Genomic DNA, 144,179 nt, shown 5'->3' on the forward strand with positions numbered 1-144,179 from the left:
TAACTTACTCAATTTGGATAGTGTGATCAAACATGCCAATAAATCCGTTTCCACCCTTTAGGAAAGAAATGGATCGCGCAAAACTCCATTCAGTGTTCTAATTAAAAGTACGCTAAAACTTTTTCTCTTGAGGTTGGTATTTTTGTTGTAAGAGTATTGCATTAAAAACAAGAAACCTGTTTTTGTGTAAACAGTATCTTTGCTGAAGAGACACCGTGTAAGAAGGCGGTCTTAGCTGTAAATTCTAGCTTTAGACGTCATTTCCTCAAAGTGAAAAATAATCCTGGAGAAATGAAAACAGAAGGGGTTTCCTATCCTTGCGGCGAAGCTATGCGCTTCACCGTTCTGGGCGCACGGCTAGCCTAGACACACCGGTTCGTTCACGGGAATACTTCGTCTCCGCACACTGGCCGAGCTGCTGCTCTGCGAGTGCTGCACGCTGCCGTCTCTGAGCTAACCGTCTAGTGCAAGACACGAGAGGACAGGCAATCCTCCTCCTGGGCAGCGAAGATAGGAGACATTCAAGTTGATGGTCACAGAAGAATGACTGCAGGCCTCAGAAAGGTTCAGAATGTGACTCCGAACTGAAATCTGAAGCATCATGAGAGAGCCAGAAACTAGGCAATGGGGGAGGAGTGGGGGGTGGGGGATGGTGGAGGGGATGGGGATGGCGGGTAGGATGGAGGAGGGGGAGCCTAGGAAGAAGGGCCTTTCCTGCCCAAAGTGCCGGAAGTGCACTTTCCTGCTGGAAGTGATGGAACGCTGGGTGGATAAGGTGAGCTGGATCGAATGGTAAGGCTCACTCACCGCTGGGTGCGAGGTAGAGAGGGTGAGGACGGTGCCGGCTACTAACCAGAAGCAGGATTGTAAAGCTTATTTAAACCATATTAAAGTTTGTATTTTATCCTGAACACTGTGGTTTCAGCGGGAATAGCCTGGGTTTCTCTTTTAGGACATTCACTCTTGGAGGACCTTTGTGCCTAGATGGTGAACAGTCCCACAGCCCTTGCATTCTTGTTGTCTCTGTAGGACTCCATCTCCCCCCACTTGACTGTGACCTCCTATGACACAGGGCTGTGCCTTTTTCAGCTATGGTATCAATCTTAGAGCATGATGCATACCAATAAGAAATTGAACAGAAGAGTTTGCTTAACAAAGTGAAGGATTTTTGTCCCTCTCCATACACATATTCTGTGTGTGGGTACTAAGTAAATTCTCACTGATTGTAAAATGGAGGCTGGTGTCAAATAAAATTTGGAATTAGAAAATAGTAATAGATCTTTCCCATAGAGGATGAAAGAACATCATTTAATTTAAACCCTTCTTGTCTTGGGGGAAAAATCACACTTGAAAGTTGCTGTAAACAATCTGAAGTAATCAGGGGGCGCAGCCAACTCCAAACACTGTCACACCCACCCTGCAAATCCAATTCAATTCTCCTTTTGTCTGGCCTCGCAGGAAATTAACCAGACAAGCCATTGGGATTTGTTATAATAATACTTCTTAGCATTTATATGGTTCTTTCTGGTTTCAATGAACTTTATGCACATTAATTACTTAATCACAAAGGCCAGTGTGAGGTGGAGAAGCAAATATAGTTATCCCCATTTCTCGGGTAAGAAAATTGAAAATGCAGAGGGGGTAGCAAGCTGCAGATTGGTCTGCCAGGCAGCAGTAAACTCAAGATTAACTCCCAGAAGGCCAGTACACAGTCCATTAGCCCAAATTGTCTCAAGACGAAAACTATTCCTGGAGTCCTGAAAGAGAAAGGGCTCTGCATTACCATAAGCGAAAGCAAATATAGTAGCCCAAATTATTCCCTCGTTTCTCTTTTTCCCTCCGAGCGCAGAAACAATTTCATGGATCCTTGAGACAATTATTAACCTTGGGGCCGGATCCTGTGCTTGAGTAACCTGTTCCCCAAATATAAATGAATTTCTGTTTGCAGGTACCTTCATTTGTGGAGGATGCCAGGGTACGGATTCTTGCTCCTGAGTGCCGAACGGTACCCTGGTGGCTCCGAAACTTGTCCACTGATACGATCTTGCCCCAGGGATTTTCTCTAGCCCAGAGGGAATTCCTAGGTATTAGAAATTAAATGTTGCCCATTCTTCCTTTTCGTGTCATCTGTTGACTGAGAATGGCCTGCTGCGTGACGCGGTAGCGGTTTATTTCATGCAGGCTTTGGAAGAAAGGCTCACTTGGGCTCAGGCTACTGGAGAGCTTGGAGAAACTAGCTGGATAAATTCACGTATGTCCCATATACAGCAATAGTTCCCAGCATCTCGAAGACAACCAGGAGTTAGAAAGGCAGTCCCAATTGGGGACTTGCAGCAAGATGCATTACAGATACGTGATAGGCAAGATGGGAATATTAGCGGCATATCAAGCGCGATAAGCCCGGAGCATGGTCAAAGTAAGCATAGTGAATCCACAGAGCTATAGCAGGCCCTTCCCTTGGTGTCTCTGGGCACTGCTAACTGAATACTTAACATTTTCTATCCCTTGGGTGATTAGAAGATATCAGAAAATCCCCCCAAATTCATTTGACCTCTTTAGGTATTCAGAGGTAGTGAACTATTAAGATTTTTCTTTCTTTTCCTTTTCCCCCTTTCCTCCCCTCCCCCTCTCCCTCGCCTCCTCCACCTCCCCTTCCTTCTTTCCTTCCATCCATCCTTCCATTTATTCTGAGATTTCTCGCTATTAGAGGCACCTTCTCAGAATCTTCTCCCTCCCCCAACCGCTTCGTAGCTTGGCTGCTGCCTTTCTGCAGGCCTCTCCTGCCTCGGATTTGCGTACTTAGTTTAGAGAGAGGAAAACGTCAGGAGCATGACTGGGGATGAAGGGAGTCCAAGTTCTGAAGGAAATAGCGTAGAGGACCTTTTGGACAAAGGAATGAAAATACACCTGCTTCCTCGGAGGAAGTGAAAGTATTAAGAGCTATCATTTACTAATTATCAGGCATTTTTAGGTCTTCACATACATTATCTCATTTAATAATTATGCCAATCTTTCAAAAAGGGTTAGGAGAAAAATACAGAGTTTTGCATTTTTCAAAATAAATTTGTCTTCTACAAATTAAAAATATGGAACTTTCTGTCCTAGAATACATAGAATTTTAGTACTAGAAAGGACCTTAAAATCATCCACTCTATCTTCCCTCATTTCACAGGTGGAGAAACTGAGCCCATTGTGGGTGGAAAGCCAAGACCACGTTTTCTGCCTCCCGGTTGTGGGGAGAACAGACATGGATTCAGAACCTGAGTTCCATGTCTGCCCTTTGGTGCACTCAGGAAATTGTTCAACCTTGCAAAGCTGCCTCTGTGCACAAAGGAATTCAACTCTATGCTTTCTGAGCGGGGTCACTAGCAGCCCTGAAGACTTGATGTCATCTCTCTGCTAGACTACACTGCCTCTTACAATAGTAACAATCACATTTAGAAATTGTGCGGGAAACTAGAAATGCAAAAGATGATGCACTTCCCTGCACTGAGTTTTTACTTTCTCTACCCCCACTGGTGCTTTCAGATTCTTATTAGAAGTGAAAAGACTCAGAAAAAATTCCACACAAAGCATATTATCCCAGAAGTTAAAAACTGCAGGATCTCATAAAATAAAAACTACCTGGTCATGTACCTTTGATGTGCAGCTCATGAAAAATAAAAAGGTTTAGAGTATGGGACACTTCTGATTTTTGGCTTTAAAAATAAATACCAGGAATTCCTGCTGAAACAGGAAATTCTGGTTTTGAAGTATACAGAGACTGAAACTGTAGTCCAAAGCAGTACAATCAGGTCTTTCTGAGCTACTCCTAGGCTGTTTTGGAAAGAGGAAGATCAGCAGGGAGAGCTTGGGCACAAACCAGGCAGGCTTGCTGGTTGCTGTCCCCGGTCGACCGCACTTGCCTCCATGTGGCTCAGCAATCGCTGCACTGTTTTTCACTCCAGTGGTTATTAGGATGCTGGAGGGTCTGAAGACAGTAGCAAAGTCTGAGCTTCAGCAAAGTGTTGCCACTGCAGACAGCTCTGGCTAGAGAATTTGAACAAACATACGGAGGTTGCTTGTTTTCACTGCCTCTTACAAGTTTACACATTGATAAAGTATGTCTCCATCTTTCATTCTGTTGAAAATCCAGTATATATACCTGACACTGCATTAAATTAATGATTTATACTCACATGCCGCACTGGGTAGACCACATGATTAGTGGCTAAAATTCCCTGCCCTAAAATTGTTAGAATTCTTTTCAAAAGGTGTGTTTGTTAGCAGAAATGAGGTAAACAGTACTGCATCAGAAAAGATGGTTCATTGGTGGGCATATTTTTGTTTATTATATCGGGAACGTTCTGTTCTTTGATAATTTTCACTATGAAATATTTCGGGCAGTTTTAAATGGTGGCACTAAAAATAAAGTAGTGGGCACTGAACAGATGGATTGAATTAAGAACAGGTTTAATGCCAAGTTCACTCATGTCTGAATGGTGAAAAGAGGTATTCATTTAAAAGTCTTGTTATTATTTAAAAAAAAACAGTGATTTTTTTTCGTCCTTCTTTCCTTTTTGACAACAAAAGCCATGTTAAAACTGGATATACATATTCTAAAGGATTACGAGAAAATGTAAAATAAAATCACTTTATATAGCACATAAGGAGTTGGAAAAAAATTAAAATGAAAAGTAAGTTTGAATTACGAACAATTTCTATTAAGTTTGAAATCTAATGAAATACTATAAAAACTAATTTTGAGGCATGCATGATGATTTTCAGGGGTCAATTTATTTAATCTTAACAAATTATGATTTCTACTTCTGGGAGAAACTATTTGGAAGCCACAGTCAGGTATCTAAGCATCAACTAACTGTTGCAAAATAAGACTGACTTAATTGTAAATGAATCAGAAACATATGTTTTAATTTTCCTTTAAAATATATATGCAGCTTTGTAAATTAAAACTTTCTTGATTTTTTATATCAAGCCAGACCTCAAATATTTGAAAAGAAGTTGAAGCTATTTGACAAACTTAGAAATGAATTGGACAAACTTAAAATTAAAGGTATATGATGAAGAAAAAGTTACATTTGCAGAGATGATTTCACGTGGTCTGTGTGTTGCTTTTGAGTCAGAAGATTTTGGTTCTGGTATTAATTGTTTAAGGAAGTCACAGTGTCTCTGGGCATCACAGTTGCTCGCCTGTACGCCTGGTGGAGGAGGCCATCTTTGGGTCTCTTTCAGCTGAAAATTTCCCAAATGCTGTAGAACCAATGAGAGAACACATATGAAAGCAATCTACAAAATATATAGCATGAGACAGCTGCTTGAAATTATATATTGTGTGTTTCTCAGTCACATTATGACTTCCTTAAGCACAGAAATCTCTCAATTTTGTACCTACAAGCTCTTAGCACAGTGGAGATCTACAAATAGCTAATTCACAAATAATTATTTAATGAATAAATGTATACCCTTCAAAATCAGAAGATGATTGCATAACCATATATAACCATAACCAGAAGATAATTGCATACCCATATATAAATATTACATATATATCTATGTACATATATATTTATATTTACAACATTGCATCTAAAATGACTTCTAAGGGATTATTTACTTAAGTGTCGATGACTAAGCCAGTAGATTAAAGACCGCCAGCACCCTAAAAATTGTATGTGCCTTCCTCATTGTCTTGCTTTTGTTAGAGTCTGTGTTGCCCTGGAAATAACACTGTGGCTTGAGCTTGACTCATTCATTCCCTGCTTGAGAATGAAAGAGAAGTTCATCTTCTTCAAGTTTCTTTTCATATCATCACATCAGACTCTCACATACCAGGGGGCATCCTGTGCTCCTAAGCCTGAAGAGTCTCTGTAAAGACTTTAGCAGGCCAACCAGAACTAATTATAAGCATAAAATTAGTTGCTTATAAAGTTTCCCATCCACAAACTATAGTGTCAGAAATGTTCTACTCTGTCTCTGCATCTTCATACCATCAAAATCAGGACCTTTTACTAACCTAGGATCTTGAGCTCAGGTCTGTTTGCTCTTTGAGAATATGATATGACTTTGACAGGAAGGAGAGAAAGACTTCCTGCTTTGAACAAAAATTGCCATATAAAAAACCACTTTCCTCCTTGCTGGTATTCTTCCTTGACATCAATACCCATGAATGAAATTTCAGCTCCTATCATTTATCCTTTGATTCCTGCTGCCTGACCCATTTCCCATGCCATACCTGTTGGCCTGAACTGTTTATTCAAGAACCAGTGAAAATTCACCAAGCTTTCTCTTGACCCCGAGTTCACAGCTTCCTACAGTGTGACCAACTATGCCCCACATAAGCTCTCCAATCATTACACTCTCTGTCTGCATAAAATACAGTAATATTTAAATCAAGAAACTGGATTATACAGATATAATCCTTTCAAAATTTTGCAAAGATTTAGCATCTGAGAACTAGAAAGATTCTAGAGGAGAATCTAGTGTGCTGGTTTTCAATCTTTATTTTGCAAAACTGTAAGATTGCAGAGATAGATGAAGGATTCTGTAATCGACTCAAAATGATTTTTCTTCAAACCTCATTTTATGTACTTGTAAATTCTTAAAAATAAAGAAATCCTCAAGTATGTCAGATACCTAAGTTTTAAACATATGGGAGACCACCAATTTTCAAATTTCTCATCAACTGACTTCATGATTAATAAATATCAAAAGTTTGAATGGGTGCCTCGGTGGCTGAGTCGGGTTAAGTGACTGAATCTTGATATTGGCTCTGGTCATGTTCTAAGGGTTGTGAGATTGTGCCCCGTGCCAGGCTCCAGGCTCTGTGCAGAATCTGCTTGAGATTCTCCCCCGCTCCCTCTTCCTCTACCCCTCCCCTTGCTCTCATGCTCTCTCTCTCTCTTTCTCTCTCTCTCTCTAAAATAAATAAATAAACCTTTTAAAAAAATAAGTATTAGAAGTTTGTATGTATTAAATCACATTTATGCTAATAAAGTGCCAGTCTTGTTTATGGATGGTTCATATACATTTGCAAGAATGCTTCTATTTTAAAAACAAACAAAAAGCTTAAAAAGATTTGATCTAATCTATTTCCCATCCAAAGTAAGAATCCTTTCTAAAAGATCCTCAATAGACATCTTTCTAGCTGCACTTGAAAATCGGGGGTGTGAATTCATCATTTTACAGCTCAGCCTGTTTCATTGTTTCAACATTCATGTGTGGAGTAGATATATCTCTGCTGTACCTTCTCACCATTGGTTGTGGTGCTGTTCTTAGGGAAAACTTAGAACCACTATAAATCTTCTTCCATGTGACATCTCTTCAAATATTTCCTCTCATTTCCGTATTAAGACAGCAGTTAAAGTTCCAGATACAGAAGAAAACTCGGTGCTTGGTGAGTAGGTGGGAACACAGTTAATTTATGATGGAGAAAACAGCAGAAAGAATGCTTGGAAATATCCAAAGTAGAACCAGTTTTAAGGGAAATATCCCTTCTCAATGTTCATTACAACATTACTCAAGGTGGCCGAAGGGTTGGACATATCATAATTTCCAGTGGTGTAAGGTTGTCTAAATTATAGTAGGGTCGTGTTGGAATATCATGGGCACTAAAAAATAAAGCAATGGAAGAACAATGTCATGGGAAATGATCGCAATATTTTGTTGAGGAAAAATAAAAGCAGATTGCATGTTTTTATATTTTATACTTCATATTTTATATATTTTAAATTAATCATATACACACATATTGAGAAGACACCAAGACGATATTAACCAAACTAGCGACAGAGTTTATCCAAGATCACAAGGATGACTTTTATACCCTTTTTCCTGAATTTTTGCATTTAAAATTTTTTTTAACAAAATGCATATCTTTTTTATAATAATAAACAAGGAATAAGGGAACATTTTGTCATCTCATTTTTTTTTTGAGAGGTATAAGAAAGACTTAATTCCCTTCATAGTCAGAAATACCAGTTTTCAAAATTCTGCCTTGCTTATTCACCAGCCAGTCAATAAAGAAGCATTTGGCTCTATAGATAACTATGAAAGTCTTGAATTTGGTGCAAACTGCAGATGTAAGCTTCATATAAAGCTGGCTGTCCCTATTAAAGATAAAAATCCCTTCCCCTGACATGCATGGGCACACTCCAATTCTGCCTTAGACACCTGGCTGTGTTATTACCTCTGAGGATTCCACATGTTTAGCACACACACTCTATAAACCATTCTTGGATTCCAAATGCATTTATTTCTTTTTGTAAACCTTGACCCTCTAGGGAGGTCTCTACTGAGATGCTCTGTGTGTCTGCATACTGGTCACTCATTAATTATACTCATGTTGTTTATTAGCATTGTGAGTTTAGACCAAACTGTAAATGTCAAATGTGCTCATTACCTCTAGTGGCCCCATGTACCCAAAGTACCAGCTGGAATTCCTGCCTTCCGTGCCAGGCTCTCGCCGCAAGAGGGACTCCACAAAAGATGGTCAAAACCGTGAAGCCCTGTTATGTGTTTGCTAGGCACAGTTTCCTCTAAGAATATCTTATAATCACTCTGATATTGGGCCACAGTATTGACAGCATAAGTGGGGCTACATTTGGGTGACGTGTAAGCTTCTACTAGACTGATACAAATGAGCTCTGAAATACCACGCCATAAAATGTATCCCATTCATTAACAATGCTTTCTGCCATTCTCTGCCTTCCAAACCCTGATCTACACAAAGGGCAAATGTTTCCAGCTGATTGTGATATCCAAGTCACTTCTCTGAAGGAAAACCCAATACAGCATCTCAAAAGATTAATATGAAATTACTACAAAAGCTCTGAAAGGGAAAATAATCATGAAAATTGCCACAGCACAGAGTAACTGAACTAAATAGACCAGGACCATAAACAATGTACAGTAAACATTTTAACACCACATTTAAAATTACGATTTTAGGGCACCTGGGTGGCTCAGTGGGTTAAAGCCTCTGCCTTCGGCTCAGGTCATGGTCCCGGAGTCCTGGGATTGAGTCCCACATCGGGCTCTCTGCTCAGCAGGGAGACTACTTCTCCCCCTCTCTCTGCCTTCCTCTCTGCCTACTTGTGATCTCTGTCTGTCAAATAAATAAATAAAATCTTAAAAAATATATGATTTAAATCTTGTTATGTCTGGAAAGAACCAAAGTGTATTTGTGTATGCCTCAGTTAAAAATCATGACATAAAAACCCGGCACCTTCCAATCTACAATTGTTTAACCTTCAAACCTATTGAATTAACAGTTGTGTTTGGCTTTATTTCTTTTTTTGCTTGTTTGTTTGTTTGTTTGTTTGTTTGAAATCACCCAGGCACTTTGGCTCACTGCGAATTCTTTACACCAATTAATTTTGATCAAGTTGTAAAATTTGTTTTGGCTGCAAGTGAGTATACACATAGCCACGGTGATGCTGTTGAATGAATGTGGGATTAAGAGGCTTATGTATCCAGCTGTAGAGGAGGGTACACATCAGTGGGATTTCAAGCAGGAGGCTCAGCATGTGGGCCAGCCAGGGCCAAATCTAGAGGACTTGTTTATTGGAGAACTCAGCCTCTCAGGTATGGATGAGTGATGTCAAGTCAAGAAAGAGTTCTGTTCACACAGAACCTCAATGCCGTGTTGACAGACGGCCCACCAAGTGAGCAATGGGATAAATCATGGATACTTTCATTGACGATGGGAGTCATTATTAATCTATAATTATCTTATCACTGTTGATGAGGTTTTGAAGGCTGTGTGAGTGGGTCTCAAGAAATTCTAGCTTTGTGAGTGTGCTACAAAGTGTATTACAAAGCCCAATAGGCTGGAGTCAGTAGAAGCTGGCAGTAAGACTTACACGCCATGGCCTCTGGGCTCGTGAACCGGTCATCCTTCAATCTTGAGCACTGTCATGATGGTTAGAGGCTACTTAAGTGGTGGGCACATTGCTTCAAAATATACCTATACTCCAAATAAAAATATGAACAAACATTTTCTGCTATTTGTCAACTTTTCTCCACAAAACTCTCTCTACACACATTCCAAACTAAAGAATCTCTATATCCCTTTTTAAAAAAAAAGCATTATAGCTTAAGCATAAAACATTATATAGCTCCATGACTGAGTGTTTACCCAAAGAAAATGAAAATACTAATTCAAAAAGATATGTGCATGCCTATATTTATTGTAACAGTATTTACAATAGCCAAGATATGGAAGCAATATCCAAGTATCTACAGTTAGAGGAATGGATAAAGAAGATGTGGTAATACATACAATGGAATACTACTCAACCATAAAAAATGAGATCTTATTCTTTTGCAACAATATGATGAAACTAGAGGGTATTACGCTAAGTGAAATAAGTCAGGCAGAGAAAAATAAATACCACACAGATTTACCTATATGTAGAATCAAAAAAACCCAAACAAACATTTTTTTTTTTAAAGCCCCAACCATGACAACAAATGGACATAGAACCGAATATAGGGAACAAACTGGTGGTTTCCAGAAGGAGCTTGGGGATTATGGGATGGATGAAATAGGTAAAGAGAATTAAGAGATGCAAACTTCTAGTTATAAGATAAATGTCACAAATATGAAGAGTATAGGATAGGGAATAGAGTCAATAATATTGTAATAACACATGGTGACATATGCTGATCACAGTAATCATGGTGAGTACTGAGTACTGTATAGTGATGTGGAGTCACTATGTGAAACTAATATAATGTTAGGGTGTGTCAACTACACTTCAATACTAAAATTTTTTTTTTGATTTCTCTCTTTTTCATTTTCAATAAGTTTAAGCAGAAGTGATAAATCTCTTGACGTTGTACCTGAAAAATATTTCACTATGTCACTGGTCACTGTGGTTGATGAATATGTTCTCAGAGGCTTCTTTACAGTATTTAGCGCCAAATACCTGTGTTTAGTGTATTCATTCTTCAGGAATGGAATCTGAGGAACGTGTCCCAACCCAAAATTCAATACTTCTTATCATGCTCTCTTGAAATATGATAAAAAATAAAGACCTCTCATAAGTATTAGGAAGAGTCTGGAATTTTTATTTTATGTTATCAAAATTCAAATATCTGCACTTTCACCTTATTTTTATTTCCCAAAATATGATATTTCCCAAAGATGATATTTCCATATCATCTTTTTCTCCTTCTATACAAACGGAATAGACTTTAATCTTTGTGCCCCCTGCTCCCCCACAGACATCCTTGGATGCCTTTTTTCCCCCTTTTATTGAAGGTTTTGCTTTGAAAACATTGAATAAATCTGACATCTAAACTCCTCCAGTGTGCTGTCATATATATTTCTTCTGCCAGAGCCTAGAGCCTTATGTTAAAATATAGCTTGAGGTGTAAAAATTATTGCTAAGAAAAGTAAGTCATTTCTTTTTCTTTGCAAGAAACAGCTGGCCTTGATCTAAAAAGACTATGCAAGCTATTTTTTCCCCTTTCCATAATTTTTTAACCAGTTTGGTGTAAAGGACCCTCGGAGGGGTGGCCAATTAACCCATTTTCTTAGGACAAAGGCCTAAGAAAGGCATTGCTTCAGTAGCCTGGACAGTTGGTGACTTTAACTCAGGCTAAATTCCGTTTGAAGAGACTCCATGTGGGCAACCTTTAAGCATTCCTTACAGTCGACTCAGGTTGTAGAGCATCATAAAAATTCTACAGTTATAAGGGACCTTAGGGATGAGCTAGTATGCCTGATTTTAGAAGTGAGAAGAGGGGAATACAGAGAAGTTAAAGGGATAACTTCAAGTCATGAAGCACTTTTGGGTAGAACCAGCACTGAAAGCCAGGCAACTTATCTCCTAGTTTAGAGTATGTTCCATAATATAGTGTTTTCCACGAGACACAAATAGAAGGTCTCAGTGTCCTCACCCAGACAACTGATTGAGGATGTGGTATGTGGGCAGTTCACGTACCAGACGCCTGGGTAGCTGAAGCGTGTTGGTGGAGTGAAGCTAGCAGTGTGGGCGCAATGGGGCTCCTGGAAACTGAGTGGGGAGAGGAAAGACTGATTTCTTTCCCCATGCAGCTTGGCTACAGTATCCACAAGCATCTTTAGTTCCTGGGAGATGATTCCTTTATAAATGGCTGGAGATGGAAAGCTTCATGTGAGGCTGAGGTTTCTCGTTTTGTATGGAAGGACAGCAGGAGTCCCATCCTGCAGCAAGCACTGGACTGCTGGTCCCTGAGATTTCTGTTTTTGTATAATAGAGATGGAGGTGGACAGTAGCCAACAATAGCAGTAGTAGAGCAGAAATGGCAGTGGTAGCCACAGAGGACACAACTGAAGCACATAGAAGTTTAGTGGGTTTGCCAAATTTATAGGGCAAAAGGAATTTGAACCTTGGCAGTCTGGTCCTGAAATCGGCATCCTTACTCTTAAGCCAACTTTCCAAAATAAAACATCAGGAGAAGTGGGGATCAGGGAAACAAAAATGGAGGCAAAACTTCCAGAGAGTTAGAAAGGAAAAAAGCAAGAGTGTCCCCACTTCCTCTGCAGACTGCAGAGATCATGGGTTGGCAGATTTTTTTTTTCCTGTAAATTGCCAGATAGTAAACACTTTTAGCTTTGTGGACCCCATGGTCCCTATCAACTACTTAAAGTAGCCATAGACAATGCAAGGATGAATGGCCATTTTCCAAAATCTTCAGAGAAGTAGACACCAAACAACAGTTTGCCAGCCTCAGAAGTAGATCCTTGTAGCTCCAAGGGCGAGAAATGGAAAGAAGAAATGAAGAGAGACTCAAGAAGAGTCTTGTCTTTATTTTGGGGGCTGTTCTGGGATTGAATGAGTTCGTACATGGGAAATGATCTGAACAATCCCAGCATCTAAGTGCTCAATAAAATGATCACTGTTAGTTTTTTGCTGCTATTGTTGGCTTTATATACATATACTTTGGGGTGGTGGTATTCACCTAAGCATCTATAGGACATTCTGACATTTTCCAGGATAAGGTAGGAAAGAGCAAAAGTTACCAAACCCCATATTTCTTTTCTCCTTGGTCCTATTACTAGAAAGTTTTCACATTCAAAACAATCAAACCTAGGGGTGGAGTGGGGGGATGGGTGAAATAGGTGATGGGGATTAAAGAGTGCACCTGTGATGAGCACGGAGTGATGTATGGAAGTGTTGAATCACACATCGTACACCTATAACTAATATCACACTGTATGTTAACTATCTGGAATTAAAGTAAAAACTTATAAAAAATGATCAAAACTCATACCCACTTCTATCTAATTTCAGCCTCAAGAAAATTTTCTCTGTTAGAGGAAATAAATAGTTTTTGAGGGGATATAGGAACCTACCAATATACGCATCCCACTGACAACAATTTTGATAATTGGTTTCATTTCTGAAATCTCTTCAGAGTTGCCATGTGAGATGTTAATTGAAATGCATTTGTTCTCATTAGGTCCACACATAGTTTTTCTCTATACTGTTAAGTAATTCACTATAAAACACAGATGATCTAATTGACTAGCTCTTCTTAGTGTATTTGAAAGTGTAACCTGAAAATTCATTCATTCAAGAAACAATGCCATCTCTAATGCCTGATGCTGTCCAGATGCTAGGGAGAAAACACCAAACAAAATATATGACCTCACATAGTTTACATTCTGACCATATCAAAATAATACTATGCTCCATAAAATACCTTAGTGAATATCTACTCGACAGAAACTAAAGATTAACAAAGGAAAAAGATAAAGGTAAATAAGCCACTCTTGCTTTTTCAATCTTTCTCTTTTATTTTCCTTTCTTTCTTTTCCCTTTTCTTCCTAACTTCATCCCCTGGCCCCTGTCTATTCCCTCCCCTTCTCCTACTTCCCTATTTCATTTTCCCCTCTTCCTTCTCTTTCTTTTTCCTCTTCTTCATCTTCTTGCCTCCCTTTCTTTGTTCTTTTATCCCCCTTTTGTCTTTATGCCCTTTCTCAAAGTAGCAGAGTAGTTAGCAGTCATAGTAACTTGAACATCTTTATTTAAATTAACATTTTCTAAATTTCCAATTAAGAAAACTACTTTTATTTTTATTAGGAGTTTCAAAAGCAGTTCCCTTTCTACACAGTGTTTTAAAGTAGCAAGTTTATTACAAGAACTTCTATCTTCTTTTCTTTTTCTTTTTTTTTTTTTTTAAGATTTTATTTATTTGACACAGAGAGAGCACAAGTAGGGGAAGCAGCAGGGAAAGGGAGAGGGAGAAGAAAGCTCCCCACCATGTGCCAGGCAGGGAGCCTAATGTCAGGCTCAATCCCGGGATCCAGGGATCATGATCCAAGCCGAAAGCAGACGCTTAACCAACTGAGCCACCCAGGTGCCCCTACCTTATTTTCTAACAGACTTTTCTTCAAAGAAAAAATTTTTTCTCCTTTCTGAGTGAAATTGCTAGATCAAAGTTTATTATGTTTCTAAGTCAATTGAGTTTTCTTTCCTGAATGTGTGAACTTACTTAAAATTGTCAGAATCTCAGACTTGAAATTCTCTAAGTATTGTAGTGTGTGTCTATGTCTGTGTCTGTGTTTATGAAGCCTATAGATTGAAAATGCGAATATAGCAAGAACTATCTGGTGTTTCTGGTCACCCTAATGAAGAATGAGCAGTTTGATTAGATGATTTTTAAGGTAATGTCACTATAGGATGGAATCTACATCTCAATGTCATCATCCATAAACAGTCATGATGATTCCTAGCCCATGGGTTTGTTGTGAGATAGTGCATGTGTGATACTTTGTTCTGTGTAAGACATAAATGTTCAGTAAATAGAAATTTGTATAACACTAGTATTTGTATTTTGTTCCACTCACAATGCCTGAAGCAATCTTACTACATAAATAACTCAGTATCAAAATGGATATGCCCTCATGAAGTGTTTCAAGAATGCCACCACTGTCTTTACACAGTCTTCTCTAATATTCTTTCCTTTATAGTCTAAGATACTCTTCCATAGGCTAAGGGTAAGATGCTACCAAACATGTATATTTGAAAGAGGCAGAAATAAAATCTCTTATTGGGTTTACCCTGGAGGCATTATGTGTTTATTTTGATATGTATCTCAGAGACTGATCACCAAATAGCAAGGCTATATCCTAATCCAATAGTCATTGTATATTTTACCTGAAACTTCATGATATTTATATTTGAAATGTCAAACTTCTAATTCTTTCTTTTTTTTTTAAGATTTTATTTATTTATTTGACAGAGAGAGATCACAAGTAGGCAGAGAGGCAGGCAGAGAGAGAGGGGGAAGCAGGCTCCCTGCTGAGCAGAGAGCCCGATGTGGGACTTGATCCCAGGACCCTGAGATCATGACCTGAGCCGAAGGCAGTGGCTTAACCCACTGAGCCACCCAGGCGCTCAAACTTCTAATTCTTGATGGCTCCATCATCCTATCTTATTGTAAAGAACTGGCCAGAATAGATGTCACAATTGAGTTGCATTTTACAGTCTACCACATGGAACAAATGTTGGGCTGCCTCAAGATTAATATAAACATACCCTAATTTTTAATCTCACAAAACAAACTGAGGGTTGCTGGGGGGAGGGGGGGTTGGGAAAAGGGGGGTGGGGTTATGGACATTGGAGGGTATATGCTTTGGTGAGTGCTGTGAAGTGTGTAAACCTGGTGATTCACAGACCTGTACCCCTGGGATAAAAATATATGTTTATAAAAAATAAAAATAAAAAATAAAAAAACCATACCCTAATAAACCTTAGAGACTTTCTCTGGGTCTAGGACCTTCACAGCAATGAACTGATTTCACAGACAGATGAAACTTGAGTGACAGTCCGGAAGAAAGAAAAAGTAAATTTTCCTTCTCCTTCTTTAAATTTCCAGATGTGTAAGAGTAAAGGCAAAGGCTAGTTTTAATCAGAACTAAAAAAAACCACATTTTTTTAAAACAAAAGGAATAATACATTGTGACCAAAAAGAATCTCCCTCTAGAAATTAAATTACCCTGTCTATATTTGTTGAGAATAAAATGTTTGGGGAACTGGGTCAATATTGCAATGGAAGCTGGTTAACCATGCCTCAGAAAATTTCATCATCTATGAAAATCTGTATTGCCAACACGAACCTAAACCACATTTCAGTTTGTCTGAAAATCCCTACAACTATTTTGCATTTTGGGTAATCAGAGGCAATTTGGATTTTTTTTTTTTTTTTTTTACATCTGGCACAGAGCAGCATTGATCTGAAGATAGAATATATATAGATTCCTGGTCCTAGACAACCCTAATTGACACAAATGTTGTTTGTCTTGGTGTCTTGAACCAACCTCCTCTTTTATAGATGGGTCCTGAGGTGAAGAGAGCGAAAGTGACCTGTCAGAAATCATTATCAAGAGCATTATCAATAGCATTGCCAGGTGGAATTCGAAACACTTCTTTATTATTATCATTTTTATTTTTATAAAAGCTTCTTTTGTAAAAAGAAACAAAAAGCCATATTTGATATTTTGATATTTTCTTCTTAGAGAGAAATCTACAATGTTCACTAGTTTTTAAAATTTTTTAAATTGTGGTAAAAACACCTAACATGAGAGCTAGCTTCTTGACGAATTTTAAATTGTATGGTACAATATAGTTAACAGGCACGCTGTTGTACAGCAGATAACTCAAACTTGCTCTCTTGCAAAGATGAGACCTCATACTAGGTGAACACTTTCCCATTTTCCCCTCTGCTCAGTACCTGACAACCACCATTCTACTTTCTGACTCTATGTGTCTGACTGTTTTGGATATCTCATATAAGTAGTAGCACATAGAATTTATACTTACGTGACTGGTTTATTTCACTGAGCATGATGTCCCCCAAGTTCATCCATGCAGTTATAAGTGGCAGAAATTCCATCTTTTTTGAGGCTGAATAATATTCCACTGTGTGATGTACATCACATTTTCTTCATCCATTCATCCATCGATGGACACTTGGGTTGGTTCCTTATCTTGGCTATCGTGAATGATGCTGCAGTGAAGAAGGGAGTACAGGTATCTCTTCAAGATACTAATTTCTTTTCCTTCAAATAAGTACCCAGAAGTGGGATTGCTGGATCATATAGTTCTATTTTCAATTTCTTGAGGACCCCTTATATTATTTTCCATAGTGGCTGCACCATTTTACATTCCTGCCAACAGTGCACAAGAGTTCCCTTTTCTCCCCATCTTCTCCGACACCTGCTCTTTTGGGTTTTTTGGATAATAGTCATCCTAACAGGTGTGAGCTGAGATCTCATTGTTGTTTTGATTTGCATTTCCCTGATGATGAGTGATGCCCAGCATCTTTTCATGTACTTGTCTGCCATCACATACATTCTTCCATTCCATAGGTTGCCTTTTCATTTTGTTGATTGTTTCTTTTGCGGCGTAGGACACTTCTCGCTACTCAATGGAGAATCCAATGAATAAAGAAGGAAATAGAAAAAAGTCTTAAAGTAAATTTCCAGCAGGTGAGATATTTCATTTCCTTTCTTCTTTTGTATACTAGAATTATAATGAGAGAAATATGAAAAGCCTGAGGTTCTCAGTGCATTCTCTTCCCAGACAGCAAATTCACATGCAAAGAAGAACTGCCAAGCAAGAGTTTGCTCACTAGACATGATCTGGAGCAAGGAAAACAAGCGGGGAGGTCTGGACGTTGGGGGTCAGTAAATAATGATAGCCCAAGGCATCTCTGGATATTAGCATTTTCTCCACTGACCAGTTCAGGAAAAAGCCTGAAGAGTAAGATAACTTGTTTTAACCAAAACAACAGGTACCAAGTGCTCATTTTTTTAGAGCTCTTTATTGGATGTTGTTACTATGATTTGCTACCAATTATGACCACCGCTACTACTACCAGATTGTCACTAGTGATAGATTATTATAAACAGAAAGAATAGCAGGCATTATACATCTATTATTATATTTCATCTGTAGTTACAGTTATAACAATTTCAAGAAAAGGTATTATCTTCCTGGGGTTAAGTAAAATGTGGCAACCTGGAGACAAGGTTAGCATGGTCCTAGATCTGTCGTTAGGAGAGACCAAATTGACTCAGGCATAAGAAACACAAGCTGTTTTAAGTCAAGAGTCATGCACACAGTTTGAATGCAAATATTGAGGGAGGGGGAGAGGATAAAAACAATTACCTTGGAAGTCGGTTTTTAACAGTATCATATTATCATTAGCAGTAAAGGAGTAATTATCACAGTTAATAAAATGACATTAAAACATATGACAGATAAAGAAAGCACAATGGGAGAAATTTAATGGAATACATTTCCTGCCAGATTTTATATTGAGTGTTAGATTATTTATAGGACATATGTTCTAGGAAAACAAATGTTTAAACTGGAAATGAGCAAATCTGAAGACATTTGCTTCTTTGAAGCATTGTGGTTTTACATTATTCTGGTAATTTATATGCCCTAGAAAATATGTTCTTTCTTTTATTAAAGCATATATGACTTTCTAAATATATTTTTATATAGCATTATTTTGTTTTGTAAATAGGAATTTCCATTTTAATTTAAAGTAAACCAATTTCATAATATTAGAGGGGTTACATCATCCCACAGCACCTTCTCTCTGCCCACCTCAGCCCCCTCTCTCCGCCGCCCCACCTCCCTCCCTCTTTCAACCAGCCCTCCCTCTAGGCTCTGTCCCCTCCCCATGACACTCTTTGTTACCTGCTTCCCCACATCACTTTAGCTGCTGCCTCTGCTGTTTTGCTGCTGTTATGATTCACCTTTCCCCTGCCTTCCACTCCTAACATTTTCATTCTTATATACTATACTGGAGAACCCAAGTGGTACTATGATTTAAACTACGTTTTGAAGTTGAGCTTGCCCAGAAGAAAGACCCAAGTTAGAAGTCCTGCTTGATTACTTATCAGCTATATAACATTGAGCAGTTTACTTCTCTGGACCTTGGGTTCCTCATATATAGCATGAGGATAATAATGGCTGTTTTGCTGGACCATGGTGCAGATCCAATTAGAGAATGTCTATAATGTTCTCAGTGTCATGCCTCCTAAGGAGCAGGTGTCCCATGAACAGCAGCTAACAAAACTGCTGAAGGAGAAGCCCTTCTTTCTGGAAGGCAGGAAAGGTCTTGCCTCTTACTTAGGGCTCTGACACTGCACATTTGTCTACACGGCAGCTTGCTCTGTGGTCTTTTCCAGGTTATTATCATCTGCATCGCAAGTCTGCAACCCACTGTTTCTCCATCCCAGTGTTTCTCCAACTTTACTATACATATCTCACCTGGGGGATGGTATAGAGTTTCAGGCCTCTGATTCAGATTCCATTGTTTTTGTGGTGGAATCCAGAAAGATGTGTTTTTACAAGTGTTTCTAGTTCTGAGACAGGATTAGGGACCACTGATGTTAAAAAGCAACACTATGACTCAGAGTCCGTGGCTTCTCTGGTCACATTGTTCCAGGCGTAATGACCACTATGACACCATGCTCGTCTTCCACATTGATCCTAAGGCTAGAACAATGTTATCTTCAGACAGGTTCTCTCTAACTACTCTTCTTTCTCTTGATTCTGGACTTAGCACCCTAGAAGGTGTTATTTGTATTGCCATTTTGTTTAGGATGGGAAGAAAGAGCTTCTGGGTAGACCAACTCCTGTGGGTTTCTCCTTCGTAACAAAAATTCCTTTCTCAAATATGGTGGTTCTCAAAGTGTGAACCCAATTAGCAGTGCTGGCATCACCTGGGAAATTCTTAGAAATGTAGAATATGAGGCCCTACTCTAGACTTATTGAAACATATACTCTGGTAGTGGAACCCAGAGTGCTGCATTTTTTAATCAAACATTTTGTTTGGGGGTAATGGTAGTTTCGCATACACTTGTAAAGGAACCATACAGAGATTCCCCCGTGTCCTTTACTCAGTTTCTCCAATGAAAACATCTTGAAACTGTAGTACCATATCACAAGCAGGATATTGATAGTGATGCAGCGGAGATATAGATATTTCTACCCTCACAGGAATCTTGCTGTTGCTATTTTATAGCCATTCCCACTCCTTTTTTGCCCTCACCCTTTGCTTACCTCCTGGCAGACACTAATCTGTTCTCAATTTCTATAATTTGTTGTTTTCCAAATGTTGTTGCATAAATAGTATGTAACCTTTGGCAATTTTTTTTTAATCTAACTAAAATTTATTCTCTGGAAGTTGTGTCCATGGTTTATCCCTTTTGATTGCTGAGCAGAGTCATTGTACAGAAGGGTCACAGTTTGCAGTCTATGTATGGTCACACTCACACACTGAGGACATCTGAGTTTTCTTTTTTCACTCTTGCAAATAAAGCTAATATAAATAGGTCTTCACTTCTCTGAGCTAAATACCTAGCAGTATAGTTTTTGCCTTGTATGGTATTTGCATAATAAATTTTTAAAGGAATTTCTAAACTCTTTTCTCTTGGTCATTTTACATAACTCAACAAAGTCTTGGCATCATTTTAACAGCTTAATTAAAGTATAAATATGTACCTTCCTATGTCCTTTTATCTTCCTACTTATAATTTTCTTATATATTTCTTCGATATACATTTAGAATCACAACTATAATAATTAAGAGTTGTAATTTTTGTTTCAACCATCAAACATAATTTTAAAAATCTGAGATAAAAAGAAAAACCTACAGTGTTTATCCATAATTTTTTTACTATGTTCTTTTTCCCTTGGTGATGTTCCAAATTTCCTTCTCTTACTAGTTTTCTTTTTTTTTAATTCTTAATTTTTATTTTTATTTTTTATTTTTTATAAACATATATTTTTACCCCAGGGGTAAAGGTCTGTGAATCGCCAGGTTTACACACTTCACAGCACCCACCAAAGCACATACCCTCCCCAGTGTCCATAACCCCACCCCCGATCCCCCAATCCCCTCCCCCCAGCAAGCCTCAGTTTGTTTTGTGAGATTAAGAGTCACTTATGGTTTGTCTCCCTCCCAATCCCATCTTGTTTCATTGATTCTTCTCCTACCCACTTAAGCCCCCATGTTGCATCACCACTTCCTCATATCAGGGAGATCATATGATAGTTGTCTTCCACTGCTTGACTTATTTCACTAAGCATGATACGCTCTAGTTCCATCCATGTTGTCGCAAATGGCAAGATTTCATTTCTTTTGATGGCTACATAGTATTCCATTGTGTATATATACCACATCTTCTTGATCCATTCATCTGTTGATGGACATCTAGGTTCCTTCCATAGTTTGGCTATTGTGGACATTGCTGCTATAAACATTCGGGTGCACGTGCCCCTTTGGATCACTACGTTTGTATCTTTAGGGTAAATACCCAGTAGTACAATTGCTGGGTCATAGGGCAGTTCTATTTTCAACATTTTGAGGAACCTCCATGCTGTTTTCCAGAGTGGCTGCACCAGCTTGCATTCCCACCAACAGTGTAGGAGGGTTCCCCTATCTCCGCATCCTCGCCAGCATCTGTCATTTCCTGACTTGTTGATTTTAGCCATTCTGACGGGTGTGAGGTGATATCTCATTGTGGTTTTGATTTGTATTTCCTGACGCCAAGTGATATGGAGCACTTTTTCATGTGTCTGTTGGCCATCTTGGATGTCTTCTTTGCAGAAATGTCTGTTCATGTCCTCTGCCCATTTCTTGATTGGATTATTTGTTCTTTGGGTGTTGAGTTTGCTAAGTTCTTTATAGATTCTGGACACTAGTCCTTTATCTGATATGTCGTTTGCAAATATCTTCTCCCATTCTGTCAGTTGTCTTTTGACTTTGTTAACTGTTTCCTTTGCCGTGCAAAAGCTTTTGATCTTGATGAAATCCCAATAGTTCATTTTTGCCCTTGCTTCCCTTGCCTTTGGCGATGTTCCTAGGAAGATGTTGCTGCGGCTGAGGTCGAAGAGGTTGCTACCTGTGTTCTCCTCAAGGATTTTGATAGGTTCCTTTCACACATTGAGGTCCTTCATCCATTTTGAGTCTACTTTCGTGTGTGGTGTAAGGAAATGGTCCAATTTCATTTTTCTGCATGTGGCGGTCCAATTTTCCTAACACCATTTATTTAATAGGCTGTCTTTTTTCCATTGGACATTCCTTCCTGCCTTGTCGAAGATTACTTGACCATAGAGTTGAGGGTCTGTTTCTGGGCTCTCTATTCTGTTCCATTGATCTATGTGTCTGGTTTTATGCCAGTACCATGCTGTCTTGATGATGACAGCTTTGTAATAGAGCTTGAAGTCCGGAATTGTGATGCCACCAACGTTGGCTTTCTTTTTCAATATCCCTTTGGCCATTCGAGGTCTTTTCTGGTTCCATATAAATTTTAGAATTATTTGTTTCATTTCTTTGAAAAAGATGGATGGTACTTTGATAGGAATTGCATTAAATGTGTAGATTGCTTTAGGTAGCATAGACATTTTCACAATATTTATTCTTCCAATCCAGGAGCATGGAACATTTTTCCATTTCTTAGTGTCTTCCTCAATTTCTTTCATGAGTACTTTATAGTTTTCTGAGTATAGATTCTGTGCCTCTTTGGTTAGGTTTATTCCTAGGTATCTTATGGTTTGGGGTGCAATTGTAAATGGGATTGACTCCTTAATTTCTCTTTCTTCTGTCTTGTTGTTGGTGTAGAGAAATGCAACGGATTTCTGTGCATTGATTTTATAGCCTGACACTTTACTGAATTCCTGTACAAGTTCTAGGAGTTTTGGAGTGGAGTCTTTTGGGTTTTCCACATATAGTATCATATCATCTGCGAAGAGTGATAGTTTGACTTCTTCTTTGCCGATTTGGATGCCTTTAATTTCCTTTTGTTGTCTGATTGCTGAGGCTAGGACTTCTAGTTCTATGTTGAATAGCAGTGGTGATAAGGGACATCCCTGCCGTGTTCCTGACCTTAGCGGAAAAGCTTTTAGTTTTTCTCCATGGAGAATGATATTTGCGGTGGGTTTTTCATAGATGGCTTTGATCATATTGAGGTATGTGCCCTCTATCCCTACACTTTGAAGAGTTTTGATCAGGAAGGGATGCTGTACTTTATCAAATGCTTTTTCAGCATCTATTGAGAGTATCTTATGGTTCTTGTTCTTTCTTTTATTGATGTGTTGTATCACATTGACTGATTTGCGGATGTTGAACCAACCTTGCAGCCCTGGAATAAATCCCATTTGGTCGTGGTGAATAATCCTTTTAATGTACTGTTGAATCCTATTGGCTAGTATTTTGGTGAAAATTTTTGCATCTGTGTTCATCAAGGATATTGGTCTATAGCTCTCTTTTTTGATGGGATCATTGTCTGGCTTTGGGATCAAGGTGATGCTGGCCTCATAAAATGAGTTTGGATTTTTCCTTCCATTTCTATTTTTTGGAACAGTTTCAGGAGAATAGGACTTAGTTCTTCTTTTAATGTTTGGTAGAATTCCCCCGAGAAGCCATCTGGCCCTGGGTTTTGTTTGTTTGGAGATTTTTGATGACTGTTTCAATATCCTTACTGGTTATGGGTCTGTTCAGCCTTTCTACTTCTTCCTGGTTCAGTTCTGGTAGTTTATATGTTTCTAGGAATGCATCCATTTTTTCCAGATTGTCAAATTTGTTGGCATAGTGTTGCTCATAGTATGTTCTTATAATAATTTGTATTTCTTTGGTGTTAGTTGTGATCTCTCCTCTTTCATTCGTGATTTTATTTATTTGGGTCCTTTCTCTTTTCTTTTTGATAAGTCTGGCCAGGGGTTTATTAATCTTATTAATTCTTTCAAAGAACCAGTTCCTAGTTTTGTTGATTTTGTCTATTGTTTTTTTGGTTTCTATTTCATTCATTTCTGCTCTGATCTTTATGATTTCTCTTCTTCTGCTTGGCTTAGGGTTTCTTTCTTGTTCTTTCTCCAGCTCCTTTAGGTGTAGCGTTAGGTTGTGTACCTGAGACCTTTCTTGTTTCTTGAGAAAGGCTTGTACCGCTATATATTTTCCTCTCAGGACTGCCTTTGTTGTGTCCCACAGATTTTGAACCGTTGTATTTTCATTATCATTTGTTTCCATGATTTTTTTCAATTCTTCTTTAATTTCCCGGTTGACCCATTCATTCTTTAGAAGGATGCTGTTTAGTCTCCATGTATTTGGGTTCTTTCCAAACTTCCTCTTGTGGTTGAGTCTAGCTTCAGAGCATTGTGGCCTGAAAATATGCAGGGAATGATCCCATTCTTTTGATACCGGTTGAGTCCTGATTTAGGACCGAGGATGTGATCTATTCTGGAGAATGTTCCATGTGCACTAGAGAAGAATGTGTATTACTGTTGCTTTGGGATGAAATGTTCTGAATATATCTGTGATGTCCATCTGGTCCAGTGTGTCTGATCTTTTGCTTGGATGATCTGTCCATTTCAGTGAGGGGAGTGTTAAAGTCCCCTACTATTATTGTATTATTGTTGATGTGTTTCTCTGATTTTGTTATTAATTGGTTTATATAGTTGGCTGCTCCCATGTTGGGGGCCTAGATATTTAAAATTGTTAGATCTTCTTGTTGGAAAGACCCTTTGAGTATGATATAGTGTCCTTCCTCATCTCTTATTATAGTCTTTGGCTTAAAATCTAATTGATCTGATATAAGGATTGCCACTCCTGCTTTCTTCTGATGTCCATTAGCATGGTAAATTCTTTTCCACCCCCTCACTTTAAATCTGGAGGTGTCTTCGGGCTTAAAATCAGTTTCTTGGAGGCAACATATAGATGGGTTTTGTTATTTTATCCATTCTGATACCCTGTGTCTTTTGACAGGGGCATTTAGCCCATTAACATTCAGGGTAACTATTGAGAGATATGAATTTAGTGCCATTGTATTGCCTGTATGGTGACTGTTACTGTATATTGTCTTTGTTCCTTTCTGGTCTACCACTTGTAGGCTCTCTCTTTGCTTAGAGGACCCCTTTCAATATTTCCTGTAGAGCTGGTTTGGTGTTTGCAAATTGTTTCAGTTTTTGTTTTTCCTGGAAGCTTTTAATCTCTCCTTCTAATTTCAATGATAGCCTAGCTGGATATAGTATTCTTGGCTGCATGTTTTTATCATTTAGTGCTCTGAAAATATCATGCCAGCTCTTTCTGGCCTGCCAGGTCTCTGTGGATAAGTCCACTGCCAATCTAATATTTTTACCATTGTATGTTACAGACTTCTTTTCCTGGGCTGTTTTTAGGATTTTCTCTTTGTGACTGAGACTTGTAAATTTTACTATTAGGTGACGGGGTGTGGGCCTATTCTTATTGATTTTGAGGGGTGTTCTCTGAACCTCCTAAATTTTGGTGCTTGTTCCCTTTGCCATATTGGGGAAATTCTCCCCAATAATTCTTTCCAGTATACCTTCTGCTACCCTCTTTCTTTCTTCTTCTTCTGGAATCCCAATTATTCTAATGTTTTTTCGTCTTATGGTGTCACTTATCTATTGAATATTCCCCTCCTGGTCCAGTAGCTGTTTGTCCCTCTTTTGCTCAGCTTCTTTATTCTCTGTCATTTGGTCTTCTATATCACTAATTCTTTCTTCTGCCTCATTTATCCTAGCAGTGAGAGCCTCCATTTTTGATTGCACCTCATTAATAGCTTTTTTGATTTCAACTTGGTTAGATTTTAGTTCTTTTATTTCTCCAGAAAGGACTTTTATATCTCCCGAGAGGTTTTCTCTAATATCTTCCATGCCTTTTTCGAGCCAGGCTAGAACCTTGAGAATTGTCATTCTGGACTCTAGGTCTGACATATTACCAATGTCTGTATTGATTAGGTCCCTAGCCTTCGGTACTGCCTCTTGTTCTTTTTTGGGGGTGAATTTTTCCGCCTTGTCATTTTGTCCAGATAAGAGTATATGAAGGAGCAAGTAAAATACTAAAAGGGTGGCAACAACCCAAGGAAAATATGCTTTAACCAAATCAGAAGAGATCCCAAATCATGAGGGGGGAGAAAGGGGATAAAAAGAGGTTCAAAAAGAAAGAAAGAAAAAAAAGATAAGAAAAGAAAAAAAAGAAAATGAATAAAGAAAAATATAAAAAATAAAAAATATATATATTAGATAAACTAGTTAAAAAACGTTTAAAAAGAAAAGGGTAAATGTTAAAAAAAAAGTTTAGCAGAAGAAGCGACAAAAATGAAAAAGAAAAAAATTAATTTACCTGCAAGACTAAAAAAAAATCACAGGGAGAAAGCCATGAGTTTCGTGCTTTGCTTTCTCCTCCTCTGGAATTCTGCTGCTCTCCTTGGTATTGAAACCGCACTCCTTGGTAGGTGAACTTGGTCTTGGCTGGATTTCTTGTTGATCTTCTGGGGGAGGAGCCTGGTGTAGTGATTCTCAAGTGTCTTTGCCCCAGGTGGAATTGCACTGCCCTTACCAGGGGCTGAGTAATCCGCTTGGGTTTGCTTTCAGGAGCTTTTGTTCCCTGAGCGCTTTCTGTAGAGTTCTGGAGGACACGAATACAAATGGCGGCCTCCTGGTCTCCGGCCTGGAGGAGCCGAGAGCCCGGGGCCCTACTCCTCAGTGTGCCCTCAGAGAACAGCGCCCAGTTACTCCTGTCTGCCTGACCTCTGGCCGTGCTCCGAGCTCACCGAGCCTGCTACCGGTTCAAGGTAACCCGGAGCTGTGATCTTACTGTCAGCTCTGTGTCTGTAGCCGGCTTTCCCGTTCCAATACCCGCAAGCTCTGCGACACTCAGAAACCCCGATCCTTCTGTGACCCTGCGGGACCTGAGGCCACGCTGACCCCGCATGGGCTTTGCCCTGGTTTAGCCTCTGGAGCATGATCCTCAGCGGAACAGTCTTTTAAAAGTCCTGATTTTGTGCTCCATTGTTCCGCCGGTTGCCAGGAGCCGACCCTCCCCCTGGGGTCTATCTTCCCGTTGCTTTGGATTCACTTCTCCCCTAGTCCTACCTTTCCGAAAGTGGTTGTTTTTCTGTTTCCAGAATTGCTGTTCTTCTTCTCTTCGATCTGCCGATGGATTTGCAGGTATTTGCAATCTTTAGATAAGCTATCTAGCTGATCTCTTGCTAGCTGAAGTAGTCTCAGCCTGCTACTCCTCTGCCATCTTGACTCCTTCCCTTACTAGTTTTCTTTTTTAAAGAACTTTCTTTAGCTGTTCTTTGTAGATCTGCTTAAAACAAATTTTCTTGGTTTCTCTTGTCTAAGAATGTCCTGATTATTCTTTATTTCCTGAAGGATATTTCCTCTGGGTATAGGATTCTGATTTGGTATTTCTCTTTTTTTCCCAATACTTGAAAAATATTGCCCTATTTCCTCTAGACTCCATGGTTTCTGATGAGAAATTTGTAGTCATTTGAATTGTCTTACTATCATAAATAAGATCTCATTTTTCCCTACCTACTAATAAAATATTTATCTTTGACCTTTGTTTTCAGACATTTAATTATGATGTGTCTCAGCATAGATTTCTTTGGGTTTATCTTGTTTGGTATTCTTGCCAAATTGGAGAAGTTTCCAGCTGTTATATCTTTGAGTACTTTTTTAGCTCCTTCTTATTTCTCCTCTCCTCTAGGACTCCGATGATGCAAAAGTTAAATCTCTATAAAGTTCTGTGGTTCCTGAGGCCTATTTAGTGGGGGAGCAGGAAGTATCTCTTTGTTGTTCACAGTGGGTAATTTCTATCTCCCTAACTTCCAGTTCGCCAATTCTTTCACCTATCCTCTCTATTCTACAGTTGATCTTGTCCTTGAACTTTGAAAATTTCTGCTATTGTATTTTCTTCCTTTTTTTTTTTTTTTTTTGCTATTGTATTTTTGATTTCTAAAATTTCCATTTGGTTTTCTTTATATCTTTAATTATTTTGCTGAGACATTCTATTTCTTTGCTGAAGCTTTTGATTTTATCATTTGTTATTATCTCAAGCATATTCTTTATTGTTCACTGAAACATTTTTGTGGTAACTGCTTTAAAATCTTTGTCCAATAATTTCAACTTGCCCATCATCTGGAGGTTGGCATCTACTGATTGTCTTTTTTTTTTTTTCATTTGGTTGAAGATTTTCCCTGTTATAGGTATGATCTAACTTTTAATTGAAATTGGACATTTAAAAAAAATTATGTTAGGAAACTCTGGATCTTATATAAAACCTTTGGCTTAGTTGGTTTGCTCTGACACTGCTTTGGCCAGGAAATGTGGGGCAATGTATCACCTTATTAGTGCCAAATGGAAGTGAAAGTGCAGTTTCCCTACTTGTCTCCACTGACAGGGAAATGGGGGCTCCTAGTTCCAGGCTGAGGTGGATGTTTGAGCTCACACAGTTTCCACTGATATTATAGTGAGGATGGCCTCATTACCACCAAGTGATAGGTAAAGGTCCTGAATCTCTATTAGGCCTCCTCTGATACCACCTCAGTGAGGAGATAGAAGGATGCCTCATTATTGTTAGGTGGTGACAGAAGTCCAGGGTCCCCACATGGTCTCCACCTGGGGAAGGAGCTCTTTAGTAGCTGGAGAGAAAAAAAAATTCTGGTTCCTTGCCCTGCTTAGCCTTCTTTAACACCACCCCAGCAAGGGAATTCTGGTGTTTCATTAAACCTCACTAGGATGGAAGGCTAGGTTCCCCATTCAGCCTTTGCTATGAAGGTGTGGTCACAGTTTTTGGTGTTTTGGAGTAGAGCTGTTATTTTCTAAAAGTTTCTGTCTTTCTGGCTGCCCCTTTCTGATTCCTTTTGTCAAAGAGTTTTGTGTTGCATTTTGTTTGGTAGGTTTTTGTTTTGTTTTGTTTTGTTTTGGTCTGAGACCCTTGGCATTTGCTGATTGTTCCTTTCTTTCACTGCAAGTCTTGTATGAGGAAAAAAAGAAAACTCAGGGAACTCATTGTGTCCTTCCTTGGGTCTCAAGGTTCTAGTCTGTTTGCCTTCTTCCCTCTACCTTTCAGAGCCTTCATGTGTCACACACACACACACACACACACACACACACACGATGTCCAGTGTTACTAGTTATACTTAACGGACAGAATAGGGGAAAGTGTCTACTCCATCTTCTCAGAAGCAGAGGTCACCCAGTCTGCATTTGACAAATCCTCCAGGTGGTTGTGGGGCATACTGAAGTCCTTACAAACCTGTACCACCTTTCCATGGAGCAAAGAAATGAGTGTTTGGTGTTAACATGAAAATCTTTTTGTCATTGTTACTATCCTACCAGAAAAAATCCTTCTTTTATCCGTAAATCCTTTTACAGCTCCCTGTTGTGCATCTGCCTTACATCATTTTAAACTCAAGGCTTTGGGATCATTTCAGAAGCCAGGGTGGGCTTCGGGGCCCCAGGTTAGATAGAGAACACAGTCAAGAGTAGTCTTTGAGTGTAGTGCCCCAGGCCAACATTTGTGGTTCATACTGAACATGAGAAATCATGCAGAAAATATGGTACTGATTTGGATATAATTCACAAATGCGGCTGAGCCTTCTCAAAAATAAAGCAGGGGATGCAATTACATTCCCACTGTGGGCATGTTTGTCCCATGCTTCTTTCCTTCCCAGTGAGGGAAGAGTAGGAATTAGCATGAGCTGGGAGTGCCCTGGAGAAGCCATCTAGTAAGAACAATATTACTGAAGGTAAAAAGGTAAAATGATACCTTTAAATTGGCTTTAATCATCCAGTCATTTAGAAGTTATTTATTAATATCACTATACCAATAAGATTTTATTTTTAAGATTATAATACGATCATCATTATTGGAATTTTCTGAAGCAATACTGTATATGAAAATAGTCATTTCATTTTTTGAAGCAGATTAATCATCAAGACATTTCTTTACTATTGATACACTGTCATCATACCCCCTTAGCAGATAAAGAAACTAAACAAGTGAGGTAAAGAGATTTAGTTCTCAACAATTGTTTATTAAAGTTTATGAAAATGATAGCACAATTAAGCACTTATTGTGCATGGAGTGATGTGCATAGGACTTTATTTACATGTGCACATTGTTGGGTCTTTTACTCTTTATGGAAACATATTGTTACCATTGTCCTGGTTTTTCAGTATTCTCTCATTTGTACCCATGGGATTTTAATTTATGAAGGTGACTAAACAGTAACGCAGAGAGGTCAATTCCACTGAAAAAAGAGTTTATTACTTACATTTCCTAAGAGAAGGGGTCATGCCATGCTACACAGGGCCATGGAAGAAGAACAGATTTGTTCAGGGAGCAGAAGTAAGAACAAAGGAAAATCAAGGACAGACTCTTTACTAGGTTTCCATGGGAAAGGCATGGCAGGGCAGAATTGGTAATTTCAGTAATTTCAGTAGGCTTTGGTTTATAGGGATTGTCTCTAGTTTCTGATACCTGGCCCTGGGGTGATTTAGGAAAGGGAAAATATTGGCTTGGTGTATGTGTTAAGTAAAGAGGGGGGTTGGGGATATAGACTCAGTATTGGTTCGTTTGCATTTAAAAGGCATGCTCCAGAAACAAGTGGTTTACTATCTTTAAGAATTAACTAGTTCTGGGACAATCAGGTCTCTAAGTCCCCCCAAATATCAAAATATCATAAGAGATAGAAAATTTTAAAAACATGATTAATACCAGTGTGGACACTGAGGCACGGAGAGTTGGAAGGACTGGCCCAAGCCACACAGCCAGGAAGTGGCTGACCTGGACATGAACGAGACGCAGCTGCCTGTGAAGATCCTGCATCGATTCAGCTTCAGGATTGTTTCCTGGTTCTTCTCTTTGCTTCCCAGTGGCTCTAATGATCTTAGGCACAAATGGCCGATGGGATACAAAAACGAAAGTGCTTTTAAAGAGAACAAGGAGCAAAACTCTTGAAAGTTGACATTGGGAGATAAAGCTAATAGAACTGGGATCATTTAGCCAGGTGAAGGCTAAGTTGCTACGTTGGTTTGTGAAGGATTGTGACACACTGGACTGTGGAGAGCTGGGATTTATCCCCGTCTCCACAAAGGACTCAGGACAGCTGTGGAAAGTTTCCTAGGAACATTAATTATAAAACAGTAGTGGACTCTTGGGTAAGGACTTGAATCTACTCAGGAAACAATCTCACCCCCCACTAGCCTTCCCATCTGTACTTATACACTGTTCTTAATTCTCATAATTATTATAATAATTAAAGTATAGAGTAATCATATGTAAGTGGAATCATATCTTCAAAACCCTTTATTTTATATTATTCTATCTTAAGTAATTGTCTTCTCATGTAATTATTTCTGAAAGGTATGAATTTTAATGCAAAGTGCATTTAGTGCAAGAATATCTTGCTATCATTTTAACCAGATTCCAAATCTGTGATTATCAAGATGGTGAGGAATTCACTACCAGTCATGAGGGTATAGGATGTGCCTGGGGAATGGGGGGAAGGTGTCTTGGCCCTATGCTTCCAAAGTCACACAAGAGAATGGGGTTAAGATAGTTTCTGAAAAGTAGGAGTTTCTTGTCTTCCATATGATGATTAAAAATAACTATTATTCAAGTTTTATAATCATTTCTAGGTAGGACTGTGCTTCTCTATGGTTCCTTTACATCTGGGTGGCTCTGTTACACCTGTGCCAAACTCAGTCTTGGTGCCTGGTGCACAGTCTCTCAAGGTGCTCCACCTGGTTTGTAGAGGAGTCAGGGTTGATTCTGCTACTCTGGCAAGTACTGACATCCTGTTCCCAAGCTTACGGAATCTCTCCTATTAAATACATGGAAACTTTCTTCCAGTTTTTAAATCCCGAAGACGCCCTTTCCCCTTTCTCTTCTCCTTCATTTCCTTAATTCAGGCTTTCAAAAACAAGTGAATAAGAGGGATTGTCTTTGAAAAATTTCTGCCTTTGGCCTTGGAACACATATACGGCAAACCCAAGGGCCTTCTCCATTTTAATGAAGGAAAGAAAGATACAGTGAGAACAAAATGTAATGGAGTATCTCAATAAATAGATTCAGAGAAAGGTGGGGTATGTCACATCAGCAAGGTACTGCAAATCTGTTCTTACTGAGCCTTGCACCTAACATCACCATCTGCCATCATCTGCGGCCTCCAATAAAGGGCTTTGTAACTGCTAGTGACCAGCTGGTCGTTTCTCTCATTATTCAATGCAAATATGTTATACCAAGAAAGTATGGCATGAAATAACATTTCAAAATATAATGCCACATTAGAAAAAAATCCTAAATACCAACAGAATGCAGTTTTGGCCATGGGACTAAAAACAGCTTGTTGGAACTCATTTTGTTTGTTATAACTAAGCCACTCTGGAATGATTTCTTCTTTTCCAATGTGTAATGGTTCATTTCATGCATGGAACAACTGTAATGAAAACAGCTCTTTACTAAGTCTTTGCCTTTTGGTTTTAAATTGCAATTAAAATAACATTACTCAGGTCTTGATTGTTCTCCATCTTTACCTCTGGTGCTTAGGTTGTGGCATTTATCTAAAATTCTTTGTCTCATATAGAAATACGTGAAAAGCTGAGAAAATCAATTTTAATGAAAGCATGGATGGGAGAAACAGATAGTACTCCAAAAACTCAGAGATTGCAAGAAGCTTTTAAACAGAAGCAACAACCATCATGAATTGCATCAATAAAGGAATTAAAGACTTGGAAGGCAGCCAAAATATACAGTTTCAGGCAAGCGACGAAAGGGTGTTAATAAATTTACCTCCCATTATGGGGGACAGTCAAGGTTAGGCATTATGGCCAAACAGAGATGTTCAGAAATAAAATAGATTGCTTCCACCCTGTTGGAAGTGGGGGTGGTGGGCAGTTCTGTTTTGTGGACTCTGGGACCACACAGGGATCTGCAGGAAAAGGCAGCAGCTCACTCTCCACTCTCCAAGTCCATCCCCATCTGTGATTTTTCTTCTTTCTCTTCACAAAAGACAAGCCACTGAAGCCGTGACTTTTCAAAGTATCCAGAAATCCATGTCTGCAGCAGCAGAGCATGGGGAAGTACCAGTTCTCTGCCATCATTCTGATCAATCCTGTTTCCCAAATCTGTGCTGTCTGGTTCTTCTCATCCCTCTCTACCACTGCCCTTACTTAGCCTCCATCCTTTCTCAGTTATACACCCCTGTGACAGCTCCCAATCTACTCCCCCTAACACCAACTCATTCCCAGGGCTGCAAGAATCTTTAGATAAATGACAGAAATTGGAAGACGTCCATCTCTTTTATGACTCCTGGTTATCTACTCAATGAAAGCCAAGTTCTTCAGAATGTGTTTTTGTTTTATTCTCTTTTTTTAGTCTTATGGATTTTATATCTGCATTCATCCCCTGTTTTATTTTAGGAAACCCACCAGTGTGTGCTGTTGGTAGGAAACACATTGCTTCTGTCCAATAGTTTTCCAAAATATATTTTCTTTTTATGTGATCCTGGATCTATTTCTGTTGTTTGCCAGTGTGACTCTGATTTGCAGAAACAACAAATTCCCTTGTGGTTTCTTACTTGCTTTCTCTCTCTAACCTTATTTTTTGATATCCCTAATCCCTTCCCTGGATTAAATTCTGTCCTCCCAAACTACTTGGACTCCACTGAATGCTGTATGCTCTCTCTCCTTCAGGTACTTGTACATGGTATCTCATCCTCCCTGAACATCCTTTCTCTGGTGCCTTTTACACATTCTTCAGTTTCGATGTCAGCTCCTTCACGTAGCTTTTGCTGGTATTCAAACAATGGGCTATCTCCTCTTGTAGGATTGTAGCTTTACTCCTCTGTTGACACGAAATTACTGGCTCATCTTTCCTTTGACTAAGTTCTAGGAGGATATGGACTTTTCGCTTTTTAAGAAAATGTTTATTTTTATTTTTCATTAATTAATTAATTGATACTTTACTCTTATTTCTCTTGTACCTAGCTCCTCAAGGTAGGATATAGGAAAACAGTAATTATCTTCCCAACAAGTAAATTGTCAAGTTAAGTTAGTTGTAGGTGAACTAGGAACATGCATATTTTCCCCTTTTTTGATATATATATATTATCAAATATTATTACATTCCAGGATGGGATTTTCTACATTTCAATTATTCACTTATCATCTTCATAACGTTTGTTAGCTCTAAATAATGCCTGTGCTATTATCTGCTTAAGAGTTCTCTTTAAATAAATTAGTTTTTATTAAAACATATTTAAGAAGGCAACTTTGTACCAATAATGTAGGTAAAAAAACAAAAACCATTATATGCCATAAATAGAAGGTTCAAATCCATATGAAGGTAAAGCAATATGCAAATATTCAAACTTTATACAGGAATATTAATATTAAACAATGTACACATACTTTGAAATGCGTCTTGTGTTCAGTCACTGATGGACAAGCCATGCTTTGGAACCAATGTTTTATATTATAAGAACCATCTATAGCCTTGTTTTAAGGTAGTCTTTACCCTCCATACTTCAGTTTTAAGATTAACATGTGAGATCAAATTAAGCTCTTCTTATAAACTGTAACTTCTATACAAGGGTAAATTGTTATTAGTTTTATTCTATTTGTCTTGCAGAAGATAAACAAGTGAAGGAATAAGACCACAAAGAAGTCAGGACAGGGAGAAGGAGTCACATTTCATTCATATAGTTGCTCATTAAAATGTAACTCGGTTTTACTTAGACTTCCAGAATATGCCAGAATTCAAAGCTATTCCAGGAAATTGTTTTTCATGTCACTAACTCATTATCAAAGTCATTTTTTCAGATTATGAAGTTGAAAAGATCTCATTTTAAATTAATTATAATTTCAGTCTCAGAGAGTGCATTAGTTGGAATTAAAGGTTATGAGTACATTAACTGTACCACCAATATAAATTTTTATTTAAAAGTAAATATTCATACAAAGTCAAAGCTCACAAAAACACACACCATTCTTTTATAAAACAAATCCAAAATAATTCCATTACAAAGAAGTTTCATTCTTATTTTTCTGATGCCTGTGTTTAGTTACAAGTGTCCTTATTAAAAACATGAGGAGCAAAACAAAAACAAAAACAAAACAAAACAAAAAAGCATGAGGGGGATGCCTGGGTGGCTCAGTGGGTTGGGCCGCTGCCTTGGCTCGGGTCATGATCTTGGGGTCCTGGGATCGAGTCCCGTGTCGGGCTTTCTGCTTGGCAGGGAGCCTGCTTCCCTCTCTCTCTCTGCCTGCCTCTCTGTCTACTGTGATCTCTGTCAAGTAAACAAATAAAACCTTTAAAAAAAAAAAAAAAAAAGCATGAGGAACCACCACAAACTCACTATCCAGACCAAGAACGGCATGTTAACCACGACTTCCGTCTCCCCACCTCCCCTCATCTCATCCTCTCCTCCCTCCCTAGTGGTGGTTGTCATCTTGATTTCTGTGTTTATCATTCTCTTTATCAACAGCTTTCTTCCTCATGGTTTTAAGATACATCTGTGTCTGAACAATGCATTACTTAGCTTTATTTAATTTGGAAATTATACAATGGGCATTGAGATGTATGTAGTCTTCTGGGAATTGTTTTTTGCACTTGATACTGTATTATATCACTAAGATTACTGCGTCTTGTTACATAGAGTCGCAGTTAATTGTTTTTTATTATACACATGCACACACACGTGTGTAATATAAGTAAATTACTTATGCATTCTTCCTACTTGGGCATCTAAATCGTTTCCAATTTTACGGTTGCTCTAACTATGCTATTGTTGCACCAACACAGGTGAATAATCTTGAGAGCACACCCAACAGGCTTTCCTAAACAGCATTGGGGAAACTTGTGGTGATGGGGGCAGTAGATCTACAGGGGCAGTAGTTGTTTGGTGTTGCCACTACCTGTGATGATTAATATGAAACAAGCAGGGGCTTGTTAAAATAGGTGGCTCCCATATTAAGGAGTTAAAGATAGTGAATTCTCTGCTCCCCTCAAGAAGAAGGAAAATGGATTTGACATTTTATTTTCACAGTCTGCATTATAAAAGTTAATTATTCAAAATAAATAATAATTTCCATATTCATTTGATTTTGGAGAAAGCTTGCAGAAAGGCTGGAGAATGTTATCAATCAGTAGCTCTTAAACTTTATTGCATATTATTTACAAATCACAGGGGGAGGGTAAAAATTCTGATGCCTAGGTCATTCTACAAACCAATTCTGTCACACTCTGGGAGATAAAGTTCCCTGGGGATTCCAATATACAACCAAGATTGTGAACCCCTGCTCTAAGCCACAGGATCTAACCTGTGTGTTAATCTCTCATCCTTAAACTGAGCATGTGCAGGCTGACTCCTTTGAGCCTGGGAGTGCTCAGAAGACAATATTAAAGAAACATAAGGAAAGAGAAGTAAAAATTTCAAATTCACAACCATTTAAAACAGCAGTTCACAAACAAAATAGTTCACCTGAAACCGAGAAAATCTCAATCACCTTGATTCTTAAGAGGTAAGAAGTAGCTGCTGTACTTGAAACTTTGCTTGACTTTCTCTGTTTCTCTCTCTCCCTCTCTTCAAAGTACATTTTGAAGTGTTCTTCCTCCCTCCACCCATCGCAGCATTGGCGGGCAAGCTCTGGGAATAATTAGAAAATGAATGCCATCTAGAACTGAGGTTTTTGTATTGAAATCCATTTCCTTTTTGGTCACTTTCTTGCTGTTCCTCTAGGTCCTTTCCACTAAATGTCACTCTCATCGCATAGAGAACTCTGGAAACTAAGGCAGGATGTTGGCCCTTCCTTCAAGAGAGTTTAATCTATAGCATTTTATTGTCCTCTGTCTACCGAGTAAGCATTTGTCAAGCAGGTGCTGTGTGCTGTGAGCTCAGCAAGGTAGTGAGGCTGCGGAAATGAACAAGGCATAGTCCACAATCTGGTGGGGAAAACAAATTTCCAAGCAAATAACATCTTTCAAAATTAATGAAAAAATCTAATTTTTGAAATAATCATATATTTAGGTGTTTTAAAACATAGGAAGCGTAAAAGTAGAATGTCTACCTTCTACCATTGTCCAGTTCGCAAACACCTTCCAGTATAAGCAGTTTCTTATGCGTTTTAGTGTGTGCAGTTTCCTGTGTGTGTTCGTTTCTTGTGTGTTTGCAGAGATTTTAGCATATATGCAAATATAAATATGAACATATGTTTATCACTTTTCCCTTCTTTCACATTGCAGCCTTTCTATAGAAATATGTGAAGACCTTCTTCATTATTTTACAAACAAATATAGTTATCATTGTATTGGTATTCCATAATCTATTTTACCAACTCATAGAGACAGATATTCAAATTTTTTCTCCAATATTTTTCTAAAACAAATAATGTTACAATGAAGAGCTTTGTACATATGCCGTTTCATCATCTCATCCATGTAAAATCTAAGATAAATTCTTAGCAGTGGGATTGTTTAGTCAATGAACTTGTACTTTCTTTAAAAATGTATAGTTATCCTGTCATGAGATTTTTAAAGTATTTATTTATTTATTTATTTAATCTTTATGCCCAACATAAGGATTGAACCCCCGACCCCAAGATCAAGAGTCATGTACCCTTCTGAGCCAGCCAGGTACCCTTGAACTGGTACTTTCAATCGATATCACCAATAATATATGGAGGTACTTGTGTCTTCACTCCAGTGCCAGCAAACAATGTTCATTGAAATTTGAATTTTTGCTGGTATGATGAGTACTGACTTTTGCTGATATGGTGTGATGTCAATTTGCAACCCTTATTATGAATGAGTCTGAACATCTCTTTAGAGCACCAGTTTTATGTAAGTGGGAGTGAAAGTTACACTTAAATTAAGTAGAATAGAAACAATTTATCATCTCTGTCCCTGCAGGGGGGACACTCACCTTAAGCACAATCCTCAGCAGTTTGCATTGGATTCTTTTTCAAAATGCCTTACCAAGTCATGGTGAAAGCATGACGAGGACATGGCTTTTTTGTTTTTGTTTGCTTGTTTGTTTGTTTGTTTGTTTCTTTTCAATTAGATTCATTTTACTTGATCTTTCAAAATTCACCATGGCCTCAACTTCTGGATTGCTACCAATGTTTTGTATGAGTTTGATCTTCATTCAGCTTATTTGAATTCATGTTTGTCACCATTCAGATATTTTGGTGCCGTTTTTGCTACTTCCTTTTTTCATGTGATTTTTCTCAAGTTCTCCCATATTATTACATGCTTAATTCTTAAGCATATAACTACAAGAAAATTCTAACTTGTGAAGCATTTTAGGGCTTACAGAGTGGTTTTAGGTACATGATCTCATTTAAGGCACTCAACAGCTGTCATTTACTCTCGAGAAATTGCCTCCATTTTAACGCAGAGAAAGAAAGTTATTTGCTGTCAGCGTTACAGGTAGCCTCTCCTGGGTCATGGTGGGATCCATATGCAAGAACTCGAAGTCCAAATCCAGTACATTTTTTAACTAGGCTTGAAGTAGTTGACTGTGACAAAATAATCTTTGGTTCTCCTTTGCCTCCATGTCTGTCTCCTGCATCCACAGAGAGGTCATTAGCAACCTGGTGAGCAAAGGCACAAACAGGATCTCATTCCCCTGATTTCCCTCCACAGATCTCACTTGCATTGACTTTTCTCTGGGTCCAGCTGTCAGAACACACATTCTAGTCGGAGTGACTTAAGAGACTTACTTCATAGGCAAGTCAGTGCACAATTGATTAGGAATTTCTTCCAGCTTCCTCCTGACCTGGTCTTGTTACAAGGTTTGTCATTAAAATCAGAAGGACTGAATCACCTACGTTGTCAATTGGGATATTTGTTCTTTGGTCTAAAATAAATTAACACAGCCCTGAAAGAAACCTTTTATCCCATTGGTATCCATCATCACCATTCTTTGAAGTGTTTTTGAAAGGAGCAGTTGAACCAGAACATTTTATGAAATTGTCAGTATGAGTCCTTGGAGGGCCAGACCTAAACAGCAATGTGAAGAGAGCAAGCACACATTATTTTCCTCTGCTTCAGAGTCTTTCATCTTCAGCACAGCAAGCTGTGTATGGTTTCCTTCTTTGTACAAGGGCACTCTGTTTTATTTTGGTCTGAGCCTCCATGGCATCAACTGACAATTTCATAAAAGATTCTAATCCAATTGGATTAAATGGTGAACTTCATGATGTGCACAAGGTGTGACCTGACTCCCATTATGATTATTATTAGGCTTCATAACTTTCTTATCTGGTAATATTAGTGATTTGCTATGAGTCTCTTGGCCACATCCCTGTGGACGTTTGAGAAACAAATCCAGCTGAGCTGTGAGTCCTGACTTATAATAAGTGAGCTGCCTTGTGGAAAGCCAAGAAAAGAAAACACTTTGGGGGTAAAAGGCTGACCTTTGCTTCAACAGGCATAGGCAGGTGGTGATAAAGACACAGAAATGATTTTGGAGGAAGCTTACAAACAAAGCACAGTTATAGATACTTAGCTGGAAAATGCTATTAAATTCAATACTTCCCAAAGGATTAATGCCCTTTTCTTTAATACCAAATTCCATTCCTATCACGTTCAACTTTAGTTTCTGTTTTTCACCTTTTCCTCCACAGCAATTATTTATTTACTTTTTCCCCCGCCTCTACCTCCTTTTAGTTACGTATCTCCAGAACTGAGCGAACATCCAGTAAATATTTGTCGAGTTCATAACTGAATGGACCCAAAGCTGATACACTTGGACCTGGCCCTGGACCCATCCATATCCCCTTCAGGGTGTCTGCTCTCTCCTATGCTTTCTACTTTTCTGTTTCTGCTATTTTGTTTCTCCCCCTTCAGTGTTTAAAATTACTCATGTGTCTCTCTCTCACCTTGAAAACAAAAGTAGGAAGACGTTTTGTCTATCTAATACCCCTTGCAACTCTCACTCTATCATTCTAGGCTCTTTCTAAAGTCATGAAATGCCTATCTATTTTCACTGCCTTGCTTTCCTTGCTTTTTTTCCTGCATTTTCCAACTTCTGCCCCTTCTGGTGCCCCAATGAAGTGTAGGCCCCTTCCCAATGTTTTTTTCTTTGGTAGCATTAACATTGTCAGTACTCACTCCTTCTTGAAACACCTTTTTCATTGGCATCGTGACCCAAGTGTTTTCCTACTTGTTCTTTTTCCCCCTTCTTATCTGTTTCCTTTGAAAGGTCCTCTCCTTTGCCTGTTTCTTAGACATTGGTGCCCTCAAATATTGGTGTCCTTAAGAGCACTCCACCTCCTCTCCCCAGGTAGTTTCTCTTACTCTCCTGGCTTCCATGATCTCCCCCTCCAAGTTCTCCCAGACCCTTACAGAGACCAGTAGAAGTGCTGCAAGGATCTGCGCCCGGGTGCCTCTCAGCACTTCACCCAGAAAATGCTCAGACTTTCTTCATCTATTCCAGAATTTTACTTCTTTTCCTATTTCCCAGTTTCCATGAACAGTGCCCTCATCCTTCTGGTGGTCCAGTCCCAACTAGAAAAGCAAGCATCACTCATGACTTCTACTTAGTCTTTACCCCTCTAGCGAATCACAAGGTGCTTCCATTGAAACACCTTTAAATATTTCTTCTAGTCTCTGCTGGCTCTGCCCAGGTACCAGCCACCACCCTCTTCACATTTGTTACTAAGACTTTCTTCCAAGTGGTCTGTCCAAACTTCATCTTGCAGGCCTACAGTCTGTTTCCATACATGGCTAGACTGATATTTCCAGAATGCAGATTTGGCAACATCCCTCTCTACTTAAAGCCCTACATTTCCCATTTTATTAAAGCAAGCACGTCAGCATGTCAAACTGGATCCTACAGAATGCTCACATACTGCTGCTCGCTTTTTGTGTTCTGCTTCACTTTCATCCTCAGGTCCTAGCCTAGCTGCTACTTCCTACAGAAATCTTTCCTGACCACCAGAGACTGAATTAGGGTCCTTTTGTGTTTTTTACCACAGCATTCGAATATCACATTTTTTAGTGAATTGTAATTAGTTTTTTTCCTCATAAGTCCTCTCAAGTAGTAAGTTTCTTGAAGGCACAAGTCGCTTTTAACCTTCTTATCATTATGTCCCAAAAATATTTCCTGGCATATACTAGATACTCACTTAATATTTATAAGACAAAAAAGATAAGTCCACCTAAATTACTTGACATAGTTCCTACTCTTCAGTAAAAATTTGGGATAGAATGATATATATAAAATGATCAAGGTAGTCCTTCAATAAACATTATTTCTTTTCCCTCTCTTATTTGGTTCCTAAGAAATATTTACTTAGATCTGTGGAGTGGATTAATTTAGTCTTACAATGATTTCAGCTTTTATATTAAAACTTATTGCTATTTAGAGCCAATAGAAGTATAGAACTTTATGGCTGCAATTGTCTTATCTATAGTTCAATGCCCCGTGAAAGTACTGCAATCATATTTCTAGAATAAATTGAAGTCTATTGAGAATGAACAGAATGTACTAGCCATAGGGTAGCTGTTCCATAGAGTGACACTCGGATTGGTTCTTGAATTTCCCAGTTGGAAATTCAATCAATTATCAGATGACTTCACAAAAGAAAATAATAAGGATTCTTATTAGCAATGATAAAAATATCTCATGGATGGATGCGTCTATGCTATTTACTAAACACATGAATGCACATGTAGATTCCATTCAATTAGTACTTACAGAGAATTAGAGAGCCAGGGTCAGATAATGTAGCTATATAAACCATAGCAAAGCATATAGAAAAATGCTGTTGAAATAATACTCCTGTTCTTTTCCCCTACTTTCACATTTTGAAATTGGTGATGAAAATGATGCATGTCTTACAAAAAAGGATAACATTTAGATAAGCCTTAAGTACCATGCTCGACCCTCACAACAATCCTAAAAGGACTGAACAGACACTATTTTCACTTCCAATATGAGGACACTGAGGCAAAGTCTATGTATTTGTCTGTTTAGTTATTCATCACCTATTGGACATGTCCTATGTCCTGAATACCTTGACAGGCATTGAGATGTGAAAACAAAAAAGATTACCACCTGCTCAATCACTTCTATTTTAAGATTGTTACCTCCTTCCCTCACCCTCACGTATCTCTGTCCCCATTCCCTGGTTGTTTAGTTTACGCTGTGGAGCTCTGTGTACCTGGGGTGGGACTAGAGGATGGAGGGAAAGGGAGAAGGAAAGGGGGGGCAGGGAGAGCAAGAGGGAGGAAAGAGTAGAAGAGGAAGAATGGGGATGAAAATGTACAGCTCTCAGAAACAATGAGTAGCCTTGGGTCACTCACTGATTTTTCCCTTTCCAGTTCTCATCTAGATACCTCCAGCCACATCTCCCTCATTTCTTGTCTTGAAATGCCACAACATTCTATGCAGCCTTAGAAACCACCCTCCCTCCACACTTTCTAGGCCAGATATGGTTGATTGGTGCTTCGCTTTGATGTTTGCCTCCTTGGATGTGCCTTGTTGAATCTGAGTCTGGAAAGCCAAATTCTACATTTGTAGACTCTTGCAGCGAGTTCTGGATACCAACTAGATACACTTATGCAAGATTTGGAACCTGGAAATGAGGTGAATGCTAGCATGCTTCCATTGTTTCTGCTGGCAAACAAGATCTAGGGACGAGGGTTGAGAAGCCATGTGATGTGGATTTTTGATCCCTGCACCAAATCTATGGCTTTGATTTTTGTACTCAATGGTTCCACTGGTGGTCTCCTTATTACAGCTCCTCTAACATTTCTCATGATTTTAGTGGCATTTAATATCTGTATTAGATTCCTTTCTGTTTAAAATACCTATAGAGTTTACTATTTTCTCTACAGAACTGTGGAAAATACAGAAACTTTTCCTCAAATTAATTTGAAGAATTTCTGTTTTCCAACCAAATCTGTCCTGCCCGAGGCAGGGAAGATATCAAGAAAATATGAAAGCATTAAAAAGTCTTACAGAGGGACGCCTGGGTGGCTCAGTTGGTTAAGCAGCTGCCTTCGGCTCAGGTCATGATCCCAGCGTCCTGGGATCGAGTCCCACATTGGGCTCCTTGCTCAGCAGGGAGCCTGCTTCTCCCTCTGCCTCTGCCTGCCTCTCTGCCTGTGCTCGCTTTCTCCCTCTCTCTCTGATAAATAAATAAAATCTTTAAAAAAAAAAAAAGTCTTACAGAATGTACAGTCTAGTGATTGCTTTGTTTCATGCAGTTTTTAATGAGGAAGACTGGGTTTGAATCCAGATCCTTTGACCCTGGATTCAGAGTCTTTTACTTCTATTACCTATCACTTTTCCAAAGCAGTTAGAATATTGCTCCAGTACGTGGCAAAAAGTAGAAAATCAGCATATGTTTTTCCATTTGAATCGAATTTTCAACATCTTACAGGATATATTTTAAACATAAACATAGGAATCCCTATGTGAAAACCATTTCATTCTTTTTGGAAACAAGTACAGAAAATCCTCTATATTTAGAAAAGCAGTAGAAATGAGAAAAGAGTTAAAAGGTAAGACTTTCAATATCAGAAAGTAGGTAATCTTTCCTATTACAGTAAAAAATACATTTTGATTATAAAATAAAAAAATTCTACTTCCAAAGATTTAAAATTCATGGACATGTCATTTATGAAAATTACTTTTGAGTTTTAGTTTTTATGTAAATTCCTTCCTATACCAGAGTGAGTTGAATTATTCAGCAAAACTTCCATTATTTCAGAGCAATATTGCTTAACAGCTAACATGGACCCAGTGGATGTTGTCTAAGGTCATTGGAATGTCTATGTCCTGATAGAATTATGTAGAATTGCTTTATGTACCTATTTATCTTATAGAATTTCAATTATATCTTGTTGATATTTTATGTAATCTGAAAGCCCTAAATATAAGATCTATGATAAATTTATACAACACTTATATATGTGAATTGTATCACATATATATATCTGATATAATATATATATATATGATATATTTGACATAAATCACTGTTAAAAATAAGTGATACGACATAGGTATGAACAAATAATTGGATGAAAAATGACTTATTCTACCCACAAGAGATGAGCAAATCATCATGTTTCAAAAATAAGCAAGAGTATACCAGATCTGGCATGTGAGAGCAAGTAAGGTTGAAGTCCAATGTAACAGAACAGCGCTGAGTAACAGGAAATTATTGTATACTTAAAAAGTGCAACACATAAGAAGAAGGTTATGTTTGTGCCACTATAAAGTAAGTTACCGGGTGTAGAACAGACTGAGGCCAAGTCAAGAGGGTTTAGGGGGTATGGTTGTATTCTCTGAGTCATGGGTGGCCACTCAGACATTAACAGGGGACTGTCACGTGCATATTTATTCTCAGAGGTAAATCTGGTGGCAGTGTTAAAGATACACAAAGAGTTTAAAAAGGAGGTCTGTGCAAAGAGTCTGACTAATGATAATGACAATAATGGTTCTGGAAGGGAGGGGCTGAATCTGAGAGAAATTTTGAAAGGGAATAGGCCAGCTTTTATGAATAAGTGTGTGTGTGTGTGTGTGTGTGTGTGTGTGTGTGTGTGTGTGTGTTTATCTAGTGTGTGTTAGGATGTCTGAATGAGAATTAATTCTGTGTCCTGGTTTCTGGCTTGGAAGACTGAGTGATGGCGACACCATAAATATGAGAAAGAATTTAGGAGAAGAACCTTAGTGTCTGGAAATGATGACAGATTCCTTTTGGACAAGTTAGATTTGAGATGACTGTAGAATATCAGGTTGGACCGGTAAGGAATTTATTATTATTATATATAATTGGAGGTTGGTTTACAGATTATAGGAGAAGCTAGAAATTTGTTTTTCAGCGATGGAAAAACACTGAAGAAGTTGATGAGCTCACCAGATTAAAATAATTTCATTCAGACCACAAAGATATTTCATAACACGGATACTCATATGGGTGAGATCATAAAGATTATTATACTTTTACACCATTATTTTCCATCCTATTGAATTATACAGTAAAGAAACAGAAAATCTTTACTTCAATTAGGTAAGAGTTGTTTTTGTCCTTCTATCTTTAAGATGTATACAGGTGTGTGTGTGTGTGTGTGTTTGTGTGTGTGCATGTAAATGTTCACTGCTATATCAAAATTACATTGATTTTGATATCATTAACATCAATTTGAAAACATAACAAAATATCTAAATCTATCTAAATCCACCAAATAATCCTCATTCATTATAGAGTTAAATATTATTTGAATTCATTGTTTGACTAGAGCTTCATAATATAATAAAGTCTGTACAACAAAATCTTTAAACTCTATAGCTTTGTGATAGTTGCCATCCCTTAGTAGATTCATGTTTGCAAGTTTAGTTCAGAAAAGAAATGGTTATTCTTTCCTAGGCATGTTATAATAGCAATTTGATTACTGAGATAAGATGATTACCAGTGAGTGAGTGGTATGTCTGCCTTTGACTCACTGGGTAGACTGTTATCAATAATCTAGCCAGGTGTAGTGACAGAATATAACAAACCATCTGTATGGGTGAGATGCTGGGTTGACAATGGGATAAAATGAAAGCTAGCATATTAAGCAGTGTGATCAGCTCCAGCTATGTAAATTACCAGCTATGTTCCTTACCAAAATAAATGGCAACCAGGCTTGTATTCCCACCCCTACTCCCAAGAGTTGGCAAGAAATATGCATACCCATCCTTGAGAAACAGCTATCCCAGCACTCCCAAAATACCCCCACATTCTTACATCTGGGGTCCTCTAATAAAAAAATTCAGTAATTAGGGGCACCTAGGTGGCTCAGTTGGTTAAGCTTCTGCTTTCAGCTTAGGTCCTGATCCCACAGTCCTGGGATCAAGCCCTGCCTCAGGCTCCCTGCTCAGCAGGGAGTCTGCTTCTTCCTTTCCCTCTGCCCCACCCACCGCTCATGCTCTCTCTCCCTCTTTCTCAAGTCTATCAAATAAATAAGTAAAATCTTTTTAAAAAGTTCAGTCATTATTCAACCCACCTAGAGTAAAACCTATTAGTTAAAAAGCTGTTTTGACACAAATATACTTTTTAACTAGCTTTTCAGACTGTCATCACTAAGAATGAACAGGCAGCCAAAAATCACCTGATATTTGAAGAAAGACTTTGACAATAAAAATGATACACTAAAAAAATAAAGGAAAAATCATTTTAAAATGTAGGAAACATAAAATTTCAAAGAAACTAAAAATCAATATACTTAGAAAGGTGGGAGAAGGTGTTGTAATAATTACGCAACAAAATATTTAATTACAAATTTCCAGACCCTTGGTCTTAAAAATCCTAAACCTTTTTTCAAAAAAAAGTAACTCACATATAAAGGATTAAGAATAAGAAAGGTATCAGCCTTCTCACATACATCAGAAGTTACAAATCAATAGCTTCAATTATGAGTGAAAATTATTGGCAATCTAGAATTCTGTATCAAGTCAAACTATTAAGCTAGTATAGTGATAGAATAAAGATATTTTCAGAAAAACACCATCTCAGATAATTGTCTCGTGCAATTTTCTGAGAAGATTTCTGAAGGATGTGCTTCATCAAAATAAGGGAGGAAAGTAAAAAAGAAGCAAAGTACAGGATACAAGAGAAGAGAAAGCAAAGGGATTTCTCAAGATGAAAATTATTATTTATGCCTGGTGAGCAAGTAATCAAGATTAGGCCAAAAAGATGGAGTTCCAGTGTGGATTCTTCCTGGAAAAGAAATAAGAACCAATAAATTGTCTAATAGTATTCACTGTGTGGAGAAATACTGTGTGTAGAGACATGAATAAAGTTATATGGTGTGGAAAAATAGCTATAAACTTTTCTATAAAGATAACAAAGAAAATGCAAAAGTGAGGCAATATTAACTCTAGGAACAACAAAATGTTGTTCAAGTAAGAAAATAAAATCAAAATACTCTACTTGGCACAAGAGTGAACAATAGCCCTATATCCACAATAAGAAAAGCACAGAATAGGAATTTTTGAAGCTTTGTTTTAAAAATGTCAAACAGACACAAAATTAGAAAGAATGGTATAATAAATCTCTGTGTATATTTTAACCAATTTCAACAACTATCAATCCTTTGAAAATTATCACCTCTTTACAAAATAATCATATTCCCATCATTCTATTCCCCTAAGTAAACAATAATCTCTTAGTGTCATTAGCTACCCATCCAATATACACATTCTCTTATTTACCTATAGAACTTTTTCTTTTTTAATAACATTTTTGGGTAGATCAGGACCCAAATGATCATTCTTTGCAACTTAGTTTGCCCCTCTTGTCTTCTCTCTTCCTTTTTTTTGTTTTTCTTTCCTTGCAATTTTTAAAAAAATTGAAAACATTTTTTTTCTGTAGTGTTATTCACAGTTTAAATGGTGCTAATTGCATCCCATGGCATTTTTGAAGATACATGAAATATATAAAATATGTTTAAGTCTGTGCAGTCATAATGGTCCCTCATGCAGGTACATTACCTGTGAGATAATCTCAGTATAAAAAGAAGTCCAACCTGAATCTGATTAAGCCCTAAAAATCTATTTATAAATATATAGAATTACCTAAGGTATATAAGGAAAGAAGGACTAGATTTTACTTTAACCAAACATTATTATAAAACCATATATGGAGAATAGAGGGGGACCATAGAAAGGTCTTAATCATATAGATAGTGGTAGATAATACCATGCCATGCAAACTAGGATACATATATTATTTAGAGGTATGGAGATAAATATTAACCACTTAAACAGTTAAGGGTTTTTGCCATGGTGACTAGATAAAGCAGGGAGAGGTCAAAGGTCAGAGTATCGTGGCTTTTTGGTTTGGGTTTTTTTTTTTAACCATTGTTTATTTGAACCGCATGCTACTTTGATGAAATAATTTTAAAGTTAAAGAAATAAAGAACAAAAAGGTAGAAACATCTAAATTGAGTGTCTTCTCTCAAAATTGTGTTCCTCCCAAAACTGTGTCCAAAATTGTGTCCCAACACAGTTAACAGATATTACTCACCATTTATTCTGTGTACATTTTATGTTATTGCTGTTGTTTACTAGAAATTTTCTTTTTGTTTTCTAATGTTTCTACCTTTTGCATGCAAGATTTACCTAATTAGGTCACTCCGTTACCCTGCCACCCCTTCCTTCTCAACATTGTCTGGGCTTGGGCAGTGAATTTTAGAGTCATGCTGTAAGAATAAACAACTTTTTTTTTTTCTACTTGGACCTGTATCAAACCACTTCAGCCTCTCAGACATTCCAGAACAGAATTGGAAATAAGCTCTTAACCATCAGTTATTGGAGAGGTTCACAGGTTATTGGAGGGAAGAGGGATCCTTCTTAACTTTTAGCTCAGTACTTCACCTCAAACTGATTAGCTTGGAGGTAGAGGGAGTGGGTGGAGATTTCTCTAAACAAAGGTTATATTTCATATTTGACCTCCTGGGCTAGCAGAAAAGTAAAAAGTTCATAAAGGTATAAACTTTATTTTTAATATCATTTCCAATTACATTCTCATGAGAGTTCTTTTCCAGAATTAGCAGAGATCTTGGCAATCAAGTTACTACTTTACATCGATTCCTTCTCAATTGACTTGTGAGGCCCAGAATCACAGCAAACCCTCCTCTGCATAAAGCCAAAATGACTACACAATTTAGTGTCAGAGCGAATCCTAACTTCTTTTGATTTTCTCATAGAGATTCCCTCTTTTTCTTTCTGAGCTATTTAAACAGACAGAATAGTCCCTTTTATTTACATTAAATATGTATGAATGATCTTCTGAAACTTGGGAAGTTGTAAAAAAAAAATGAAACTTATTGTTTTATGATTTCTTCCAAACATGTGTAATAGACTCAGGGAGGAAAGGCTGCCCTCATGGTGTACTTTCCCAGAGCTCCACAAAAGGTTCGTGGAGATTTCAGGGCGATCTTTGTATAGGGAAAGGTGTTGAAGATTAGATAATATTTTAATCATTTACTGTTACTAATTTTGTACAATTTGTATCAATTTCATACATTTGCCATCTTAAAAAAATTGGTAGAAAAAGAGGTCTATTCTCCAAAACAGGGAGAGAGAAATAAGCAAGTTAGTCCTAGAAGATGTCATAAGTTGATGAGTTAAATCAGCGGACATTTGATGAAGAGCAGGATTTTTAGCAGACTGTGCCTCTAAGAAAATTATTATGATCACATAGTCAACAAAAAATCATAATGGATGGAATGTTTTCAGTTGAAAATCTCTCTCTCTCCCCTTGTGGCCATCAGGTACGTTTCAAATGTATTTTTATATATGTGGTTCCTGTTTACCTGCCGTTTAAGAACTTGAGCTATAATTGTCTTGCAAACCAAATGTGAATTTTATTTTTGTAAATTTTATTGTGTTGGCAATCTTTTATTTTCAAAGTTCAAAAATGTTCTTGTTTTATTTGAAAGGCATTTACAGAACTTCTATGTTTCTCTGAAAATGTAACCCTGTTCCTGTCACTTGGCTTAATGTCCCACACATGTTTTCTCACTTAAACTTTGCCTCATTTGGCTGTGGGTTTTTCTTTCTTTCTTTCTTTCTTTTTTTTTTTTTTAAATGTAGCCTTTGAAACCATCTCTAATGGAAAAATGCAGCTGTGAGCAAGATTTCCTAAAATGTACATGGAATTAATTTTCCAGGCATTTCATGCAAGGGCCCTGATGTATCTGAAGGAGAGATTTTTGCCAAAAGGAGTTTTAATGTAACTAAATGAAAGAGGGAAACAGCCAGAAAAGAGGTTAAAGAGGCAAGCGAAGCCTGAATGCAGAAAGGAGAGAAGAAAATGCACAGAAAAAAAACGAAGAGGAGGAAGGAACAGAAAAGAATGTGAATGGTGGAGGGAGGAAGGAAAAGCTGACACCTTCTATGGGAGGGAAGAAAGAGTAAGGAAGAGCAGAAGACAGCAGGGGACTGGGGGGAACCATGCTGCAGGAGAGAAACCTTATCTCCCCATTTCCATTAAAGCATTTGCTTTAACTAATCAGTGTCTCCACTGTCACTTAAAGCATTATTTTACATCAGATCAGTGATTCAATTCAGTGATAAAATTCAGTCTCTGAATTTTAACAAAGTAATTTCAGCTAAAAGATAAAAATATTTTAAGTACCACTGTTGAGAATTTATCTTTTTTTTTTTCCCCCACAAACAAGCCCTCCTGGCCACATATTGTGTTTTTATTGACACTATAAGGTTAAAACCTGAGCCAACAATGTTTGAGTTTACTAATGCACAGCTGGTGAGCTTTTCATGCCCAGGGGATTATAAAAATATAGAATCTTGTGGCTGACTTAAGACCATAAACATAAAGACTTTATTTTGTCAATTCTTTCTCTCAGTTTTTTGCCTCTTATTTACTCTAAGCTCTCAAGATAAATGACAAAAATCAGAAAGTCACAGAAGAAACAAAATGTATTTTTAATATGCATGTGAGGGTTCAGTGATGTATTCTCCAGCATTGTTCCCAGGGAGAACATAAACTTCAAATGTATGTGTAGCACATTTTCCATAATATAAAATATTTAACGTATTAATATAATACAAAGAAATTAATAATTTGTAACTATGTGGGACTACAGGGTTCATTTATACAAGTTTATAATCACTTTACATATACTCTGCTAATAGAAATGGTGTTACGATTGACCAAATTAGCACAATTCCTTGGATGCAGTCTGAGCAAAGAAACTACCTTATGTGAATGAATATGACATAATGGCTCCATGAAGCACTATTTCAATATTGAAGGATTGTTCATATGGAACAGAGAATGAAGTGAGCAGTGTGACATGACCTGTTTAATGTTATGCAAGCACAAAATATTAGGTTTCCCAAATACCTCAAGTTATTTTTTTTAAGTATCATAAAATCCTGAAGAAGAAAAGATGAGAAAAAAGTCTAAAATTCAACTAAAATCCAGCAAAATATTAATGTCAAATGTAAAACAGTGACTCTATTATCTATGCACTGCAGTTGAAATGTATCTTTAATAATCTCTATTTAATTAAATAACCATAAGATGTAATAATCTGCCACCCTATACACTTTGAAAAAAGATTCTGAAATTAGTTTGATAACGTCATATAAAATAATCAGGCTGGAAACATTTCCTCTTCTTCCTCTCATCTGTTACCATATTCTTCTCAAAACTTGACACTGTGTTATTTCTTTGTGGGGTCAGTGCATGTGTGTGTATTTGACTAGTGTTTGGTTTGGTTGTTTGTTTAGCTTTTCTATGACAAACTAATTAACATAAATTTATCAAAAGGTGTGAAACATGTGTGGCATGACCGAACCTGTTAAAGAGCAGTGTCTCATGCTATAGGAAGAATTTGTACTACAACCTTAGAGAACACTGATGCATGAAATACTCTGCAAGGTCCTTTTAAAATGTGTTTACTTGGTGGAGATAGTGAGTGTTAGGGCCATCACTTTGGGCCACTATGCTGTTTATGGCCCTTGGAATCATAGAACTGATTTGTTGGACACGCCAGATATCTTGAGATGATGTGAGCAAATGGAAAGAACTCTAAATTGAAAGACTGAACACAGACTTTTATTTTCTCTTTGCTATGTTGGTTAATTAGTTTTCTTAGGAAAAGCAAGAATAGAAATTGTTTCCCCTTGAAAATAGTGGACAGATTAAGGAAAAAGAAAATACAAAGAGCATTGCTTTTATTAGAACTATATTTAATTTTCACCGGCTCATGGCAAGACTGATGATAGCAAAATGCATCTTCTAATTGCAAAAGAAAATATCTTCTATTAAATCAATATCTGAATGCCTCTAACAATGGGCTCACCACAGAATTTCTTAGTACTGGTCACATGATATTGCAGCAACTTCATTCATTAGTTCAGTCATTAATTCTTTTTGTAATTTAACTTCAAGTCCTACAGCAGCCTACAGGATGGCACATGGTCTCCCCTCCTGCCTCTCTGACCTCCTCTCCCGATTGCTTGCTCTGATCCTGGCCCATGAGGATGCTCACTGTGGCTGTCGTGTTTTAGGCACGCTTCTGACTTACTTCTTTTGCCCTAACTCTTCTTTCTTCCTGGGATTTTCCTCCAAATATCTACTAGACTCACTTTCTCGCCTTCTCCAGGTCCTTGCTCAGATGTCACCTTCTCCAGGGGGCTCCTTCTGGTCCCCAATTTAATAACACAGCTGACTGTCCTACTTCATTATGTGTATTGTTTATTGCTTATTGTCTCCCCTTCCCTTTTCCTGCATATAAACTGCAGAGAAACAGGGACTTTGTCTGGAGAAATGTCTGGCCCTATAGAAAGCACTTAAATATTTGTGGGATGTTTGAAGTTAACAAATGGGTATCATGTGTCTACTCTGTCTTAGGCTTTGTGCTTAGCACTGAGAAGAAAATGAAGAACATGACACAATCTCTAACCCACAAGAAGTGGTATAATTCCCAGGACACTCAACACAGATTCTGATTCAGGAGATTGAGGGGCGGGGGGGCAGCCTAGACATTTGCAATTCTGCCAGATACACGAGCGGTCTCAGATATACCCTGTTCTTACTGTGTCCTTCTGGTAGGCAATGAAGTTGTCTGGTCATTGTATCTTAGACACCTAATACAATGTCTGAAACATGCTGGGTGTTGAAGAACACTCCCTCCATGATGAAAGGAACATTATGATAAATAGGATGTATTTCTGCCTTCCAGAAACTCATAACATTGATGAAATTTTTACCTGGCAGTGGCTTTTTTTTTTTTTTTTCAAAATCACTTCTTAACATGATGAGAAATGAATGCCGACAGACAGAATGGTTAAATGATAAAACAAGGAAGGTGTGAATATGGAAATTCAGGGGAAAGAACATAGCTCAGGTACATTCCACTAAGATTTCCAGTGCTCTGATCTTAAAAGCCATAGTTTAAAGTTAAGATCAATGTTATCTTTAGATACTATTTAAGAAGTCAATAAATGCAGTGCTTAGTACATGTGGTAAAAATGACTTTTTGATAACATTTCACTTTCATGAGGGAACTGGGGCAGTGCTGGCTATGCTGCATATACAGGGGTCACTGGAGAGGCTGTTCTTATCAGACTCACAATAGACATATATGTCAGTATCAGATTCATATTTCTCCCAGGCGAATGTACAAGCAAGTCAAAATCTTGAATTTTCACCAAGTGAGAACTCAAATTTCCCTTGACACCTGGGCCAGGAATTGTGTTGATGTGCTTCAAAGGCACTTGGATTATATAGCTCAGAAAGGGAAAGTTTTCATGCACCACAGTTAAATTTTACTATAACACAACTTGTCATAGCATAGCCTTCAGAACAAAGCCTAGCATTAATGGAAAAGCCTTATTACATAGCAAAGATTCATTTGCCATATGGCTGATGAACATAATATGCTGCCCAAAGACCAAGATCACACAAAAATTGCCTTCTAAGCTAGATTTGGAGACACATGGCCATTCTCAGACAAAAGTTAAGATAGGCAGTGCTTACTTTTGATGGACTCAGGTGTCCTTTCTTTCTTTTTTTTTTTTTTTTTTTAAGATTTTAATTATTCATCAGAGAGAGAGAGAGAGGGAGAGAGAGTGAGCACAGGCAGACAGAATGGTAGGCAGAGGCAGAGGGAGAAGCAGGCTCCCCGCCGAGCAAGGAGCCCAATGTGGGACTCCATCCCAGGACGCTGGGATCATGACCTGAGCCGAAGGCAGCGGCTTAACCCACTGAGCCTCCCAGGCATCCTTCAGGTCTCCTTTCTATTCATTCATTTCTTACTTCAGACATCCAGGACTCTCATTGTTCACTTGCTCTCTCTCTCCCTTTCCTCTAAGAAATTTTCTGGAAAGAGATTTGTATCAATTAATTGTAACTCAGTGTGAATTTGTGAATAGGTTCCTTATCTCAAGCATAACTTATCCCAAGTGTATTTGCCCTATAGGGTGTCTCCTTAATGGTGCAGTCAGAATATTTTCCCCCAAGTTAAATGCATTTCAACATCTGGCATTTGGAACGAGGCAGGTTTTAAAGAGTATGGAGGAGTGAATTATTGAATATCTACTGTGTCCCAGGCCCCATGCTAGATATTTGGTATTCATTATTCAATTTAGTCATGATGAATATCCTATCAGATAGTAATATTAAGCCCTTTTCACAGATGAGAAAACTAAGACTTAATGAGGCTAATTTAATTGCCCAAGTTTATGGGACTCAACCCAGTTCTTTCTGACTTCAGAAACTCACAAGTTCCTGTCTTTCTATATCCCATGCAGTCACAGGGACATAAAGATATGGGCAGCATATTCTGATGGAAACTGGGAAAGAAAGCAAGAATAAGGAAGAAAAAGGAAATAGTATAATGCTTTACTTATCTGTGAGCAACTATAACTCAAGTTATGAGGTCAAAGTTATTAGATCATTTGGAAATACTATTCTTGATGTAGTTAAAGAGTATCTGGAATTAAAGGTGGAAAAATGAAAATTTACCAAGTTTTAATTTCCTACTCCCAGCCTGTCACTTTTTGAACCCATCTCCAATCCTGATAAAAAGGGTTGTATTATTATCTTTATTTTGTTTTTTCAACTCACTGATTCCTTCTTCAGCCATATCCACCTTACTCTATTCCATACATTGTAGACTCTGTTTCAACTATTATATTTGAGATAACTAATATTTCCCACTTGTTCCTTTTTATCATCTCTTTTTTCATATTACTAATACCTGCTCTTATCTCCATCAATACATTTATTTTGATGATTTTAAAGTTTGGTTGGTTTGTTCTAATGCTTGTGTTTCAGACAGCATATATTGTTGAGGTGTTGGATTTCTTTTAAGTAGTTTTATTCTTTAAGTGCTGTGTTATTTTGGCCTGTGAGTGCATGTACTTGAGGCTGTCAGCTAGTCTGGTAGGTTGGGTATATTTGGAAAAAGCAACAGGCAGAGCAAAGTACAAGTTCCAGGGTCAGAAACTGTATCAGTGCTGGTAACTCTTACTTACTAAGGAGGTTTTTTTAAGAAAAATATTTTGATTAAGGCAAAGTCTACCATTACACAAATATTAGAAGGCCTAAAATTAAAAAAGAATTAAAACATGATAATGTAAATGCTGATGAAGACGTAGAGGCTTGAAATTTTCACATGTTCCTTGAGGGAACGCAAATGGTAGAACCCCTTCAGAAGTTGGCTTGGCAGTTTCTTATCAAGTTAAAAGTACACATAAAATTTGGCCTAGCAATTCCCCTTTTCGTAACTTACCCAAGAGAATTGAAAAATTATTTGACACAAATGCATATATGCAAATATTTATAACAGCTTAGTTCATAATTACACCAAACTGGAAAAATCCCTGATGTTCTTCAACCAGGAGATGGATAAACAGCCTGTGATAGATGAACACAACAGAATGCTACTCAGCAATACAAAGCAATATACCAATGACATAATACCAGGAAGCTCAAATGAATTATGCTAGACCTCCAAGACTAGATACTGCATAATTATACATCCATTTTATTCTTAAAAAATGGTGGTTTCCAGGGATTGAGAGTGAAAATAGTGGTAGACTACATAATGGTAGTATGAGGAAAGTTTTGGGTTGATGTCAAATCTCATTGAAATGTACACCAAAAAGTGAATTTTACTGTATGTAACTTAAAAAACACAATTTTTTGAAAAAATAAAACATACTTTATTTGGATAATTATCATACTTTTCAGATAATAAAAGTGGGATTAAAAATACTTGGAAATATTTTGTGTTTTAAATTTAAGAAAACATCTTTTGGTTTTACCAGAAAGTCACACCTGAACTATTTTCATTGGATTTATTTTAAATGCTTAATAAGCACAAGACTCTGAAAAATTTTTTTTCAGTTTTATTATTTTTTATGTTGTGCCAAATCTTGCTGGTGTGTATGTATGTTTTAAGATCACTTTGTTTTCTTAACAAGTTTCTTTTGAAGAGAAAGCCTTCAGTTCCATTAATGGATTCTTCCTTTCCCTCAGCTTATTAAACTTGATGGAGATGAATGAGTTCAAGTGCAGGTGGCCATAAAAAAAAGGTCAGTTCCCACCCACCTGGAGTTGGCTGGCCCTTTATTCAAAATTATGGGCAGAAAATGTTAAGGTGATCTCATGCTCATAAAGGTGGTCCAGCATTCTCTAACACAGGTGTTAAAAAGAATTCGGACAATCAGAGAACTGTTGAAACCACATCTGTCCCTTTTAGTGTGCACAGCTGTCTGAACATATATTGAGACTCTCAGGCGTTTTTTGCAGTAACTTGCTTGAAATGATGGATGAACAAACCACATTTAGAATTTTCAGTTCTAATAAACACACTGAAGTGGCCATTCAAATCCAAAAAGCAGATCCTTCCCCTACCTCAATAGCCCGGGGCCTTGCATAGCCCTTGGTAATTACTGGGTAACTAATAAATAATTAAAAAGTGAATAAAATAAAACCTTCTAGGTCCACTAAATATGTGGCTTTTCCCAGACTCATCAGTTTTTGGATATCTTTTACATCACAGAACATGGAGAATAAAAAATAAATTCATTTCTAATATAAATGTGCGCTGGAATAATACAGAAGTTTTTAAAATATAAAATTGAATCTGTGGTGAGAATTATAACATTGTAACTGATTGAGTCCTAGATTGTCCCATTCTCTAAGCCTTTCATTTTACTGAAATACATTTTGAAAAATTTTCAAAAAGGTATCTTTTCTTTGGATCTCGATGCATCCAATGGATGATGATTCTTATAGGATCTGTCTACAAAGCCATAACATATTTCAAAGAAAATGAAATAAGGCACCATTAGATCCTGGGCTCTTTCTTTCACAACAAAGGTCGCTTGGTAATAGAATCCTTGTTTCAACTTGGGTGGGAGGTAGAGAAAGGGAGACGAAAGAGGCAGACAAAGAACAATAAGTTAATTATAAAGTCTAAGTCTAAGCATTTCTCCGTATGGTGACTATTTGTCAACATCCTGATCCACCCACTGTCTGTGCACTATTTGACTTTTTTCCTTTTGAGGGTAAGTTAACCGATTGCTTGAAATATCCCCAATGCTCCAGGCTTAAAAATAAAAATAAAAAGAACAATCACAGTGCATCTTGGGATGAACCCACTTAAGAGTGTGATGGCGGTCTTTGCCATCTTTTTCTCAGGCTAGTAAAGTTTGGAGCAGGAGGGAACTGCGTATTGTTTACAATCTTCAAGCCATTGGTAAATGCTGCTGCTTCCCTTTTGCTTGCATAATCTTACCTGGAACATTAGAAAATCAAATTTTAAATTTGTAGATTCAGTTGGGAAAACTAGGACTGGCAGTTAGAACACTGTCCTTCATGAGGGAAGGTGGTAATGGTGATGTTGATGATTGATGATGATAGAAATAAAAATAATAATAGTAGCTCCCCTTTCTTGACTCCTTTTTATAAGCAAGATGTTCACTAGCATAATCTATGCATTATATAACTCATAACCAAAAGTTGTAAGAGTGGGCTATTTGAATGAGTCCCCACAAACTCTGTGATGCTAGCTAACTTTATGACCAGATTGCCATCATTACCACCATAGCAACTCCAGTCTCTCTTCTCTCTTTCCCCATTGCAGTCAATCAACCCATCGAAGCCTGGTGGGCCAAGGGACCTACAACCTCCAGAGCTGAAGCAAACTTGCTCAGGAGCCTTCCTTGGGAACACTTCACGCTGTGGTGACCCTGGAAGCATGCAGGTAATACTTAGACTCTATGGTTACCTAAAATAGTCAGAAAGGCCTGTGAGATAATTCACCTGAACTCACTTTTAATCCTACTGATTCCCCCAGCTCCCTCCCTATAGGCAGGGAAATTTCTCAAAAGGAATAGAACAGAGCATCTCAAGCTTGTCAGTGAATGCAGATGTTGTGTTCTGCTTTCTTTGTCTCCTCACCAAGACACAGCAGCAATGGGGGTCCTTTGACCCTAATGTCAAATTTCTCTGACTCTACCTTAGGTTTTTTTTTCAACCCCTGTTTGCTGTGTGATTCCTAAAGGGACTGAAAGAAGCCTTAGAAAGGGGGGAAGAGTAGGAAATATAGGAAAGAAAAACTGTGGTAATTTCCATAGTCCATATATTCTTTTAAAACAGTGTGTAAATGAAAAACTCAGACGATTATTTATTTCTAAGGCCCAATGAACAGTAGGGCCTTCAACACATGTTTGTTCAATGACTTATGCCAGTTCCAAATTACCCGGCCACCAATTCTGAAGACTGGGTTTTCTGGATACTTTCTTCTCCTAGTTGCCAATTTATAGATATTATTCTACCATTTAGTGTTTTTATTGAGTCTAAAAGAAACAAAAGATAAATATAAATCCATTTTGGTAAGCTAATAAAAAATACAGTCTTCTTGCATTATTTGTCACTTTGAGCATTTTTGTAAGGTGGCACATAGATGATCAGATTAATTTTTGCTTCAAGTTTTGATTTCCAAAAAAGTTTCTTAAGTTTGGTTTGAAAAACATTTTTGAGCCAGTGCTTTATATTACGATCTGGTACACGAAGATGAATAAGCCATGGTCCCCATCTTCTGGCTTGGTGAGTATTCTGATATTTGGTGGCCACAATTGTGTTTGATGGCCATTTCTGCCTACCTGCTACATTTATAAATTTCCTTTCTAAGTTTCCCTTTGTTTAATTAGATTCAAATTGGGACTTTTTAAAGATTTATTTATTTATCTGAGAGAGAAAGAGTGATAGGGAAGGGCAGAGAGAGGAGAGACAGTCCCAAGCAGACTCCATTCTGAGTGCGGAGCCAGTTGTACAGCCTTGAGATCAGGACCTGAGCTAAAACCAAGATCAGATACTCAACCCACTGAGCCACCCATGCATCCCTCAAATTGGGATTATTAACTGGACTTTTCTGTCTTTAATTTTGAGGCTAGAATGATTTTTTTAAGTGAAAATGCAATTTTTTTTCCTTTTTAGTTAAGAACTTTCCAAGCCCTACCCTCTTTCAAACCCACAAATCTTCAGGGCAAACTCTCAAATAGATACCTACCAAAATATATTAGTGACTTGTCAGCTTTTCCATTCAGATATTACCTTGTTAAAGGAAGTAGTCATATCTGTTATCTTTGTATTCTCAGTGTACACAATGTAACACATTGTGGATTATGAAATGTCAGCCAAAGCCAAATATAGTTGATGTGATTAAACCATATTGGTATATGCAAGTGGTAATTGATGAGGCAGGAATATTTTTATTTTGGCAAGCTTTTTAGAAAATACTTGCTAGGGGCATAGGGTACTTTAGGAAGACTGCTTTACATACTGAGTTGAAATAGCAGTCATCAGGGAATAAACAAATAGTCCGTGGTTAGGCTTAGTATATTCATAGCCCATTAGAAATGCATTATAAGGCACATGTTATATTTTCCTGTCAAATAAATTCTAGCTATTTTTATGGCAAGAGTATTACTGGAAATTCTTAATAGGCTATGTCAGATATTTAGAGGTATTGGATAATAGCATGGCTGCATTTAATTTGTCATAAGAATATATACATGCAATAAAATAATATCTACTATTATGGAGACTGCTCAACCACTTATGTATAGCTTTATTTATTTCATATATGAAATATTTTATCCATATGAAATATATCTTTAAAATATAATACACTTAAAATATTTTATTTTAAAATTAAAGAACAAGGGATGCCTGGATGGCTGTCACTTAAGCCTCTGCCTTCAGGTCAGGTCATGATCTCAGGCTTGTGGGATCGAGACTCACATTGGGCTCCTCCTTAATAGTGAGTCTGCTTCTCTCTCTCCCTCTGTGATCTCTCTCACTTTCACTCTCTCTCATATAAATAAATAAAATAAATAAATATATTTGAAAAAAACTAAAGAGCGAATCAAGAAAATAGAATGTTACATGAATGACATGACTTACTTGCTTAGATTATACCTTTTGCAAGTATTATTAAAACTCACTTATTTTTTACTGGATGATTATTTTCATAACTATTATCTTATCCATGCAATTAAAAGATCAAAATATAAATTTTTAGAAGACTAAAACGTAGCATAGAGTAAAAACATTTGTGGGTTTTTTTGTTTGTTTTTTGTTTTTTGGGTTTTTTTTGTCCTGCAGAAACTTGGAGAGTTTGCAAGTTTGCAAGATAGTTGTAAAACTAGCAGCTGGTCCTTAGTTATTCTGAATTTTCTTTCTTTCTCTCTCTCTTTTTTTTTAATGTAATATCTATGCTCAATGTGGGGCTGGACTCACAACCCTGAGATCGGGAGTCACATGCTCTACTGACTGAGCTGGCCGGCACTCCATTCTGAATTTTTGGAAGAAATTTAGAATAAGGTACTTTTACCAACAAGAAACATCAGCCCACTGAGAATCACAAAACAAACAAACAAACAAAAGCAAATCAAAGGATAATATTTAAATACCTTAATTCAAGGATCACTAAGAACCAGATACTTATTCTAAAGCAATTGATTAAATAATACCAAAATTGGCTATGTCTCAGCCATTATCTTTTATTTTTTTCCAAAAGAAATACTCCAGAATATTTTATCAAATATAATAGAAATTTATGATGAGTTTTCTGGTAAAGGTATTTAGTGGAAGTTTTTTTAACTCTGGAGACATTTGAGAAAGCTTCAGGGAGAAAAAAAAGACAGTATTGAAATTTCTAGATTTACAGTGAATTGGGATTTTTATGAATCTCTGCCAAACTTATAATTATTTCCCATCCATCACTATCCATTGTTTCAAAATCTCTCTTATTAATTCAGCAGTAGTCTTTCCAGGAATAAGAAAAAAACCCAAAAAAGATTCCTTTATTTTAACTTTATCATTTTTAGTATGGATATATCCTTTCACTCTGTGCTCCTTGTCAACTGGACCTCCAGATAAAGAAACTAAACTGATATTTGCCAGGGTAGGAAATCTGATCAGTAGGATGTCTCTGGCTAAAGGATTATTTATAATAAATGAATCCACAAAACATGACTCCCTAGAATTTCACCTAAGCTATATACCACATTTTGAAGTATAACATGGAAATATTTCATAAATTTAATGTTCTTTGCAGTGTGAAGAATCCCACAAAGCCTCATGTGGACCATGTCTGTTGTTCTTACGTTCAATGTGGTAAAAAAAGATAGACTCATGAAGACACGTGAGAGGCTCCAGACCTTTCTAGTCCATCTGAGTCTCTTGATTGTCTCTTTCCTTTAAAGCTGTTAGTCAAGGTTGATACTGGGTAAAAATCTCTGAGTCTGGAGAGTGGGATTGACAATCTATCCTTTGCATTAGCTCAGCCATCAAAAATAATTCCAACCTAGGGGCACTTGGGTGGCTCAGTGGATTAAAGCCTCTGCCTTTGGCTCAGGTCATAATCTCAGGCAGGGAGCCTGCTTCCCCTCTCTCTCTCCACCTGCCTCTCTGCCTACCTGTGATTTCTGTCTACTTGATAAATAAATAAAATCTTTTTAAAAATTAATAATTCATATATATGTGTGTTTGTATGTGTGTGTGTGTGTGTGTGTGTGTGTACATATATTTGAATAGCCATTACTGTTATTCATTGATGCGACTTCCCAGAAGATGATTTTTGGAGAAAAATAAGAAATTATTTTCCCTTCAAAAGAAATAATATGTTTAATTTTAACGAAAAACTCCTTCAAAAGTTCCAGTTTGAGAGTAATTCTGTCAACTCCAAAAATTTCCTTTGTAGATGACATCCTTTCCGTGGCCACAGCAGAGAAGGTATTGTGTAGCTAAAAACAGAATTATGTCAAAACAGATGATACAAAATGTCACTACATGTTTTGTTTCTTTATTCATATCCACATGATGGGTTTTAACAACAACCTTTTTTGAGTATCAGTACCATTGATGTTGTCTTCCATTTTTCTAAGTGATTTGAGAATTTAATTTCCAGTGTGTTTTAAAGCTAGTTACAAAGCTAGATGCTCCAGCTTTGTCTCAATATCTGTAAACAATCTGCAGAGAAACAAAACAAATAAATTTTTGATTTTGAACAAACCAAGTCCTCGATTTTTTTGCCATCTGATAAATATCTATAAAACCGTGTTATGGGGGGTGGGGTTATGGACATTGGGGAAGGTATGTGCTATGGTGACTGCTGTGAAGTGTGTAAACCTGGCGATTCACAGACCTGTACCCTTGGGGATAAAAATACATTATATGTTTATAAAAAATAAAAAAATTTAAAAAAACCATGTTATATGTCAACCATATCTTCTGTTATTGTTTTCCTTCTCATTGAACTGAAAAGGTTCATCTTTAATCAAAAGAGGTTCACTTCCTCTCTTAACCAAATTAATTCTCAAATCATCTGGAACCAGTATTGGCCAAGCAACAATATCAGAATAAATTAAAATATTGTTAACTGTCTCCTCTGTATCAAATTGTGGTCTGTCTGTGTCTCTTTGGCTTTTTCTCTGTTTATGTGTTTGTTTTATGTGTGTGTGTGTGTGTATATATAGAGAGAGAAATAGTTGATAATGATTCTTTCCAACATGTTCTTTCTCTCCCTCATTGTCAGTGCTTATAGAACATCACTCATTGTTCTCTTTTCGTCCTGTTCTGACTCTTGTGTCATTTTCGTATAGGTCCTTTAGCTAAATAGATTTGCATCTCTACAGAATTTTTGTTAGTTATACAAAATGTTGAAAAATATAGTGATGTTGTAACAATGAAGAGTACTTTCATTGGTGCTTAGTGAAATGTTAAAAAATGAAATCTGAAGAGCGCCTGGGTGGCTCAGTCAGTTAAGTGTCTGACTCTTGATTTCAGGTCAGGTCTTGGTGTCAGGGTTGTGAGTTTAAGCCCTGCATTGGGCTCCATGCTGGGTGTGGAGTCTCTTTCAAAACAAAACAAAACAAAACACAAAATTAAATCTGAGGTTTTTGTTTAACCTTATGAATAACCATTTTCTGAGTCTTTGCAGAAATCATTCTGGCGGGAGTATTTTTCTCCAGGTGTGTCATTTTTGGAGCTTTGAGGAAAAATTATTTATTCTTTTTAGTCTCACCTCATTATTGGAAAATGATGTAGAGTGAAGGTATAATAGTGGAAAGACTTTCCCAGCCAAGACGGAATGCTCATTATGAAGCTGTGCATGTAGTACAGACACATTTTTAAAACTTAATCTCAACCTTTGAAGTACTGTGTGATCTAATAGGAAATATGGATCCAAGAAAATCAGCTTATATTTTGCTCTCTGATGAATGGGATTTGCCTCTTCTGAGTTATCTTTTTACTTGTTTGAAGTTTTAAATGAAATTAATCAAACACAAAGCATATTTGCAAACATCTGGAATCAGACTTGAAAAATGAACAGTGAAACACCAAGTTTAGGGTAGTGCCTTCAAGAATAGCACCCAGGCATTGAGAAGTCACCTATGCAACAACTAAGTGTAAGAAAATGAATATTTATATGGTAAAATGAATCAAATGTGAAGAGTAACTCCAGGAGAAATAACCAAAAAAAAAAAGATGGTGGTTTATTGTCAGAAGCAATAAGAAGAACAGTGTTTCAATCCCTCAACTGTTTTCACTAAAAACTGGACATTTCATTCTAAATAAATAAGGAGATCAAATAAGGTGAATGTTCATATCGTTCAGCCATTTTCTCTGATTTTTACAGAAAGTAAGTTCCAGAAGATGTTACCAAATATTATATGCATTTATAATGAATGTTGTCATGAAGATAGTGGGAATTTTTGAAGTGTGGAGGTATTTGAAAACTGTTAGAAGAAACAAAGATGTAGATAGAATTGAAATTTCTAAAATATGTAGTGAATGGGAATTTTTATAAGTCAGTACTAACTTTCTTATTATAGTCAGGTGGTAGAGGGGATATAAAGGAAGGGAGAGAGTGAATCTGAGAAATATATAGGAATTGGATTCAACAGAACTTGGATGTGGGGAACAAACAACTCTTCCTTTCTGACTTAGATAATGGGATTAATGTTAGAATTGTGGTCTGACAGAGTGTTGAATATATAAGCAAGTAAACGACATGAAGGAGGTAATCACTGGAGCTAAAGTACCTATGAGACTTTAGATTAGACCACTGCACTAAGAGATGAGCCTAAGATCCTGAAGTTTAGGAGAGGACTAGGATACAGATTTAGATGTTGGATTATTGTGGAAATGAGGGAGAGGGATGAATAGAACTGTATGAGTTCATTGAATAGTGAATATAGGGACATGCATGGGACCCTGAGCAAAGGCAGCATTCATAGAGTGGGAGGAGCAAGCCATGCAAATAAAGATGATGTTCAATCAGATGCCAAAGGAAGGATTGGCCAAAAGTGATCAAATGCTAGAGGGAGGACAGAGAAGTGACACTAAAAAGATATGAAGATGTAGGACATCATGTGGCCACTACTCTTTCAAGAATTTAGCTTCAAAGGGAAAGTGAGATCAATAATTAGAGTAAGAAGTGGAATTTTGGTCAGGGATAGGTTTGATTTTTTTAATGGAAAAAGAGACCCTCATCCTTTATAAGAAAAAATATTTCTTATAAATAATTCAAAGAGGTCTTCATTAAAATGTGAAGACCATTGATTAGTCCAACATTTAGTAAAAGTGTTACAATTTCTAGAAACCACACCTCCCCTTTAGTTTTTGGTAGCTCTTTGAATTTCTAGGGTAATTTAACAAAAGAGGCAGAAAGAGGTTTGTTGAAAAAGAGTCTTTAACATGGGATCTTTTCTGTCAGATCTCAGTCAAGACTGACTCAAGAAAGGAGAACTTTTACAAAGTTCAAAAGCACAAATAGTATAATGCTCTATCCACCACCTTTCACTTTCTATCACCTGGCAATCCATTAGAAAAGGGTCAACCAGAAGCATTTTCCAGCAGCCTTGTTTCAGCCTTGGATACTCAAGACTTAAATTTGGATTTGCAATGGAATTTTTTCTTACTAGAGAGATTATAGTTAGGGTTGGTTGTGATCACTCTGCAGGTGAAGGATGGGTCTTAACCCATAATTTACCCTTTTGACATCAAGATTTATGATACCATACACATCGAACAAGGGTATGAAAAAGATTATTGCTTACACAATTGATGGGGCTTGGGAGAACAGGGCAAGCCTCCCAAACAAGTCAGAGGGACCAAAGGTAGAAGACCAGCTCAGGGTTTTCATTGTGGTTAGGGAGGAGGTAGGGGCTTGAATGAGCTAAATCTCCCCACAGGAACTAAGGAAGGAGCATCAGCCTTTCTCATCATATAGCTCAGAGGGGAAGTTGGGGGAGGGGAGTTAAAAACTACCAGTAAACATCAGAATTTGAACAGAGTTAAAGCAATGTGATTTCTGCAACTTACTCTTAAATAGATCATAAAAAATATTTATATATATATACACACACATTTTTATATAGAGAGAGAGACAAGATAGAGCAAATATAAAATGTGACTATTTGGAGAATTTGGATTAAGTCTATATATAGTTCTTTGTACTGTTTTTACAACCTTCTGTGTCTGAAATTATGTCAAAATTAAAAGTATTTTTTTTTAATTTTTTAACTAAGGGAATATTAGGCCACTTAAAACTTGTTTCTTAGAAAGAAAATTTCAGATTCCTAGTAGAGAAGAAGCAATGAGTCCAAGGAAGCATTCTAGAAGTTTTCTTTTTTTCTGAGTAAGTTCCCAATCCTATTTTAATGACAGACCTTCTCATGATTATAAATATACCACAGTAGTAGACTTTGACTACATTTTCATACATATTCATTTTTTAAATTTAAATCCAAGTTAGTCAATATATAGTGTAGTATTAGTTTTATGAGTAGAATTCAGTGATTCATCACTTACATACAACATCCAGTGCTCATCACAAGTGCTTTCCTTAACATCCATCACCCATTTAATCATCCCTCCACCTCCTCCCCCCAGGAACCCTCAGTTCATTGTGTGTGGTTAAGAGTCACTTAAGGTTTGCCTTCCTCTCTGTTTTTAATCTAATTTTTCCTTCCCTTCCCCCATGTTCATCTGTTTTGTTTCTTAAGTTCCATATATGAGTGAAATCATATGATAATCACTTTCTCTTATTTATTTCTTACTTTCTTCTTATTTCGCTTAACATAATACACTCTAATTCTACCCACATCATTGCAAATGGCAAAATTTCATCCTTTTTGATAGCTGAGTAATATTCCATTGTACATAAATATACCATACCTTCTTCATCCTTTCATCTTTCAATGGACATTTGGGCTCTTTCCATAATCTGGGTATTATGGACACTGCTATAAACATTGGTGTTCAGGTACCCTGTTGAATGAGCAGTTTTGTATTCTTTGGATATAATTGCTGGGTTTATTTTTAACTTTTTGAGGAAACTCCATACTGTTTTCCAGAATGGCTGCACCAGTTTGCATTCCTACCAACAGTGTAAGAGGGTTCCCCTTTCTCTTCATCCTCACCAACAGCTATTGTTTCCTGATTTGTTAATCTTTGTCATTCTGACAAGTGTGAGGTGGTATCTCATTATGGTTTTGATTTGTATGTCCCTGATAATGAGTGATGCTCAACAACTAATCTTCAACAAAGCAGTTAAGAATATCCAACAGGGGAAAAAAACAGTCTCTTCAACAAATGGTGCTGTGAAAACTGGAGAAGAACACGCAGAAAACCCAAACTGGACCATTTTCTTACACCATACACAAAAACAAATTCAAAATGGTTGAAAGACCTAAGTGGAAGATAGGAAACCATCAAATTTCTAGAGGAGAAAACAGGTAGCCACCTCTTTGACCTCAGTCACAACAACCTCTTACTAGACACATCTCCAGAAACAATGGAAACAAAAGCAAAAATGAGCTACTGGGACCTCATCAAGATAAAAAGCTTCAGCCAAACTATGCAAACTATGGAAAGAACCTAGATATCCATCAACAGATGAATGGATAAAGAAGATTGGTATATGCACACAGTGGAATACTATGCAGCCATCAAAAAGCCCAAAATCTTGCCATTTGCAACAACATGGCTGAAACTAGAGGGTATTATGCTAAGTAAAGTAAGTCAATCAGAGAAAGGCAATTATCATATGACCTCTCTGATATAAGGAATTTGAGAAGCACAGTGGGGGTCATGGGGGAAAGGGGGAGGGAAATGAAACAAGATGGGACCTGGGAGGAAGACAAACTGTAAGAGACTCTTAATTTCAGGAAACAAACTGAGGGTTGCTGGCGGTGTGGGGGGGTAGGTAGCATGGTTTGTTTATGGACATTGGGGAGGGTATATGTGCTATGGTGCATGCTGTAAATTGTGTAAGACTGAGGATTCACAGACCTGTACCCCTGAAGCAAATAATACATTATATGTTAATAAAATAAAATAAAAGTTTAAAAAAGATAAAAAAAAAAGTTTCCATACAGTGAAGGAAACAATCAACAAAACTAAAAGGCAACTTATGTAATGGGAGTTGATATTTGAAAATGACATATTGGATAAAGGGTTAGTATCCAAAATCTATAAAGAACTTATCAAACTCAATACCCCCCAAATATATTTTCATATATATTCTTCTAGATATTTTTCTATGCCTTATATTCCTAATAAGTAAAATTGTATATCCTTTGACTCAAGAGTTCCATTTTTAGAAATTTATCACAAGTAAAAACTCTAAGTATACAAACTTGCCAGTATGTTTATCACAGCATTGTTTATAATAGCAAAGGGGGAAAACATAAGAATAATTTGAATGTCCTTACAAACGAAATTCAATGAGTTTCTCTGCATATAAGCTAACAGAAGCAGGGTTTGCAACATGCACACTTTTAAAATACAGCATGATTTGGAGTGTTCAATACATATTTAGTGGGAGTGAAGGTAGTGGTCATCAGTTGTTTTAATTTATTCAGCATCACTTACCCATCCTTTGGTGAATAGCATTCTCAGATTGACTTTGAAAAACTACCTTTCCATTACTGGATATGGTCTTGGTAAGCATTTCTGTGCAGGTGCTGCCTACCACTGACCCAGAGGTATGTGTGCTACCCAGGCTAGACCAGTCTCTCTCTCTCTCTCTCTCTCTCTCTCTCTCTCTCTGTCTCTCTCACACACACACACACACACACACACACACACACACACACACACAATATTCAGGGAACATTCATACACTACAATGATACCCTAAAGAGAACAGAACATCCATCCGTTTTCCTTCTTAGATAACCGGAGAGCATCTAGTTTGGGTTTAAAAATAACAATAATAAAGAAAGAGTGGCTCATCATCTTTTTTTATGATTTTGTAATCTTTCTGTGTCTGTGCAATAATTCATTCACTCCTTCATGTTTGCTTTGCTGGTCACGACCTTTTTCTTCTACTGCAACCGAGGAAAGTGAACAGATGCAGAGACTGGGCAAATGAATGGGTGGATGAACTAACCAACACCGAAGAAGGACATGTCAGGGATAACTAAAAAGTATGTGACGTATTATAATGTATTCATAAGAGGCATACTGGAAGAATAGAGGGAGAACAAGTTAGTTTCAAAATAATAAAATGTAGCTAATATTTTTTTCCCCCAATCTCCTGACTTGATCAAGCTGCTTTTAAAGGCCTTCACTTTCTATGGAATTAAAATGAAATTTTATGGCAGAAGCTCATTGCCAATTTAATTAGCAATTAGTGATCCCAAAGGTTAATGTGGAGTTGCTATTAATTTTATTTTAAGGCTGATATTCTTCTGTAAAGGACAAAACCAATGCATATTCAGATAGCAATCACTGGCTTAAATATTCTAAGTAAGTGAAATATTAAATAGCTATAGCATTAAAAACTTGAAATAATGTTTGGATTCTCACATTTATTTTATTTTATTCATATTTTATTTCCTCAGAGAAACATAAAGTGCTAATTTTTAAAGATGCTTCAAATTCCTGTAGTCACCAGATTTCCATTGTTCATTAGAGTGCAGTATTTAATGTTTAGAGGAAGAATTTCAGAAATTAACCAATTCCATTTGAAGTCCACTCATAAAAAAATGCCAAGTCCACTCTTATCAATGGCATCATTTTTGCACTAATGTCACTTTTTCCCAATTTTTAAGTGGTTTTAGGATAGATGACCTTCATTGAAAAATTTACCATTATATCTCAGTTGGGATTAGAGTCATAATTTTAGACAGAATATCAGAGCAAAGAGTTCAGAGATAAAAATGTTGGCCAAACAAATCCATGGCTAGTAAATTACTAGTTGGATGTGTGGGCAGAATTATGGTGTCTAGAATATAACATATCCTCTAATTATCACACAATTCCTGGTTGAAAGTGTATGGGAAAGTGGGTCCAGTTACAACTGAAGAAACTTGTCATGAACAGTGATGAGTAATGGAGAGACCAGCTTGAAGTATTACCCTTGTAGGCCCCTTCTGAGACAGGGATTAGGGGAAATAAAGAGCTGCTGTCTACCTGGAGCTTGTTTCTGTTTCTGCTTACTGGCCCACTGGCAGAGGAGCCTTATTTGCATGGTCATGTTCCTTCCTCCACTAGATGCATTCCAACAGGTCTGAGGGAAAAAAAATCTGAGGGGTCCAATCTCTGGCTGGCCTTTGCTCTGAGCTTCCACTGAGCATTCCCCTGGGAATGTAACCATTTGGAAGATCAAAAGGCATGTAAATTATACTCTACTACCTAAACTATTTCTGTTACCACAATGCTCAAGCTGTTGACTGTAACAGAAGATATTTTCCTATTGCTTTGGAATAAGTAAACTTCCTTTTCCATCCCAAATCATCCATATTTGCTTTGTGGGTTATGAGGTAGATTTTGAAAAAGGAATTACCCTGTAATTCCTTTGTGGGGTGTGGAAAAATGATTTTCTAAGTTCAATTTTAAAAGGTGTCTCTCCTATTAATCTCAGGAAACAAACTGAGAGTTGGTGGGGGTTGTGGGGATAGGATAGGGTGGCTGGGTTATAGACATTGGGGAGGGTATGTGCTATGGTGAGTGCTGTGAAATATGTAAGCCTGAGGATTCACAGACCTGTACTGCTGGGGCAAATAATACATTATATGTTAATTTAAAAAATAAAAAAAAAAAAAAGGTGTCTCTTTTGTATATGACCTAGGTAATTCTAGTCATAAATTAATGCCCATATGACATGGTGAGTGTCAAGCCCATCAGAGAATTGTGTGTGTGCCACATGTATGAAAAGCCATAAGCATAATACAGAATCAAGGAATAATCAGACTTCCACTAAAAGTGGCTTATGGCTATCATTTATTGAACTGTTGCTGTGAATATATTATCTAATTTGATACTCATTTGATGTTTACTTTTATCTTGCCCTCAGATTTGAGACTGGCATGTTTGAGCCACCATGGTCTATGGCTCCATTCAAGAGTCATTCTAAACATGCCACTGTGGCTCAAAAGACTGTATATGCTATGATTCCATAGTCCGGAGTCTACCCCTCATAGTTTTGTTTCTTTAATAACACTAAAGGATAAAGGAAAAACTTTAGCTTTGTACTAACCCCTTCAAAATTTACCTGGCTAGGATTTCGAAGTCCTGCTCATGTTTTCCCATATCCAAGAAATTAAAAGAAAATTATGAGTCCTACAACTTGTATTTTTTAAAAAATCAAAGACAAAAAATTAGCACCCTCTAATACTAATTGATCTATACATTCTTTAATTGGATCACCCATATTCACCAATATCATCTTTACCTTTACCAAAATATATTCATTATTCATTCTCATCTCATTTCATTTATCCATGCACCCAGCAAATTTGAGTGCCTACTATGTGCTTACTATTGTTCTAGAAGCAGGAGATTCATCAATTAAAAAATCTGTGAAAAATTACTGCCTAGGGGCACCTGGGTGGCTCAGTGGGTTAAGCCTCTGCCTTCGGCTCAGGTCATGGTCTCAGAGTCCTGGGATTGAGCCCCGCATTGGGCTCTCTGCTCAGCAGGGAGCCTGCCTCCTCCTCTCTCCCTGCCTGCCTCTCTGCCTACTTGTGATCTCTCTCTCTCTGTCAAATAAATAAATAAAAACTTTTAAAAATTTAAAAAAAAAAGAAAGGAAGACAAGTCAAGGTGGGAAGGAATAAAATATAATAAAGGAACAATCAGGAGAATAGAAGAAGAAATAAATGCATAACGATACAGAGGGAGAGCAAAGGGGAGGGGACATGGGAAAGAGATGATTCATTAAATTATGTGCAACTCCAGTCAAAAGTCACAATCATTAGCCAAAAATTAAGGGGTGGGAAATTGTCAAAAGACAGAATTAAAGAGCCTAGAATAGTACTTGCATCATAGTGAGTCCTCAAAACAGATTGGTTGAATAAGCATATTTATCAGAAAAATGCTCATCAAACATCTATTGTATGCCAAGCATTGCTCTAGACAAAATAGAAATTCTTGACCTGATGGTTTTAATATTCTGGAAAAGGGAAATAGACAATAAAATTAAAAATTTAAGTTAAATATAAAACTGTTAGATTGTTTTAAGAGAGTAAAATGAAACACAGAATTTTGTGGAATGGGTTTATAATTTTAAGTAGGGGAATCAGAAAAGGTTTGCTAGATGACTTTTAAGAAGTGTGGTGAGAGACGCTTGTAGGAGACATCAGACTGGGACCAGATCATGGGGAAGTCACTCGTGCTTTTACTCAGTGAAACGGAACACCATTGAAGAGAAACTGATGTGTTTAACAGACTCACTCTGGCTGCAGCATTGGAAAAAACATGAGGGGCTGGAAAAGGCAGAAGCAGGAAAATCACATATAAGGAGGCTTGTCAGGGTGATAGCAGTGAAGGCAGGTAGAAGTTGTCAGACCTTGGATATATTTTCATAGTAGAGATTATAGTATTTGCTGACGTACTGGATATGGAATGCCGGAATAAGAATAACTCAAAGATTTGGGTCTATAAATGCAACCAGGATTTGCCACTGCCTGAGCAGAGTTTGGTGGGCTGGAAATCAGGACTTGTGTTTTGGACATGTTAAGTTTAAGATGCCATTAGACAAAAAGTACAGAAGTGCAATAGGCGGTTCGATATGTGTATCTGGGGAACCAGGGAGCAGTCTGGTCTAAAGTCACACATTTGTGAGTCATTAGTGGTATTTAAAGCTTGACACTGAATGAGATTCTTAAAGATTTGTGTATCAATGGGAAGGAGGTGATCTAAGGACTAAGTCTGGAACATTCCAACCTTAAGAGACCTGAGTGAAGAGGAAAAATAAGCACAGGAGACAGAGAAAGAACAGCCAATGAGGTAAAGGAAAAACCCCAGAGACTCTGCTGCCTGAAAGCCAAGGTTGCCCATTTGGAATTTGTAGGAGTTGTAGACTTAGAGTTTATTCATTCTTCCAACATGAGCAGCCATTTTGTCCAGGTACTGTGCTAGCCACTGGAGCTACTGAAGCCAATTCTCTGACAATGAGGAACGATACGAATACACAGTTTCAATGCAGTGGAAATGTCCTGCAAGGGAAATATGCATAGACTACTTTTGGAGGTCAGAGAAGGGCAGCTAAATCACATGTGCTGACTTGAGACCTTCACTTAAGAGAAGATTCCAGCTAAATGAGAAAAGTGGAAACCAGAATTCCTATGAACAGTTTCCTCCCTCTCCCTCTCTCTCTCTCTGGAATTATTTTCTTTGTTTTATTTAGTTGATGATAGTTTCTTTTCCAAATGTTTTAATGTTTGACTTTTACTTTGAATATTTTATTCCATTCAAACAATTTATACAACTGCCTTTTTGATTATTTTATAACTACAACATGTTCTTTATTCTGACCAATTTTTAGACCTGAAAACTATTTTCATGTTTGCTTCTTTGACTTGGTTTCTGAAAATGCTTCCTCTTCAGAAACTCCCATCAAGTCTAATCTATTACTATTATTCAAGCCAAAGACAGTTCTAAGCCTAAAACATGCAGATCATTTTAAGAAATATGGTGATCTCTATGACCATATTAAGGGACTAAATTCCAAGTTTGGAAATGGAAACAATACCAGTGGAGAAAATGTCAACCTGCACAGTTTTCTTTTGTCAGATTCATTTTCTCAGAATCAACCATAAGATACTTGCCAGACCTATAATTCAGACATGGCATGATCCCTATATTTTATAGCTCACTTAATTTCACTTACCATGTGAATTTTTTTTTTTCTTTTAAAAACACACTTGGTAGAGAAACTCCCCACCAATAGGTGGCATTTGGGCTCCAGAAAAATATCAACTGTATCTTGACCCAGGAAGCAGTATAGTTGGGAGTTTTTCAATTTCCTCCTTTTAACAGAACTTGCCAAGGCATTATCCAATATGTAGCTAGAGCTGTCACTGTTTTTTAATATCAGTCTGGTAAGCATTAGCGTATCTTTTAACAGAAATAAAATGATGCGGTAATTTTTTTAAAAGATTTTATTTATTTATTTGACAGACGGAGATCACAAGTAGGCAGAGAGGCAGGCAGAGAGAGAGAGGGGGAAGCAGGCTGCCTGCTGAGCAGAGAGCCCATTGCGGGGCTTGATCCCAGGACCCTGAGATCATGACCCTAGCTGAAGGCAGAGGCTTTAACACACTGAGCCACCCAGACGCCCCTGTGGTAAATATTCTTATATCAACTACTGACATTAATAATCAACTTCTTCACAGTGTTCTTCCAAACGACTTCATCTTCAACAAGCAAATGGGAAAAGAGTCATCTAACGTTTGAAATTAAAAATATTCAAGCTGTTTGAATATGATTTTTATGTGAAGAAATTGAGATTAAAGAAATCTGCTACTCAACTCTAGAAAAAAACATAAACATAAGGTTCTGAGAAGCCTAAAGTTATATACAACCAACTTTGCTCATATATTGTATTTCTATTGAAATTTGTATGTAACAAAACTCATTTGTGAAGTCTGTGTTATTTCAAGATTAAAGAAAAATAATGGTATTACAGAGAGCTATGACCATGGTATTTAGAAATGATTGGGATGACTGAAGAGGAAGACAAATGCAGTTGAGAGTGGCAGTTCATGGGGAAATAAATTAGGTTAGTAAATCAAAGCTATTGGATGAGTATTCTTTAAGCGATGCAACCATAAAAATATAATTTTACTCACTATAACATTTTACGGAGAACAACAAAATAGCGATGCTTAGCCAATCGACCTGTTGTTTAACAGAAATATTTTACAGCAAGGAGGAGGCAGTTGATTTATTGTAAAATCATTGAATAAATTGAGGAGTAGATTTTAAACCTCCTTCTGTATACCAGCATGTTGCTCTGAGCTAATCTACCAATCTCCATACGAACTGTTTGGAGATGCTTTTGAGGTGGGAAATCACCTTTGGTTTTTGAGGGGAGAGATTCCAGTTTGTCTTGCTTTTCCAGAGGGGAAAGCTGGTTACAAGAAGACTTAGTTATATTATGTATTCATATTGTATTACTATCATCACTGAATACATTATTTTAAACTTTCCAGACTGTTGCAAAAGTTAATAATTTTTTATTAACATGATAGATACTTATTTTTAAGTTATGCTCATATGCTCAACCATGGCTCGCAAGCAAAGCTACATACTGGGATATATAGGCCTGGGGAGGCAACTGGCCTCGCTCTATGCTATGCCAGAATGTTACATTGGAACTGTTCCCTGGGCAATAATACAGACCTTCTTTTCATCTTGGTGACTTCTATTTGGTGGTCCTTGGCATCTTTTCCTGCCAGTGGACCTCATGGCAGACCATCACAAGCCATCAGAAAGGTCCTAGTTATGTTAGACTTCAAAAGACAAGAAACCACAATCTCAGTCTCTTCTCCCATGGGGCACCTGGCATCCTCAGCCTGCTTCAGCCAATGCTTAGTTCTGCACAATAAGGGATAGCACTTAGGAAGAGCTCCCTTGGTTGGACCACAGTCTATTTCTTTTTCTTTTTTTTTTTTTTTTTTGGTCAGGGCCTTAGGTGTCTCATCATTTTATAATTTCATAGTTAAGAGGCAGTAGTCAGTGTTTTGGAAAAAAAAATAAGAAAAAATTCTGCCACCATGTGACTCTCTATGTCTGAGTAGACAAAGAAGTAATGACGGTTTCTCTATTTAGAAACAAACAAACAAACAAGTGTGTGTGTGTGTGTGTGTGTGTGTGTGTGTGTGTTTCTGACTTTCCAGGTACTCCTCTACCAAGGGAAAGAAAGTTGGTTTCTGGGACCTAGAGTCAGAGATGCAGCCAGGCTTTAGTATGCCAGGAACCAGGCAATTAAATGACTTCAACATTCTCTTTGCATTTTCCCCACCCTCTCTGCAGACCAGGTTTTTCTGTGCTTTTTCTGTTCATCTTATGAGATGTGGCTACTGACTTCTGATTTTTAATGAATCTGGTCTACCTACCCCAAAAGGATGAATTCCCTCTTAGTAGTCGCAGTAAGGGACTGTGATTAGTCTAACTTCGGTCAGTTGCCCATCATTGTGGTCCAAGAGTCAAGGATACATAGTACTAAATGGTTGCCAGTCATTCCCATTTTACTTAGGGGACAGATTCAGTTCCTAGGGCTGTTATGATCAACTGTTTAAGTTTGTTTGTTTTTTTAAATGTTCTTATTTTAAATATTTTATTTATTTATTTGACAGAGAGAGCATGAGCACAAGGCACAAGCAGGGGGGTGACAGGAAGAGGGAGAAGGAGAAACAGTTTACCCACTGAACAAAGAGTCAAAGACTTGATCCGAGGATCCTGAGATCATGAGCCTCCGGAGTTGAAGCCAGATGTTTAACCTACTGAGCCACCAGGCATTCCATCAACTGTTCAGGTTGTGCACTGCTCAAGAACATTGCATCAGAATGCTGTGCACATCACAAATATCCTTTTTGTACTTTAACAATGTCAGTTTTGTTATTATAACTATTGACTTCAATGATGGAATATTTCCATATTTATACTGACAACTTTTTGGTGGTGGTAGAGTGTTGCTCTACAAAAATGTATTATGACAGTTTTTTTATCAATAGGAAGAAAATGTGTTAACCTATGACTATTTATATCATATAAGTATATATACATATAATGTCATGCCCCATTAACTTATGAAAGAAAAGTTTAATAATTTAAAGATCTTATTGATCTGACCAATTCTAAAATATTCTTTGATGCTAAATAAGATACTGTTTTTACAACTGATATATTCAGTGATCAGTAAATATCTAATTTTTAAAATTCCCTATTAATATTAGTACATAACTTAATTTGGCATTCTATAGTTTAGTTCATTTTGGTTGCCATTTAGTTACTGTACCAGATAGTATTACTGAGTTCTTCATCTAAATATGAAATATTTTCATCATACAAATCACTATGCAATCTACAGTATTAGAGATTAGACTGCAATGAGCTATAAAATAATTAACAGCTATTGATTATTTGTTGTTATGAAAAATTCAATAGTATAAGAGTTAACTCTTAACAATACCTATTACATAAAAATATTTGAAATATATTTGATATTGTTTTAATTGATAAAATGCTAAACAATTATTAAATATTCAAGAAAGTTCTTTTTAACGGTAGCAATCAAAAACCAGCTATTGTAAAAAAACAACTATTATAACGCTAAAAAAAAAAAAAATTTTGGTGAAAACAAAAGAAAAGGTAGAAAAGAATGAAAAGTGCTTCAGAGCTCTTAATGTGAGCAGAATGTGGCCACAGTTATGGTTCAGATGATGCATGGGTAAATTGACTGTATGTCTCCATGTATATCACCATTACTATAGAATGTTAAGAAAAGACAAGAATAGAAAATTATGGAGAGCATATTGCACCAAGTACACTGTCTGCTGATCTAGGTAGATAACCTATCCTGGCTAAGTAAGAAATTTTAGTTTTCCAAAAGATAGTACAAATAAGGTGTTTTCAGAAATTTATTACACATGAATTTTTCAAAATGGTAAAAAAAACCAAAACATTGCATTCTTTTCAGTTTGTTATCTCTGGTGATTATGTAATTCTTTTTATAATTGAGACTCTTGGGGGATGGAAAAACCAACTGAAGATTGAGGCTGATTCTGCAGTTATTGGCAGCATTTATACCATTTTTGTAAACATGAACAAAAGTGAAATATTCATCAACAATAGTAGTGGTTTTAAATTGAAATCACTTTTACAGATATAATTATCAATTACATGCTAGAGACAGTATATACTAATGATGAAAATATAGATGTGCTGCTTTGAACTCTTAAAACATGATTCAGATTTTGGCAAAGTGATGACCACTATCCAGAAAATTATCCAAGAAATTTAATGTGCACAATAATAGGAATTTTTATTTAGCAGAAACCAAAACCAAAATTTCAAAACATTGTGGCAGAGATTTTATACAGAATACAAATATTAACAACAAATAATAGTGCACATGGGATGCCTGGGTGGCTCAATCAGTTAAGTGGCTGACCCTTGGTTTCCACTCAGATCATATTTTCGGTGTTATGAAACTGAGCCCCACATCAGTCTCCACACTCAGCACAGAGTCTGTTGAGATTCTCTCTCCCTCTCTCTCTGCCTCTCCTCCCACTCATGCTCTCTCTCTAAAATAAATAAATAAATAAATAACACCTTAAAAAAATAATAGTGCACATTATTTAGGGGATGAAATATATTCTGGATTCTGGAGAAGGGTATATCTATGTATATGTACATAGATATATGTAAGAAAATGTAGATAAATAAATTTAAAAGACCAGATAAAAAGAACAAATCTTAGCCAAATAAGCTTTAGAAGTCTGGGATTCTAAATTATTAATTTAAAAACATGGAAAACATAGTGATTTGCTACAAAACATCCTTGAAAAAACTACTAAGCATTTGACACTTTTTGATCTGTAACAAAAAATGAAGCGGAAACTGTTTTACTACTTAGGGTTATTTTTTTTTCTTTTTTAACTTTATCCAGGGGTTTTGTAATTACTACTTTTGGGCTTTGATAAAATATTGAAATATTTTGAAAACACACTTATCAAACACAAATCTGAAACCACTGAAGAATCCACAATGAGAAATTCAAGTTATTTCCATTAGGCCATTAAAACCAAATGAGATGAAGTGTGCGTCCTTATAGAAACTGGTGGTGATATTAATAAAAATGTAAATTTTAGAATACAAGCCAAATGTTTTTCTTTTTTGAGATTTATTTTCCAAGTAATATCTTTGCTCAGTGTTTTAAGTAAAATGATGCATAAACCAAAATTCAATATACATAATGTCCTTGAAAGCATCAAAATAATTTAGAATTTTTTAAAAATTTTTATTTTTTATGAACATATATTTTTATTCCCCAGGGATACAGGTCTGTGAATCACCAGGTTTACACACTTCACAGCACTCACCAAAGCACATACCCTCCCCAGTGTCCATAATCCCACCCCCTTCTCCCAAACCCCCTCCCCCCAGCAAGCCTCAGTTTGTTTTGTGAGATTAAGAGTAACTTATGGTTTGTCTCCCTCCCAGTTCCATCTTGTTTCATTGATTCTTCTTCTACGCACTTAAGCCCCCACATTGCATCACCACTTCCTCATATCAGGGAGATCATATGATAGTTGTCTTTCTCCGCTTGACTTATTTCACTAAGCATGATACGCTCTAGTTCCATCCACGTCGTCGCAAATGGCAAGATTTCATTTCTTTTGATGGCTGCATGGTATTCCATTGTGTATATATACCACATCTTCTTGATCCATTTATCTGCTAATGGACATCTAGGTTCTTTCCATAGTTTGGCTATTGTGGACATTGCTGCTATAAACATTCGGGTGCACGTGCCCCTTTGGATCACTACGTTTGTATCTTTAGGGTAAATACCCAGTAGTGCAATTGCTGGGTCATAGGGCAGTTCTATTTTCAACATTTTGAGGAACCTCCATGCTGTTTTCCAGAGTGGCTGCACCAGCTTGCATTCCCACCAACAGTGTAGGAGGGTTCCCCTTTCTCCGCATCCTTGCCAGCCAGAAAAGACCTCGAATAGCCAAAAGGATATTGAAAAAGAAAGCCAAAGTTGATGGCATCACAATTCCGGATTTCAAGCTCTATTACAAAGCTGTCATCATCAAGACAGCATGGTACTGGCACAAAAACAGACACATAGATCAATGGAACAGAATAGAGAGCCCAGAAATAGACCCTCAACTCTACAGTCAACTAATCTTCGACAAAGCAGGAAAGACTGTCCAATGGAAAAAAGACAGCCTCTTTAATAAATGGTGCTGGGAAAATTGGACAGCCACATGCAGAAAAATGAAATTGGACCATTTCCTTACACCACACACGAAAGTAGACTCAAAATGGATGAAGGACCTCAATGTGCGAAAGGAATCCATCAAAATCCTTGAGGAGAACACAGGCAGCAACCTCTTCGACCTCTGCCGCAGCAACATCTTCCTAGGAACAACGCCAAAGGCAAGGGAAGCAAGGGCAAAAATGAACTATTGGGATTTCATCAAGATCAAAAGCTTTTGCACAACAAAGGAAACAGTTAACAAAATCAAAAGACAGCTGACAGAATGGGAGAAGATATTTGCAAACGACATATCAGATAAAGGACTAGTGTCCAGAATCTATAAAGAACTTAGCAAACTCAACACCCAAAGAACAAATAATCCAATCAAGAAATGGGCAGAGGACATTAACAGACATTTCTGCAAAGAAGACATCCAGATGGCCAACAGACACATGAAAAAGTGTTCCACATCACTCGGCATCAGGGAAATACAAATCAAAACCACAATGAGATATCACCTCACACCAGTCAGAATGGCTAAAATCAACAAGTCAGGAAAATAATTTAGAATTTTTGAAAAGTTAGAAATGATAGTATTTACAAAGTCTTCATCATTGATGCCAGAAACAATGGTGAATATCAATAAATTGATGCCAACTGCTCCAAAATAGAAAATACTAGAAAAAATGAAGACTATTTTTACCTCAAACCCCATTATTGATTGGCTCATGATTTAAATCTAAATTTCAAAAGCAATTTCTTTTGCAGAATTTTGTACATAACAATATCATTTTGAAAAAATAGATTTATGACCATAAAAATTCTCATGGCCTTTTAATATTCTTATGACATTTAATTTAAAGAATTATGATGAAACTGATCAAGGAAAAAATAACACAGACAGAACAAGTGCTCTGCTGTGGTTTCTGCCTGACCGAAAAGTAAAAAATCTGATCAAATACAGAAAGATTAGGTCTGTAGAAAGAGGTCTTTGGATTAATCATCATCATCATCATCATCATCATCGAATAACTGAGACAATGTGTTTGAAACACTGAGGATTTATTCATATGGAGGGAAACACAAAAACTAGGGCAGAACTTATGAGAGCAAAAGCCACAGAATTTCACTAGGAGAAGTGTTTGGTTGGTTAAAATAAAACCTTGGCATGTGAGTTCAGAATGGGTGGGCTGTTGTGGAGCTTGGTATATGCCAATTGCCGAACCTCAAATCCCTTTGTATAATTTTTAAGAACAATGCCACAAGACTGCTATATCTAGTAACAATTTCTGTACAGAAATAGCACAAGTGAGCATTGAAGCAGTCATAGTGTTGTTTCCTATAAAAAGTAAGGCATATAATTATTTTATAGTAAATGACATTATTCTGAGTTCCTAATTACTGTGATTAAAATTTTAATTTTCTATGATTTTTTGCTTACTGCTTTGACTTGTATCATTTTTACAATATATTTGTATTACTTTATATTTTGTAACTTTATATTTGTATTACTCATATAGACATATTTAAATATACTAACTTTAATACTATATTTAAATATAGACATATTTAAATATACTAACTTCTTAAATTAAAGAAGCCTTTTCTAGTTCACATTTAAAGTACTATTTGGGATATCAGTGATTCTGCATATATATCCTCCATAGAAAATAAAACCTAAGAAAATTTTAAAGAATTGTCATGGAAACAACCTAAGTGTCCATTGATAGATGAATGGATAAAGAAGGTGTGGTATATATACACACTGGAATGTTATTCAGCCATAAAAAAAGAATGGAATTCTGCCACTTGTTACAACATGGATGGACACTGAAGGACTAATGCTAAATGAAATAAGTGAGGCAGAAAAAGACAAATACTATGTGACATCACTTGTATGTGGAATCTAAGCAACAAATCAACCAAACCAAACAAAACAAGCTCATAGATAGAGAAAACAGATTATTGATTCTTGGGGAAGTGGGGTGGGATGGGGTGGGGAGGTTAGGGTGGTGGGGGTGGGCAAAAATAAGTGAAGAAGGTCAAAAAGTACAAATTTTCAGTTATGAGACGAATAAGTCACAAGGAAGTAATGTACATCATGATACCTCTGGTTGGTGATACTGTATTTTATATTTGAAAGTTGCTAAGAGTGAATCTTAAAAGTCTTCATCACCAGAAAAAAATGTCTTTAGCTGTGTATGGTGAAGCATGTTACTGTTATTGTGCTGATCGTTTTTCAATGTATACAAATACCAAATCATTATGTTGTGCACCTGAAACTATATGTCACATGTCAATTATACCCCAATAAATAATGAAAAAGAATATTTCCATCAGAGAAACCAACTCTTGGTCCCTGAGCTGCCAGCATGCCCCAAAACACATGGGTTCCAGCTCCTGTGAGGGGCTGGGAGCCTTGCGAGATGGCAGAACACTGTGCTGCTGCACCGCGTGGTAACAGAGCCTGAGATGCGCATGCCTCTCACCTGGGAGAGGTGCATGCAGGTGTCAGCACGGTTCTCTTGGACTGGAAAGACCAGGCACTCCCAGCCTGGGCCAGTGGGAAAATCTCAGTGTGCGATCGCTGCTTGGAACCTCTCTGGCGGTCTGGAGCTGCTCAGATAGCCACCGATGCTATGGTTTTGGGTACAAGCAGAAGATCCTGCATCCCCAGGAACCTCAACTTGGAACCTGCTCTGCCAGCAGCTCTGCAGCATCCACAGGGGAGCAGACTGAGGCTTCTCTCTGAGAGAAAGGTTGGGGTGCAGTTTGCTTTCCTCTAAACCTCCAAAAACCATCAAAAGCAGTCAAGGCGAGAGAGAAAAAAACAAAACAAAACGAACAAACAAACATAAAAACCTCCAAAGAACAAAAGCCTGAAAAACCGGTTTCCTCAGAGCCTACCCCCTTGAGGGGGGCGGGAGGACTAACTCAGAGAACATCACTGACTGAAAACCCATGTAGCAGGCCCCACCCCCAGAAAACCAACCAGGAAAGAAAAAAAAAAAAGACAAGAGAACAACCACCACTACTTCATAGATACAACTTTTATTTTTAACTCATTCCCACTATTCTGGTTCATTTTTTAAAAATATATAGATAATTTTTAACTTGTTTACCATCCCAGTGAGATGTCCAGTACATCAAATTCCATAATAACCTTCTAACCTGAACTTTTTGATACATACACCCGTGTTTTTCTTTAGCTTTTCTATTTTTTAATTTTTTTTAAATTTTAGTTTAGTTTAGTCTAGTTTATTCTTTTTTATTTTTATTTTCTAATATTCATATAGAGTTAAACTTCAAGGTAACCCCCTTTTCCCAATCAGTGCTACCCCTATAGGTAAACCAATTTTTAATCCCCATTTATGTTAGGAAAGTTGAGTCCTTTAACAAAGATATCAAGATACATCCAGGAAGAATCAAAATAATCTTTCTCACCCACACTGAGAATTTATAACCACTCCCCATCTTTTTCTTCTGCCAGTGTTTCTGTGTATTTGTGTTTGTTCTGATAGTATATAAATCTTATACTTGGGGTTCTTTTTGACGAGGTTCTTCCTTTTTTTGATTTTATATATATATATATATGTATTTTTTTTTCTTTTGTCATATACTTTTATCAGTCTTTTTGTTTGTCTGTTTTTGTATGTATACTTCATAAATCTTACCTTGGGGACCATTTGGGCTGAGCCTTCTCTTTTATCTTCCCTTTTTTTCCTCTCTCTCTCTCTCTCTCTCTCTTTTCTTTTTTTTTTTTTCTTTTTTCTCTCATTTGGGTGGGGAATTCTGATTGCTCAGAAGCATTCCAGGGTGCACCTTGACTGCACCACAGTAGATACATCCAGCTTCATCCGTTCAGTCATCTCTCATCAAAATGACTAGGAGGAGGAAAGCCCAACAGAAGAAAAATACAAAAGATGGGCCTTCTGCAACAGAGCTAATGGCTATCAACATAGACAATATGTCAGAAAGGGAATTCAGGCTAACAATTATCCAGGCAATAGCTAGCTTGGAGAAAGCCATGGATGACCAAATGGAATTGATTAGGGCAGAACTGAAAGCCACCAGGGATGAGGTTCACAATGCTCTCAATGCGTTCCAATCTAATCTAAATTCTCTAAAAGCTAGGGTAACTGAGGCAGAAGATAGAATTAGTGATCTGGAGGACAAAAGATAGAGAGAAAGGATCAGGAGGAAGCTTAGAAGCCATGAAAACAGTATCAGGGAAATAAATGATGCCATGAAATGTTCCAACGTCAGAATTATTGGAATCCCTGAAGGGGAGGAGAAAGAAAGAAGTCTAGAAGATGTAGTGGAACAAGTTGTCCATGAAAATTTTCCCAATCTCACGAATGGAACCAGCGTTCATGTACTAGAGGCAGAACTGTTTCCCCCCAAGATTATAGATTCTCAAAAGTCCTCGAGACACTTAATAGTAAGAATGAAGAATTATAATTGTAGGCAGACCCTCTTGAAAGCAGCCAGGACAAAGAAGTTCCTTACGTACAAAGAAAGCCCATCAGAATAATGTCAGACCTGTCCACAGAGTTCTGGCAAGCCAGAAAGGGCTGGCAAGATATATTCAGGGCACTAAATGAGAAGAACATGCAGCCAAGAATACTTTATCCAGCAAGACTGACATTCAAAATGGATGGAGAGATAAAGAGTTTCCAAGACCGGCAAGGCTTAATAGACTATGCAACCACCAAGCCGACACTGCAGAAAATATTAAGGGGGGGGTCTATAAAAGAGAACAAAATCCTAAAAATATTATTGGACAGAAATATAGAGACAATCTACAGAAAGAAAGACTTCAAAGGTAACACGATATCAATTAAAACATATCTATCAATAATTACTCTCAATGTGAATGGCCTAAATGTGCCCATAAAATGACACAGGGTTGCAGATTGGACAAAACAACAGGACCCATCCATATGTTGTCTACAAGAGACTCATTTTGAACCTAAAGATACACCCAGACTGAAAGTGAAGGGTTGGAGAAGTATCTTTCACGCCAATGGGCCTCAATAGAAGGCCAGGGTAGCGATTCTCATATCAGATAAATTAGATTTTAAACTAGACTGTAGTCAGAGATACAGAAGGACACTACATCATTCTTTTTTTTTTTTAAGATTTTATTTATTTCCTTGAGAGAGAGACAGTGAGAGAGAGCATGAACGAGGAGAAGGTCAGAGAGAGAAGCAGACTCCCCATGGAGCTGGGAGACTGATGCGGGACTCGATCCCGGGACTCCAGGATCATGACCTGAGCCGAAGGCAGTCGTCCAACCAACTGAGCCACCCAGGCGTCCCGACACTACATCATTCTTAAAGGAACTATCCACCAAGACAATCTAACAATTATAAATATCTACGCCCCCAATATAGGAGCAGCCAATTACATAAAAAAAAACTATTAATCAAGATAAAGAGTCATATTGATATGAATACATTAATAGTAGGAGATCTTAACATGCCTCTCTCGGTAATAGAGAGATCATTGAAGCACAAATCAATAAAGAAACAAGAGCATTGGGACGCCTGGGTGGCTCAGTTGGTTAAGTGGCTGCCTTCGGCTCAGGTCATGATCCCAGCGTCCTGGGATCGAGTCCCACATCGGGCTCCTTGCTTGGCAGGGAGCCTGCTTCTCCTTCTCCCTCTGCCTCTGCCTGCCACTCTGTCTGCCTGTGCTTGCTCTCGCTTCTCTCTCTATGACAAATAAATGAATAAAAATCTTAAAAAAAAAAAAAGAAAAGAAAAGAAACAAGAGCATTGAATGACACATTGGACCAGATGGACCCCATAGATATATACAGAACATTTCCACCCTAAAACAACAGAATACTCATTCTTCTCAAGTGCACATGGAACCTTCTCCAGAATAGACCACATACTGGGTCACAAATCAGGACTCAACCGATACCAAAAGACTGACATTATTTCGTGCATATTCTCAGATCACAATGTTTTGGAACTGGAGCTCAATCACAAGGAAAAGTTTGGAAGGAACTCAAACACCTGGAAGCTAAATACCACTTTGCTTAAGAATGCTTGGATCAACCAGGAGATCAAAGAAGAACTGAAACAATTCATGGAAACCAATGAGAATGAAGACACTTTGGTCCAAAACCTATGGGATACAGCAAAGGCGGTCCCAAGGGGGAAATACATAACCATCCACGCCTCCCTCAAAAAAATTGAAAAATCCAGAACATAGCAGCTGTCTCTACACCTTAAAGAGCTGGACAACCAACAGCAAATCAAACCAACTCCACACATAAGAAGGGAAATAATCAACATTAGAGCAGAGATCAATGAGGTAGAAACCAGAGATACAGTAGAACGTATCAATGAAACTAGAAGCTGGGTTTTTGAAAGAATCAATAAGATCGATAAACCGTTGGCCACACTAATCCAAAAGAAAAGAGAGAAAGCCCAAATTAGTAAAATTATAAATGAAAAGGGAGATATCACAACTAACACCAAGGAAGTAGAAACAATCATCAGAAGTTATTATCAACAGTTATATGCCAATAAGCTAAGCAACCTAGAAGAAGTGGATGCATTCCTGGGAAACTTTAAACTCCCAAAATTGAACCAGGAAGAAATTGACAACCTGAATAGACCGATATCTAGTAACGAGCTTGAGGCAGTGTTAAAAATCTCCCAAAAAACAAAAGCCCAGGACCTGACAGATTCCCTGGGGAATTCTATCAAACTTTGAAAGAAGAAATAACACCTATTCTCCTGAAGCTGTTTCAAAAAATTGAAGCAGAAGGATAACTTCCAGACTCTTTCTATGAAGCCAGCATTACCCTGATCCCCAAACCAGGCAAAGACCCTACCAAAAAGGAGAATTTCAGACCAATATCGCTGATTAATATGGATGCTAAGATTCTCAACAAGATCCTAGCAAACAGGATCGAACAGCCCATTAAAAAGATTATCCACCATGAACAGGTGGGATTCATCCCTGGGTTACAAGGATGGTTTGACATTTGCAAATCAATCAATGTGATAGAACAAATCAACAAGAAAAGAGAGAAGAACCACATGGTCCTCTCAATTGATGCAGAAAAAGCATTTGACAAAATCCAGCATCCGTTCCTGATTAAAACACTTCAAAGTATAGGGATAGAGGGAACATTCCTGAACTTCATAAAATCTATCTATGAAAGACCCACAGCAATGAAGAAATCAAACTCTCTCTCTTTGCAGATGACATGATTCTTTATATGGAAAACCCAAAAGACTTCACCCCCAAACTACTAGAACTCATAAGCAATTCAGTAACGTGGCAGGATACAAAGTCAATGTACAGAAATCAGTGGCTTTCTTATACACTAACAATGAAAATACAGAAAGGGAAATTAGAAAATCAACTACATTTACTATAGCACCAAGAACCATAAGATACCTGGAAATAAACCTAACCAAAGAGGTAGAGGATGTGTACTCGAGGAACTACAGAACACTCATGAAAGAAATTGAAGAAGACACAAAAAGATGGAAGACCATTCCATGCTCTTGGATCGGAAGAATAAACATTGTTAAAATTTCTATATGGCCTAGAGCAATCTATACTTTTAATGCCATTCTGATCAAAATTCCACAGGTATTTTTCAAAGAGCTTGAGCAAATAATCCTAAAATTTGTATGGAATCAGAAGAGACCCCAAATTGCTAAGGAAATGTTGAAAAACAAAAATAAAACTGGTGGCATTACATTACGTGATTTCAAGCTTTACTACAAAGCTGTGATCACCAAGACATCATGGTACTGGCATAAAAACAGACACATAGACCAGTGGAACAGAGTGGAGAGCCCAGATATGGACCCTCAACTCTATGGTCAAATAATCTTCGACAAAACAGGAAAAACTATACAGTGGAAAAAAGACAGTCTCTTCAATAAATGGTGCTGGGAAAACTGGACAGCTATATGTAGAAGAATGAAACTCGACCATTCTCTTACACCATACACAAAGATAAACTCAAAATGGATAAAAGACCTCAATGTGAAACAGGAGTCCATCAGAATCCTAGAGGAGAACAGAGGCAGTAACCTCTTTGACATTGGCCATAGCAACTTCTTTCAAGATATGTCTCCAAAGGCAAAGGAAACAAAAGCGAAAATGAACTTTTGGGACTTCATCAAGATCAAAAGCTTCTGCACAGCAAAGGAAACAGTCAACAAAACAAAGAGGCAACCCACGGAATGGGAGAAGATATTTGCAAGTGACAGTACAGACAAAAGGTTGATATCCAGGATCTATAAAGAACCCCTCAAACTCAACACACACAAAACAAATAATCATATCAAAAAATGAGCAGAAGATATGAACAGACACTTCTCCAATGAAGACATACAAATGGCTATCAGACACATCAAAAAATGTTCATCATCACTAGCCATCAGGGAGATTCAAATTAAAACCACATTGAGATACCACCTTACACCAGTTAAAATGGCCAAAATTATCAAGACAGGAAACAACATATGTTGGAGGGGATGTGGAGAAAGGGGAACCCTCTTGCACTGTTGGTGGGAATGCAAGTTGGTGCAGCCTCTTTGGAGAACAGTGCGGAGATTCCTCAAGAAATTAAAAATAGAACTTCCCTATGACCCTGCAATTGCACTCCTGGGTATTTACCCCAAAGATACAGATGTCATGAAAAGAAGGGCCATCTGTACCCCAATGTATATAGCAGCAATGGCCACGGTCGCCAAACTATGGAAAGAATCAAAATGCCCTTCAATGGACGAATGGATAAGGAAGATGTGGTCCATATACACTATGGAGTATTATGCCTCCATCAGAAAGGACGAATACCCAACTTTTGTAGGAACATGGACGGGACTGGAAGAGATTATGCTGAGTGAAATAAGTCAAGCAGAGAGAGTCACTTATCATATAGTTTCACTTATTTGTAGATCATAACAAATAATATGGAGGACATGAGGAGATGGAGAGGAGAAGGGAGTTGAGGGAAATTGGAAGGGGAGGTGAATCATGAGAAACTATGGACTCTGAAAAACAATCTGAGGGTCTTGAAGGGGTAGGGGGTTGGAGGTTGGGGGAACAAGGTGGGGGGTATTAGGGAGGGCACGTATTGCATGGAGCACTGGGTGTGGTGCAAAAACAATGAATACGGTTATGCTGAAAAGAAATTTTAAAAAAATTATTTGGCATTTATGTTTTGTCCATTATCCAGAATCCCTTTGCTACTTGATTCTTGCTTATACTCTAATAGTCCTTTGGGACTCAACTCAAATCCCACCTTTTCCAACAAAGCTTCCCCTGACCTCTTCACTCACAGTGAACTCTAAGTACCAATTACAATCACCAGCTACCTGGCACTTGTATTGTTGGCTCTAACTTGAGTTTTGCCCAGTAGCTCATAACAAATTCCTTGAAGGTTGTTCTAAGAGTAAGTGGCCCAAGAGAACTTTCTTAGATGATGAAAATATTCTGGACCTCTGCTGTCCAATATGGTTGCCACTGACTCTGTTTGGCTATTGAACACTTGAACTGTAATTTATTTAGTTTTAACTAATTTAAGTTTGAACAGACACATGTGGCTAGTGATAAAGTGTAACTCAGTCTTTTATCATAATCCCACCCAATGGCTAGGGAAAGAGGTCCCCACAACCCAAGAGAGGAGAACTGTTGTATAAATTCATGATTAAATTTGATTTGTGAAGAGAGATCAGTTTTTACTGTTACATCCTTGAATTTTAAAGTTTACACACTCTTGCCTTTAGAATCTGCTTTGTTACAAGTTTGCAAACATCTTGATTGTTCAGCTTCACTGGAAGATGTGATTGATCCTTTGAAATTGACTCATTTCCTATCCAAGAGAGAGCTAAAGCCTAGTGTCTGATAATGTCAGTTATTCAATGCCATTGACTTCTTCTACTGAACATTTTATGAAATTGAAAAATATCTTTTTATCTTTCAGAATAAAACCTGAAAAATCAGTTATGATCTCATTCCAAAATTCCCATAAGGCATGTCAAGTGTGAGTTAAGTAATGTTTCCCATTGACTTGCATTATTGTTAAAATGCAGGGAACTGTACAGCTACTCCACATTTCCTCTGATGTAAATTAGATTGCATTTGCATCAGCAGCAGTAGCTTTGGGATACTGTGATACATTCTGGAAACAGGTGCATTAGGAACAGGGAGATAGGAATGGTTCTGGTTTCTGTTTCCTTGCTGGTATATGCTGCCTGTGAGGAGCCCTCCTGTGAGCAAATTTCCTCTGCCACTTGTCCCTACAATTGCCTCCACCCAGAGCCTGCTCTCCACCTCCCGTCCCTACCCTGACAGATGTGGCTGCTCCAGCCCTGTCGTGCTCTAAGGCTTCTTTTAGCCCTAATGTTTCAGAATACATGAAGCCAAGAGATTCTCAGTAGGAGAGGTCCCATGAAACACCAATCTCTGCTGAAACACTTATGTTTGCCAGCATCCCAGCCCCTAGGACTTGACCCTTAAAAGCAAAATGAGACAAAGAGAGGGAAAAGGAAACAAAGAGAGAGAGAAAGAGGGAGGGAGAGAGGGAGATAACTTTCTCCATTTTCCAGGGAAAGCAGAGCAACAGCATAAGTCAGCCCCATGCAGTCTCAGTGGAAACACAACAGGGGAGACTCATTAAGTCTCAGTATTCTTAAATTTTGTATAAGAAGAATTCACCATGGGGGAAGGATTACTGTAGGCATTTGTAATTGCTCTGGATTTAACACAGTGATTCACACATAGCAATTGTCAAATACTTGTGGATTAACCAGAAGACCGGTAGAGCATCTCCCTTCCATATTAGCATTCAAAAATGGAAGCCATAGTTCCATTTTTCTCTCTCAAGCTGAATATCCCCTTCAATAGGACATTGTCCTAATAACCGAGTTTACAGTGCAGTTTAGAAGTAGTTTTGATTTTTTTTAAAGATTTTTATTTCTTTATTTGACAGAGATCACAGGTAGGCAGAGAGGCAGGCAGAGAGAGAGGAGGAAGCAGGCTCCCTGCTGAGCAGAGAGCCCGATGTGGGGCTCGATCTCAGGACCCTGGGAACATGACCTGAGCTGAAGGCAGAGGCTTTAATCCAATGAGCCACCCAGGTGCCCCTAGTTTTGATCTTTTTGACTCAATAAACTGAAATGCATACTCAGGTAACAGTGTTGGTAAATGTGGGAGATGAAATAGTTCATATGGAGTGAGAAAAGAGGAAGGTGAGTACATCAGGAAATCATGTCAGATCTCATTGCGTCCTGGCTGAAAATAGCGTGTTTATGCTCACCCCATCATCAATTTCAAAAGCATAAGAAAATTAAGCTTCTCTAAATGGTTGATTTGAAAAGAGCACTCTGAGAGGAGGCTGCAAAATTTTTAATAAACATTTTTTATTGAAAAAGGTTTGTTTCCCATGTAAATGCTCAAAAACAGGTGGTAGTTTATTGAGATCTTCCAAGAGTTAATTTATATTGTCCCAGGTATTCTGCTTTACCATTATTTTTTAATCGAAAGGACTATAAAGAGATGGACAGCGATTTAATTTCTGCTTCTAACTCAGTGTTTGCAAAAGCTCTGTAAGACACATTAACTCATTTCTTTTTGCCTACATAAACACAGACACACATATTCCCTCAGCAGAATTCCACAGAACAGTCATAATACCAAGAAATTATTCTGCAGCAGAATGCATTACAGCTTACTAAAGCAGACAGGCACACACACACACACACACACACACACACACACACGGAATTCTGGATTAGCTATCTGCATTTGCATCATTTGTAAAGTGTTTAAAGTGTTTGATGGGATAACAGAGCAATGAAGCTCTTTCTGCATCTCTTGAAAGAATCAGAGGTTTCTTTAATTACCTAGGAAAACTGTCCCACCATGGAATTCTCTTCTATACTCATTCATTCATCATCTTTGTTTCTGCCTCTGAGTTTCCTCACAGAAAGCAGGGACTAAGACAAAAATTTATGTGCAGATAATTGCTTTGGGGAAGTAATCCCCAAGACAGAACAGGAAGATGAGAAAAAGAGACAACGCCATTCCAAGGGTGTGTTCTCAAGTGGTTGGTTCATTGCTGTAGACAACTGGAATCCAATCCCACAAGATCCTTCTCATGATCCGTATAGAGTGGGCCTTAGAATTGCCTACTGGTGAAAGGGAGAATTTATTTCTTGGTTTCCATCCTTCATTGGTTCAGGGCTGCCCTTTGGAGCATAAATTCTCTATCCCACGTTGTCCACATATTGAAACAGGTGTCCCCGGGTGTCCCAGGCCATCGTGTTAGAGAAGCTCAGGAGCTGATGACAAGTGCCGCATATTACAGCAGAAGTGGGTTGCTGTCAGGTTACACCTGTGCAAAACTGGCTGCCACCAAGACGGTTGGAGTAACTGGTGAACTAAAAGGTTTGTGATACATTCATTTAGCAATTATTGAGAATGACACTACTGAGAGACTATGGAGAAAACAAATACAAACAGGCCATTATAATAATAGGTAGAGTGTTAAGGAACATAACAGTGCAAGAGAGGAAACAACTAACATTCAGCGTAAGGTTGTCTGTCACACTAGCTCTTGGAGCTTTGCTGTGAAAACTCAGGATAATGGTGGGATAGAAATCAGAGAGGAGTACAGACCAGCAGAGACGATGTTTGCTGACATTTGCAAAGAGGGAAAGTAAAACACTGCAGCAGGGCTGGGTTTATATTGGTGATGGGACTCAGGGGAGGGGCTCGGAGGCAGCTGATGTTCTATGAGACACAAAGGAGGAAAGAAATGGGGAAAGGGCTTTTAGAAGATTTTACTGTCTATGCACTGAAACCACACTGGGTGTTTTCAAGAAACTTTGGTAGAGAAATCATTTTTCTCATTTTAGTTACCCAGCTATTGTTTTCTCTCTTTTCCCTGGCAACCCTGTCTGGTTATTTCTAGGAGTGGAGGCTTTATTTGCCCAGATGTTGGGATGGCTCTCACTGTCAGCTTCTTTCAGAGACTGCCTCAGTTCAGGGAGCCACCTTACCCAGCATGCCCCATTCCCATAGGCACCCATATCCAGTGACTGATTGGTGCAGGGTCTAAAGGTCCAGTCCCATCTTCCAACTGGGGGTGGTGGGAGGAGTCAAGATGGTGGAGAAGTACCAGGCTGAGACTACTTCAGCTAGCAGGAGATCAGCTAGATAGCTTATCTAAAGATTGCAAACAACTACAAATCCATCAGCAGATCGAAGAGAAGAAGAACAGCAATTCTAGAAACAGAAAATCAACCACTTTCAGAAAGGTAGGACTGGTGGAGAAGTAAATCCAAAGCAACGGGAAGATAGACCCCGGGGGGAGGGTCCTGCTCCCGGCAAGCGGGGGAGCAACGGAGCACAAAATCAGGACTTTTAAAAGTCTGTTCCGCTGATGGACATCACTCCAGAGGCTAAACCGGGGTGAAGCCCACACGGGGTCAGCTTGGCCTCAGGTCCCGCAGGGTCACAGAAGGTTTGGGGGTGTCAGGTATTAGAACAGGGAAGCTGGCTACAGAGACAGAGCCAACAGTGAGCTCCCAGCTTGGGGTTACCTTGAACCAGTCACAGGCTCCGTGAGCTCGGAGCGCAGCCGGAGGTCAGGCAGACGGGAGTTACTGGGTGCTGTACTCTAAGGGCGCACTGAGGAGTGGGCCCCTGGGCTCTCTGCTCCTCTGGACCGGAGACGAGGAGGCCGCCATTTGTATTCCCATCCTCCAGAACTCTACGAAAAGCGCTCAGGGAACAAAAGCACCTGAAAGCAAACCCGAGCGGATTACCCAGCCCGGCCCCTGGTAAGGACAGTGCAATTACGCCTGGGACAAAGACACTTGAGAATTACTACAACAGGCCCCTCCCCCGGAAGATCAACAAGAAATCTCACCAAGACCAAGTTCACCTAGCAAGGAGTGCGGTTTCAATACCAAGGAGAGCAGCAGAATTCCAGAGGAGGAGAAAGCAAAGCACGAAACTTTCTCCTGTGGCTTTCTCCCCATGATTCTTTAGTCTTACAGTTAATTTAATTTTTTTGTCATTTTTTTTCTCTTCTTCTGCTAAAATTTTTTTGACTTTTACCCTTTTCTTTTTTAACATTTTTAAACTAGTTTATCTAATATATATATTTTTTTCCTTTTTATACTTTTTCTTTATTCGTTTTCTTTTTTTAATTGTTTCTTTTTTTTTTTTTTTCCTTCCGAACCTCTTCTTATCCCCTTTCTCCCCCTCATGATTTGGGATCTCTTCTGATTTGGTTAAAACATATTTTCCTGGGGTTGTTGCCACCTTTTTAGTATTTTACTTGCTCCTTCATATACTTTTATCTGGACAAAATGACAAGGCGAAAAAATTCACCGCAATAAAGAGAACAAGAGGCAGTACTGAAGGGTAGGGACCTAATCAATAAAGGCATTGGTAATATGTCAGATCTAGAGTTCAGAATGACAATTCTCAAGGTTCTAGCCGGGCTCAAAAAAGGCATGGAAGATGTTAGAGAAACCCTCTCGGGAGATATAAAAGTCCTTTCTGGAGAAATAAAGGAACTAAAATCGAACCAAGTTGAAATCAAAAAAGCTATTAATGAGGTGCAATCAAAAATGGAGGCTCTCACTGCTAGGATAAATGAGAAAGAAGAAAGAATTAGTGATATAGAAGACCAAATGACAAAGAATAAAGAAGCTGAGCAAAAGAGGGACAAACAACCACTGGACCATGAGGGGAGAATTCGAGACATAAGTGACACCATAAAACGAAACAACATTAGAATAATTGTGATTCCCGAAGAAGAAGAGAGAGAGGGGGGAGCAGAAGGTATACTGGAGAGAATTATTGGGGAGAATTACCCCAATATGGCAAAGGGAACAAGCATCAAAATTCAGGAGGTGCAGAGAACACCTCTCAAAATCAATAAGAATAGGTCCACACCCCGTCACCTAATAGTAAAATTTACAAGTCTCAGTGACAAAGAGAAAATCCTGAAAGCAGCCCGGGAAAAGAAGTCTGTAACATACAATGGTAAAAATATTAGATTGGCAGTGGACTTATCCACAGAGACCTGGCAGGCCAGAAAGAGCAGGCATGATATATTCAGAGCACTAAACGAGAAAAACATGCAGCCAAGAATACTATATCCAGCTAGGCTATCATTGAAAATAGAAGGAGAGATTAAAAGCTTCCAGGACAAACAAAAACTGAAAGAATTTGCAAACACCAAACCAGCTCTACAGGAAATATTGAAAGGGGTCCTCTAAGCAAAGAGAGAGCCTATAAGTGGTAGATCAGAAAGGAACAGAGACAATATACAGTAACAGTCACCTTACAGGCAATACAATGGCATGGAATTCATATCTCTCAATAGTTACCCTGAATGTTAATGGGCTAAATGCTCCAATCAAAAGACACAGGGTATCACAATGAATTAAAAAACAAAACCCATCTATATGTTGCCTCCAAGAAACTCATTTTAGACCCGAAGACACCTCCAGATTTAAAGTGAGGGGGTGGAAAAGAATTTACCATGCTAATGGACATCAGAAGAAAGCAGGGGTGACAATTCTTACATCAAATCAATTAGATTTTAAACCAAAGACTATAATAAGAGATGAAGAAGGACACTATATCATACTCAAAGGGTGTGTCCAACAAGAAGATCTAACATTTTTAAATATCTATGCCCCCAACATCGGAGTAGCCAACTATATAAACCAATTAATAACAAAATCAAAGAAACACATAAACAATAATACAATAGTAGGGGACTTTAACACTCCCCTCACTGAAATGGACATATCGTCCAAGCAAAAGATGAGCAAGGAAATAAAGGCCTTAAACGACACACTGGACCAGATGGACATCACAGATATATTCAGAACATTTCATCCCAAAGCAACAGAATACACATTCTTCTCTAGTGCACATGGAACATTCTCCAGAATAGATCACATCCTGGGTCCTAAATCAGGTTTCAATTGGTATCAAAAGATTGGGATCATTCCCTGCATATTTTCAGACCACAATGCTCTGAAGCTAGAACTCAACCAAAAGAGGAAGTTTGGAAAGAACCCAAATACATGGAGACTAAACAGCATCCTTCTAAAGAATGAATGGGTCAACCAGGAAATTAAAGAAGAATTAAAAACATTCATGGAAACAAATGATAATGAAAACACAATGGTTCAAAATCTGTTGGACACAACAAAGGCAGTCCTGAGAGGAAAATATATAGTGGTACAAGCCTTTCTCAAGAAACAAGAAAGGTCTCAGGTACACAACCTAACCCTACACCTAAAGGAGCTGGAGAAAGAACAAGAAAGAAACCCTAAGCCCAGCAGGGGAAGAGAAATCATAAAGATCAGAGCAGAAATCAATGAAATAGAAACAAACAAACAAAAAAAGAACAAATTGATGAAACTAGGAGCTCATTCTTTGAAAGAATTAATAAGATTAATAACCCCCTGGCCAGACTTATCAAAAAGAAAAGAGAAAGGACCCAAATAAATAAAATCATGAATGAAAGAGGAGAGATCACAACTAACACCAAAGAAATACAAACTATTATAAGAACATAATATGAGCAACTCTATGCCAACAAATTTGACAATCTGGAAGAAATGGATGCATTCCTAGAAACATATAAACTACCACAACTGAACCAGGAAGAAATAGAAAGTCTGAACAGACCCATAACCAATAAGGAGATTGAAACAATCATCAAAAATTTCCAAACAAACAAAAGCCCAGGGCCAGACGGCTTCCCAGGGGAATTCTACCAAACATTTAAAGACGAACTAATTCCTATTCTCCTGAAACTGTTCCAAAAATAGAAATGGAAGGAAAACTTCCAAACTCATTTTATGAGGCCTGCATCACCTTGATCCCAAAACCAGACAAGGATCCCATCAAAAAAGAGAGCTATAGACCAATATCCTTGATGAGCACAGATGCAAAAATTCTCACCAAAATACTAGCCAATAGGATTCAACAGTACCTTAAAAGGATTATTCACCACGACCAAGTGGGATTTATTCCAGGGCTGCAAGGTTGGTTCAACATCCGCAAAGCAATCAATGTGATACAACACATCAATAAAAGAAAGAACAAGAACCATAAGATACTCTTAATAGATGCTGAAAAAGCATTTGACAAAGTACAGCATCCCTTCCTGATCAAAACCTTTCAAAGTATAGGGATAGAGGGCACATACCTCAATATTATCAAAGCCATTTATGAAAAACCCACCGCAAATATCATTCTCAATGGAGAAAAACTAAAAGCTTTTCCGCTAAGGTCAGGAACACGTCAGGGATGTCCATTATCACCACTGCTATTCAACATAGTACTAGAAGTCCTAGCCTCAGCAATCAGACAACAAAAGGAAATTAAAGGCATCTAAATCGGCAAAGAAGAAGTCAAACTATCACTCCTCGCAGATGATATGATACTATATGTGGAAAACCCAAAAGACTCCACTCCAAAACTGGTAGAACTTGTACAGGAATTCAGTAAAGTGTCAGGATATAAAATTAATGCACAGAAATCAGTTGCATTTCTCTACACCAACAACAAGTCAGAAGAAAGAGAAATTAAGGAGTCAATCCCATTTACAATTGCACCCAAAACCATAAGATACCTAGGAATGAACCTAACCATCTTCCAACTGGGGGCAAATCTGAGGGGTCATCCCAGCTTTAAAACTCTCTGAAGGGTTGACTGGGTCCTCAGCTGAGATGGCATCATTCTCATCTTCTTCCACTATTCCTTGTGCCTGATGATAGCATTAGTGGTATCAATACCTGAAAAACATATTAATTTACCTTACACATAATTTTTCTTTCATAGTTGTATCCCAAGATGCTTTCATAACTGTTAATTTCATAGTCAAAGTAATAAAAAATTCTTCTTGTTTTCCTTTTTTTTTTCTTTTCAGAATCACCTTATAGCTGAGTAAATTATCCATGGCTTCGAGGATGGGCATCCCCTGCCCCCTGTGCATGCCATGCCCAATGCTATTCTGTGCTCTTGCTCACATGGTTCTCTTTTCCCCAGTGCCTTTCCCTTCACCCCGATTTCTCCCTCAGTTTGTTGAAGTTTTGCTCATTCTTTGTGGTCCACTTCACCTTCTGTCTTCTCTGTGATTCCTTGTCTGACTTCTACTTTCTTTGATTTTTCTCCTCTTTGATATTACATAGCACCCATACCCTATGGTATGCAATAGTTTCCCTTACTAGGTTTTTGGCATTTAATTACTTATGTGCACATCTTGCTTACTCAAACTAGATGACAAAGCATTCAGGGGAGGCCCCAAGGTCAGTTCTTTACTCATGACAGTATCTCACTGTCCTACCAGGTAATATCATTTATTAGTTTTTCCTCGAAACAGTGTATAGCACTTTCCCATATATTAACCAGTGTGATTTTTACAAGTGCCTAGATATGTATAGGTTATTATAATCCTTGTTTTGCATTAACTGAGTCCTAGAGAGACGGAGGGTCTGCTCGGATCACACAGCTGAAAACAGCAGAATTTGATCTATTTCACCGCAACGTCTTGGTTCAGAGCCAGTCTACCACATGCTTCCCACGCATTCCCGAAAGCGCAGTGGATTGACTGATGTAGATCTAAATTCCAAAGTATGGGATTTGTTTATGAGGGCCCATAGGGCAAGATGAAACTTCACCCCCTAGGATACAGCATTTGTTTTCTTTTCAACAGCATGCTTAGTAGCACCAATGAGAAAACAGCTGCAAGCAATAATAGTAATTAATACAGGACTTCTTGCAATCTCTTCTTCATACTAAGTTTGGCATCGAGTGATTCCTTTGCTCCCTGAATTTGATTTGGCCTCACTGCATGTATTTTAGTCATCGTGAGAGACATCAAAATATCATTCCTGTCCCTCAAGGAGCTTATATTATCAATAAAGGCAACATGGAGCCTGCAGACATCTGTGTTCTATGGAGCTAAGATTTCCTATAGGAGATGTGATACTGAAATCATGACACATGCATATAGAAATCACAGATGTAATTAAATTCATCAATGTTCTTTCATAGTTGCTGTTTTTGAGCATCAAACAGCTTACCAGAGAAGATGCAACAATCGGCAGAGAGTATTCAGAAACACATCACGCTCAAATGACCGTACATCTGTGTGCCACTCATGTTTGGGGATTTGTGCCACCTCAGCCTAACAGATCTTGTCCAGGTCTAAATAATATCTCAAAACAGCCATGGATAGGAAAATAAATCTACCTCTCTGCTCAGCAGGGAGCCTATTTCTCCCTCTCCCTCTGCCTGCTGCTCCCCCTGCTTGTTCTCTCTCTGCCTTCCTCCTCTCTGTCAAATAAATAAATAAAATCTTTTTTAAAAAATTTGTTCTCATCGCTTCTTGACCTTTTGGTTTAGATCAAATGTAAAAAAAAATTCTTTCTTGTCAGCCATGCCAGCTATCAATGAGATGAGAGTCCTAGAATGTCACAAATAGGCAGCAAGATGCAATATTTAAGGACACAACTGGGTGGGAATTTTGATAATTGCATCTTTTTGCTATGAGGTCATATCTCTAAGCCATATCAAGAATTGAAAGGGTATTTGATCCACTGGTAAGTCTCTTTCTGTGTCTCCCCAAATGTTTCCTTCAATAACTATTTTAGTGAAAAAATATGTCTATTATTGTCCTTTATCTCTAATACTGCAATTTTCATCACAGGTAAGTGAACTGAGATTTTCAAGTAACTTGAACTTCCACAATCAAGTGTTTTCATCTGTGTCTCATGTTTCATTTACTGCCCTATGATCCTGTCATGGGCAGAGAAAACATTTACAATGTTGTCTTGCAGTTTTTGATTGAGACTGTTACACCCTGGGGAAAAAATGCTACATAATTCAAGCTTGTGAGCAAATCTTTATCATTAAGATAAACAATGTATTCATATGTGGAGATTTCTGCCCTTTTTCTTAGTGTCATTTTGGTGAGGATCTTTCCTTCAGTGGCACCAGTAAACATCTCTACTGTTGTACAGGCTTCCAAAATCATTTCTGTTTTATTTCACCTCTGTCACAGAAGATACTGGCAACTGTTGGTTATTTCATGGTGTTAACTTCATCTCTTAATTTACCATTTACCAAACCACTTAATGCAATTGCTCTGCCTCTTGACTGGATTCAGTAGCCAAGTCTCATAGGTACACACACAGACACACACCAACACACATTATCAGAGATAGAATTTTGGGGCACCTGGGTGGCTCAGTGGGTTAAAACTTCTGCCTTCGACTCAGGTCATGATCTTAGGATCCTGGGATCAAACCCCGCATTGGACTCTCTGCTCCGTGGGGAGCCTGCTTTCTTCTCTCTCTCTGCCTGCCTATCTGCCTACTTGTGATCTCTGTCAAATAAATAAATAAAATATATTTTTAAAAGGAGATAGAATTTCAATTCAGTTATCTTTCAGGTATGTTCCAATATGATTTTGATAAAATACATGTTAACCCTTTTGTGGATATCAAGGTCACATGGCAAGAAAGATGATTCAGGTTGATAATAATAATTAATGTTTCACTTTTATGAATTAGTTTGTAAATGGCTTATAATTTGTATCTATTATCTCCATCAACTCCAAAGGTTTTAGATTTTCTCTGATCCCTCTAAACCAACAACATAACATGCATCATTTTATCGTTTTGGTAAATGCAAACAGAAGCTCTTATCAGTATCTGTCTCAGTTTCAGGGCTTTATAGAAACATAAACCAAGATTCTCCAATGTCAACAAATATTTATTGAGTGGCTGTGATGCACTACAGATAAGTAAAAATACGATAGATACATCCTCTGTCTTCAAGGAAAAGAAGCCCATAAGGAGACTATAATGGTTTTTTCTTTTTTTTAATATATTGAAAATGGACATTTTAACCTGATGATAGAAATGTGCTTTGTTATAAAGTAGCTGTTAACTTTAGCTTAAGCTCACAGGCTACAGAGTTTCTACCAATATAATAAATACCAATCAAAAAGGAAATTGCTTATAGCAGCAATGTCCAGAATAGCCAAACTATGGAAAGAACCTAGATGTCCATCAACAGATGAATGGATAAAGAAGATGTGGTATATATACACAATGGAATACTATGCAGCCATCAAAAGAAATGAAATCTTGCCATTTGCGACAACGTGGATGGAAATAGAGCATATCATGCTTAGCGAAATAAGTCAAGTGGAGAAAGACAACTATCATATGATCTCCCTGATATGAGGAAGTGGTGATGCAACATGGGGGGTTAAGGGGGTAGGAGAAGAATAAATGAAACAAGATGGGATTGGGAGGGAGACAAATCATAAGTGACTCTTAATCTCACAAAACAAACTGAGGGTTGCTGGGGGGAGAAGGTTTGGGAGAAGGGGGGTGGGATTATGGACATTGGGGAGGGTATGTGCTTTGGTGAGTGCTGTGAAGTGTGTAAACCAGACGATTCACAGTTCTGCACCCTTGGGGATAAAAATATATTATATGTTTATAAAAAATAAAAAATTTAAAAATTTAAAAAAAACTTAAAATTAAAAAAAAATTTGGGTAAAAAAAAAAAGGAAATTGCAAAATAAACCATGACATGTCCATACTGTAGAACACCACACAGCAGTTAAAATGAATGATGTAGATCTATATGTACTGATATAGAAAGGTCTCAAAGATGCATTGCCAAATGACAAAAGGAAGCTGACAAAAATTCATATAGCATGAGGTCATTTATGGAATCCAAAATCATATGATGTAAATGCATAGAGAAAGTTTGGTAAGAATGGTTATTTTCGAGAACACTGGAATGGTGGTAGGATAAGAGGTCTAATTTGCCCTGATCATGTGAATTTTCAGAATGAAAAATAGTTGTTTATTACTTGTATAATTAAAAATGCATCTTAGACCTACCTTATTCCTGCCTTAGAATACTCAATTAATAAAGATATTAATTCTCCTCAAATTGATCTATAGGTTTAATGCAATTCCCATCAAATCCTAGAAAGGTTTTTTTGGTACTTTGTCAAGCTTATCCTAAAATCTATATGGAAGTGTACATACCTTAGAATAGCTAAAAATACCTTGACAAAGAAGAATAGAATGGGAAGAAGTCACTCTATCTTACATTAAAGATTACTATATAGCTACAGTAATGAAGACACTGTGGTAGCAGTGGAGGGAAAGGCATATAGATCAATGGAAGAGAATGGAGAACTCAGAAATAGAACCCAGAAATAGACCCAGAAATAGAAAGATCTGTCAACTGTTGTTTGACAGAGTTGCAAGAGCAATTAATTCAGTGGAGGAAGAGTGTGTGTGTGTGTGTATGCTTTTAGAAAAAAAGCATAGAGGAAATCTTTAGGTTTTAGGGTTAGATATAGTTCTTAAATTTGATACCAAAACATGATCCATAGGAGAAAAAAATTGAAAAATTGGACCTCATCAAAATTAAAACAATCTAACAATCTTCTCTGTGAGATTTTGAATAAAAAGGATGAAAAGACAAACTAGGTTTTGAATAAAATATTTATAAGCCACATATTTGATAAAAGAATAGTATCTGGAACATATAAAGAACTCTTAAAACTCAAATGTCAAAATTCTCTTCTCAAAATGCATAACTCAATAAAGCCAAACTACGCAATTAGAGAATGAGCAAAAGACATCTATAGACATTTCACTGAAAAGGATATATAGATGTCAAATAAGCACATGAAACAATGTTCAACATCATCAATTGTCAGGGAAATGCAAAGTAAAACCATGATATCACTACACACTCATCAGAATGGCTAGAATTGAAAAATGGTGGTAATACCAAATGCTGGCAAGGAAGTAGAGAATCTGGATCACTCATACATGATTGGTGGAAATGTAAGATAGTACAGTCGTTATGAGACAGTTTGGAATTTTTTTTATATATTAAATATGTAATCTCATATGACCCAGCAATTTCACTTCTGCTCATTCATGCCAGAGAACTTAGAAATTAATGTTTACACAAGGATTTGTACCTGAATGTTCATAGCAGCTTTATTTATAATAGCCCAAACTGGAGGCAATCTGAATACATTTCAAAGGCTGAATAGTTCAATCAACTGTGGTGTATCCATGCTATGGAATACAGCAACAAAAAAGAATAAAACATTGATTCCTGCAATGTCATGGATGCATCTCAAAGGCATCATGCTGGGTGATATAAGCAAATCTCAAAAGATTGCAGAGTGTATGGTTCCATTTATATAACTCTTTCAGACATGAAAATATTTTAAAAATGGATAAATTAGTGATTCCCAGAGGTTAGGAACAGTGAGAGAAGGGAGGGTAGTGTGCTTATAAATGGGAAGTAAGGTATCCCTGAGGTTATGAAACTGTTTAAAGTCTTGTGGTGGATATGCAAAGTTACACATGTGATAAAATTACATAGAACTAAATATACAAAGACAGAGGGACAAAGCGGAAGGAGGAAGATGGAGTGAAATGAACACAAGTAAAAGTAGGGAAATACAAATAAGCTTAGTGGGTTTTATCAATATCAGTATCCTGGTTGTGATATTAGACCATAATTTTACAGAATGTCACTAATGCAGGAAAGTGTACATGGGATCACTCTGTATTACTTTACACACACATGTGAATCTACAGTTTTCTCAATAAGAATTGCAATTATAATGTAAGCAGAAGTGCTTTGCTTTAACTACTAATGCTACCTCTATAGCAAGGTGAACTGGATGCTTACGTTTGAAAGTATGTACTCCTTGCAATCTACTTATTTGATATCCAGACTGCATATTTTCCAGTGTAACACAAAATGCCTTTACCACAGGTTCTCACTAAAGAATATGACCTTGAAACTCTCTGCTGTTCATGACACCTTTTTGCATCACACACTCTTCCCCAAATGCAAAGACAGTGTGGACCCTTGTCAGAAGGAATCACACATTCGTGAATGCATGAACATACACATGCACATACATGTTAGGACATGATTGAAGGGAGGTCACAGACACTGAGAAGTCCATTATGGACCCATTGTTAAGGATCCCTCTTCTATGTGCTCTGACTTTTGTCTTTGGTGCAAACAAAACTGTCAGAAAGACTCATCCATCTGGATAACAAGGTAGATTACATGGGTGAATCATTCTCCTTCATCCAGATTCTCATTGAATTTATGACAGATAATTAAAATAGGTGGAAACAATTCCATCCCTGAATGCTGGTTATCAGTTGCAAATTCACAAGAAAAAAGAATTTCAACAAATATTTGCTATTTATTTTTAGTGCAGGTAGTTCCAGATTGACCCATGACTTTATACATTTCCCCTCGGAATTAAGTGGGAAAATCTATGAAACATCCTTCCTCCCCCAAACCAGCAACTCCTCAGAGGGGCAAGTCATGGAATTGAGGACGGGGTATCAGGCAGTCAGGAGGCACATCTGGACTCCATCAGCATTTCTGGGAAGCATGCCTGTGGTCAGAGTCTCAGCCCAAGGCCACAGGTAGCTCCCGCTTAAACTTGTCTGCATGTGCCCCAATTACACAGAGGGCAGAACCCTGCCAACACATACGGATAATGAGGGCAATCTAGTCAGGTGAAAATGAGTACTCTGCCTCAGCTCATGTCTGGCACAAAAAAGTTTAAAAAAAAAACTATAATAAAAATATATTTTGCTGTAGAAGTTCTGATTCCATGCCACCTCCCATCTCTCTTGCCTTAAGTAAAGTAGAATGATAGGAAATTTAAACTTTCATTCCTTTTACTTGAAACATCTATGTAGGACAATCTTTGACACAGTCCTTCCTCAATGTTGCCAAATGGTCAATCCTCAGTTTTTCTGAGCAAACATCTAGTGTTTGCTGACATTTTCCTCATTTTTAAGACTCTGTTACTTGTCTTCAGGGCCCCATAACCTCCTGCTTTCCCCCTTTGTCCATTGGTTACTTCATCTCAGACTCCCTTGCTAGCTCTCCCTACCTCTTCCCGAGCTCAACTGTTGTTTCCCTGGGGACTCCATCCTCTCTGTCACAGCTCCAATCCTAAAGGATTTCTGTCATCTCAGAGCCTCCAATACCACCTACCAGCCTATAACCCACGTGTACATCTCCAGCCCTGCCTCTCCCCGTGAGCTCCAGACGCCTTTTTAACCTGCCTGCTCGGCGCCTCTTCTTGGATGTCTAAGCAGCTTAACAAACTCAATATATCAAAAATTGAACTACTGATCAATTTCTCCTTGACGCTCCTACCCAGTGCGCCTCATCATCATGGCCCAAGGCACTGTCATCTCCTTATTCAGTTCCTCCCAACTATCATCTTTCTTCAGTTCTTACTCATCCCAGCAGTTGTTTAAAAGTAGCCATTGTAATTCCGGCAAACATAAATCAGATTATGTTAAAACCTCATAATGGTTTCCCATTGCACTTAGAATAACATTTAAAGCCATATCTGTGGCCAAAACATCTCCCATGACCTGGTCCCTGCCCACTGCTCCTATCTCATGTCCTCCCACTCCCCTTTTAACTGTTCTAACCCCACTGCCCTTGCAGTCCATGAACATACATCCTTATTCCCGTCCTAAAGTCTATGAATTAGCCACTTTCTTTTTGGGGGATACTTTTCCCTATATCTTTACATAGTTAATTACCCTCCCTTTAGGTTCTTATTCAAATGTTACTTTTTCAGAGACGTTTACCTTATATTCCTTAACTTTATCATTCACCCTTTATTCTGCTTTATATTTCTCCATGGAACTTATGCATATAAAGTTTTGTATTTGTCTATTTGTTCCTTTACAAGAATGTAAATTCCACAGGAGCAGGGACTTCTACTTTGTTTACTTTGTTGAAACTTGTATCCTCAGCACCCAGAATAGTGCTGTATGTAGCTGCTCTGTGTCGTTGCATGAACAAATGAATGAAGTGATCTATCACAGCTTCCAGACACTGTCATTTCTGTAAAGAAATGAATCAAAAGAAATTGATGGACATTTGATGCAATATTTGTTAAAGGAACCTAACTGGAAGAAACAAAAGTCTTTCTATGTGATAAGGAAAAAAGAGAGAAATATATAAGTAATGGATTTAATTCACATAGTTATCAAAATATAAGAAAAGATATCAAAATATAAGAAAATAAGAAGGACATAAAAAGAAAAGATACTATTCAGTAAGATACATTTAATTGTTTGGAGTCTTAGGTTGTTCCAATTTTTAGAATTGTTTTTTCCATTTCTATAAAAATGTCTTTGGACCTTTGATAGAGATTGCATCAGATCTGTAGCTGGTTTTGGGTAGGATAGATGTTTTAACCATATTAATTCTTTCAATTCATGAATATGAATATATTTCTATTTATTTGTGTCTTCTTCAATTTCTTTACTCTATGTTACTGTAGTTTTCTGTACACAGATCTTTCACTTCCTTGCTTAAATTTATTCATAGGTATTTTTAAAACGAAATTGTGAATGGGATTATTTTCTTGATATCTTTTTTGGATAGTTTATGATTAGTATATAGAAACAACTGATTTTTTGATGGTCATTATACTTTGTATTTTTTTTTAAGTTTTTATTTATTTGTCATAGAGAGAGTACAAGCAGGGGCATCAGCAGGCATTGGGAGAAACAAGCTCCCTGAGCAAGGAGCCTGATGCAGGACTCAATCCAAGGACCCTGGGACCATGACCTGAGCCAAAAGCAGATACTTAACCAACTGCATCACCCAGAGTCCCTATGGCTATTATTCTTAATAATACTGTATTGTAAACACAAAATTTGCTGAAAGAGTACATCTTACATATTCTCCTTCAAGGTAACTGTGTGAGGTGATGGCTACATCAGAGGGCTTGCCTATCATTTCACAATGCGTATGCCTATCAAAACATCACAGTGTGCACTGTAAATATATACACTTTTTATTTGTCAATTACACTTTAGTAAATTTGGGGAGGAGTAGAAAAAGCATATTTTTAAAAAATTGTCCCTATTTTCCTGAAGATGTGATTTTTCATGATTACTTACTTTCCAAAGGGGGCTATGGTCAGCTCTCAAACCTAGTTAGGTGCAAGGCTCTTCCCCTTTCCTCTTATGAATGTAGAAGCTCTAAACCAACTGGATTCTCACATGCCCTCTGGGGAAACAAGCAGCTTCATCACCACTCTCTACTATTTCAACTTGTGTTCCTGAAGGCTCATCCATTTATTTACAAGGATAATTTAAAAGTATGTTTTCTGACATTTATGTGTGTGTGTGTGTGTGTGTGTGTAATGGAGCAGAGATATTAGGATCTCTGAATATTGCAAAATCAAAAACTGACATGTTATCCCTGTAATCAAGTAAAATACAAGCATACTTTTAGAATGAAATAAATTAGCCCTTTGTTAAAGGATGGGGTAAAAAAACAAAAACAAAAACAAAAAAAACCACTTCCACCTATTTAATGTTCGCCCCTAACCAAATTGCCTTCACTGACAGGTATTCTGATCCTTTGACAGACTCTTGTTGCACGATAAAGGGATTTATTGGACTGTATGGGAGACTCACCCAGATCAAAGAGCAGATGGAGGAATCAGACTTGGAACAGCTCCAGAGAGTCTTGGTAGCAGCACTGATAAAGTCTCCCAGACATTGAATTAACTCCAACCATTTTGGGTTGTTTTATAAATCTGCATATTTGAGAGCATCTAATTGGTTTATTTTAGGTTAATTTGCTAATCCCTTGATGTGGCAAGGAATGGTAACTATTTATAAGCATCCACTTCTCCTTCCTTTCCATAACAGAACTCCTTCTGGGTTTCATCTGGGCACAGACTAACCAGCTGGAGACCACTTCCTTTGCAGCCAGGTGTGACCTTGAGTTAGTCTTGGTTAATGCAATGTGAACGGAAATGAGACGACATTCAGGTTCTCTTAAAGATAAAGCTAGTTTCTGTAGAGTTTGCTTTTCCTATCTCCACGTGCAGAAACATGGACGTGGGATGTTAGCCGCGACGGATCAGAATGGTAAGGGATGACAGATGCAAGGATTGCAACCCTGGAATGATGTTCTGGAGCAAAGCTGATCTGCCAGCCTAAAATGACCACTACTAGGGGAGAGAAGAAATAAACTCCTACCTCATTTATTTAGAACCTTCTTTTGTTACATCGCCTTATACTTTCACATGACTATGGCTGTCCTGGGGAGGGTTAAGACACTAGGTTAGCTCACTGTCCTTAAAAAGAATTGGGTTGCTAGAACCACCCCCAAAGTGGAATCGATTCTAGGCAGCCAAAGCAAAAATTTTCAGTACAGCTTTCATGGGCTACCAAATATATTTTACAGCTTTTATAGAAACAGGCAATTTAAACTTATTACTGTGTTTGGTCTAAGAATATTCTGAGGATTTTGTTCAGTATATCACCCCTTATATTAAAGTGTCCCTTAAAATACTTTATTTGGAGCAAAATGCTCAGAAAAGCTTTTGTTCCCCTGGAGAAGTGATCTGATTTTTGATTTTGACAGAAAAACTATGTGCATGAAAATGTCCTCCTTTCAGCTGGCACTAGGAAACTTAGAGTCAAATTTACAGGTCAGATAATGCATCTATCGCTCTTCACAGCCTGGAAAATATTGTCTTTTTCAGTTTTTCATCTCACTTCCTTAATTTACTTTTCATTTCCCAGATTTTGACTTTGAACTTCTCTTTCATATTTTGGTATTTTATTCTACATGCCTTCATTGTCACCAGACTCAACTACTGTATAAGTTGGTAGACCATAAATAAATGAGAAAGTAATTCAATAAACGGAATGTTCATAATTCTGAAATATACATGTTCAACTTCACTTTTATCAGGAACTTTTACCTACCTTCTTTCTAACCTGGCCAAGTTCCTATTCTCTTTCAAAGTTTCTTTTCTTTCTTTTTAAAAATTATTTTTTAAAATTATTATTTATTTATTATTATTATTATTATTAATCTTATTTATTTATTTGTATGGCTATGAGAGAGAGAGAGAGAACATGAGCAGGGGAAGCAGCTGACAGAGGGAGAAGTAGACATTGAGCAAGGAGCCCGATGTGGGACCCTGTTCCAAGACCTCAGAATCATGACCTGAGCCAAAGGCAGAGAGAAGCTTAACAAACTCAACCACCCAGGTGTCCCTCCTTTCAAAGTTTCTGTATAATTTCTCCATTCTCCTCTCCTTTACTCTTCCAACCAAGCCCTTACATCTTTAATTATGGCCTTTGAACCTTATGTTTGGACACATTAGAATCCAAGTTTTGTTTTTTTTTTTTTTTTACTTAAATAATTTTATTTAAAATGTTGATGTTGTAACTTATTCATTGGGTAGGGGATGGGCTAGAATCCAAGTTTTAATGGACTTAAAGGACTCTACTAAGTGCACACCTAAGAATTAAAGTGAATGTTTACTTAGAATGAGAAATCATAATGATAAATAAGTTAAAAAAAAAAAAAAGAAGAAACTGACAAGTACCACAGACACAACGAAATCTGGGGAAAAATTTAGTATTATTATTAAAGTCCGGACATACTTGTATAATGCTCATTTTCCTACAAATTTTGGCTTCATACTCATTATTAGAAATGCCATTTAAACTTTTAGGATGATTGTTAAATTGAGGAAATATGAATGACCAATAGATATCAACATATAAAACATGATTTCAGGGGATTTTTTTTTCTAGTGCAGGGACTTGTCTTAAATACTATGGGATCTTTGACACTTCTTGAACAGTTTGCTCTTTAAACACGCTTTGTAGTCGTATATTATATTTTTTTTTTATCATTGTCAGTATTTCATGTCCAATCAACCTGAAATTAAATAATCTTCTAATGTGTTCATTAATTCATACATTTTCATTTATTCAATTAATAAACAGGCAAAGAGTCTCCACTTTAATTTGAAATTTATGTCTTCCTCTTAATGGATGATTGCTTTTGCTACCGTGCAAAAATTTTTGTTATAAATTGCTTCCTAATGTAAGAATAATTTCCACTGACTTCATTATTCATTTTTATCACTTTTGTTTCATATTCCATTAATTCTGTGATTCTTTCTTTTGGTGTTTTTAATTTTAAAGATAGTACATGAAGGATGTCTCATGTATGTTACAGTAATATGCAACTTCTCACTTATTTTATTACAACACTCCCAAATATCTTTTCAAATTTTAATTAGCAGAACTTTTTGAGCTGATCAAATACACCCTTCTTATAAAAAATGGTACTTTTTATAACACAATATTGGGCACTGTGTAGTATATTTTTGACAGAAGAGAATGTCTTTTTGACTGGCATTTAATGAAAAAATAAATGTTCAGTTTAAGAATGTTATATATCCAAAGATTGCAACATTTCCTCCCAGACTGGCATGTTGCCCCTTACATTTCAGACCTGGTTTTTCTACCATTACCCTTTCACACTTCTATACCTGGGTGCCACTGTTTCTATTCATATCACGATGTGGCCCCTGGCTGCAGCCTGTTTTACAAAACACGATAAATTAGCACAGCAGGGCCTAGCAGCATTCTTGGAAGCTGTTCTTTCTCTGGGACAACAGGTATGAAGTTGAAAATGACAGCGAGATGCATAAATACATTCTACAAAAGTCAAATGAAAGGTTCCCCCAATACAACTACCCTAATTCTGATCCCAGAAATGCCTGAGGCCACTCTAGTGTTACCTCACAAAGGTAACAACAAAAGTCAGGGTGAAGACACCTAACTCAATGTGTTCAGCATTTGCAAATTTACCAAATCATATGGTCATGTGAATGTACTACTAGCATCCTTTCAGGAATGCCCTGAAACTTAAGCTTTATTTGCTTCATGGAAAATCAGCATTGGGTTGAGTATAGGTTGAAACTTGTACAGAGAAAAAAACCATATCATAGAGGTCCTTTTTGGAAAGGCCATTTTTAGAAAATTACTTTAAATACTACTTGTGGCGGTAATTATTTCACATTATTATAAGAATATATTCTTGAATGGAAAAATTCAAGGTAAAATTATCTTTTAAAATAACTTACCCTTGATTTTGTAAGTAATACATGTAAATGATACAAAATTGCATTTTGAATCACATCCTTTAGAGAGAACCACTGCCAAAATTTTAGTATGTTTCCTTGCAGTACTTCAAGTATATTTTTAAATAGTTAATATCTATAAACAGAATTATACTGTATTTAAAAATTATATGATTATATATTATATATCTATATGAGCTATCTATACATTTAATACCCACATGAACTAATTTCTTTCTTTTCAAAGTATGTTTTCCAGCTCTGTTGGCTGAAAAGGCCTGGAAACATAAAAGCCCATTGAAAATGAACACAACCAGCACACAGACACTGATGTCTGAATTCCATGGCCTTTATTTCTTGATATACGTTTTCTACACCTTTCTCTCTTCTCCTTCTGAGACCCCTATTATGCAGGTGTGATTCTGCTTGCTGTTGTCCCACAGGTTCCTTAAGCTAATGGGCCCTCTTATGATTTTTTTTTTTTTTTTTTTTTTTGGCTCTTTGTGTGTGAGTTCCACTGCCCTGTCTTCCAGGTCACTGACCATTCTTCTACTTCATCTGGTCTGCTGTTGAAGTGCTCTAGTGTATTTTTCAGTTCAGTTGTTTTTTTTCTTCAGCTCAATGAGGTCTGTTTGTTACTTCCTTATGTTCTTTATCTCTTCATTGAGGTTCTCACTGTGTTGTTCACCCACTTTTCTCCCAAATATGACCAAATGATATGGTATTAGCATAAAAAGACACATAGATCAGTGGAACAGAATAGAAAGTACAGAAATAAAGCCACACATATATGGTCAATTGATTTATGACAAAGGAACCAAGAATGTGCAATGAGAAGGGGACAGTCCCTTTGATGAATGGTGCTGGGAAAACTGGACAGCCACATGCAGAAGAATGAAACTAGACCACTGTCTAATACCATATCCCAAAATTAACTCAAATGGATTAAAGACTTAAGGATTAAGGATTAAAACCATAAAATTTCTAGAAGATAACACCGGTGGTAAACTCCTTGATGTTGATCTTAGCAGTGTTTCTTTGGATCCAACTTCAAAGGGCAACAAGAGCAAAAATAAACAAATGTGACCACACTAAACTAAAAATCTTCTGAATAGTGGAGGAAATCATTAGCAAAATGAAAAGACAATCTATTGAATGCGAGAAGATATCTGCAAATTACATATCCAAAAAGGGATTAATATCCAAAATATACAAAGAACTTACAAAACAACAACAACAAAAAACAATCTGATTAAAAAATGGACGGAGGAGGGACTGAGGAAGCGCAGTGGGTTAAGCCGCTGCCTTCGGCTCAGGTCATGATCCCCCTGGGATCAAGTCACTCATTGGGCTCCTTGCTTGTCAGGGAGTCTGCTTCTCTCTCTGCTTCTCTGCCTGCTTGTGTGCTCTCTTTCTCCTTCTCTCTGACAAATAAATAAAAAGAAAATTGGACAGAGGATCTTAATAGATATTTTTCAAAGAAGACATACAGATGGCCAACAGGCACATGAAAAAATGTTCTATATCACTAATTATCAGGGACTATTAATTGGTACAGCCACTATAGAAAACAGTATAGAGATTCCTCAAAACAATTAAAATGGAACTACCATATGAGTTAGTTATTCCAGTTCTGGGTTTTTATCCCCAAACTGGAAAACACTATTTCAAAAAGATATATGCATCCTATGTTCATTGTAGCATTATTTATAATAGTTAAGACATGGAAATGACCTAAGTGTATATCAGTGGATACACGATTAAAGATGTGGTATATAAATACCCAACCACAATAAAAGGAGGAAATTTTGTCATTTGCAACAATATGGATAAATCTTGAGGGCATTACACTAAGTGAAATAATTCAGATGGAGAAAGACAAATACTGCATGATTTCAGTTACATGTGAAATCTGTGAAAAAAACTTCACATTTCCATGTGAAAAAACAAGACAAACAAACAAACAAGATAAAACAAAACTCACAGAAACAGAGAATAGATTGGTGATTACCACAGGGGAAGAGGGTTGAGTGATAGGCAAATGGCTGAAAGAGATCATTTATATGGTGATGAATGATAACTAGAGATGGTGGCAATCCTTTTGCAGTGTATACAAATGCTGAATTACAATGTTGCACATCTAAACTTATAGAATGCTATAGACCAATTTTTACCTTAAAAATAAATAAATAAATAAATAGATTTGTTTGTTTTTACATTTATCTTATCTTGAGTATAAACTGTATTTCAAAAGAACTAAATAGTCCTAGTTGATGGGAGAAGTCTTTATTGAAGAATTTCAGCTAATGATATTTTAAACATAAAAGAATTAGAAAATTCCCATCTTTGCAATACCCTAATGAAGAAATTAATACAGGCAACTACCATTCATGGGCATAGATATTAGATCAAAAACTGATGTGGAAAAAAATTAAAAAATAAAACTGATGCCGAACATCACAATAGAGAGAATAGATTGTCACCACCTGAAATCACTGCTCAACCTCACCCTCCCTAAAATATTTCACGTCTCTCATATGATGCAAACTGAAACACACTGCAATGTCAAAAATAAAAACAAAAAACATTCTTGCCAGACAAGTTATACCTAATAGGAATCAAGACTCTAGAAACAATGTCCATTTAGAGAAAATACGGGGGATGGAGGAACAAATTAAGTGACTTGGAGGAGTGAAGCAGGCTAATCCAGAGTGTGGAACATTCTACAAAGCAATAACCTTGTTTTCCAGAAAAATAAATCTGACAAAGGCAGGAAAAAAGATGAGTAGAAAGTGGTACATTAAAGTGGATTTAAGGGACACATCAATTCAATGTAATGTATGTCTTACTTGGATCTTGTTTCAAACAAACCAACTACAAAACACACGTTTATAGGTTTTTTCAAAAGATTTTATTTATTTATTTATTTATTTGACAGAGAGAGAGAGAGAGAGAAGGAGAGAGCAAACACAAGCAGGGGGAGTGGCAGGCAAGAGAGAAGCAGGCTCCCCATTGAGCAGGAAGCTCTGCCAGACTAGATCCCAAGACCCTGAGATAATGACCTGAGCTGAAAGCAGAGGCTTTTTTTTTTTTTAAAGATTTTATTTATTTATTTGACAGACAGAGATCACCAGTAGGCAGAGAGGTAGGCAGAGAAAGGGGGGGTGGGAAGTGGGCTCCCTGCTGAGCAGAGAGCCTAATGCGGGGTTTGATTCCAGGACCCCAAGATTATGACCTGAGCCAAAGGTAGAGGCTTAACGCACTGAGCCACCCAGGTGCCCCCAAACACAATTTTAATATAATAGGACATTTATTTATGGACATAGATGATCTCAAGGAATTTTTACTTTCTTACAAATGGTAATTGCATTGCAGTTAAATTTTATAAATGACAAATATTTAGATGTATGATGGAGGATGTTGGGGTGAAAGAACATATTATCTATAATTTGCTTTTCAATTTTTTTGTAAAGATAAAAGAAAAAAGAAAAGAGACTAGGTGAAGCTAATCAATCATTTTTTAAATTTGGTTGGTTTCATTATCTTCATAAATTAAAAATATGTACTTTAGAAAAAGACTATTTAATAATATGTGATGTGAGCCACTGAAATTAGGGTTATGTAGAGAAAACTAGTGAAGCCTCTGCTCAAGAAGGGCACACCAATTTGTGCATTATTTCCCAGTTTTCTGTTCATTTTGCTATTTCTTACCTACACATATACCATCCAGTAATTGTGTTTGTGTATGTTTAAAAAGAATAAAATGGGTCTGTTATGCTGAATTGGAAAGTTCTTTCAAATACAGTAAATTAACAAGGTAAATATTTTATATATTTAAAAGGATAAATAGATGATAGAGACAGACAGATGATAGTAGGGGTCTAGTGAGATAGACCCACAGATGGATATGCTGGAGTAATGTTGGAAGAAAATACAGAGCAGGAAACAGTCGTCCCTGGAGAGAGGACCCCAAATGGGACTTTTACTTTTTTTTACACTTTCACTTTTCAAACTGAACGCCTGTGTTGTTTTTATTTCTTTTAAATCACAGATAGGTGTAGCATTAATTTAATTGTCTTGTTATAATAAACTGTGACTTAAATAAATGAATATTCATATATTACACCACACACTCGTGATTTTATTAATAAGATATATTTGTAATAGAATTCACGTGTTAAAAAGTGATTGTAATGGATATTTCAGCTGTTATGGCCAAACTGTGCTTGCTAAAGTTTGGTCCAATGTACTCTCTCTCCATATATATGATAGGATATATCATATATCCATATATATAGCCATATATATATATATATATATGAAGAGAGTTTATGAAGTTATCACTTTGTCTTAATCTTAGTTGTTTTTTTCTTGTTATTGCTGTGTAAAAATTTTCTCAAAAACCTTTACAGAATCTATTGTTATATTGCATTTCTTTTTGAACTAATAATTAAGGAATATTAATAAATTTTCTAAAAATAAAGCATCTTTGAATTTCATGATATTCACTCACTGAAAAATAACCATTGTTAATATTTGGATTTAATATTTACATAAGTAGGATACTGCTGTAATAAAGTTTCTACCTGCTAGCATCCAGTTAACAAATATCATCATATGTGCACAATATGGAATTATTCTTCCAAAAAACAATTTTTTAAAAGTCTTTTCTAAAATTCTGAATTATTGTTACTTACACATGATTTAATATCCAATAAACTAAACATTACCTGTGATGTCTGCTGTTGAATTTGTTTGGCATATACTTTAATTTGTTAAATTCATATTTTCTCATCTATTTGTCAACTGTCAGAGCAACATGCATGTAAATTTAACAAGCATTTATTGAATGCCTACTATGTGCCAGATAGGATGCACTGATAAATTAGATATTGTTGCAGTCCACAAAGAATGAGAATCTATTAAATAATATGGATATATGAATTAAAATGTGACAGATACGCTAATGAATGTATATCGAAACAATATGGAGCACAGAAGAAGGAGCAGTTGACTTTTCCTGTAAAGGTATAAAAAGAATACTTTAATTAGCAGGGCTATTTATGCTCAATTTTAAAAGATGATGAAGTTTTGGGGTGAGAATCATAGTGAAATGGCATTCGAAATGTAGCTAGCAGAGACAAACAAAGACAGGATGGCATAAACGCTAGTTGTATGGAAGGCACAGTACAGACTCAAGATGAATGTAGCACAGTGAGTGGGATGAGGGGTTGGGGCATAGAAGAAGAAGTCAGGGGGCATTTATGAGAGGCAAGACTAAAAGGTAGGCACAGCCAATGGAGCCTATAACAGAAAAGCTTAATAAAAGCTTAGTATTTTTACAAATTTACACATAATACAGTAAAGCACAAAAACTAACTTCAAGCTATTTTCTCAAATATTGATATATTTTTTGTCCCCCATCTTTAAAATTAAGACATTAGAGTATTTTACTTCTACTCCTCAGGAGGAAGGCAGGAAAAGATTTAAAAACATGATCAAGTAAGCTGGACACAGACAATCCAATAAATGAAAGTACGAGATCATTAATGTTGTATAATGACAGTTCTGGAGGTTTTCTTGGCCAGTGCCTGGTTGGCAGCAACTAAGGAGCAACCAGAACCTTTAAAAGCAAAGCAAGCTTTTATGAGCTTTGGAATTTCATGGCAGATTTTGGATGCCAGCTTTGTTATAAAACTGAATAGCCTTTCATTTGAAGAAAGGATTAAATTGCATCAAAAGGAAGAATTCATTTGTGAAGTCCAGAATTAGAATAGGTGTGTTTGTTTTCTATATTGTTGTTTCTACACCTGTTTCTTTGTTTGATAACAGGGATGGTCTGCTAATTTAGACCTGGTAAAGCATTCTGATTTCTCACAGAGGCACAACAGGAATCTGATCAACATTGGCTTGTTTATTCGTTTCCAAAAATGCAACTTCTTAGGACTATAATGAATCTCAGAGAATACCAGCATTTTTCTCTACATCCATTTTTTTGGAATTAGAGTTGAGGTATTAGAAACCAAGGGTTCATTTATTTAGTATCATTTTTCACATTTTCAGTTTTAAAGAACTATCTTCTATCCCTCATTTTTTTTTTTAAAGAAACAAGAATGTTTTTGTTCCAAGTTGATGGAATGTTAAAGTGTCAGTTCTAACTTTCTCCTTTTTTTCAGTTTATGAAACACATAGCTTCAAACAAGTTGTACAGGTCATCCATTTAAATGACATATAGATGTCTCATTTCCAGAGGTGAAACAATATTACTGCAAAACTAAAGTACATATCACAGGAAAAATATAGTGCAAACCTTCCTGGCATCCAGTACATAGAGGTGCACTCATACCTTGAAACTACTCCACACCTTTGGATTTGTATGATTATGTTGTCATGTAAACAATCCACATGGATTCTTTTTGCTCCAGTGATTGCAAAATAAGTTGTTGTCAGACACTGGAAATCTTTTGATATGCCTCTTAATATGAAAAATAATCAAAGATCACATATTTCTGAAATAGCAACATTGAACAAGGTAAACCATATGAAGAAAAACAAATGGAAAAATTCATTGCAAAACAATTTTCGTAGAGCAAAGAAGTTGTCAAGTACATCTGGTTATAAATATGTGTGAAGTTTCTCCCTTATAGAAGTTCCATATGAGTGTCCAAAGTTCAAAAAGTTAGAGTATAGAAAGAAAATGATTTTTTTTAACTTTTAAGGTAGCTTATTTTGCAGGCAAGATAGTGGTAATCATGAATAAACCAAAGACGATTGAAATTTTTAAACTACTCCTTTCGTGAACCTGGCAATCAAACAATAGAGAAATGTGTCACATCTCCTGCATGCTACTTTAGGAAGCATCCATGCAACAATTAAAAATAAACATCAGATTGACTGACAGCTTTGTAAAGCCACTCTGAAACTTTATTTGCCTTATAAAATAAATTTGAAAGTCTGGGAAATCATAGCATTTTCAGTAAAGACGAAGATACTGGTGCTAAGTGCCCTTTCTCCGTAACACGTGTGTGTGCACATGGATGCACGCACAGGCACACGTGCGTGCGCGCACACACACACACACACATATCAAGATGCCTTCCTTACTCCCTTTTATACGGCTCTTCCACATAAACCAGTCAAGCTTTGCTCAGTGCCATGGGCTGCATTCCAGAGTAAAACCCACCTGTTACCAAGGTTCTTTATCTTTTGACATTCCGTAGTAAATTGGAAGCAAGCTGAAGACTCACTGTAAGAAAGAAGTTTGGAAGGTAGACTGCTTCCACAGCATTCTATTATACACTGGCTTAAAGAATATTTCCAATATTAAATGCATTTGTAGAATCTTCCAAAAAGTGTAAGTCACTAAAATGTGGATTAGAAACAGCGGAAAAAGTTAAAGAAGCGCCTGAAGATTTTGTCATACCACCAAAGCAGCATACACCATTGCCTGCTTTCATTTCATGGTGCAAGGCTTAAACAGAGCTAAATGAGAAAAATGTTTGAATATGTTCAAAAGCCTGGAAATAACTTTGTACTTTACCTGTGCTCTGTTATTATACCTATCAGGGAGGAAATACATGAATACTATATGAATGTCATTATTCAATTACTTTCCAGACTTGTCTTCCCTGTCCTAAATAATATAATTTCCCTTAATATAGTCCCATAGTTTCCATTTCTCAACTTTTTAATTATTTGTATTGCTTATTAAGACTTCTCCAGCTTTTCTCTGCCTCTTTGCCTTGCTACATTTCAAAAATCTAGTAAATGGCTTTGTAATAGAGCTATTGATATTTAAACTTGTGTCAGTTGTATGGAGCTATCATGGTGATTTTCATATGGCATACTGTTGTACAGTTAAATAGTAATAGTTTCTCCTTATTGTAGCATTTTTGTGAAGCATCTATGGAATTTCTACATAATTAATTAGAACAACAGTCTAATTTGAGAGTCATAAGACTTAGTTTTCACTGGTTAACTTGCTACTGAAGTCAGGTATTATTATAATGATGTAGAAGTAATCCAAATACACATGTTCTGAATATTTCAAAGATCAAAATCACTGGCATTAAAAATGCATCACTTAGTGTTGTCTTCTTTTCAGAGAAATAAGAAAACATGTCGTGGGTGGTTTTATCCATTAGAGAGCTTTCAGTCATCTTTGCCCAGCAATTGCCTTACTATCTCTAGCCTTATGCTCTGAGTAGGACAGCACCAAGAGACGGCCAGCTAAAAGGACTTAAGACCAGATCACTTATGTCAGCAGAGTGTTTTGTGAAATTAACACAACTGTACTTGTCATAGGGCTACTGTAATGGAAACCTATTCTTCTACAGTTGACTCCAGAGACCACAAATCATTTTCCCTGCCTGAAGACATGTTTTCAAGAAGAAAGCCAAGAGATGGTTGTTATGGAGGTGACACTGCTGACAAAGAAAAGCTAAAATACATGAAACAGAACCATAGTCAAGCTAACCTTGTTTCTAAAAGTGACAGCTACAATCATTAAAGAGATACTATAATGAAAGAAAGAACTCCTTGACTCTTCCATCCATACTCTTTACCTTAGAACTTTAAAAAGATTGAGCTATAGGACTTTGGATCCTCTAGGCAAGGGTCTTTTAGGGGTTAATGTCTTTTCTAGTGACTATACTGTGTGATCTTGGAAAAAACCCTTTGCTAGGATTCAGAAGATCTGGTTGGAGTGCAGCTTTGCCATGTGTTGGCCATCTAACCCTGTGAATGCCACTTAATTATTATAGGCTTTAGTTCTTCATTTGTAAAAGGAAGGGAGTGGATCACCATTCCCATCATACCCTAAGAAATCCATTGTTCTCTAACTTGCTAGCTTCCACCCATTATTATTAGAACCTAGTAAGATTAGTTCAAGAGATAATTGAATACGATCATAACATAATTGAAAGGTACACTATGTGAGGCAAAAATAGGGGGTGCTAGTGCATTTGAGGGTTCCCCCATATCATAGGCTTTGCTACAGACTTTGTAACCACCCTTCCAACCTGATTTAAGAATCCAATGTCCTGATTGCTGCATGCGAACAAGTGTTTTTCTAGGCAACATAAATATATTTTCAGCTATTTTTATTGAGGGAGATACTATCTTGGGGCACTTCATCAGCAATCCTCCATGGGTTCATCATTATTATATCTGTATTTAGAAAAATAGAACCATTATATTTCATATGACAGATAAAATATAGACAGCATTATCAAGCAAGAGCAGTTACAGCAATGAGCATTCTTACACATTTCTACAACTGAGGCACGTTCAGATTAGTTGAACAAAACAGAACTGAATCATACCTTACCTGGATACAATCCACATACAGCATTGCTTATGACTGTCCACTAGCAGACATCATACCAAAGTGTAGTAACAATTGATGTTACCATTTATAACAAATGTAGATCGAAAGATGTGAACCATTGTTACTAATAACAATGTTAGAACCACTCAAAGGTTATTTAGAGACTGTGGAAAGCTGAAATTGGATTATGCAAAAAGGCACAAGTAGATAATTATGTATGACTACAGTTTGTGTCTTATAATTGCATTTATGTAGGATTTTTGTTTCCTTTACTCCAGTCTGTGCTTGACCATTATTCTGGATTAACAATCCAATGAGGTAATCAGCAGTTTATGTTAGTCTAGTCACCAAGGCAGCTTTACCTTTTTTTTTGCTATAAAGTAGTATTTTATTTTTCTGATTATTAATACATTCTTAGGAAACATTTAAATAATACAGAAATGAACCAAGTATAAGTCATAGTCTCTTCTATTAGGGGGAGGGGGAGGGATGGATTAAAACTCAGGAATGTCTGTCGCATGATATTCCTTATAAGCTACTGTGCCCAATGAAAAAGTGAAGTAGTTCTGGTTAAGAAAAACCTGAAATTACGAGGAAGAGTGTAATAGTACTGTTATTTTCTGAATATCATCATTCAAATGGCAAACCAGCATTTTTGAAATATAAAGACAACCCTGAGAAGAGTGAGCCATAACACATCAAATATCTAGAAAGCAATCTTAGTTTTCCATTTTATTTCCTAACAGAACACACATTTAAACATGTCCTTTCATGGTCAGCAAAGTAGATTGCAGCAAAGCAAGACGGTCTAAGAACTTGGAAATAGACATAATAATAAGTAAAACTGTTAGAACATGAATCAAGAATACATGTGAATAAAATGAAGACATACCAAAAAACTGGCTTTTAAAATACTTACATTAGAGAGGTATAAATAACTTATGATCACAATGTTCTTTTCTTATTAAAAAAAAATACCTGTGTAAGTGGGGAATGAGAAAGGTCTTTCTTAATATAGAGAAGAAATCTCTCCTAAACCAAAAGTAAATATTATAATTAACTATGGAACACCAGAGACATTATTACTATAATCTATTAAAGAATGTGAAGAAGATTAGGCTGCTGCATTTGAAGTAAGAATATAAAGTAAATATTGAATTCATGTTCATCTCAGCTTCTTTTATCTTCATTCAGTAATAATCAACATTAGACAATTATCTATCAGGCTCTGATGATGCACCAACAAATTGGTGAGATGTCAGAGATTTTAGCGATTAGTTGGCACAGTTGTTGTATTTAGGGAGTTCTCAGCCTAGAGAGGAGATGGAGAAGGATATAAGCAATTATAGATGGTTATGAGAGCCATGGTGATAAGGGTGAAGAACTGATGGCTGGGGAAGCATTTAAGAAGGGACCACATCACAGCAAAAGGTAGCCTCTACACTAAGTCGTAAAAAACAAGTAGGACTCAGGAGAGTAAATTGAAGACAGAGCTCAGATTAGGAATAAAAGGGAGGGGATGTGAAAACATTGACACACAGAATCTTGTCTGAATGGCAGATATTCAGGATAGTTTCAAGAGAGTAGTTTAAACAGCCTCCAGTAAGTCAAATCCTGCTAATTTTGGATTTGATGGGTTTTGAAGAAAGCCAAAATCTTATATGGCTACAGCATCCCTTATTGTTATGAGTTGGCATTAATTATTATTGCAGGAAAATTCTCACTTTAAAATGAGTTTTATCTTTTGTTTGCAGAAAGAAGTCAATGTTGCGTGAAAGTAGAGTGTATCAGGGCCTCTAGCAGAAATCTTGCAATCTTTGACTACTGACCTTAGAAACTAATCCCAGTACTCAGCACCTATGTCTAGAACATTTGAGCAATCAAAACATACATATGAAATAAATAAATGAATGTTGATGGATCTTTATCCACATTAATGACCAAATGGTCTCTGAAGGCCATTTTTGCTCTAAATTTTTAAGATTTTGTAGGATAAAATGTACAGAAAAGTCCATATCTCGTTGGAAATTTTCAGAAGAGAAGAAGAAGATGAAGAAAAAGAGGAAGAGGAGGAGGAGGAAGAAGAAGGGGGAGGAGGAGAAGGGGAGGAGGAGGAAGAGTAAGAAGAAGAATGGGGAGGGGGAAGAAAGGCAGAGAGAGAGAGAGGGAGGGAGGGGAGGAGAGGAAGAGAAAATCTGTAGGTGGGAGACGTAACACATAGACTATGGAGTCTTTTGTGATGGTCTGGAGTATCCTGTGTCACAGACTCAGTCAACATTGTTCAAATCATTCCCTCGGCTCCCTCGGGCAGTCATTTGATCCCTAACAGGTACATTCATGTTGAGGTCTGTTTCATCCATTTAGAATATACATCCCAGGTAACACAAGTGTCATGACGAGCTAGAAAGATTTTGAAGATTCAAAAGGTGATGTGTTTAGTTGGGCCATGTCATTTGCCTACTGCAGAAGATGCTTGGGAAATTCATTTAAAAGAAAGGATTTCTTTTAACACAATATAGTAGCCTGACAGTTAAATGAAAGTTGATATACGCCTCAGGAACGTTCACTTCCTTGGTATGCCCTTCATTACACATTCACAGAATGGTATTTCTCCTACTCACACGATAAAACTCAGATCATGCCTATACTTAAACAGAGTTGCTGTTGTTCCATGGAGAATACACTCAGAGTTCCGGTGGGTGACAGGATGGAGTTGTGGAACAGTTAAAACTCAAAACTGATACAACCAGAGGGAATATCTAATGATGTTATCCTGGTGACATAAAGGTATCCATGACCATAAAATTAGGGTGGCTTCTTTTGCTCAAAAAAATTTTGGAAATGACTTATCCCTCTAAGAAAAACTTGATTATCAAACTATGCCCCACATATTGGAGCCAAATGGAGACACAGGAAGTAAGAAGATGTGACGAATAAAGTAACCTTCAGGTTAGACAGAGAGAGAGAGAGAAAGAGAGGAAAGGAACAAAAACCTCCACTTGGTTGTTCATTCATGCATTCATTTACACATATGCCAAATGCGGAGTATTTACCATCTGCCAAGTGTTGTTCTGTTCTCTTGTAATAGAATAGTGGGTGAAGAAAACAAAATTTGCCTACTTGGATTTTACATTCTTGTACAAATAGTAAAAAGTTAGATAAAAATAAACAAAACAGAGGCTGTCAGAATATGACAAATGCTATAGAGAATAATTATTCAGAAAAAGAGAGACAGAGATTGGGGAGTTGGAGGAAAAGGGCAGATGTTAAGATTTTAAAATGGTGGGTCTGGAAAGGCCTCCCTGAGAAGATTAATTTAAGGAAAATCTGAAGCAGGTGAGAGTGAGCACTAAGGATATCTGGGAAGGAAAGAAATGCTGGCAGAGAAACAAGGTCTTTTTTATGTAACAAGAAATTAGGTTCATTATTTTATTTAGCATACTGAAGAAAAACCAATGGCCTTTAGAAATAAGTGTGATGAGGACTTGCTTGTATAATCTTTGAGTAGTTTCAGAAATTTCCAATAGTCGATATGAAACATCCTACAGCAAGGAAATCACTGGTTGAAAAATAACAAGTGAGTCCTTAAAGACACAGAGAGCCCATGGATTATACAGGCAGGTTTGTAGAAAAGATGATGTAGGGTAAATTCCTTTATTTGCACATGGGGCAGAACTCCTTTAAGGCATAGGTTAATACCAAAACCACAAGCACAAGAATTTATCTGACCAACATTTATTTGAATGCTTATTATGTGCCCTCTACTGTACCCACTGCTTTCCAAGCACTTCTCATATAATCCTCACCTTAAATGATTGGTAGGAATTTTATCTTCATTTATGACACATAAAATAAAGGTGTAGAGAGATTAAATAATTTACCTACAAAGCTAGTAAATTGCAGAGTCGACACTTGAACCCAGGCAGCTTAGTTAGAGGTAGAGAAAAATGTATTCATGTTTAACTCTATAGAAAAATAACATAAAATTCTCACTCCTCCTGTTGTTATTAAATAAATAATTTTTAAAGAAACACACCAAGAATAAGAATTTAAGATATCTTCAGACATGACTACAGACATAAACACAGTGGAAGTCCCACCTATCAGTGGCTGTCAAGACAAACATTCTCTCCCATAGGAAGCTGTCCTTTGATCGGGCATACTCCTCCCTGTGCCACTCTTCAGTACCCTTGAATGTAGACATTTACCAGTGGCTGAGTAAACTGAATGGAAAAAAGGAAACCAAGAGACACCTCTTCCTTATTGCTGCAGAAGACCAGCATACAAGTAATCACATATAAAACACCAATAAGAACAATGGTTTCTGAAAAGAAGGACAGTAGGCTTTTGTCTAAGAATATACTGTGCATTTGCCAGAGGTAAATTACAAACACTTGCTCTGTACTAGTGTCACACCCCTTTAGGAAACTTCATCTGATATTTCTTCCCACTCTAATTCTCTTTTATGTACCATTATTTCCTGAAAGCCATTTGAATAAAATCTGGAAACAACATGGAGACCCTGGAAATAAAAGCACCATTTTCTCATATCAGGTGGTTTAAAACCTGACACAAACTCTCTCTTTTTAAAAGAGAGGTATTAGTAATAAAAGGTAACTTTTTTTAACAACTATTTTCAAGCATTAATAAATGGCCATTGGAACATTTTCTAGGAAAATATTCATATAAGAGTCCCTTTGTCATTTATAAAACAATAAAAATTATATAGTATATGTATATATTAAATATATATATTCTTCTGATTTATCTAGCCAATTGCCTCTTATTTTTACCTAATTCCACAAGATAAAGGCTTGACACTTAGTTACCTCAAAATGTACATATTTATTGAATGTTATTATTTGTAAGATGTTTGCTGTTCATTGTTTCTCTTAACCAGTGAATCACAATTATTTAGTTCAACAAACTGGGTAGTTCCTCATGAGCACCATATCCATATCTATATCTCTAATATGAATATTAGCTGGTAGTGACCTCAGTAAAATTTGCAGTTTTGAGAAGTCTTTAACATAAGCATCTCTTACCACTTCCAGAAAAACCAGGCTTCTGAATAATGGGAAATCACAGAGAAAAGGATCCAATATTTTCAGACTAAAATTGCCTCTCTTTAGTGACAGGATGAAATCACTAAGATACAGGACCTTTACTCTCTTACTAAAATTGACCCTTTCTAACAACTTAATTAAGTGTATCAATCTCAGGCTCTTCTGAGCCATCACTGATTTCATGGACAATAGCGTGAAACTAAGCATGTGCAATGCTTAAGAAGTTGTCACATTGTAGAAAGATCTCTCTCCATTTTCCCTCAGACTAAGCAATCCCATGTTACTATTCTTTTTTTTAATGATACATTTTTAAAATTTGACAAATTTTTAATTGCTGCTTACTCTTTTTAATTTTAATTCCAATATAATTAACATACAGTAGTTTCATGTGTACAGTATAGTGATCCAACACTTCCACACGTCACCTAGTGCACACAAAACGTGCGCTCCTTCATCCCCATCACCTGTTTAGTCCTTTTCCTCATTTCTTCCCCTCTTCTAGTCATCAGTTTGTTCTCTATAGTTAAGAGTCTGTTTCTTGGTTTGTCTGTCTCTTTCTCTCTCTTTCCCTTTGTCCTTTGTTTCGTTTCTTAAAACCCACGTACAAGTGAAATCATATGGTATTTGTCTTTCTCTGACCGACTGACTTTGCTTAACATTATACTCTCTAGTTCCATCCACATAATTACAAATCCACCTTGCTATTCTTTACATACTGTATCTTTGGACTTCCTTGTGTGTACCATGATTCTGTAATTTAGACAGGAGTCTCCCCAGACTAAAGGATCCGTCCATCTGACAGCCTCTTTCAGTTTGAAGATCCCAATTCTCATGCTCCTGCTGCGTGCTTCCATATTGCTACATACACCGTGATAGAGTCAGAGAATCTTTGAGAATATTTTTCTTCGTATCTACTGGAATATTGAATGGTGGCATAGTGTTCATTTAATCTCTCAGTGTATCCATTTGTATAGTTGTATAGTTATTTTCACCTATAATACTCAGCAACTCAAATGCCCTAAGTTCATGTTACAATCATACTGTTAATGGTCTTTTCCTTCATGATTTAAAAAAAAAAAAAGCATTGACTAATAACAATGGGACTTCTTTTTTCTCATGGATGAGCTTTGACTTCATGTTAGAAGATTAATATTGACTCTTTCAAACTACTTGATAGTCCTCCTCCTAGTTTAGGCTCATTGTGGAGGTTGAATAAGGTATGCTTCTTTATGGGCTGTGGCCTCAGTGACTGTCCCTTCACCTCAAGAAAGCTTCAGCTAATATTTTCAGCATTTAAGCCTAACCTTATCTTTTTGTTTCTTTTTGTTTAACTTTGTCATCCAAGTCAACATTTGTTCAAGTTGGTAGAAATTCTGTTCAAATGGTTTTTCTTGACTAAAGGTGTCATCAGTTCCTCCTCTTGTTCTTCACTTGTTCCCCATCCTTGAAAGTCTTAGAGGTAAGGCCAGCTGCTAGCACTGTTTCTACGGTTCCTCCATGAGGCTTAGAAGTCTGCACGCAAAGGAAGCCCAGACATTCAGCCACTCTTTATATCTCATGGATGTACCAATATAGAAACTGTGTTTTACATTGACTCTCAGAGAGTAGGCACTTTAGCTACATTTATAAACACAATACTCAAAACAACAAGTTAATTTTTAACATTTTTTTATTGGCGGGGAGGGGCAGAGGAAGAGGGAAGGAGAGAATCTTAAGCAGGCTCCATGCCCAGCACGTGTGGCAGGGCTCAATCTCATGCCCCTGAGATCATGACCTGAGCCAAAATCAAGAGTTGGATGTTTAACTGACTGAGGTGCCCCTAGTAAGTTAGTTTTTATATGTTTGGTCCAATAACCAGTTGTTTAGTTCATAACCTGTCAAATAATCATGGCAAATATTTAGTTCAAATTGATTGCATGGACAGTTTTTTCAAAATGTATATAGACAGAATTTTAAAACTAATTATATAAAATCCTAGGAGAGTGCATTAGTAAAATATGTTAACCGATGTAAAAAACAATCCCCAAATTCAGTAACTTAGCACAATGAAAAAAAAAAAAAAAAGGATGCAGGGGCCACCTGAGTGGCTCATTTGGTTGAGTATCTGACTCTTGTTTTCAGCTCGGGTCATGATCTCAGGGTCCTAAGATGGAGTACCATGTTAGGCTCTATGCTCAGTGGTGAGCACAGTGCTAGGTGTGTCTGTGCTTGGGATTTCTCCCCCTCTATCTCTGCCATCTTGCTTATGCTCAATCTCTCTATATACATAAATAAAATAAATCTTAAAAAAATAAAAGAAAAGACCTAGGCTCCTCTCCTAGAGGCTTCTCTTTTCTGGGTGCATGGTCTCCTATTTAACTGGAAGATAAGGAAAGAGCACAAAAATTACACATGGGTGCAATTTAAAGTCCAAACCTGGAAAGGCATTAAATCACTTCTGCACACATTCTATTATCTAGAATCAAGCCATATTTATCTCCTAATATGTACCCCACAGCAAAAGAAACTAGTCTGGTAAATACTTAGGACTATCTGCCACCAGTAGCACCACATAACCATGGGTCTTATATCTTCCTTGTTCAGGCAAATGGGATAGGAGTGGAAATGACCAATGTCAAATAAATCCATGAAAATCTCAGGTTATGTGAGGAAAATGATAACCACACTTCAAATTTACTTCCAATATATTTGAGGGATGTATTAGATGGCTTGGTTTCCTTTTTTTCTTATTCTCAGGCTCTAACAAGGTTTTAACTTTTGCCCATTTCTCTCCTTTACAACCAAATATCTGCAGTAATGCTGGGCATGTGGAAGTGTTTTGATCTTCATTTTTTCCCACATCTCTCTGAAATTTGAGGGGTAGGTATTATTATCCTTCTTAAAGGAACAATTAATAATATAGATTGACATCATGGAAACTATTAGATTAGAAATAAAAATCTGGAACTTCGGTTTTCTGACATTCAGTTTAAGTCTTCTTCCTTAAATATGCCTTCTCTTTTCAGCATTTACCACAAGAACAAAGGATGTGAAAGGAAATGAAGAGCAAGTTCGCTAGCCCATTATGCCCCTATTTTGTAGATCCAGTAGGTAAATGGGGAATTTGTACTGGTGAAATCAAGACTAGAAACTTAGTTGTACATTTTTACTTCTTTACACTTTACTCTTCTTTCTTTTCTTTATCATGGTGGCTATAGTTCTATTTGCACGGTTTCCCACAGAACCTTCTCACCTACCACAAAGTTAATTTTCAGAATCATCAAGGAAAAAAAAATTTAGTGTTTGGTTCAATTCAGTTATAAGGACCCAAGATTCTAAATAGATTGGACCAAATTATTATCAAATTTAAGATTCTACTTTACTTCTTTAAGGATTGCCAATTTATGGTTGGGAAGAGAAAACACAAGGAGTATTCAAATCTAACACTGCATGAAAGGTTTTTGAAAGGATTGCAGTATGTCTATCCACTATTTCACATCAAAATTTCTCTAGCTATAAAGTATTTTTTCAATCTTTATGGGTCAAATACTCATCTTGCAATAAAAGCCAGAAAGCAAATAGATTCTTTGTTGGGTGAAAGCAAGGATGCCTACCACCAATGGGGTAATGGGATTAAAAAAGAGTTGGAGAGAAAATATCCCCAGGCCCACCCACTGGGAGAAAAGTTTCGGCTGGATCTAATAGCCATAGTCTAAAACCAACATGACAAGAAACAGAAAAAGGAATGAAAACTTGGGCTGCATTTCTGCCCACACACACACAACTGTAATGGAAAGAATCACCAAACTGACTGCCATCTGATAGTTTGAGTATTAAGGGAATCAGCAAATGCTTTCTTGTTTATGTTTGGTTTGAATACTCTTTTCTAAGCCCACAATATAAAATTATGAACATATTCGTCAAAAAAAATGTGCTATTTGTATTCATGAAGAAATGCTAGGAAGTATGGAAATAAATAAAAGCAGTAAATAAACACCAATGGAAAGATTACATTTCTTTTGCTATTATAAAAATTATGTACTCTATATTAGAAAAGGAAAGCTATAGTGCAGACAATCTTTCTTAATCATTAAGACCTGTCATCTTTTTTTTTTTTTTTACTACTTTAAGTAGAGAAACACACCAGATTTATTGACTTATCTATAGTAATAAATCTCATGTTTAAACACTGGTAATTGACAACTATAATGATGAATAATGTAGTGGAATTTGTTTTTTAAATTGTAAGTATAATTTTATTTGCTTTGTATTTCTCCCCCCAAAATGTAATGTCAAGTTTTTCACATAAAAAAAGCTCAATAGGGACGCCTGGGTGGCTCAGTTGGTTAAGTAGCTGCCTTCGGCTCGGGTCATGATCCCAGGGTCCTGGGATCGAGTCCCACATCAGGCTCCTTGCTCGACAGAGAGCCTGCTTCTCCCTCTGCCTCTGCCTGCCTCTCTGTCTGCCTGTGCTCGCTCGCTCTCTCTCCCTCTGTCTCTGACAAATAAATAAAATCTTTGAAAAAAAAAAGCTTAATATATCACTGTTAAAATCAATATAAATAATCATAGGAATAATAATGGTAGCCAACTTTGATTATCATTTTCTTCTCAACCTAATGGTTTTGAAGCCAAGTCATCATTTGGAGACCCTGTGTACCAAGATAGCCTATCTAAAAGTTAACTCATTTGAATTCTATTAACATGTCAAAAGTTTTATTTTTTAAAAAAAGTCTTAAACTTCAAAAATTTGCCTTGGGAATAAGGAAGCAACTACAAATACAAGTTTGTTATAAAAAATATTTGGTGGCTGCATAGTATTCTGTTGTGTATATATACCACATCTTCTTGATCCATTCATCTGTTGATGGAATGAAATCTTGCCATTTGCGACAACATGGATGGAACTAGAGCGTAAATGCTTAGCGAAATAAGTCAAGCAGAGAAAGACAACTATCATATGATCTCCCTGATATGAGGAAGTGGTGATGCAACATGGGGGCTTAAGTGGGTAGGAGAAGAATCAATGAAACAAGATGGGATTGGGAGGGAGACAAACCATAAGTGACTCTTAATCTCACAAAACAAACTGAGGGTTGCTGGGGGGAGGGGGTTTGGGAGAAGGGGGTGGGATTATGGACACTGGGGAGGGTATGTGCTTTGGTGAGTGCTGTGAAGTGTGTAAACCTGGTGATTCACAGACATATAAAAATATATGTTTATAAAAAATGAAAAATTAAAAAATATATATTTGGTATGTTATATATCCACTGACTATAACTTGTTTGAGTCATAAATGAAAAAGAACGTCATCACAAGAACTGATACTGAATGGCAATGGGAATGACAGAGTAAGAACCTCTAAAAATTCTCTCTTCCATAAAAGCATAACACCGCCCTCTCACAAACGGTCCAAATTAACTTTTGAAGAACTCTGGAAATTTATCAAAGGCTTGCAACCATCTGGGGAGCATTTATTTAGGAAAAAAGGCTAAATCTCCATAAGAAGAACCTTGCAGGGGCGCCTGGGTGGCTCAGAGGGTTAAGCCTCTGCCTTCAGCTCAGGTCATGGTCCCAGGGTCCTGGGATCGAGCCCCGCATCGGGGTCTCTGCTCAGTAAGGAGCCTGCTTCTCCTTCTCTCTGCCTGCTACTCTGCCTATTTGTGATCTATCTGTCAAATAAATAAATAAATAAATAAAATCTATAAAAAAAAAAAAAAGAAGAAGAAGAACCTTGCAGCACTTACCTTGTTCTAGTCCCACCTACCTTCCCCAGTTCTTTAAAAGTCTTAACCAACAGGTGCCTGGGTGGCTCTGTGGGTTAGGTAGGCATCTTGATTTTGATCTCAGGGTCTTGGAATTGAGCTCCACATCAAGCTCCGCCTCAGCATGGAGTCTGCTTGTCCCTCTCTTTCTGTTCCTCCCCCCACTTGCTCATTCTTTCTCTATCTCTCAGATAAATAAATAAATAAAACGTTTTTTTTTTTTAAAAAGTCGTAAACAACAAGACTGCAATCACGGGGAAAGGCAGCAGCCTAGGAGACACTGGAGACAAAAAGATGGGTGGATCTCCTCCAAGGCCACCTTGCCAGATAACTATTATTTGGACTCTCTGGCACTTCCCTAAAAATTCCTTTCACCAAACTTGTCTTTATTGGAGCTGACTCAGAGCTGTGTCAGTGTGAGCAGACTTTTTCCCTGGGGCATTTGTCAAAAGCAATCAGGAACAGTTGTTCAACATCACACTACTTGAAGCCATGTTGACTGTTTGGCCAAACAACGAGGGGAACAAAGCACTCAGTCGGAATACCTGGAGAATGAAATGTCCAGAGGAAGGTTTCAAGAAATTCTCATGCATTCCTGAGAATCTAGAGGGCAACACGTATGAGTTGGGTCCTGCATCTTCCCAGGAAGGACCTGAGAAAGACAGCATCTCACCTCTGGCTGACTTTGCGGCTCTGTGCAATCCCGAAGTGAAGACAGACAGAGTTGTCACCTGCCTGCCTGAGCATTTAAAGCAAGTCCCTGAACAGACACTGAGCCATTCAGCAAAGCCTTGGGGACTTCTTGGTTCTGGGCATTAAAAAAAAAATCTCAGCCTCGTTATTAGTTGTCTACTAAGCTAATTGAACAAAGATGTCAGTAACACTGTGTACCTGTGTGGGTTGTGTGTGTCAAGAAAACACAATGAATAAAAGGTGGCTTTCACATTCATTTGAAGGATGGATGCCACCGGCCATCTATCAACAGTATCCAAAGTGAAAGATTCTTTGGTGCCGTTTTAAAAGAAGATCTGCTGTGATCAATGTTTCCCGTCATGTGCCACGTTCACAGGGGTCCTGGAGCTCATGAAAAGATGAATGGAGAAGAGTAGTAACTGCTAACATTTTACACTGAATGGCTGAGTTGTACTGATGTGGGAAACAAAGGTAGAAGGAAACATAGATTAAATGTCCTTATAACCTGCAGCCCATTGACAAATACTTGAGGCAAGCAGAGGAAGCTCCTACCTGTCTTAATGTTAATGCTTTGCTAAAGGGAAAAGCAACCTTAGTTTGACAATAAATGGCAAGCCCTTCTGTATCCTGTGAGTCTTCTTTAGCATAAGAAAATCCTTTTGAAACTTCCCCTAACTTTACTTCCCCCAACCCCAAAAGTATATAATCATCTATTCCTCATAATACCTGGGCAGCAGGAGGCAGCAGCTCTTTCCACCCACAGGTCCTGTCCACAGGCCTTAATAAAACCACCACGCTGCACCGAAAACCTCTCAAGAATTCTTTCTTGGCTGTAGGCTCCAGACCCCAGCAAACCTCACCTATACTTAAAAACTACATCAGTACTAAGAAAGTCTTTTTTTCATTTTGCTTTAATGATTTCTCCTAAATAATACTGTCTCCAGCAATGCTTGTCTAATATATTCATAGTAATTTTTTCTATGACGTTTCTACCCACTCTGTACCCATTTTTTAAAAAATCAGATACTTGAAGTAACAGATTTTACTATCAACCTAGAATTTCTCTAAAAAGCATCCCTTTCTATTTTTATTTTATACAGATTTATTTATTTATTTTAGAGAGAGCGTGTTGAGGGGGGACAAAGGGAGAGGTTGGGAGAGACCTCTCAAGCAGACTCCTCACTGAGCACAGAGCCCAACTCAGGGCTCTCTCTATCCCAGGACCCTGAGATCATGACCTCAGCCCAAAACAAGAGCCAGACACTTATCTGACTGAGCCACCCAGGTGCCCCTAAAAATAGCCTTTTAAAAAAAAAAACACTAAAATCAAATTTTTGCTATAAGTGATTTTATAAGAAAATGCAAATTAAGTGTTTTTAATTAGGTCACTCCCTATGCAATACTCTAAGCATAAGTCTGTTTTGCAATCTCTACAAAATGGTAGAATTATTATAGTTAGGGATCCATCTGCTGTCTCTAAGTTCACAAGAGCATGTTCTCCTTCTAATGTACAGTAGTTATCTTTTCCTGTATTTCAAATTAACCAGACTTAGTAAATTAGAGCTTGAAGTCCGGAATTGTGATGCCACCAACGTTGGCTTTCTTTTTCAATATCCCTTTGGCTATTCGAGGTCTTTTCTGGTTCCATATAAATTTTAGCATTATTTGTTCCATTTCTTTGAAAAAGATGGATGGTACTTTGATAGGAATTGCATTAAATGTGTAGATTGCTTTAGGTAGCATAGACATTTTCACAATATTTATTCTTCCAATCCAGGAGCATGGAACATTTTTCCATTTCTTTGTGTCTTCCTCAATTTCTTTCATGAGTACTTTATAGTTTTCTGAGTATAGATTCTGTGTCTCTTTGGTTAGGTTTATTCCTAGGTATCTTATGGTTTTGGATGCAATTGTAAATGGGATTGACTCCTTAATATCTCTTTCTTCTGTCTTGCTGTTGGTGTAGAGAAATGCAACTGATTTCTGTGCATTGATTTTATATCCTGACACTTTACTGAATTCCTGTATAAGTTCTAGCAGTTTTGGAGTGGAGTCTTTTGGGTTTTCCACATATAGTATCATATCATCTACGAAGAGTGATAATTTGACTTCTTCTTTGCCGATTTGGATGCCTTTAATTTCCTTTTGTTGTCTGATTGCTGAGGCTAGGACCTCTAGTACTATGTTGAATAGCAGTGGTGATAATGGACATCCCTGCCGTGTTCCTGACCTTAGTGGAAAAGCTTTCAGTTTTTCTCCATTGAGAATGATATTTGCGGTGGGTTTTTCATAGATGGCTTTGATGATATTGAGGTATGTGCCCTCTATCCCTACACTTTGAAGAGTTTTGATCAGGAAGGGATGCTGTACTTTGTCAAATGCTTTTTCATCATCTATTGAAAGTATCATATGGTTCTTGTTCTTTCTTTTATTGATGTGTTGTATCACATTGACTGATTTGCGGATGTTGAACCAACCTTGCAGCCCTGGAATAAATCCCACTTGGTCGTGGTGAATAATCTTTTTAATGTACTGTTGAATCCTATTGGCTAGTATTTTGTTGAGTATTTTCGCATCTGTGTTCATCAAGGATATCGGTCTATAGCTCTCTTTTTTGGTGGGATCCTTGTCTGGTTTTGGGATCAAGGTGATGCTGGCCTCATAAAATGAGTTTGGAAGTTTTCCTTCCATTTCTATTTTTTGGAACAGTTTCAGGAGAATAGGAATTAGTTCTTCTTTAAATGTTTGGTAGAATTCCCCCGGGAAGCCATCTGGCCCTGGGCTTTTGTTTGTTTGGAGATTTTTAATGACTGTTTCAATCTCGTTACTGGTTATGGGTCTGTTCAGGCTTTCTATTTCTTCCTGGTTCGGTTGTGGTAGTTTATATGTTTCTAGGAATGCATCCATTTCTTCCAGATTGTCAAATTTATTGCCGTAGAGTTGCTCATAGTATGTTCTTATAATAGTTTGTATTTCTTTGGTGTTAGTTGTGATCTCTCCTCTTTCATTCATGATTTTATTTATTTGGGTCCTTTCTCTTTTCTTTTTGATAAGTCGGGCCAGGGGTTTATCAATTTTATTAATTCTTTCAAAGAACCAGCTCCTACTTTCGTTGATTTTTTCTATTGTTTTTTTGGTTTCTATTTCATTGATTTCTGCTCTGATCTTTATGATTTCTCTTCTCCTGCTGGGCTTAGGGTTTCTTTCTTGTTCTTTCTCCAGCTCCTTTAGGTGTAGGGTTAGGTTGTGTACCTGAGACTTTTCTTGTTTCTTGAGAAAGGCTTGTACCGCTATATATTTTCCTCTCAGGACTGCCTTTATTGTGTCCCACAGATTTTGAACCGTTGTATTTTCATTATCATTTGTTGCCATGATTTTTTTCAATTCTTCTTTAATTTCCCGGTTGACCCATTCATTCTTTAGAAGGATACTGTTTAGTCTCCATGTATTTGGGTTCTTTCCAAACTTCCTTTTGTGGTTGAGTTCTAGCTTTAGAGCATTGTGGTCTGAAAATATGCAGGGAATGATCCCAATCTTTTGATACCGGTTGAGTCCTGATTTAGGACCGAGGATGTGATCTATTCTGGAGAATGTTCCATGTGCACTAGAGAAGAATGTGTATTCTGTTGCTTTGGGATGAAATGTTCTGAATATATCTGTGATGTCCATCTGGTCCAGTGTGTCGTTTAAGGCCTTTATTTCCTTGCTGATCTTTTGCTTGGATGACCTGTCCATTTCAGTGAGGGGAGTGTTAAAGTCCCCTACTATTATTGTATTGTTGTTGATGTGTTTCTTTGATTTTGTTATTAATTGGTTTATATAGTTGGCTGCTCCCACGTTGGGGGCATAGATATTTAAAATTGTTAAATCTTCTTGTTGGACAGACCCTTTGAGTATGATATAGTGTCCTTCCTCATCTCTTATTATAGTCTTTGGCTTAAAATCTAATTGATCTGATATAAGGATTGCCACTCCTGCTTTCTTCTGATGTCCATTAGCATGGTAAATTCTTTTCCACCCCCTCACTTTAAATCTGGAGGTGTCTTCGGGCTTAAAATGAGTTTCTTGGAGGCAACATATAGATGGGTTTTGTTTTTTTATCCATTCTGATACCCTGTGTCTTTTGACAGGGGCATTTAGCCCATTCACATTCAGGGTAACTATTGAGAGATATGAATTTAGTGCCATTGTATTGCCTGTAAGGTGACTGTTATTGTATATGGTCTCTGTTCCTTTCTGATCTACCACTTGTAGGCTCTCTCTTTGCTTAGAGGACCCCTTTCAATATTTCCTGTAGAGCTGGTTTGGTATTTGCAAATTCTTTCAGTTGCTGTTTGTCCTGGAAGCTTTTAATCTCTCCTTCTATTTTCAATGATAGCCTAGCTGGATATAGTATTCTGGGCTGCATGTTTTTCTCGTTTAATGCTCTAAAAATATCATGCCAGCTCTTTCTGGCCTGCCAGGTCTCTGTGGATAAGTCAGCTGCCAATCTAATATTTTTACCATTGTATGTTACAGACTTCTTTTCCCGGGCTGCTTTCAGGATTTTCTCTTTGTCACTGAGACTTGTAAATTTTACTATTAGGTGACGGGGTGTGGGCCTATTATTATTGATGTTGAGGGGCCTTCTCTGAACCTCCTGAATTTTGATGCTTGTTCCCTTTGCCATATTGGGGAAATTCTCCCCAATAATTCTCTCCAGTATACCTTCTGCTCCCCTCTCTCTTTCTTCTTCTTCTGGAATCCCAATTATTCTAATGTTGTTTCGTCTTATGGTGTCACTTAATTCTCGAATTCTCCCCTCGTGGTCCAGTAGCTGTTTGTCCCTCTTTTGCTCAGCTTCTTTATTCTCTGTCATTTGGTCTTCTATATCACTAATTCTTTCTTCTGCCTCATTTATCCTAGCAGTTAGAGCCTCCATTTTTGATTGCACCTCATTAATAGCTTTTTTGATTTCAACTTGGTTAGATTTTAGTTCTTTTATTTCTCCAGAAAGGGCTTTTATATCTCTCGAGAGGGTTTCTCTAATATCTTCCATGCCTTTTTCGAGCCCGGCTAGAACCTTGAGAATTGTCATTCTGAACTCTAGATCTGACATATTACCGATGTCTGTATTGATTAGGTCCCTAGCCTTCGGTACTGCCTCTTGTTCTTTTTTTTGCGTTGAATTTTTACGTCTTGTCATTTTGGCCAGATAAGAGTAAATGAAGGGGCAAGTAAAATACTAAAAGGGTGGCAACAACCCCAGAAAAATATGCTTTAACTAAATTAGAAGAGATCCAAAATCGTGAGTGGGGAGAAAGGGGATAAAAAGAGGTTCAAAAAGAAAGAAAGAAGAAAAAAAAAAAAAAAGAAAAGAAAAAAAAATTTTTAAAAAAAGAAAACACCTGAGAAAAATGTAAAAAAGAAAAAATATATATATTAGATAAACTAGTAAAAAATCGTTAAAAAAGAAAAAGGTAACAGTTAAAAAAAAAAAAAATTTACCCGAAGGCGAGAAGAAAAAGAAAAAAAAGAAAAAATGAAAAAGAAAAAATTAAATTAACTGCAAGACTAAAAAAAAATCACAGGAAAAAAGCCATGAGTTCCGTGCTTGGCTTTCTCCTCCTCTGGAATTCTGCTGCTCTCCTTGGTATTGAAACCGCACTCCTTGGTAGGTGAACTTGGTCTCGGCTGGATTTCTTGTTGATCTTCTGGGGGAGGGGCCTGTTGTAGTGATTCTCAAGTGTCTTTGCCCCAGGCGGAATTACACCTCCCTTACCCGGGGCCGGGGTGAGTAATCCGCTCGGGTTTGCTTTCAGGAGCTTTTGTTCCCTGAGCGCTTTCCGTAGAGTTCCGGAGGACGGAAATACAAATGGCGGCCTCCTGGTCTCCGGCCTGGAGGAGCCGAGAGCCCAGGGCCCCACTCCTCAGTGCGCCCTCAGAGAACAGCGCCCAGTTATTCCCGTCTGCCTGACCCTTTGGCCGCGCTCCGAGCTCACCGAGCCTGCGATCGGTTCAAGGTAACACCGAGCTGTGAGCTTACTGTCGGCTCTGTTTCTGTAGCCGGCTTTCCCGTTCCAATACCCGCAAGCTCTGCGACACTCAGACACCCCCAATCCTTCTGTCACCCTGCGGGACCTGAGGCCACGCTGAACCCGCGTGGGCTTCGCCCCGGTTTAGCCTCTGGAGCGATGTCCCTCAGCGGAACAGACTTTTAAAAGTCCTGATTTTGTGCGCGGTTGCTCCGCCGCTTGCCGGGAGCCGGCCCCTCCCCCCGGGGTCTATCTTCCCGTCGCTTTGGATTCACTTCTCCGCCGGTCCTACCTTTCAGAAAGCGGTTGTTTTTCTGTTTCCAGAATTGCTGTTCTTCTTCTCTTGGATCTGCCGATGGATTTTCAGGTGTTTGCAATCTTTAGATAAGCTATCTAGCTGATCTCCGGCTAGCTGAAGCAGTCTCAGCTTGCTACTTCTCCGCCATCTTGACTCCTCCCTCCAGACTTAGTAAATTAAAAGAACAAACAGTTTAGCTGGCTCAGTTTCTCATGGGGTTGCAACCAAGCCATCAGGTCTGCAGTCATCACAAGGCTTAATTAGACAGAAGACTTCCAGCTTCACTCATAGGATTATTGGCAGGGCTCTAGGAAAGACCTGTGAAGTGAATGAAAAGGCAAACCACAGCCTGGGAGAAAATATTTTCAAAAGACGTATCGATAAAGGACTGTTATCCAAAATATATGAAGAACTCTTAAAACTCAACAGTAAGAAAACAAACAACTCGATTTAAAAATGGACCAACGACCTTAACAGATACCTCAACAAAAAGATACATAGCATACGAATAAGTATATGAATAAGCATATGAAAAGATGTTCTGTGTTTATGTCAACGGCGAAATACAAATTAAATCAACACTGGGAAGTTGTTGTTTAGTTGCTCACATACCATTTGCAGCTGAGGTTTTCAGTTCCTTGATGTGTAAGCTTCTCTACAGGGCTCTCTACGTAACTTCCTGATATGGCAGCTAACTTTTCAGAGTCAAGTATTAAGAGAGATCAGGAGAGAGATACAAGATGTAAGTCAGTCTTTTTGTTATTTAATCTTGGAAGGACATCTCATTACTTCTGCCATATTCTATTGATTGCAAGTGAATCAGCAGTGAGACCAACCCACTCACAAGAGGCAGGCATTCAGGAGAGAACGAACACCAGGGGCAGGATCATCGATGCCATCTCAGACGCTGCCTACCACAATATGCCAGTCATCTTGGGCTGATAGGAAGTCAGGCCACGCAGAACTGTACTCTTTTCTTGAGAGAATATAACTCCTGGGTTGAGCAACTGGATAGATTGTAATGTCATTTATTAAGCAAGAGAACACTGGTAAAAGACTGGGTTTGAAAAAGAGACCATGAGTTCAGCTATGGATATGGTTAAGTTGGTTAAACATGTGGTGACTCTGAGACTCCCAGCTGGAGATGCTGAGTCGGCAGTTTATTAGGTGTGATGGATCTCAGAGGGACTCTGGAATGGAGATACTTACTTGAAACCATTTACAGATACGGGCATGGAGAAAATCACAAGGGAGAAAAGATAAAGTAAGATGAGGAAGGGAACACATTTAAAGCCTTGAACAACAAGATTAAAAAGCCGGGTCATGGGCAATGATACAGCAAAGGACCTTGAGAGGAATTATCTCCAGAGGTAAAAGAGGATGGAGGGAGTCTGGTCATACAGAAGCCCAGGATAGAGTGTTTCAAAAAGGTCAGAGTACTCCACTATCTCAAGCGCTGCTGAGGGAGGTAAATAATAGGAAAACAGAAAAATGCCCCTTGGCTTCATGATGAAGGATTGGGAGAGAAACACAGACGGAAGCGAAGTGAGGAAAGGCAGGTGAGCGATCAGCAATATGGGCAATTTTTTAAGGCTTTATAAAGGAAGGGGGAAAAACGGCAACAAGCAAAAGGGAAGTAGAGCCCAAGATGGTGATTTCTTTTTAATACAAAAGTGAAATTCAAGGGTATCTTAGTGGCTCAGTCAGTTAAGCACCTGCCTTCAGCTCAGGTCATGATCCCAGGGTCCTGGAATCCAGCCTGAAGCTACACTGGATTCTTCCTCTGCCTGCTGTTCCCCCTGCTTATGTTCTCTCCCTCCCTCCCTCCCTCTCTCTCTCTCTCTCCCCCCTTCTTTCTGTCAAATAAATGAGTAAAGTCTTTAAAAAAAAAAAAAAGGTGAATTACATATGTTTGAATGATGATGGGAAGGGTGCAATAGAAAGAAATGAAAAGAACAAGAAGCAAAAAATGAAACAAAACAAAACAAATAATCTGAGGTTCTAGAAAAAGGGTGCGGGTGGTGGGAGCTATAACACAAATGGAGGGGTATGTCCTGAACTGTCATGAGCAGGAACGGAAGCAGAAGAGATGAGGCATCAGGCTGCAGAAAGGATTGTCGATTTGATGGCAGGAAAGTGAAGTCTTTCTTGGCCTGTTGGTTTTATTTTGCCTTGAAGGTGGAAAGGAGGTGATGCATCTATGTGCTCGCATGTGAGTGTGTACGTGGACTGCCAGAGAAGAGAACACACAGGAAAGTAGTTGTTGTTAGGACTTCAGGAAAGCTGGCCCAGGAGGAAATGAATAAAAACTTTCACGAATATAGCCTCATCCTTTGGAGAAAGTTAATCCCAGGCTAGACTGTGAAACTGGAACATAGGCCATTGCACTCTCTAACCCTTTCTCCTTCTTCAGTGCTTTTATGTTGCCCCTGCTCCTTTGATCCTAATGAAAGGAATCTAAAAAAGGAAGCTCCCCTATGCAGCAGGGACTTGAGGAATAGTACCTCTGAGGAGGGTTTGCATTTACAAAGATGTCCAATGAGGGTAGACCAGCTGTCTGTCTAATCCAGGAGAGGGAAGTGCTAATAAAGACACAGAGTTTAGAGGGCTGTCTGGGTGGCTCAGTGGGTTAAGCCTTTGCCTTTGGCTCAGGTCATGATCTCAGGGTCCTGGGATTGAGACCCACATCGGCTCTCTGCTCGGCCGGGACCCTGCTTTCTGCAGGGACCTCTCTGCCTGCCTCCCTGCCTACTTGAGATCTCTGTCAAATAAATAAATAAAAATCTAAAAAAAAAAAAAAAGACATAGCGTTTGGAGTAAACAGCTCTACCACTTGCAGGCTAAGCAACTTACTTGGGGCTCTACTTTCTTAGCTGCAAAATGTGGATAGTAGTTTATTTAAAAGGTTTTATAAAGATATGACAGGATATATACCAAGTTCTGGACTCAGGCACTCTTATTTTTCTTCTTATTTTTTTTTTAAAGATTTTATTTATTTATTTGTCAGAGAGAGAGAGACAGCAAGAGCACCCGCATGGGGAGTGGCAGGCAGAGGGAGAAGCAGGCTCCCAGCTGAGCAGAGAGCCTGATGAGGGACTAAATCCAGGACCTTGGGATCATGACCTAAGCCGAAGGCAGATTCTTAACTGACTGAGCCACCCAGGCATCCCTTATTTTTCTTCTTATTATTAATGAAGTATAGTTGACAAACAATGTTATATTGGTTTCCGGTATACAACATGGTGATTCAACAATTCTATACATTACTCAGCGTTCACCACAATAGGTGTAGACATCATCTGTAACCATACGATCTTATTACAATATTATTAACTATATACAGTACAACTATGAATACAGTATTAACTATAAAAAGTACAACTATGCTGTACTTTTCATCCCTGTGACTTATTTTATAACTGAAAATGTGTTCCTCTTAGTCCCCCTCATCAATTTCATCCATCCCCCTCGGCCTGTCTTCTCTGGTGACCACCAGTTTATTTTCTGTATTTGTGAGTCTGCTTTTTTGATTCCACATGTAAGTGAAATCATATGGTTTTTTTTTTTTTAAAGATTTTATTTATTTATTTGACAGAGAGAAATCACAAGTAGGCAGAGAGGCAGGCAGAGAGAGAGAGAGAGGAGGAAGCAGGCTCCCTGCTGAGCAGAGAGCCCGATGCGGGACTCGATCCCAGGACGCTGAGATCATGACCTGAGCCGAAGGCAGCGGCTTAACCACTGAGCCACCCAGGCGCCCATCTTCTTATTATTAATGAAGTATAGTTGACAAACAATGTTATATTGGTTTCCGGTATACAACATGGTGATTCAACAATTCTATACATTACTCAGCGTTCACCACAATAGGTGTAGACATCATCTGTAACCATACGATCTTATTACAATATTTTTAACTATATACAGTACAACTATGAATACAGTATTAACTATAAAAAGTACAACTATGCTGTACTTTTCATCCCTGTGACTTATTTTATAACTGAAAATGTGTTCCTCTTAGTCCCCCTCATCAATTTCATCCATCCCCCTCGGCCTGTCTTCTCTGGTGACCACCAGTTTATTTTCTGTATTTGTGAGTCTGCTTTTTTGATTCCACATGTAAGTGAAATCATATGGTTTTTAACTTACACTGTCTACTTACTTCATTTAGAGTTATACCATCTAGGTCCCTCCATGTTGTCATGAAAGACAAGATCTCATTCTTTGTTATGGCTGCATAATATTCCATTGTGTTTATACACACCACATCCTCTTTATCCATTCATCATCTCTCAAGGGACACTTATTGTGTCCCTTGAGACAAGGGACATTATTTAAGGAAACTCCATAATGTTTTCCATAGTGGCTGCACCAAATTGCATTTCTACCAACGGTGTACAGAGGTTCCCTTTTCTCCACATCCTCACCAACAGTTGTTATTTCTTAACTTTTTGATACTAGCCATTCTGACTGGTGTAAGGTAATATCCCACTGTGGTTTTAATTTGTATTTCCCTGATGATCAGTAATGTTGATTTAGTCACTATTGTTATACTCAAGACAAATAGCACTAGTTACCAATGCTACCAGTACTACGATTATCAATGTGGTTATTAGTATTCATGTTGTATTTATGTTCATCGAAGGAACTTTTTCAGAAATAATCCTACATAAATCATCACCTAGTGGGGGAGGGGTCATTTTCTTCATTCATCAGCCAAATATTTCTGAGTGGCTGGGTACCTCCCCAAACTCACAGTTGACTCAAGAGGGCAAGAATACAAATAGTCACAGTGCAATGTACCAAGCATGACACCAGAGATAAGAACCAAACCAAACCAAAAAACCAACATGCTCTGGGAACATAGAGAAGGCAAAGCTAAATGTACCCATGAGACTTGGAGAAGACTTTACAAAAATGGGGAGAATAAGGTTGGTTTTGGAGAATGAGTGTGAGTTTGCTGGATGGAAAGGAGGTAATTCCAGGCATGGGGACAACATGGACAAAGGGTCATCGATCAAGACAAAATATACTTATGAAGCAGTTTTAAATACTCCAGGATTCTGTGACTTCAGTCTAGGAGTAAACACCTCCCAAATACTGTTTCTGATTGAGATATTGGCCATTTAGGCTAAGAAATAGTTCCACGATAAGAAAAAGTGATTTTAGTGAGAAAAAAACTGACAAATATCTATTAGCTTGAAACAAAGTACAAAGATACAGAAAAGCACATGCAAGTTGTTTTAACTTAATGAGTTACTGACAAGCAATCAAATTCCCTTCATACAGATGCTGTTACTGTAGCTGAGTTATGAGACTAACACCTCAGTCTCCATGGAGATTGGAGAGTCAGCTCTGGCAAGAGCTGTTAGTTGTCCCAGTATTTCCTCTTCTCCTACAGCAATAAAACCCCTAATTTTGAGATGGATATATCATCACCTGAAGACAGATTTTATTTCCCAGTCTTCTCTGTTACTAGTTATGATAGAATAAGTTCTGGCTAGTAACAAGTGAAAGGAAGGGATGTGGCAATTTCTGGCATTTTTTTTAAGGTTTTATTTATTTATCTGACAGAGAGAGAGATCACAAGTAGGCAGAGAGGCAGGCAGGGAGAAGGGGAAAGCAAGCTCCCTGTTGAGCAGAGATCCTGATGCGGGGCTCGAGCCCAGGACCCTAAGATCATGACCTGAGCCAAAGGCAGAGGCTTTGAGCCACTGAGCCACCCAGACGCCCGTCTGGCATACATTCTTAAAGCTAATGTGTATCTCCTTTTCCCTCTTGTTTTGGTTCTTGCAATGCCTATGTGATGATTAGAACTCTATCTTGAATTCTAAGGACCATGATGGTTCAACTTTACAGATGGTGGGAAAAAAAGCTGGAAGCATCCAGAAGACTGCAAAGTGTGTGTTCAACTCTTAATTGCCTAAGTACACAAAATTATGTTATTTTGTATTATTTTTTAACTGACTGAAAAATAAGTGTAAACAAACCTTTATTAGAATTAATACATCAACTAGGAAATGAAACTCTACTGCTTTCATAACGTTCCAGATTGGTTACACATTTCTGTGTTCTTATTTCCATCAAAAGTTTCCCTTCTGGGGTGCAGGGTCCTGGGATAGAGTCCCCCATCTGACTCCCTGCTCAGTAGGGAGTCTGCTTGAGATTCTCCCTCTTCCTCTGCCCCTTTCCTGCTTGTGCTCATGCTCTAGTTCTCCCTCACTCTCTCTCAAGTAAATAAACAAAATCTTTTTTTAAAAGCTATCTTTTTTAGATGGTAGATATTTTTTTCTGCTAAAGAACATTGTGATAATTATTTGATAAAAGCAAATAAATAGAGAACTCATTAGAGTTCTACATAAAAGAGTAAAATGTGAGTTTCTTACCCTGAACCTCCCTCAACGTGCAATTTACTGCCTGGCTCCCTTCTCTGAATTTTCCAGCCTCTGAATTAAGTTCTTCCCAGGGACTCCCTCATTCAATTCTCCCAATAGCCCTTTGAAAGAGGTACTATTTTCAGCCCCATTCTACAGCTCAGGGAGGGGAAGTAATTGACTAATGCCTCCCACCTAGAACTTGAAGGACTCAGACTTTTATCCCAGGCAGTCTGACTCCATAGTTTAACTATTCAACACCATCTCACCAAATTCTGTGGTTGGGGCTTGTTCACAGCAAAAAAAAATGAAATAGAAACAAACAAGTAAAGGACTTGGCACGAGACATGCTTGTTGATCTATTCCTTAGTTCTTAGATTTTCTTCCTTGTTCCTGAGATATTTCTACACTGGATTCATATTTTGCCTTTCATGACTGAATTTTCTGTTCCTCAGCCCAAAGTGCTTGCTGTAACCCTGCTCT

Source organism: Mustela nivalis, assembly GCF_964662115.1.
Source record: "Mustela nivalis genome assembly, chromosome: 7".
Classification (NCBI taxonomy): Eukaryota; Metazoa; Chordata; class Mammalia; order Carnivora; family Mustelidae; genus Mustela; species Mustela nivalis.